Source organism: Limanda limanda, chromosome 14, assembly GCF_963576545.1.
Source record: "Limanda limanda chromosome 14, fLimLim1.1, whole genome shotgun sequence".
Taxonomy (NCBI): domain Eukaryota; kingdom Metazoa; phylum Chordata; class Actinopteri; order Pleuronectiformes; family Pleuronectidae; genus Limanda; species Limanda limanda.
Window position 1 is genome coordinate 7,661,772 of NC_083649.1, and position 141,946 is coordinate 7,803,717.

General features: G+C 43.5%; 10 protein-coding genes across 10 annotated transcripts; 5 read left to right on the plus strand and 5 right to left on the minus strand.

Moving 5' to 3' along the window:
- Positions 1 to 21,467: 21,467 nt before the first annotated feature.
- On the minus strand, positions 21,468 to 28,152 carry LOC133019835 (apoptosis-inducing factor 3-like). Its single transcript, XM_061086406.1, has 18 exons — positions 28,085 to 28,152; positions 27,714 to 27,823; positions 27,113 to 27,222; positions 26,987 to 27,031; positions 26,532 to 26,613; positions 26,111 to 26,223; positions 25,924 to 26,010; positions 25,729 to 25,820; positions 24,598 to 24,728; positions 23,899 to 24,014; positions 23,724 to 23,795; positions 23,576 to 23,639; positions 23,316 to 23,392; positions 22,692 to 22,809; positions 22,288 to 22,386; positions 22,079 to 22,154; positions 21,876 to 21,980; positions 21,468 to 21,501 (listed from the first exon to the last, which is right to left on the minus strand). The coding sequence occupies exons 2-18, from the start codon at positions 27,820 to 27,822 to the stop codon at positions 21,468 to 21,470; spliced, it is 1,530 nt and encodes a 509-aa protein (XP_060942389.1). The 5' UTR covers position 27,823; positions 28,085 to 28,152.
- A 2,010-nt stretch (positions 28,153 to 30,162) lies between these two features.
- Positions 30,163 to 34,719, minus strand: LOC133019779 (F-box only protein 40-like). Its single transcript, XM_061086336.1, has 6 exons — positions 34,711 to 34,719; positions 32,867 to 33,982; positions 32,463 to 32,749; positions 32,152 to 32,283; positions 31,024 to 31,354; positions 30,163 to 30,381 (listed from the first exon to the last, which is right to left on the minus strand). Exons 1-6 carry the CDS (start codon positions 34,717 to 34,719, stop codon positions 30,163 to 30,165), a joined length of 2,094 nt encoding a protein of 697 aa, XP_060942319.1.
- A 171-nt stretch (positions 34,720 to 34,890) lies between these two features.
- LOC133019782 (F-box only protein 40-like) lies at positions 34,891 to 40,167 on the plus strand. Its single transcript, XM_061086339.1, has 8 exons — positions 34,891 to 34,920; positions 36,368 to 36,932; positions 37,139 to 37,608; positions 37,779 to 37,958; positions 38,612 to 38,853; positions 39,246 to 39,377; positions 39,478 to 39,736; positions 39,958 to 40,167. Exons 1-8 carry the CDS (start codon positions 34,891 to 34,893, stop codon positions 40,165 to 40,167), a joined length of 2,088 nt encoding a protein of 695 aa, XP_060942322.1.
- A 1,621-nt stretch (positions 40,168 to 41,788) lies between these two features.
- On the plus strand, positions 41,789 to 43,748 carry LOC133018939 (coiled-coil domain-containing 92B-like). Its single transcript, XM_061085279.1, has 3 exons — positions 41,789 to 41,918; positions 42,025 to 42,072; positions 43,030 to 43,748. The coding sequence occupies exons 1-3, from the start codon at positions 41,789 to 41,791 to the stop codon at positions 43,746 to 43,748; spliced, it is 897 nt and encodes a 298-aa protein (XP_060941262.1).
- Positions 43,749 to 46,350: 2,602 nt separating this feature from the next.
- On the plus strand, positions 46,351 to 56,845 carry LOC133019783 (clustered mitochondria protein homolog). The gene is made up of 28 exons (XM_061086340.1): positions 46,351 to 47,635; positions 48,190 to 48,350; positions 48,430 to 48,601; positions 49,296 to 49,436; positions 49,515 to 49,645; positions 49,747 to 49,901; positions 50,011 to 50,136; positions 50,250 to 50,397; positions 50,544 to 50,636; positions 50,895 to 51,113; positions 51,358 to 51,533; positions 51,643 to 51,975; positions 52,081 to 52,217; positions 52,372 to 52,473; positions 52,559 to 52,659; positions 52,743 to 52,895; positions 53,214 to 53,276; positions 53,371 to 53,618; positions 53,698 to 53,782; positions 54,386 to 54,539; positions 54,884 to 55,023; positions 55,107 to 55,187; positions 55,301 to 55,426; positions 55,896 to 56,017; positions 56,144 to 56,237; positions 56,338 to 56,472; positions 56,547 to 56,620; positions 56,731 to 56,845. The coding sequence occupies exons 1-28, from the start codon at positions 46,351 to 46,353 to the stop codon at positions 56,843 to 56,845; spliced, it is 5,070 nt and encodes a 1,689-aa protein (XP_060942323.1).
- A 2,224-nt stretch (positions 56,846 to 59,069) lies between these two features.
- LOC133019467 (lissencephaly-1 homolog B) lies at positions 59,070 to 72,699 on the plus strand. Its single transcript, XM_061085959.1, has 11 exons — positions 59,070 to 59,191; positions 65,583 to 65,873; positions 67,166 to 67,250; positions 67,370 to 67,444; positions 67,755 to 67,961; positions 69,304 to 69,472; positions 69,838 to 69,940; positions 70,167 to 70,395; positions 70,883 to 70,984; positions 71,077 to 71,233; positions 71,337 to 72,699. Exons 2-11 carry the CDS (start codon positions 65,842 to 65,844, stop codon positions 71,408 to 71,410), a joined length of 1,233 nt encoding a protein of 410 aa, XP_060941942.1. The 5' UTR covers positions 59,070 to 59,191; positions 65,583 to 65,841; the 3' UTR covers positions 71,411 to 72,699.
- An 8,299-nt stretch (positions 72,700 to 80,998) lies between these two features.
- mntb (MAX network transcriptional repressor b) lies at positions 80,999 to 93,961 on the plus strand. The gene is made up of 6 exons (XM_061086078.1): positions 80,999 to 81,311; positions 84,919 to 85,588; positions 85,678 to 85,719; positions 86,007 to 86,118; positions 91,715 to 91,907; positions 92,434 to 93,961. The coding sequence occupies exons 1-6, from the start codon at positions 81,239 to 81,241 to the stop codon at positions 93,231 to 93,233; spliced, it is 1,890 nt and encodes a 629-aa protein (XP_060942061.1). The 5' UTR covers positions 80,999 to 81,238; the 3' UTR covers positions 93,234 to 93,961.
- A 4,309-nt stretch (positions 93,962 to 98,270) lies between these two features.
- Positions 98,271 to 103,508, minus strand: LOC133019784 (septin-5-like). The gene is made up of 12 exons (XM_061086342.1): positions 103,470 to 103,508; positions 102,466 to 102,858; positions 101,704 to 101,800; positions 101,312 to 101,398; positions 101,098 to 101,221; positions 100,742 to 100,876; positions 100,517 to 100,634; positions 100,326 to 100,427; positions 100,143 to 100,239; positions 99,394 to 99,556; positions 98,432 to 98,534; positions 98,271 to 98,342 (listed from the first exon to the last, which is right to left on the minus strand). Exons 1-12 carry the CDS (start codon positions 103,506 to 103,508, stop codon positions 98,271 to 98,273), a joined length of 1,530 nt encoding a protein of 509 aa, XP_060942325.1.
- A 2,332-nt stretch (positions 103,509 to 105,840) lies between these two features.
- Positions 105,841 to 113,705, minus strand: LOC133019364 (LIM domain kinase 1-like). Its single transcript, XM_061085808.1, has 15 exons — positions 113,517 to 113,705; positions 111,320 to 111,458; positions 110,052 to 110,161; positions 109,781 to 109,945; positions 109,548 to 109,653; positions 109,205 to 109,476; positions 108,937 to 109,126; positions 108,727 to 108,813; positions 108,444 to 108,575; positions 108,303 to 108,362; positions 108,126 to 108,191; positions 107,818 to 108,004; positions 107,344 to 107,399; positions 107,000 to 107,157; positions 105,841 to 106,838 (listed from the first exon to the last, which is right to left on the minus strand). The coding sequence occupies exons 1-15, from the start codon at positions 113,558 to 113,560 to the stop codon at positions 106,295 to 106,297; spliced, it is 2,316 nt and encodes a 771-aa protein (XP_060941791.1). The 5' UTR covers positions 113,561 to 113,705; the 3' UTR covers positions 105,841 to 106,294.
- Positions 113,706 to 126,386: 12,681 nt separating this feature from the next.
- LOC133019787 (uncharacterized) lies at positions 126,387 to 130,133 on the minus strand. The gene is made up of 13 exons (XM_061086347.1): positions 130,034 to 130,133; positions 129,902 to 129,946; positions 128,937 to 129,404; positions 128,802 to 128,834; positions 128,546 to 128,695; positions 128,240 to 128,494; positions 128,105 to 128,137; positions 127,354 to 127,998; positions 127,219 to 127,251; positions 126,931 to 127,112; positions 126,714 to 126,893; positions 126,557 to 126,586; positions 126,387 to 126,443 (listed from the first exon to the last, which is right to left on the minus strand). The coding sequence occupies exons 1-13, from the start codon at positions 130,131 to 130,133 to the stop codon at positions 126,387 to 126,389; spliced, it is 2,211 nt and encodes a 736-aa protein (XP_060942330.1).
- Between the last annotated feature and the right edge of the window lie 11,813 nt (positions 130,134 to 141,946).

Here is a 141,946-nt window from a genome sequence, read left to right on the forward strand (position 1 = left end):
AGAGCTGACAGGAAGTAACAAACTTTCGGGGAGCACAAAAAGTGGTACACAGCAACATCGCAGGTAGCGTTAACAAAATAATAATAACATAATAAAATTCACAAATACAAATTATAAATAAAAATAAATACAGTACATTCTTAACTCTGTTACACATACAGGGGGGGAACGACCCCTATCTCATATCTTGCCTCAATCTAGTCAAGGCTTTTTCTTCAGCTGCTTTTTAGGGTTAGGATTAATCACATTCAGAGCTTCTATGTCTTGTAACGACTTGGCTATAACCCTGCTATACTCGATCTGTTCATCGGTCCTGGCGCTGCTGCAGGAGGGTTGCTCTCCATCCTCCCTACCTGCAGCGGCGAGCTCCTGCAGCGGGACTGCGCGCTGACTCCGAAGCGTCATGGCGTGTGCTTGGCCACTGGCGCGGCTGTTTTTTCCGGCATCATGTCTGTGCAGAGACAAACAGGTGAACTGAGGATGAGGATGATCAGATGTCCGGTGCCACGTTAAACAGACAGGAGGCGGAATCGAACCGAACCAGCGTCAGTCCGTTAAATAACTACTTAACTGACATATTGACTTCAAAACCCCAAAGAGTAACATATCAAGTCAATATTTGAGATATTAAGTCATTATTTCAGTTATTAACTTCTTAATAGTTTGTTATGTTGCGGGTGGAAATCAAAGGCAGGAGGCGTCGTTCTCAAGTTAAAATTAAGCAGGTTTATTCAGAGGTCACAGGTCAGGAAACTGCGGTGTCTAGCAAATGGACATGCATGGGCCTCCAGTCCTACGCAGTATGCTGACAGGAAAAAAGGCGCTTAGACAAAGTGCGCACATACTTTATATATCAATATACTGGGCGTGACAGAGGTTCTTGTACGGCGCGGCAGTGCCTCGTTGGCTGGTTCACAAGGCAGTCCTGCCCTCCTGGCTTGTTGGGTCCTCCTCCTGGCGTTGCGTGATGATGACGTTGTATGTGCCTGCATTGCTATGGTTACCAGAGGTCATAAGCATGTTGCCTGAGTGTGTGTGGTCAGTATATGTGTGAAGTGAAGTGAGGTCATAGTGTCCCGACCTCAAAGCATTCTAAGACTGATAATTTCACAGGAGAGAGGACATCTCAGAATTTAATATAATGAAGTGATTCATGGAAAACTGTGAGAGAAAGCCTCCCCTAAATCTAACCTGCTGTGTGTCCCTGCTTGATACGGAGCATGAGAACTAGCTGGAGATGTGTGTGTGTATCTGAAGTTGAGGTGCAGAAGAAGAATGTATGTGCGTTTACGCTCAAAGGACATTACGTGTATCTGACTACACGTTAAAGTATGTGTATGTGTGTGAATAGTGGTGTATTATCAATAGTTATGACCACTGGACACCGGAATGATGATAATGAGATGGCTTCTATTAATCCCTGTTTATTGCATGCTCCAGCTCAAGATACAAGCAGCCTAACGTGCGTTCCCCGACGCATCACACTGAACACCCAGTGTAACCCTCCGCCACTGTTGCGAACCCCCAAACAGTATTAGTGCACGGCATTTAACTTTTTTTTTTTTTATTGACGCACTTTTCGAGCACACTCCGGGGGCCAGTCCAAAGCAGCTCGGGGGTCGGTTTCGGCCCGCCAGCTGCCTATTGAAGAGCCCTGGTGTATACGAATGTAACACTCACTATGGGCACATTAAATACTATTTTACTTTTGCTTCCTTTTCTGTGAATATTTCTGTTTCTATCTGTTGCATTAAAAAATAGAAATAAAGGAGTTTAACAGAAAAATTTCATTTGCAAATGTGGTTTTCTACCTTTATTATGGCCCGAGCACTGACAGGCACTCATTTTTTATTTCTCGTCTCCGTTTTTTATGTCAACAGAGATAAACATACATCTGGAATCACATCCATCCAGATGAGTCATTGACAGGAAATAAACATTAAAAACACAATATGAAGGAATTTAAAACGTAGAAAATAAACAAACGGTATTAAATAGAAAATGAATGCAGGTGAGAGAGTGCACGTGCTCAGTTCGTCTTCGGTCCAACGATCCTCACTCTGTGCCTCAATCTGTTCTACACTGTTCACAAATAAAGCCTGATATGATTAACTCTTGTCTGCCTCTCTAATTAAGTGTCTGCTCAGCCGCTATAAGGCCGTCTCCTGCTGGACAGATTCAGTCAAGGACTTTTTCTCCCGCGCTATTTAGGAGAAGTCGGTCTCAGAGCATCCTGGCTTTCTTTCAACCTCTTCTCCATTTGTGCGAAATGACGCTGCCGCCGTTGGGCCCTGCACAACTCCTTCGTCTTTGCCTCAACCTTGGGGTCGCCCAGTACTCCCTCCCACCACTTCACCTTCTTTTCTGCCGTCATGGGAGCTGATGAGTTCGTCGGGTGTGTTTTGCTCCTGGTGCCGCTGCCGGCGGGCTGCTCTCCACCCTCCCTCCCTGCAGCAGTGAGCTCGGGCAGCGGGCCTCGGGGTTGAGCGGCACTCTGAGGGCTCAGCCCAGACACTGGCAGGTTGTCAGGATGCACAGGCATAGTGTGAGGTTTCTCTGACGGGAGGCAACATAAACACGTAAGCACATGCAGAGCAGAAGACAGACCTGAGGGTTTGGATTACTACTGACTGCCTCTGGAGGCTGAGGACGAATGCTTGGTTTACAGTAATGAGCTGTGACACTGGGGGCCGATTCTCTAATGACCTATTCCACCCAGGGAATCCTGTAATTTTAAGTGGAAGGTATGAAAGAGGTTTTAGGGGTTAAGGCTTTTCATCAATATTCATGTGACAGTTTTAAGACAAAACCTTTCATGTTACTTTGTTGACTGATGGTGATTTGGCACAACAATTATGATTCCTTTTACTGTGTGAAATCCTAAAGTCCCTTATATATTGTGTTTAAATCGTCTATGAGGGGAATGCATTGTCATTTTAGTTTGACATCATAGGCAACTGAAGACCTTAGATGTGTAAAGTAATTTCAAAGCAACATTTGAGCTTCTCAGCCATTTTGGTTTTGTTGGAGACAGACGAAACCAGACAATGTGTTCCTTTATAAATAAATAATCCTGATAATGCCTTACTTACTAAAATTATGACCTCATGTCTTTAAATAATGACTTAATAACTCAAATAATGACTTGCTAATTCAAGAAATTACTTTATATCTCAAAATAATGACTTCAAACCCCCAAAGAGTGACTTATCAAGTCAATATTTTAGAAATATTAAGTCATTATTTCAGTTATTAACTAAATTACGACCTAGTAACTCTTGTTCTTACTAGAAAGTCTGCAGTTATTTACCTTGATGTGTGTTTTCCGGGGGACCGATGGAAGCGGTGTTTCCCTTCCTCTTCTTCTTCTTCTTCTTCTTGGTGTCACACTGACTTTTTGCCTAGAGCGGGTCACAGTCGTGTTGTTCCAGCATCATGTCTGTGCAGTGACAAACTTCCTTTACTGTGTGAAATCCTTAAGTCCCCTTATATATTGTGTTTAAATCGTCTATGAGGGGAATGCATTGTCATTTTAGTTTGACATCATAGGCAATTGCCTCAGTGTAAAGGCAGTGTAAAGTCATTTCAAAGCAACATTTGAGCTTCTAAGCCACTTGTTTTGGTTTTGTTGGAGACAGAAGAAACCGGACAATGTGTTCCTTTATAAATGAATAAATAATCCTGATAATGACTTACTTACTAAAATTATGACTTAATAACTCAAATAACTAATTGATAATTCAAGAAATTACTTTATATCTCAAAATAATGACATAATATACGAAAATATTGACTTCAAAACCCCCAAAAGTGACATATCCAGTCAATATTTGAGATATTAAGTCATTATTTCAGTTATTAACTTTAAATTATGACTGGGCCTGGTGGCAGCGGCGTTTCCCTTCCTCCTCTTCTTCTTCTTCTTCTTCTTGATGTCATGGAACGGGTCACGGTCGTGTTGTTCCGGCATAATGTCTCCGCAGAGACAAACAGGTTCACTGAGGCTGAGGAGGATCAGATGTCCGGTGCCACATTAAACAGACACGTTAACTGACAGGAGGCGGAACCGAACCGAACCAGCGTCAGTCCGTTAACTAACTAGTTAACTGACATAATGACATAACATACTGGATGCTACAATACTGAGCTTGTGTTTAGTTCCGGAAAAAAAAGCTTTTCAACGTCCAAGCTTAACCGCCGCGTTGCCCGTTGACGCGTGTCCATGGCAGCAGGACACTCCTCTGACAAGCGAGGCGGAAGTGAAGATAGGAGCGCAAAGCGGAAGTAGAGTAAAGTAAAGAACGCAGCGCACAAAAGACCCGGTGGAGTTTAATGGTAACACAAGAGGTAAAAAGACACCAGAGACACATCAGATAACTTTATAAACACAAAAAAATAGCACAAGGACGTAAAAAAATCACAAAGGGGTAAAAAGTACCACAGAGATTCAGAAAACGACATCAAGGAGACACAAAAGCATCCAAAACTACTCCAGAGACACAACAGTTCCACACTAAACAAACATAATCATAAAGAGACACAAACTTTTCACAAAATAGACACAAACGTAGCATAGGGAGGTAACAAAGAATCACAATAAAACATGATGGTACCATAAAGACACACACAAGTATGCAAAACAACTTTAGGGACTAGGAAATTCCACAAAAAGAATTACAAATACTTTAAAGAGGCACACGAATTCCACAAAAGACTAAATTTTAGAGCCAATAGTATCCCAGAGAGATAAAATGAACACATAGACACAAAACTATGTCAACGTGACACAGCAGTAAAGAAAGAATGTAAATTACATTGACTCAAAAAACCCACATGGACACAAACTACTATGGAGACACAACAACTACCACAAAAGAACACTAAACAAAAACAAAGACCCCAAACTACCACAAACAGATACAGGATGGGGGCAAAACTACAAAGGACTGAAAAAAGAGACACAAAACCACCACAGAGACTCAAGTGTCAAACATGATATGCTGAGGGATGTGGTTTTTTTTAGATAATTTTAATATTATCCCATTAAATATTATAACTCAACAAAATTTTAATTGTTTGTCTTTTGTAACTTGTAAATACAAATCCCCCCCTAACATTATTTCTTGTTGCTCTGGCCTGCAGAGTCGCAAGGATTTTTATCTTAGTCCCGTTACCGTGCTGCACTTTATAAAAACCTGACTCAACTGTTAAATAATAAGTGATGTTTAGTTCACCCACTGGAATGAATCGACAGGCTCCCTGGCTGACAGAAAACCGATTGGATCAATCCAAACAGAAAATTTCCTCTGCGTGCTTCCTGTCGTCACAGTGAAAAAAAATATCTGTACAAGCCAGAACACGTGTGATCTTTAGATGAAACCAGAGCAGGGAGAGACCTTTTAGGCCCAAACTATTTAAAGCCCTGGAAATTAAACTTGAAATTTGGGCAATGTTCCTTCAGTCACTGATGATACTGCTGATGTAGAGGAAGCTGGACGGACGTAGCTTTGAGCTGTAGCCACAACAATAAGGACCAGGGAAGAGATGATTGTCAGTGCACACATTAAGCTTCATAATATCCACTACATATATTTATTTAATACTTCATTTCATTATTCTCACGGCTTCTGAGTAAATCATTTGGGGTTCAGCAGAGGTTTCCAGTTAGAAAATGTGCCTTACAAAACTTAAAAAAAGAGGAACAATACAGTCCTCCTTCATGAACAAAAATATAAATAAAAATATAAAGCATCACACCTCGTTTTTATTTTGTACCATTGATGAACTGTTTCCAAAGAATTTGTGGGAGTGTGTTTTTACGAATGAGCAAGGAACTAAAAATGATTAGTGAAACTGTCCTTTCAACTAAGTGCCTCAGGATTTATATGTGGCCACTGACAGCATTCACAGCACGCAGCCTGGTATTTCCCAGGGAGTTTCCGTCCTATTCCTGCACCACAGAGTCCAGTCCCCCACTGCTTCCTCTCTACAGTAAAAATACCACATGCATGTGCACACAAACACACACATACAACCTGATTGTTCAACGTATGGACATTTGAAGCAGAGTTTGTGACTTTTAATCAGTGGAAACTAAACTGGACTCTTGTGTTGTGTCTGTTGTTAAACCGGTACTAAGAAAAAGCCTTGTTCTGCATAGTTGAGTCCTTTCATACGGTGGCAGAGACGTCTCACACAATCGCTTAAACGGACAACACAAACGCAAAAGTTACAGCACAAATACAAAAGCAACACAATGCAAACACAATCACAACAGAAGTACTTGGAACACCCAAAAAGGAAGAACTGTGCTTGTTTCTTTGTCAACATCCGTTATCGCTCACATCCATTGTAGTTGTGTTTCCGTTTTGTGGCTTTTGTGCTTGTGTTTAGTCTTTTGTAGTTATATTGTGGCTTTTGCGGTTGTGTTGTGGCTTTTTTGGTTGTTTTGTGGTTTTTGTAGTTTTGTTGTGGCTTTTTTCGGTTGTGTTGTGGTTTTTATTGTTGTGTTGTCTCTTTTGTGGTTGTGTTATGACTTTTGTGGCTGTGTTGTGTCTTTTGTGGCTGTGTTTTCCCTTTTGTGTTTGTGTAGTGTTCTTTTTTAGCTTGTGTTGTTGCTCTTTTGTCGTGTGGTGGCTCTTTGGTAGTTGTGTGGTCACTTTTGAGTTTGTGTTGCATTCGTACCTTCAGTAATACAGGAAGACAGAGGATAATGCTGAGTCATAGAGGACACGTCACATTTATTCCTGCAGAAGTGACAAAGGTCACAGTGACATGTCGACGTGACACAGGTGTTTTCCGATCCCTGATCTTTGTCATAACAAACTCCACAAAAAGCCAAATCTGATGTTCACACATTTTTACAGGAAAAATATGAACATTCACATCCAACACAAGAAACATTCAGCTCCAACTACTACACTTATGTCTATGTTCCTGTGACCTTTGGCCTACAATAGTCTATTTATTCCACAGGTCATGTGATGGGTGGCGTTTGAACCATGCCCCAGCTCACGTCTTGTTCTGATGATCTTGCGAGTCATGAATGTCTGTGCGGTGGGGGGGGGGGGGACAAGTGACTTGCACACTTCTCCATCTGGTGCAGTCATCAGTACACAAACAGATCTTCGGTTTCAGCGTAAGTGAACTGGCATCTGTTTTTCATACAACAGCTCGACAGCTTTTGCAAAACATGCAAAATATGATTTCATTTGAAAGAGACGTACATGAACAGGAATTCCAACCCAGACACTGTGAATCTTTTACAGAAATGGGTTCTATTTTACCAGTGTATTTCCTGGCACTGCAGATATGTGAGCGCAGACATCACCTGACACCAAGTAGGTTCTTCCGTGTGACATCTATTGAGTAACAGCTTGTCTTCTGAGCTGAAGTTTTCTAAATGTCATATAGTCATTTTCATTATCCAGACCTTTAACTGGGGAGAAGTTCCTGTAAAATGTCCCAAGCAACTAATTCAGACATTTGCTCTCTCACATTCAGCTCGCCCGGGGAATTTCATGAAAATGTCCAATGTTCTGTGCATGTCTACAAAAGGCTGCGGGTTATATTACATCACTGGTTCATGTCCACCCTCATAAGTAGAGGACATACTGTGGGATTGCTAAGCACTGAAGGTCACAGGTTACCATCTTTCTACAGACACAACATCATATCTCTGTGTGAGGAGGCCTTTAAAGCCTTGTGGGAAACACAATAACACACAAATAATTCAGGGATTTATCAAGGTCAGAACCAGACGAGTGGTTTTACTTTTTCCCGCTTCACATTCAAAATCTAAAAGGTCATAGTGAATCCACCCTGGGTTAAATATTGTGTAGTATAAATATATTCTTTTAAAAAATATTTTAAAGAAGGCAAGGCAAGGACAAAACGTGGGAATGAGACAGCGGATTTGTTCTGGTGTGGATTTGCTGTGTCAGGTGACCGGGTGAGGACGCAGCTTCTCAAACTGCAGCGAGCTTAAAGCTGCAGAGTGACAGGCCAGAGAGAGAGAGAGAGAGAGAGAGAGAGAGAGAGAGAGAGAGAGAGACAGAAAAACTGTAGATCGGCCGTACAGTCCTCTCTGTGTGTGTGTGTGTGTGTGTGTGTGTGTGTGTGTGTGTGTGTGTGTGCGTCAGTGTTTAAAGGGTAACAAGTTCACTTCGACCTGCTGATGTCCCTGGAGGCCATTTGCAGACTCTTGTGCCGTCTTGACACAGTGCGACTTTTGTGCAATTAGAATCAGGCTCAAACTGACACCTGAAGAGCAGCTTTGTCAGATGAATCCATTCAAAACATTTGACTGTGAATGTCCACACATCATGATTCTCTTTCTCTCTGGGACTTGAGGCTGGTTGGGATTAAGGCCTGCTGCTGATGCTGGTGAATTTGATTCCTAATTTGAAAACATCAACATTATTTTTGACCCATACGACAGATAAACAAATGATGCTGAGACACGATGAAGCCAAATTTAATGTACGTAACGTAAAACTGTTTCTCACGTTGTGTCTCATGGGTATTTGAACGATTGAAAATGTTGCATGTTTTCTTTTATTCTTTTTTTGGTGAACTCTGCGTATAACCTCTAGGTTTTCTTTCCATGTTTTCCTCTCAGCAGCACAAACCTACAGTATGTTTATAATGTGTTGTGAGTGTGCAAACGCAGGAGAACTAATTGCTGAACCAACTGAAATAAACTATTTTAATTGGTAACACCCAAATTAATTATGTTTATTCTTTCCGTATCTCATGGTTAAAAACGTATTTGCACTGTCTTTGTCTGTTCATCCTTATGTATAATTGTCTGAATAAACTACATGAGATAAAGGAGTTTAACCAGAAAACAGTCATTTGCAAATGTGGTTTTCTAACTTTAAATTTATTTATAGCCCATTTTTCGTCTCCATTTTTTATATCGACAGAGATAAACACATACATCTGGAATCACATTCATCCAGATGAGTCATTGACAGGAAACAAACATTAAAAACACAATATGAAGGAATTTAAAAGGTAGAAAATAAAGAAACGTGATTAAATAGAAAAATGAATGCAGGTGAGAGATGCAGTAAAAAAAAAGAACCAAACATTTATTAATAATTATAGTTTTTTTACTGCTTTTAGTGTTTTGAGGGGAGTCGCCCTGCGTGTGCACGTCAGGTCCCTGCCCAGTCTGACGTCCTCTCCTCGTAGGCGCTGACGTCATGACGCTGCCAGCTGATCGGAGTGGGAAACCGGGTGTGTGTCTGTGTGTGTGTGAGAGAGAGAGGGAGAGGGAGAGGGAGAGGGAGAGAGAGAGAGAGAGAGAGAGAGAGAGAGAGAGAGAGAGAGAGAGAGAGAGAGAGAGAGAGAGAGAGAGAGAGAGAGAGAGAGAGAGAGAGAGAGAGAGAGAGAGAGAGAGGAGTGGAGCAGGAGTTGGGTAAAAGGGGCTGAAGTCCTGCGTCTTCTTCTCCTCAGCTCCACAGATCGAACCCGGGCCGAGCCGAGCCGTGCCGTGTTGTCCACCGTGACCCGTTGTGTCGGGGAATCGAACCCACTGACAGCGACACACCCTGCTGGAGCTCCGGGACTCCGCCGAGAGAGAGAGAGAGCCGGGGCCGAGGAGGAAGCCCCGAACTCCGCTGGGTCCGCTCGGGATGGGCCGGTCAAGGTGGGGCTCCGTACTTCACTCTATGTGTGTGTGTGTCTGTGTGTGTGTGTTTGTGTGTCTACCGGCGAAATGCGTGCTCCTGTCCGCATGATTTAGCCCGTGGCGGCTCGATGACCCAGTTTGCGTGGAAACAGCCACTGGGAATCATCCCTGACACGACTTCACTGAGTCCCACATCACCTCTGCAGGTCAGATGTTAGTTCTACAGCCTCAGATTGTCGAGGTTATGGATGTGGTGTGATAGGAGTTGAGGCTGAAGGCCTGTGTGTGTCTGTGTGTGTGTGTGAGTGTACGTGTGTGTCACATCATCCAGGCCCTGACACTACAGGATTTACAGGCAACCTAGAAATGTGACATTTTGCCACCATAACCTCTGAGCTCCTGCAAAAATGTAATCCCAATTCAGATCATTGACAGTGTGAAGCTGTGGGCAGAGACTTTATGAAAGTGCTGCATGGAGTATTCCACCGATGGCACTGAAGAGATGAATGAAACCTGCTTATTACTCAAGATAATATCCACGTTAAAACAGAAACAGCCTGACTTGTTTTCATGTTCTAGTCCCAATCTATTATATGTTTTAACTACCACAGAAGATTCAGAAAAACCACAAATCTGCTGCTCAATCTTCTAGAAATGTCGTATATTTAGACGTTGCAAGTTGAGGTCTGCACCGGTGGAATCCAATCTTGTCAAAATGTGTCCGTGTTCAAAGCCTCTTAAAATCTGCTGAGCTCATAACAGGCCCGAGGAATAAGCCCGAGCTCGAGTAGGGGATAGGTGAAAATGTAGGAGGAATATCTGAGGCCGAGTCTTCTCTGAGAAATGTGGTGACACCAGCAGTCGTCGTCTGGCAGAGCCGGAGGATCCTCCCAAGGAAATCATTACACCAGTACGTTTATAGAAGATGTTTGTTAGAACCAGTAAAACATTCCTGGAGCAGATGACGTAACAAAGTATTTAGGCCTCCCTGTTCACCTCTGGGTCTCCTCAACTCGTACGCAATCATTTTACAGTTCTAGCGATACAAACTAAAGCTCCATGAAAGCATTTAAAAGCAGAGTTAAATCAAGTTAGTCTCTCTTCGGGATGCATGCTTGTGGGGGAGGGAGGGAGCTGTCATATATATATTACATGGAGGAAGCCTGCCTTATATAATTGTACAGCCAGAGTTCAGTGCAACGGTAGGAATGCTCAATAGGCTGTGTCACGAGCTGCATTTCTGCCACTGCAACCCTGGAGTGTGACATAAGCCACTCCGTCAGCGGGGATCACATGGCCGTGGCCGGGTGTCAGTGAGAAAGCAACTCATCCAGTCGTCTACATGCGTTTGTCCTGTGTCCAGGCAGAAACTCAGCAGACCTCGCCCGTGCCGTGCCGTCCCCCTGCCTGCGTTTGCAGAAGTGAAGCCATTTTGCTCAACTTGGGTTACACCCTTCATTCCTATTGCGTGCCTTGTCACGGGAGGATGGGGCAAGAAGGGATGTGTTATGTAGGTTCAGTCTTTTTTTACCGAAAATGGCAGAGACTGCCTGAGGACGGGCTTACAGGCCTCGTGCGTTAAACCACCTCCCAGGATGTCATGAATTCCGAATGGTTTCCAGTAAGCAAATAGAACCCGGTCGTGGTGATCTCAGGGTTAACGCGAGACGGCCTTTTAAAGTCCAGCGAGCAGCAGAGCGCCGCACTAAGGTCAGAGTGTTGCCAAAGCCACCGCCCTTTCCCTGTCTTTGTCCCCATTCCCAGTCTGAAATGATCAGTGTATATTGCAGACTACAATCTGGGGCAGTAAACACTCTCCATGTGGACCACACCCACAGCCGGGGAATGCACCTGAACTGATGTATGTCATTGACGCACAACGTTTAATTATCATGTGTGAGTATATGCAAATCTGTATCTGTGATAAATCTGCAATTCCTCACATATTTACACCAGACTGAGGGTGTACGTATCTTATCTCATCGCCTCCTGCGTTATTCTCAAACACCGGCGTCACTCGGTGAATGAAGAGACCAAACAAGTGGTCAGGAAGCACAGGAAGACGTCCGTCTGTCTCTCTCTGACGGGGATCTGTCCAAGCCACCCTCCATCTTAGACCCTTGGTTTTCTGCTCAGCTTCTATAGGAGTGCGCTGCCTCTACCTATATATGTTCCGTGTTACACAACTTCAAGCTCCCTTGATAAACAACTTCAATTATTTTCTTTGTGAGTGGATCATTCACACCCTGTTTACACACCATCACTCCTATTTCTCTTGGACACGCACATCCTGGCAATTCCACTCCAGCGTGTCTTTCCTCTTTCTTCCCCTCCCTGTCGAGGCGGGGCTGCACGTCCACGGCCGCAGATAAGCTCAGTTATTTTGTATATTAGACTGTGTGTTATCTCTTTTTACACTGTTGCCCCCTTGTATAAATGCCTGTCTCAAGGCCTTCCACGCCGGCTGTCATGTGACTCTATCTGCCTCCCTCGCTCAGTCGGGACAGAATGAAAGAGTAAGAGAGAGGGGGAGGTGTGAGGTGCAAAAAAAAAAAAAAGAGGAAGGCGAAAGGGAGGTGAGGGTGAACCTAACGGTGAAGCCACGTCCGCCTTGTCTGGTGCGGACCAGATGTAGACGAGCACACAGAGTGGGGTTGGGTGAAGGATAGAGGGATGGAAAAGGAGGGGTGGAGGAGAGCGTGCGAGCCCACAGCAGCCGGATGGAATTTCTAACATACGCAGCTGGAATGTGAGGAATGCAGGACAGTCTGATCTGACCAAGAGAGAGAGGTTGGAGAGGACGGACGAGTCAGGAAAGACTGAAAGAGAAGAAGAGGAGGAGGAGGAGGAGGAGATATGGGAAACGGTGGCACAGCTAAAGGGTCTCGGGGTTCAACACTGGCCGTCATTGTGAACCTAAAGATACAGAGTCCCCGTTTGTGGAGGCAGTGACACGCTATGGAACAAATCGCTAATTCAGTTCCAGTTTGAGGTTGTGGTAGCCTCGGTCAACAGTTCGGAGTGTCACTGGTCCTGTGTGTGGCCAGAGGACTTGTACGTCTTCCTGCCTGAATACATTCATACACTGGCGTGAGCGCGTGTGCAGCCCTACAGGGGGGGGCGGTTCACTGTATGATTCTGCTAGGAGGTAGTGTTTCTTTTAAGATCTGCTGCCTGCATTTTTTTTGCAACTGACTGTGAAAAAACGGACAAAGAATCAATTTATGAGTCATCTTCAAGATTTCAAAACATCCAAAGGTCGTGAAATCTGGTCCGGACACACCCAGGGAGCCCAGATGAATCCTGATTATCTGGTCGATCCCCTGATATTTCCTCAGTATTGCCCTAATGCACCTCTACTGGTCCAGACTCGTGTCAACCACTGACTTTCAGCCAGGTCCACGTTTTCTCTGATTCGGCGAAATATCCCAACATGTCTTTGATGGCTTATTTGCTACATTAACTGTTTTGATTGTGCCAGCAGATATTTTTGACTGGTGTAATTTTGGTCAAGATAAAAGAAAGTTAAGTTTTGGCTTTACCCGTCTCTGCTGTCACTTCTTGACGTACGACAAAACAAAAACTCACTGCTAGCCAGTTAGCCGGTCTTCCACCCTTAGTTCGTAATGGATCATGATTATTCGTCGCCATTTACTGCGTAATGTGAATAAAACTGTATTACACGGCAATTGTGGTGAAGTGAAACACTCCCATGATCCCATGCTGCTTCAAAACGTCATCAAATGTAGTACGGGTTTTTTATTTTGAATAAGGGGCCCCCCAGTGGCTTAGTTACATATTGCATGTTTGCAAAAAAGGGTACGTGTGGAAGTCAACTGCTTCAGTCGGGTAAAGCAGAAAAAAAACATGTAGAAATGGAGGCTACAAGACAGAAAGAGACTGAGAGAGAATCAGAGCCACAACATAATAAACCTCAAGTTTGACAGGAGTGTATGGACGCCATTTTGGAGTCCAGTATTCAGTTTCATAACTCACTCAGTTTTAAAGATTTATTAGACTTTGATCTGATTATGAAACGAGTATAAATATGTCACTGGTAGATTTCCTAATGTCTTTATTTTTAAAGAATGTAGATTCAGTTTAGGGCATTTTTGTGTCACAAGTCAGAACAGGCAGTAAAACCTTCTGCATGACTCACCTATTAAAAAAAGACTGATGTGTGTCATGTAGATTCATTCGTCAGGAGGCGGAAGGTAAATCACATCAGTGTTTTTCCATGTACGTTTCACATGAATGATATCTGTTATACGACTGAACGGAAATGACTCTCCGACACTCTCAAGATGACGCTGAAGTAAAATCCAAACTAAGTGTGAGACAGAGTGATTTTTTCACCCAGCGGCAATGTCTGTAAAACCTTCATGAGTCTGGCAGATTGTGACCCACCCTCCCCTGCTGTGCGCCTTCTGCAGGCCACAGGCCGCTCGAATACCTGAGATTATTCTGCTTCTCCTTAGCGCAGGAATGTGCAGCATGTGTTACTCATCGTCAAGCGGAGAAGTGGAGCATGTCCTCAATGTCTCCGGATCACCGCAAGATTACATTCTTTGAAGGCAAGAAACGCACAGACATGCTTTAGCTTCACACGCGTTCGTCGTTTCGGTGCTTAACATCTCTGTGAATGTGCGTTTGTCTTTATTTTTATCCCGTCCACGCTCTATCCACTCTGTAAGACACTGGATTGGTTAGCACTGGAATGTAATTAATTTAACAGTTTTAGTAAGCTATATCAGCAATTCAATAATTTATAAATTATATAACAATTTCAATGGATCATGCGTACAAACAAAACTCCCTCCCTGTTTTATCCGTAGACTGTATCAAAAAGATCTATTCCTAAAATGACAGAAAGCATCTTTGAGGAAAATAATTTAACGTGTGTTTCGACTTTTTAGTTTGGTCCATGTGCCATCTACTAACATGGAGGAGGCAGGGTTTATGACCTACACTGCAGCCAGCCACCAGGGGGCGTTCACGATGATGTGGCCACCTATCATGTCATCCATCTTTATGTAATGTGTGCAGATTGTAAAGGCTTGCGTTTCTTTTTTATTCTGGAAGAAACCAATAGATTGATTGATTATAGATCATAAGTTGTTTTATTCAAAATAAAAGTCATGCTAGCTGTTGGGATGCTGTACTTCAGCTAGCACGTGGAACATGACTGTGCTAAAAAAAAAAATGCTGATGAGCAAATCAAACGAGGACTTCAGCCGGGATTCCAGGATCTTTCTTGTGAGCGGCTGTCGACTCCACTTGCTCCGGGCCTCGTAACCACGGTAACTGACATTAAAGAGAAAAAAAAAGGCAGAAGAGAAGGAGCGTTCGCTTTGGAGGCCGGCGTCTGATCCGCAAAATCCTAACCGGGAGGATATCTAAGAATTTCTTGCTGGTGCTGTGTAACATGCAGAGGCAGAGCTTCCCCCTCTGGTGATCTGACACATGATCCTGTGTGTATCTCTGCTGTCGTTCTTATAAATCACCTCGTCTCACCCACTTACTCACAGCTGATCGCACACACCACTGCACCCACTTTCTCTGTGTGTGTGTTTTGTGTGTGTGTGTGTGTGTGTGTGTCTGGCTGCAGGCCACCTCGTACCCACGCTACCAGCAGAGAGTTTAGAGGGGAAGTTAAACTGACTCTTCTTCTTCTCTTTCTGCAGGAATCTGTGAGCAGAGGAAGGGAAGAGGAGTCGTGCCTCGTCCTCCGTCACCCCGGGCTGTCTGCTCCGAGCTCTCACGCTCACTGGCGGCCTCCCAGCACCTCCCAGCCCCTCCCCTCGCACCCTCGGCCCCCCGAATGGCTGACGCACAGCAGTTCTTCACTGGCGAGCTTTATGTTCCCGTTCACATGCTAAAGCTGCCAGCTGAAGAACTGTTCTGGTCAGCCCTGCCCCGGACGACTGGAGGAGAGGAAGCCGACAGCTGAAAGTGGTGGTGGTTGGGGGCGGGGGGGGGACTGAGGAAGGAGGCAGTTTCACAACACTCAATAGTTAAACTGGAATTATACAACCATTGTTTATATTCTTGTGCTTATCAGACGTAAGGTATATTTCACTTTAGTTAATGTGTCAAACTGCTAAACTGATATTTAAACCCTGGATATTATGTACTTATGTCTTAAATATTTTGCTGTAATGTAAGTTTTTTGTGTTTTTTCCAAATAGTCATTTCAAACCTTTACCATTCCTCCATAGTTTTCATGTTTAGTTTTGTTCGTGTTTAGTTTTTTTTGTTGCTTTCAATAAAAACCAAACAATGTTCAGTTAAAAACATTGGCAGCTGTGACTCTCTTGACCAGAAATGAATAAAACAGAGGCACAAAAAGCCAAATGAAAATGTGTCAATCCATTTTTACTTTAAAGAGACAGATCTGCAATAACTTCATGGTTATTTTTTATCTTTTATCTCAATATAAAAAGTAAATAAGCTGATATTTAGTCAGGGCGACATCCAGTTCCACTATTTTTACACACAGGCCAGAAAGGGGAATCTGCTCCTCAGGGCCTATAGGAATTATCAGATGCTGCAGCGGCTGGTAGTTTGTGGTCTTTGTGTTTGTTTAGTCTTCTTTTGTGGTAGTTGTTGTGTCTCCATAGTAATTTGTGTCCCTGTGGGGTTTTTGAGTCAATGCAATTTACATTTTTTCTTTACTGCTGTGTCACGTTGACATAGTTTTGTGTCTATGTGTTCATTTTCTCTCTCTGGGATACTATTTGCTCTAAAATTCGTGTGCCTCTTTAAAGTATTTGTAATTCTTTTTGTGGTATTTTCTAGTCCCTAAAGTTGTTTTGCATACTTGTGTGTCTTTATGGTACCTTCATGTTTTATTGTGATTCTTTGTTACCTCCCTATGCTACGTTTGTGTCTAGTTTGTGAAAAGTTTGTGTCTCTTTATGATTATGTTTGTTTAGTGTGGAACTGTTGTGTCTCTGGAGTAGTTTTGGATGCTTTTGTGTCTCCTTGATGTAGTTTTCTGAATCTCTGTGGGTACTTTTTACCCCTTTGTGATACTTTTTTACGTCCTTGTGCTATTTTTTTGTGTTTATAAAGTTATCTGATGTCTCTCTGGTGTCTTTTTACCTCTTGGGTTACCATTAAATCCACCGGGTCTTTTGTGCGCTGCGTTCTTTACTTTACTCTACTTCCCTTTTGCACTCCTATCTTTACTTCCGCCTCACTTGTCAGAGGTGTGTCCTGTTGCCATGGACACGCGTCAACAACCGCCTCCTGTGAGAAAACGTGTCTATTTATTTAATGTGGCACCGGACATATGATCCTCCTCAGCCTCCGTGAACCTGTTTGTCTCTGCGGAGACATGATGCCGGAACAAAAGGACTGTGACCCGCTCCAGGCCAAAAGTCAGTGTGACAGCAAGACGAAGAAGAAGAAGAAGAGGAGGAAGAACACTGCTTCCATCAGTCCTCAGGAATACACACGTCAAGGTAAACATAGTGAGAACAAGTGGCCCAGAGTGTGGAAGCAAATTTCTAAATGCTAGTAAGTCATTATTTTGAGGCACTAGGTCAGTATAACTCAAACAATGACTTAATATCTCAAAAAATATTGATTTGATAAGTCACTATTGTCAATATTTTCGTTGTTAAGTCATTATTTTTGGTATATTATGTCAATATTTTGACAATTAAATACATTTTTTGAGATATTAAGTCGTTATTTAAAGATATGAAGTCATAATTTGGGTAAGTAAATCATTATCAGGATTATTTATTCATTTATTTATAAAGGAACAAATTGTCTGGTTTCTTCTGTCTCCAACAAAACCAAAACAAGAGGCTGAGAAGCTCAAATGTTGCTTTGAAATTACTTTACACATCTTAGGTCTTCAGTTGCCTTTAATGTAAAACTAAAATGACCATGCACACAGTAAAGGAAGTTTGTCTCTGCACAGACATTATGCCGGAACATCACGACCGTGACCCGCTCCATGACACCAAGAAAAAGAAGAAGAAGAAGAAGAGGAAGGGAAACACCGCTGCCATCAGGCCCCAGGAAAACGCACGTCAAGGTAAACGCGGACGTTCTAGTAAGAACAAAAGTTACTAAGTCATAATTTAAAGTTAATAACTGAAATAATGACTTAATATCTCAAATATTTATTTGATATGTCACTATTTGGGGTTTTGAAGTCAATATTTTCGTATATTATGTCATTATTTTGAGATATGAAGTCATTTCTTGAATTATCAAGTCATTATTTGAGTTATTTAGTCATTATTTAAAGACATGAGGTCATAATTTTAGTAAGTTAGTCATTATCAGGATTATTTATTCATTTATAAAGGAACACATTGTCCGGTTTCTTCTGTCTCCAACAAAACCAAAACAAGTGGCTGAGAAGCTCAAATGTCGCTTTGAATTGACTTTACACATCTGAGGTCTTCAATTGCCAATGATGTCAAACTAAAATGACCATACATTCCCCTAATAGACGATTTAAGCACAATATATAAGTGACTCAAGGATTTCACACAGTAAAGGAATCATAATTGTTGTGCCAAATCAGTCAACAAAGTAACATGAAAGGTTTGTTAGGTAAGGCGGCGCAATTAAGACCACAAGCATGTTGCTGTAATCCAATGTATATAGCAAAATGGAAAGATTTGGAAACCTCACAGCTAGATATACCATTACAATCCATATTAGGTAGCAAAATCGTGTACAAGCAGCATGTTAAAAGTTTAAATCAATGGACTAAAGTTCCTCTTAGAATCTGGTTTAAGGAATGTAGATCACCACTATTTGAAAGACGGTCTTGACTGTTGAGATGGGTCACTTTTGACCCGGACTTTAAGCCGGCAGGGATTGATGGGAGGTTTAGGTATTGGAATCTCATCAAAGGGAGAACTGGATAGTTTTCAGAAAATTTCAGAGATGTATGGTTTGGAAAAACTGGATTTTTTTAGGTATTTACAAACCAGGACCTACTTTAATAATGTGATTAAATCCAAGGTGAAATGTGATGCCAATTTAATTGACATATTCATTGACAAATATAAAAATATGGACAACAGGAAACTTGTTTCAAAATTATACTCAAGTATTCAATCCAGTAGAAAACACTCAACAGATAAGGTTAGATTAAAATGGGAGAAAGAATCTGGACTTGTCATTTCAGAAGAGGACTGGTCAAATATGTGCTCTGTACAGTCCACTTCCACCAGCTCGGGTCTTTGGATGGAATTCGGTTGGCGGAATCTGATGAGATATTTCATAACCCCTAAATTAAAATGTGTACAATAGGTGAGTCAGGAATGGGTCTATGTTCTAATGTGGAGAACAGCTGGCAGATCATTTCCATATATTTTGGAGCTGCCCAGCCATTCAGCCGTACTGGCAGGTGGTAACACAAGTAATACAGACTGTTTTTGGAGATGGATTTGACTGTTCCTTTTCTACAGTTTATTTGGGCAATATCGCAGCTCACCTACTGGTGCAAGACAAATATTTGTTAAAAATACTATTAGCAGCCAGCAAGAAAGCTGTAACACGAAAATGGCTACAGGCCGAACCCCCAACAAAGACTGACTGGATAGATATTGTAACTGATATTCAAAATATGGAGAGAATGTTTTTTTTGCTGAATCTACGGTTTGACAAATATTTGCAGTATTGGGAAAAATGGATTGTGTTTGTGACCTCACAGGATCATCACTGATTTGTTACTGTGTGAATTGACATTTAAATCCATCAGTGTACCATCAGTATAAATGTATAGGTGACCAATTTTTTTAACTTTTTTTTTGTTCGTTGTATGTATGTATGTTTAATTTAATATCTCTGTTTCTCTAAAAATGAAGTATATATATAAAAAAAAAAAAAGGTATTGTCTTACAAACTGTCACATGAATATTGATGAAAAGCCTTAACCCTTAAAACCTCTTTCATACCTTCCACTTAAAATTACAGGATTCCCTTGGTGGAATAGGTCATTAGAGAATCGGCCCCCAGTGTCACAGCTCAATACTGTAAACCAAGCATTCGTCCTCAGCCTCCAGAGGCAGTCAGTAGTAATCCAAACCCTCAGTTCTGTCTGCTGCTCTGCATTTGCTTACGTGTTTGTGTTGCCTCCCGACAGAGAAACCTCACACTATGCCTGTGCATCCTGAGAACCTGCCAGTGTCTGGGCTGAGCCTTCAGAGTGCCACTCAACCCCGAGGCCCGCTGCCCAAGCTCACCGGTGCAGGTAGGAAGGATGGAGAGCAGCCCTCCTGCAGTGGCACCAGGAGCCAAACACACCCGAAGACCTACCCAGCCCCCCTGACGGCAGAAAACAAGGCAAGCCTGCGTTGGGAGGGAGCACTGGTCGACCCCGTGGCTGAGGCGGAGAGGATGGAGGTGTACAGGGCCAACCGGCGAAAGCGTTACTACGCACAAATGGAGAAGGAGTTGAAAGAAAGCCAGGATGCTCTGAGACGACTTCTCCTAAATAGCGGGGGAGAAAAAGGCCTTGACTGAATCTGTCCAGCAGGAGACGGCCTTACAGCGGCTGAGCAGACACTTAATTAGAGAGGCAGACAAGAGTTAATCATATCAGGCTTTATTTGTGAACATTGTAGAACAGATTGAGGCACAGAGTGAGGATTGTTGGACCGAAGAAAACAGTTGTTAGAAACGTTTCTCTGGCAGCTACAGACCAACACATCCAGCGGAGTGTTAATAATAATATTGGCAGTGTCGGTGATGAACATAAGAAGTAACAGAGAGACACTTTATTTCTGGTTGGTTGTTCCTGCCTGTGCTGAATCGCTGCTGGACGACAGGTGGCAGAGAAGTCACACGTTTCCTGAGTGAATGAAAAGCTCCAACACTGATGAGTCGATGAATAAAAAAAGGAGACAGAGCTGTGTGTGACTGCGATGTTTTGTCATTCGTGAACAAAGTGAAACGCAGGACAAAAGAGTTTAAAAGACAAATATCATCCTTGTTATTTTCGATCTGGGAATCAGCTTCAACAAAGGTGGTGACAGTAGGACTCATGCTCAGGATTGTTCTTAATCATACGAGAGCTAAAGTGCATCTTTCACTAAAACATCCTCAGGAGAACAAACTTGAACATTTGTGCTCAATTACTCACTGTAATAATGAATATTTTGGGTGAAGGGGCTGAGCTGTTGCATCCTCAGAAAAAAGTGAGATTACAGGATTATCTGGTGCAGTTGTCTTCTGCCAGTAAAATGAACAAAAGAATGAAGATTATCCGGTGCTGTGCAATGAAACCTTATCATTGTAACAATTTCTGCATCAATGTGTTGAAGAACCTTGATTCCAGGTACTTAATATGATCTTTTAGCCAATAAATAAACATCAAAATACAATTTCTCAATTGATTATAAAGAAAATGAATAAATGTGATTATGATTTTAAATTATATTAAACTTGCCCTGTGCAAAGAAAAAGCTTCAAATCATTGACATAACAAAATAAAATATGAGACAATCTTCAGTCCAAAAAAATGGCAATCCATGAATTAAAAATAAAGTTTAAACTAACTTAAATTATACAAAATATTACTAAAAAAAATGACAAGTCCCAAAAAAATCTGCAACTATCTGAGGTATCTGTTGTGTGCACGGTGAAGTCCGCCTCACATGAACACTGACGGTGTGACGCACGGGTGAAATCCACACAACCTGCAGCAACACACAGAGCAGGAAACTAAATCGACATCAAACGCTTTCATAACGTCCTCCCTGTCCGTCCTCGGAGCGAGCAGTGACGATGAAGAGACAGATGAAGGACGAAGGCGTCACGCTGACATTGTTGAGAAGATGAGGAGAGAGATGAATCAGGACAGCTGCAGCCAGCTCAGGTCATCTGACCTGTCAGGGAGGAGACACCCCATGTTTTTAGATAAACATCTGATAAATACATCAACAAGTGTTTGAAACATCCAGACGCTCGATTCAACCGTATTTTGAATCGAGCTGTTTCAATCGACTGTTTTATAAAGATGGATGACATGACAGCTACCAAAAAGTCAAGCCAAAACATCTGGAGTGCCCCCTATTGGTTGGCTGCAGTAAGAGTCATGAACCCAGCCTCCCCCATGTTAGTGGATAGGACATAGACCAAACTAAAAAATGTTAAGCTTATATTAATTGAAAACATCTGCTGCTTCATCCAAAAACGATGCAATGAACCGAGCCTCATTATTCAAAAGAAAGAAAGAAAGAAAGAGAGAGATTTGACATACTGAGCCTCTTTCTTCGTGATGACTTTTCCGGATATGAACCTCTCAGCCACCGCAGACGCTGCTGGGTCATAGTTGAGACTCGCTACGGCGATAACTTCATCGTTCCTGAGGGGAGAGTAACACAAAATATAAATACACATATTCTGTCTGTTAAAGGAGTAATACTTTTTTCAAACAGTGGTTTGTTTGTTTGCTCAACCTACTTGATGTACAATGCCAGGAACTTCATGTCCTCAAACTTCCCTTTCACCACAAGCTCAGTGTATCCCTCCCCATAACCTGCAGCAGATTAAAGACATCACATTTGAACTGCTACTGTTGCTCTCAACAGTCAAACGATCAGTTAGTTATTAACTTAAATGTTGTTATACAAACAATATTGGTTGAGTTTAATTAACACGGAGCCTCTCACCTGCATATCGGATTGTTTTACCCAGTAGGACGGTCCAGTAGAAAGGAACTGTGTTGAGTTCAGTCGGTTTATTCATCATGTTCAGAGCTGCTATTCTTCCTAAACAACAATTTAGAAAAATACTCATATATTATAACAGATAAAATAACAGACATTGAGAGTTTATTTACTTGTAGCTTGGAGGAAACTTCTCAATATCCACAGCTGCTCTTTTTTGAGAAAGATGTTGCCACAAATGCACTGGATGATCCTGAATTAAACATAGTTGTAATAACTATTGTACAATTAGTTTGTTTTATAGTATTTTATCTTTCTATACAATACAGGCTATACATCATATCATAAAAGAACAGAACTATATCACTTTTACAGGCTGCATTCTGCGCTCTGTGACTCCACGTTACCGTGTGCTTGTGCCATCTGCCAGTGTCCGATGTTGACCATTTTGTTTTTGGCCATCGCCAGGGGGAAGGTGGCGATGTCGCCCCCACAGAACACGTCAGGGACGTTGGTGCGTGTGTACTGCAGGAGGGAGATACAGGCAGGACACTGATATGCGTGCAGGAGGTTTTATTATACTTCCTTCTGTTTGGGGCACCGGGAACCCTGTGCCCTGTTTAACTGCTCAAAAACATAAAGGAGTAATGACAATTTTAATGTCTTTTGAATTGAATCTTTATCACATCCCTATGACTATATAGTGAACATTTTCAATATAAGTTCTATCAGGGAGTTTGTACGTCTCTGTGTTCTGATTCACCCAAAACAAACAGTAGATTTAAAAAATAAATATATAATCAAAAATTCACTATATAATATTATGTAATTTTCACATAAAGTAATCATCAATTCATATGTTGCTCTGTTTATAGCAAAGTGAAGTGTTTCCACTTATATATATTTCTACATATTGGTCTTTAACTGTATTAGCAGTGGGGGTAAATCTCCAGAAACCCCCCGAGAGGATTCAGGTGCATGTGTTGACAGAATGAGATGTAGATAATCAGGTTGTAACGAGACCAACTGACTTTGTCAACTGGTACAAAATGTTTTTCATCCATCTGGACGTGACTGCCTCTCAGGAGCTCCGAGTTTGGGACAACGCCTGGAGGAAGAACAGAAGAGGACACGCGTTGCTGAGCAGGTTCTGTGGGAACGGGGCTGGTTGTTTGAGTCATATATACAAGTACAGAAAGAATCTTTTACATCAATGAAATATCTTTGGAAGATACTAAGCAGTGATGAAGAGAACGAGCAGGAAAACGAGAAACTATTAAACTGCTCTCACCGATGCCAACGATCAGAACATCGGCCGCAATAACTTTTCCACTTTTAAGCACGACCTCCTTCACCTGCAGGAGGACAAGAGGACCGTGAGACAAAGTGTCCCTCTGTGTTTTCTGAGGTTCATGTCAAAGTGTGTGTTTCAGTTTGACCTTGCCGTCGACACCTCGGACCTCAGTCACACTATCGTTCATGTAGAATTTCACATTCTGCTCCGACAGCATCTGCAGGAACAACAGAGTTTGACCGAAACTGTAGATAAACATGTGGAGAAGTAATTCAGGACGTTCTCTCTCTCCCTCGGGCCATTTTCTTTCTTTCTTTTACCATCATGGTGACTTTGCCGATTTCCGGACCCAGTGTGTTCTGGTACGGCAGCTCGCTGCTGCCGATCACTGTGACACTGGAGGCTTTGTCAATTAGATAAGATGCAACCTCCATACCTGAAAAACATGATAATACAACAATTAAAGACATGTCAGCAACTATTACAAACCGCATTTACAAATGATTGTTTTACTTAAATTTTTTAAAATGTAGAATATAAGAAATAGACTTTATACTTTTCATCCAATCATTGCTTTGGACACACAATATCATGATCATCTCATTAGATTCTAATTACATAGCAAAGGGCTAATATTGCACAGGGGAAATGATAGTTATAACATAATGGAAATAATAACTGAATGTGTGCTGAGAGATTAAAGAAGGTAGAAGAAGGGGGTTAGAAAATAAAATGAGCTAAGTAGAGGAGTAAATTACATTTAAATTAAATTATTAAAACAATACAATAATTAAATTGGCTAATAAAAATTGATTGAAATTGAAAATGATTGACGTTTAAATAGAGAAAGAAAAGTATTACAGTCCTTACTTTATTAATCATTTAACTGATAGTAATATTTCTTTTTACGAATTTCTTTTATATTTATCAATAGATGTAAAACTGATGACATATATTGAAAAACTGACATTTTAGAATCAAATAAACCATCGAACATTAAGAGCCGTGAGATCATGTACCGACAAACGAGGTTCCCACGAGGACCACGTTGCAGCCCAGACAGACTGTGTGGATTTGTCGGGCGTCCTCTGGCGTCTCCAGCATCTTGACATTCTCCAGCTTGATGCCGGGCACATTCAGACCCTTTGCTCTGAAGGACAGGTCAAAACTCTACTCATAAGAAATGTGCTGCAGTGTAGGGATGCTGCAACGATGACAACTACACAAAGTAAAGGTATCTGCTGTGGTCCTGGTTCACTAACCCTAACCTAGTCTGGACAAAAGTGCTGCAAGAAATGCTCTCGGGTTTGTATTTCACCATTGATGTTCCGATTTCACCCCTGTCTGTTTATTTGATTTGCAAGACTTCACAAAACCAACAATATGGATTCCTCATGAACACTTGATGACGATGAAAACATAACTATCAATATTTCATTTCTAACTGAAATGTGATTGGCTGCAATCTGCCATCTCTACAGGACCTGTTTACCTCTAGGACCCTGAGGCGTGCAGATAAGATTGTAGCCGATCCCTCTCACCCGGGTCACAAACTCTTTGAGGTTCTTCCCTTGGGCAGGACGCTGTGGGCCATCAGGACCAAAACCTCCCGCCACAAGACCAGCTTCTTCCCGACTGCAGTTGGCCTTATCAACAAGGCCCGGGACCCCCACCTGACTCGGATTTTTATTCCACCCCCACACCTCTAGGATGTGTTAAACTAACACATTATATCATATCATATTATATTATACTGCATTACATTGCATATTGCAATATGACACTGTTAACTGTTTTGCATTTAGCATTTCACTTTTTACTTCACTTTTTATATTTTTTATATATTTTTATTCAGAAATGTTTGTCTCAAAATAAATGTTACTTTGTATAAATATTGGTAAAAAGTGAGTAAATAAGAAGTAAACAGTGAGTAAATATATACTGGTTTCCCATTTTTTATTGCTCTCCTAGGCATGTTGTATTTATTGCGTTTTTATGTTTCTATGTTCATTGTTGCACCAATACCCAGAGCAAATTCCTTGTATGTGTGAACATACTTGGCAATAAAATACTTCTGATTCTGATTCTGATTCTGATTCTAACGAAACCTAATACATCTGCACTTTTCACACACTGGAGGGTGTATTTACCTGCAGCCTGTTGAGATGAAGAGCTGGTCGTAGCTCTGGACTGAACCATCGTCAAATGTGACCTTCTTCTTGTCTGTGTCCACTGACAGCGCCTGGAAACACAGCCGTTGTTAAATGATTAATCAGTTGACTCTCTGATTGTGCGTTGGACAAAATGAAGTAGTGTAGATGTGATTGGACAGGAGAACAACTCACTTCTTTCCTGAGCCACACCTCAATGTCGTACTGATGGAAAAACTCCATCCTCCTCAGCAGAATACTGTCACTCTCCACATTCATCACCTGTAACGTGCAGGGAGTGTTTGCGTAAGTAACAACAGACACACACACTCACATACACACATATATTCATCAGTAAAATGTTGTGACATGTTTTTTGCACCTTGCTGAGTCTGGTTTTGTCGTAAGGTAAAAGGTCGTCTTTGGTGACCATGATTATTCTGCCGCCAAAGTATTCCTGCCGTAGAGTCTCAGCGCAGATCAGAGACGCAGCGCCTGCACAGAGACAACACACACACACACACACACACACACACACACACACACACACACACACACACCGTCACACACACTGGGCAAACAGATGAGGACAAACTCCTGACCATAGACCGTATATGGCTGGCTGTAGTAGAGGATATACATCCCACCTCCTCCATGTTAGTGGATGGGAGATGGGCCGCCATGACTTTTATATTTTGCCTTATGTATAAATGTAGCTGTTTGTACATACATTTATATACTTTATAAACCCGAACATAACTGTGTGTATATTCCCGATACAGATCCAAGGCGTCCACACTCACCTCCTCCCAGCAGCAGAACAGTGTGAGTAACTCCTGGTACTGCAGCTCCCATACTCTTTAATCGTTTTTCCTGTCGGAGAGTCTGAATCACGCACACACACACACACACACACACACACACACACACACACACACACACACACACACACACACACACACACACACACACACACACACACACACACACACACACACACACACACACAGTAATGCAATGACATCTATCCTGTATTATTCATCACAGAATTATTGTTTTTACATGTAATTTGGCTGCTACTTCAACTGTCTCCAGTTCTTTAGTTTGTACGATTAGCTTTTCAAATCTTTACTTTTCCGATACACACAGAATTAGACAGTAGATTGAAAGTGTAATTATGTGATGAGACAGGAAGCAGCATCACTCTGAGGAGAAGCAACATCAACTGAAAAAGAAGTGAAGAGGTTCGACTGTTTACCTTCTTGTTTACTGACACATACACTTTGTTGTTTTGAATTTTGACCTTGTGAAGAGAAAAAAGAAAGTTAAAACCAATGCAAATCTCCTCGTGAGCTAAACATCCGTCTGTCCGTCCCGGTCCTACCTTGTGGCAGGGTAAACAGTCCATGCCAGGACACTCCTCCAAATCTCCTGTATGGACGTTAAAACAGGAGCCATGCCACGGGCAGCGTACTCTGTGGCCTGAGATAACCCCTGAACACACACACACACACACACACACACACACACTTCAGTTATGTACTCGGTACCATGAACACATTACTGAATAGGCCTACTGGACACAGGCCCCCTGCGCCCTGGGCCAGAGCTGCTTAGGAGGGACAGTAACATATCTTGTTGAAAAGTCAATTAATTGACAACAAGATGTCACAAAAACAACCACAAAGAGACACAATATACATATTCATATATTCATATTCAACAGTTGCAAAACAACAACATTGGTTGAATACATAAAAAATGCTCTTCTTCCGTAAAACTCATCATCCTCTCAAAACATATTATAGTGCTTCTACTATTGTATTTTATGTCATCATTGTGTCATACAACACATATCATATAGTAGGCCTCCAATATATAGTGCACTATAGGTCACTCTGCTGGTCCAGATGTTGTGTAATTTTTATTCTTCACAGAAAGTGTGTTTTCATCCTGTTTTGTTGATCATACGCCTGTGTGTTTACCTTTGCTGAGCGGAGCGCCGTAGTGTGTACACTGGTTACCGATGGCGCTGTACCTGCCCTCGCAGCGCGTCAACAACACGCTGTGATGTCCCACTTCCACCTCCATCATCCTGAGGTAACACACGTACACACACACAGATACACACAAGATACTGCAATGACCTTAACGTCCAAATTAGGTCTTGAATGTCTGTGGGATAACATTTCTGTAACAGTATTGTACAATCCCTCCACTGGTGCTTACAGTACTTTTTATATAAAATTTTGTTTCCTTGCACAACTACACCCCATCAAATGCCTTGTATGTGTAAACCTGCTTGGCAATAAAACCAGATTCTGATTCTTGTTCTGATTGTGATAAGGTTCCTCACTGTCCATCCTGCAGGTCTGACTCTAGACACACCACAGCTGTCAGCTCCTCTGATGTGTCCTCTGGATCCGAGTCTGGAAGCTCTTGTCGGGCTGGACACACACACACGCACACACACACACACACACACACACACAGACTCGTTTTAAATAAATATAAACATGCTACACCAGTGAAATCAAACTCCTCTGACCATCATTACTCTTTTTCAGATGATATTTAATATCTGCCCCCTCATGTTCATCAAACTTCTCCGTTGCTCAAACAATGAAACTGTTTACTCACGTGGTTCGGTCCCGGACATCTCTCTGACTTACTAGTGACCCCACAAAAATCCACGGGACGCCTCCACAAACATGAAAACTCAGTCAGATGCTCCAGTGAAACAAGTTTTGTCTTAAACAGCAGTTTGTGCTCCCTGTTCATTTTCTGCTCGTCAGCTGAATTACGGGGTAGGAGTCCGTTTCCACGACAACCAGTCCATCCCCAGACCTCATCCCTTGTTTTTGGCAGGACGTGAACAAAACTGGACTATTTGGGTTCGATAAGATGAGCAAAAGAAGAGAAAATCAACCAAAAGGTGACTTTTGGAACTCCGGGGGCAGAAAGGTTTCAGTGATGTTGCTGGTCACATTCAGCCGTGTTATTGTTCCAGAGAAAAGAGACCAGCGTCTTTTGTGTTTCACAACTGCAGCACAGAGAAAAGGCTGACGAGGCAGCAGCCGCCGACACTGAATGGACGGGCGACAAAGCTCAGATGACAAAACCGGAGGCGCTGTTATACATTTATCGTTTCAGGTTTCAAGACTCATCACTGAAGAGCTCCAGGATTTTTTACATATATGGATACAAAATATGGATAGTGTTTCCATTCTTGTTCCATTCAGAAGGAAAATCACACTTTTACTCTACTACGTTTATCGGACATTTGGAATTATAAGTCGTTTTTTAAATAAGTAGTGATAATGTTATAAATAACAATATAAACCCGAGAGTCTACAGATGTCACAGGCTTCAGGTGTCTCTGAATTTATAGTAGTTCCACTCCAAACTTCTCACAAGGTTAACTTTCAGTCTGAAGCCTCAAGGTGTCAAGAAAATTGTAATATTTCACCAAAATATAAAAGATTAGAGAAAACCTGAAAGCACATTTTCTGTCTCGGATGTTTATTTATATTTCTTTCCTCAACCCCTCAGGTTTATCTGGTGATCAGGGTTCTAACACACTGTAGCATGGTCGATTGGACCAGTAATAATATAACTTGACAAACAAGGCTACAAAGTGCCAGTTAGTGACCAGTCAGATCGTGACCTCCTCTGATTGTTGCCTTTTCCAAGCAGCTCTACCTCGTAAAGAAAACATCGCTTCGAACAGGACAAACCAAAGATAACATTTTACACAACAAAACAGAATACACAATGTTTAGGACTCTTACACAAGTGCTCACACTGAAAGTACTTTGTGTCAAACTGAGCTCAAACTCAGACTTTTCACTCAGAACACAACCAATCGTATACATCATAATGCACTGAGACAAACAGGTAAGGAAAGAGTACTTTCACTTTTTGATATTTTAAGTACATTTTCTCATTATATTAATCATCATGTTACTACAATGGAGTATTTTTCTATTAAATTGAAGATTGATGAGGATTTGGAGGACTTCTACCACTATTGAGTCAATTTCAGTTATCATTAAATGAAAGAATTAAAAGTAAAAGTATCTCACTACACAGTGATGATGGGAAGAACCGGCCAGACTCTCATATCCTTCACGAACACGGTTCTGTTTTACAGAGCGGACATCCTCACTAACACAGACAGCGCTAAGAGTCGCCATTAGAGGGCGTCAGTCTTGTGTAGCTGCTTTCAGAGCTGTGCTAAATAACATCAGTGTCAATCAAGCTTTTCTTTTCATTGTTTTATTGCCATTTCTCCTTTATTTCTAATTGACAGTGGACACAGGGAGATAAAACAAGAAGGGGTAACTCTGATATGACCCAAACCAGGCAGGTCATGATGTCTTGGTGTTGCCGGCGACCTGTCTTTTATTAGAACAGATTAAGTCGAATGTGGCTCTACATCATGATCCTCTTCTGCTGGACCAAGTCCACCAGAGTGGGACCTTTGCAGCTCGTGTTGGTTTGGACGTCTTCTCTGAAACGCGGTAGTTGGACCTTGTCTGTCCTGGACTCCGTCGTGTAGTAGGGACACAGCTTTAGATGCTCCGAAATGGACGGCACGTCTCGGAAGCTCCAGGCGTCCACGGGAGAGAACAAGGTGCTGAACTGCCACACCTGAAGTCACAAAAAGAGACTGACAATAAATCCTAACAATGTTATGCCAGACGGAAAATCATTCTTGAAATGATGTTGGATTGTAGTAAATATGAAATATAAGATAAGGCAGTGAGTGACAATGCATTTTATACTGGAAATACCTGTACAATATTTATCTCTGATAAAGCGTTGCGTATCGACAGAGGAAAGACGCACAAATTCGTTTTCTTAAAGTGAAATCACCACAAATACAATTAATTAAGTATTTTTAAATCAATAGTCCAGAAGCATTAGTGCCAAAATTAAAACTGCTCACTCTTCAGTAAAACCTGTGACCTCACAAGGACTTTTGAAAAATAATAATTTATATGAGAAACGTACGAGTGCCGAAATAAAAATGTAGCCGACTTTGCCTTTAATTTTCCTAAAATACATATACACACTCATCTATATCAATATTACATTATACTTGTTGCGTGAATAGCCTTTTGTCCGCTCCAAGGACCCTTACCCTAAGATCATGAATATGTCCAGTTAGCTGGTATCATGATACCACAAGTATATAGTAGGTAAATATTTGACTCTACTCTAAACTGTCTGATGCTGCTTTGAAAGTTTAAATACATGCATCTCGTCATCTGTCGTTGGCTCTTGGCTTACCGTCTCTTTCACCCTCCACCTGGCTCCTCCATGTGAGTCGGTGGTCCTCTCCCAGCGGAGGGTGACCATCCCTCGCTCCTGCAGCAGAGAGGAGCACACCTGCCTCATGAGCCGGGACACCAGAGCCAGCTGAGACAGGGACAAACTGTCCAGGAAACTGGCCACGTGGCACAGCACCTCGTAGGGCAGCGAGCTCAGAGAGGCCTCCTCTCCTCCTGCACCACCTCCTCTCCCTCTCTGAGGGGGTGAGGAGTCCACAGAGCTCCTGGACGGCTGGGGAGCGTCACCCAGTGGGATGGTGGCCTGCAGGCTGAAGCAGCCCAGACTCTCACTGGAAGCAAAGTTGAAACTCTGGTCATTAAAAATGCATCACATTATTCTGCCATGCATGACTTATGTATCCAAATGAGTTCATGGGCATTTTAATAAATCTCAGGGGATCAATGCTGTTTCATCTGGTGCTGACAAAACAGCTTCTTCACACATGTTCACCTCCCTCCTTCTTCGCTCTACTAGCTCACTACATTCTGCACTTCCCCTCACTTCTCTGCTTTGTCTGGATGAAATCACTGATGTTGAAGTTCTTATTGGCAGTAGAACAGTTAAAGGTGTAAAAGAAAAGCGTCATGTCATGAAATTGAAAGGAAAATGATAAAAATCGATGCAGCAGAACTATGTCTTTCTTTTTTATTCCAGGCATCCTTCTTTCTTGTAAAGAAGCCTTCATTACCCACAATGCCACTAAACGATCGTGAGTGACAGCCTCCTACATAGATTTCGTAAACTCACTTCTTTAACTCTAAGCCTCCAGATATTTCCATTTCCAACGTATTCAGAAGAACATGCAGAGACATATCTGAGCATTTAGCTGCTTTGAAGACTGATATTTTAAGCAGCAGTTGGAAAAGTTAAATGATAAACGTAGAATCAGTATTGGACTTTAACAGGAGGCCAGAAAAACTCTAAAATATCTTATTAATGTAACTAGCCTAAAGGTCATGTCATATTTACAATAGTAGATTATCTTTGTGTTTTTCATGTATTCATTTACACATCTACTGTATTTATAAGAAGGAAGGTGCGTCAGTTCTTCAGCATATTAAGGGAAAACGTTTTGCATAACCTCACTTGAAGTTGACGCTGGCTTCATGTGTGGACGGCTGGAACCTCCTCTGGCTGTAGGTGCAGCCCAGGTACGCCAGGGGGCACCTCTGCTCGAACCATCCGTTCACACACATCTGGATGTCACTGTGGATATTCCTGTATACACAGAAACATGTTGACATGAAGGTCTCGTCTCCAAGACTACGACCTGATCTGAGTTACAACACAAAAGTTCACTGATATGTGACAATTTCTCAGGTTCTCTATCTCCCTTAGAATCCTAAAACTATGAAGAAACCAATCGTTTAGTCACCGCAGTAGAAAAGAAACCCCACTTGTAATGTTTGCCGTATTCTCTGCGCTGGAAGGTGTGTCCGCAGAGGAAGGTGAAGGCGGAGCTGGCCTTGTGGTGTCGGCTGGTGACGCTCTCCACCTGCAGCTGAAGGTGCAGCTCCAGCGGTTTCCCAGCGGTCAAATGGGCCAGCGTCGTGTTCCTCTGAAAGGGAGCGGACAGGAAGTTGTAGGTCTGCGTGCCCTCATCCTGCAGCAGGCCGTCCGAGCACGCGCTCTCTGCGATGAGGTGCCCCCTCTGCTCCCTCTCCAGGGAGCACAGCAGAGAGGCCTGAGGGGCAAATCAAACGCACCCTGTGGTAAATATTCAAAATGAATTTCTCCCAAATTGCCGTTTTCTAATGAAATCGCAGTAGTATGGATGTAGCCTTGCATTGACTTTCCTTACCTGAATTTCCTCCCACACAGGCATGTCCTTTAAGGTCACCCCCAGGTCGCTGGTGTCCACGGCCCGGCTCTCCCTCTTGTAGAAACCAGGGTTGCGGATGCGGGTCTGCTTGGCAGAGAAGCTGGTCGGGACAGTAAATGTGCGCACGGTGATGATCTTCATGGGCTCCAAATACTCATTCATATAATTCTCCTTTGCCAGTTTGCTGCTGGAGGAAGAGGAGGAGGATGCTGCTGCACCCACACACAGATCTGCTGCATCTTCCTCAATCAGAGCACCCAGGCCTTTGCTGTTCCCTTCAGCCGGTCCCTGGCCTCTGCCTCCCACAGCCTCCTCTCCAGCCGCCCTGCAGCCGCCCCTCTCCATACTGAACATATTTTCCCAGGCATTGTAGTTTTCCAAAAGATCAGCATCAATGCTTGAGGCCGTGGCTATAGCCTCTCTCTCCTCCTGAGTCAACAGCTGATCACTTTCAACCTCAACTTCATCTTCATCTTGGTTTTGGATGTTAAACGTGACTAAAGACTCCCAGGTGTGAGCAGCGGCCTCCTTTTCTGCCGCCTCCTTCACCAAGGAAGCTTTCTTCTGCCTTTCCTTCCTCCTCTCCTCCTCCCTCCTTTCTTCTTTTATCTCCTCCTCCTCTGCACTCTGGACGAGCTCGGGGAACAGTTTCTTCATCTTCATGGAGTGAAACAGGCGGTCCTGGTCTTTCAGGGCCATGGCCAGGTCCAGACATCCTCCATGCTCTCTTTCTCTGAGCAGGTTTTCGTGCAGCTCTGTGCTGGGATAGGAGTGAGCATCGTGGGTCGGCCAGCGGTTCCACTCCATGGAGCAGCACACCACGCTGGCCGGGCACACCTGGAGGTGAGCGGCCTGCGAGGAGCGGGCCAGCTGGACCGGGCAGCCAAACCCGGCGTTGAGGCACGGCACCCTCACCTTAGGGCAGAGCAGCAGGTGATCCTCCTCTTTGCACAGGTGGAACAGAGCTCCACAGTGCAGGCGGCAGGGGATGAGGGCACAGCACACAGAGACCTCCACCCGAGCCCTGCAGCGCCGGCTGTAGCAGGAGTCACAGTGGACATGCTGCCGCTCCCTGGACGCTCGACACCGACCACTCTGATGGGAGGAACAATGGAAAACAAAAGATCAGTTAGTTGTCAGGAGAGTAACACAACAAATGTCCACATCACTTTTGCAAGATCGTGTATATTTACTCTACGTTTTATTACATCATTACCCTTAAATCTGTATTCACCCTGCTGACCTGCACATGGGTGGATAATCATGCAACCAAACTTTTTTAAACCAACAAAACTTTAAATAGTAGATCCTAAAGTTTGCGAAGATAGCGTCACCTAAACAAAATCAACTTTATAGGACACAGTCACAAAGAAATGATATGTTTGACCTGTAAGCTATTTGAATGGAAATAGATTGAGCAAACTATGTGATGTTGCAGTTGAAAAACAAAACCATACCATCCTTCAGATCCTCTTGTTCCACTTTATGTGATCTGTAGACGTCTGACCTGGAAACAGAGACGAAACTATGAATCTCAACGTCTCACATTACAATCAGCCTGGAAATATTCACACAACAGAGACTTAGGGTCAACACGAAGAATGAATTATAGACTTTGGCCTACCACCGCACAAGCTGGAGAGAAGCATGTCCCAGGCACTACGTCTGGTGCTTTAAAGACCAAGTGTCCGTTTGTGCTATGTGTGTGTGTGTGTGTGTGGGTATGTGTGTGTGTGTGTGTGTGTGTGTGTGTGTGTTATTAATAGAGCAATGTGCTGGGGGAGAAATGTTACACAGGTGCTCAGAAACATGGTTTGAGTTACCAGTCCCATGAGGCATCAGGGAATCTCTCTTTTCACTCATTCACATGATCATGCTGCTGATCACTGATTTCAACCTGTGCGGAGCAAAATCAGGCTGAAGTCACATCCCAACAGTGTCCTCTTGTGGAGATTTAGAATATTTAAAAATTAGAAGAGCTGAAGAGCTGTAGAAACTAACGAATGCAGTTTGGTGGCTGTGACTTGAATCCAGTGAGAGGAGCAGAGTGACAATCTGAGGAGGGGGGGGGGATTCCTTCTGCTGAACCTGCTCGGTGCTGCTCGGCTAATTTTAACCCGTCAGTTCAAAGAGCACGGACACTGAAAACAACATTATAAAACTAAAGAGAGGAAACAAGACGTCCGCAGTGGGACCACGACGTTTGATTCTGTTGTGAGTGTGTTGATAATGTCTTTTTTCCATTTCTGTATCTAAAGTGTAAGCAGTGCAGTGAAACTACCCTGACAAGAAGTACAACTGTTAAAGTTATATTATTTTCTTCATGTATTCCTGTAGTTTAACTTTTACCCTGAATATCGGCTCTTGAATCAAAAGTAACAGGTTGAATAAGTACATTTGAATAAATTGTTTATAAGAATGCTGTAGAGCCAATGGACATTTGTTTTATTCTTAATGCATGAGTGTGCAAAGGATTCCTGTGCTGCGGATCTTTGTCACTAACTTAGTCCAGAAGGAAATATCTTAACAACTATTGAATGGATTGAAGTGACATTACCTTCAGACTAGCATTGTTCAATAGCTGCATCATCATCCTCTAGTTTTACATATGCTTTATTGTATCTTTGAGGGGCAAGAGCTGCAAGCATGTTTTGTTTGAATTTCTGGGACCTTTAGCACATCAGGCCTTTGAAACCTATTCACATTAAACATCTGTTCAAAATCATCTGTACCTTTGGTTAATCTAATGATTTGACAGTGAGGAAACTGGTTTTGTTTTCAGGGGTCACAAGTGAAAAATGTATCGCTGATCTGATTTAATATCACGGCCTCATGTTTGGCTGCAGATTAAAGTTTGAGTCTGTTTGTCAGTTTTCTGTGTTTTCTTGCAGAATCACTAAACGTTTGATCCTGCAATAATGGTGAGCACAGACAACCTTACATTTTTTCACTGATCAAACTTTAAAGAAACAGAGTGTGATGATCTGTCATTATAGTTTGTTATTTCAGTCTCTAGGTTTTCTGTTTCCTGTTTTATTTTGCAGTCTCGTGTTCCTTGTGTGTTATCTCTGTCTTCACTTCCTGTCGGTGATTGTCTTGCCCATTCGTCATGTGTTTCACCTGTGCCTAATTGCCCCTGCCTTCCTCCTTTTGTATTTAAGCCTCTGTGTTCCCCTTAGTCCCTGGTCGGGTTGTACTCGTTGTTTCACGTCGTCTAAATTGTTAGTTCTTGTCTGCTGTTTCGTCCAGTTTCCCCTGCTTCTTTCCTTGTGCGCCTTGTCGCCAGTGCTTACCTGCTAGTGTTCCTGTTTTGTTTGTTTCTTGTTAAAAGGACTTTTGTTGTATTAAATTACCTTTATTTTGATACCTCTGCATCCTGGGTCCATCTCTCCCTTATCTAACCGTGACACAGTGTACTATGTTTAAAATGCTCTTTCTCTATTCTTTCATCTTAGTTCATCTCCTTTCTTTTTCACTCAGAGTCGTCGCTGTCGAGCGTCCAGGGAGCGGCAGCATGTCCACTGTGACTCCTGCTACAGCCGGCGCTGCAGGGCTCGGGTGGAGGTCTCTGTGTGCTGCGCCCTTATCCCCTGCCGCCTGCACTGTGGAGCTCTGTTCCACCTGTGCAAAGAAGAGGATCACCTGCTGCTCTGCCCCAAGGTGAGGGTGCCGTGCCTCAACGCCGGGTTCGGCTGCCCAGTCCAGCTGGCCCGCTCCTCGCAGGCCGCTCACCTCCAGGTGTGCCCGGCCAGCGTGGTGTGCTGCTCCATGGAGTGGCTCCGCTGGCCGACCGACGACACAAACCCACACAGCAACACAACCCTGCAGGAGAATGTGCTGAAGGACAACGAGGGACAGAGGGAGGCTCTGGATGTGGCCGTGGCCCTGGCTGATCAGTCAGAGCTCTATGGCCGCCTGAAAATGAGGCCCCTGTATCCAGAGCAGATGGAGGAGGAAGAGGAGGAGGAAATAAGGGAGGAGAAGAAAGAGGAGACGGCGATGGGAGAGTTTTTCAATGGTGTCACAAACAATGATGCAAATAAAGGTGAATGAAAGTACTGTTTCCTTCCAAATTAAATAAGATGACCAACTAAAATCAGGCCTACAAAACAGCAACATTAATGGAGAGGATAAACATTTTTAATAATGAAAATGGAGGAGATGGTATTTTGAAATGAAAACCTTCATATGCACATAATCATGTAAAATACTGCAATTTATTTATGTCATTTTCTATCTCTCTGCTTGAATGGTCTTCCATGGGTCGCCACACATCCGTCTCGGCAGAAAACAGTTCTTGTGAGATCAGTGTTCAGGAAACTGTACAGAACAGTGCCGGGCTCGTCCTCAGCAAAGAGAAGCGAAACCTGTGTGATATGATGTTCAGCATGGAGAGAGGCGGCTGTGCTGTCGCGCAGGAAAACCTGGGTCATCCCGAACAAAGCCCAAGACCTGCTGAGGGCGGTCAGGCCCAGAGTGGGGGAGATTCACAGGAGGCTGAGACGCAGGACAGCGAGGTGCCGGGGTTGGCCCCGTGGACGGAGGGGGTGATGGAGCGTCTGGGGAAGGCGCTCACGGCGCAGGAGTACAGCATGTATATGGTGCATCATGGGCGCATGCTGCTCAACTTCGGACATATCCAGGCCTGCACGCCGAGGGAGAAAGATTTTGTCTATGGGAGCCTGGAGCCTATTCCTGTCCAGACGCTGCGCTCCTTCAAGGTGAAGACTCTCTATTCACTGTGAAATAAACCTTTCATTCCTCAGGTAGCCTTTAAAACAGGAACACAACTGTAGTGACAAATGCAGCCACTGTGGTTGTTTTTTTTCACTGTATTCTATCCATCTTCCCAATGTCAGGTAATATATTCCCTTGTGTTTCTTCCTTCAAGGTCCCTGAAAGCTATCACTACAGGAGTCGGGTTCACATGTACGAGTCGGTACCGAGGGCGCCGTGTGAGCAGCGCGGCGTGGACACATCAGACCTCTGCGTTAACGAAGAGGACTGGTTCAGTGACGAAGCCGCAGACACCCTGCTGGGATACGCTGAGAGGGAGGTCATGGGTCACAAGGTCAGGGTCAGATGACGCTACCAATATAAGAACGTATATTGACAACTCGATGTGTCCAGGTGTGACTTTAGATGCAAATCGGTATGGTCCTAAAGTGTATTCTGGTCGGCCGAGAGGTTGATGTGGTTGTCGAAGTTTGATGATGAAGGAAAGGACCGCGGACCCAGTACTTACAAGTATAATAATGTTTATTACACAGAAGTTTCACAGGTCAGACGGGCACCATGGTATACCCGAGACATCACAAGGCAATAGTGAAAGTCTGTCTTCTCCCTGCAGGGCAAGAAGTTTTATAGATGGGAGGTGGGACCCCAAACCTAGAGATAACATGACCTCACACAACAGGGCCATAAGCCCAAATAAGCAGGTGTTTTGCACATAGAGATGAAAATGCAATGGTCATGGACCTTCCCTTTACCCCCATCCATTTGCTGGTCAGAGGTCATTCCCTAAGTCAAAGGTTTTCCAAAGAGGGACAGACCTACTTGAATAAACATCTGGAGGACTCTCTGGGAATGTCTGAGAGTCACGAAGAAAAGCATCATAAATATCAGCCTGTCATTGTATTTAAACACATGCTAAAATCATTGACTCTAGTGAATACACGACAGTCCTATAACCCGAATGAATCAGGTCTGTTTGTTTCCGTGCAGATCAGCGAGTCCAAGGCAATCGACTGCCTCTACATCGACGTGGGAACGCAGACGCACTCGTTTCGCTCGGCACCGTTCAAACGGAGGACGACCCTGGCGGAGGTGATGGAGGACAGGCCGCTGAGGCTTCGTCTGCAGCTGCAGGCAGAGAGCGTGAACAGCCGACACAGCAGAGCCAGCTGCGTCTTCGCCTTCCTCTGCGGTCACACCTTCCACCGGAGAGAGTTCGCCGCACATGTCAGGTGCCGGACAACTCTACCGATGTGGTTGTGCTTGTGACGTGAATGTGACTCCGCTCTGATCCTTACTCCTGACACGGGTTATTTTCAAGAGTTTGTTTCTCTTATCTCAAAGGACCAACACTGAAGAAACAATGGAAACGATTGGAAATGTTGGCATAGGTTAATAAACAAACGTAATGTGAATGTTCCTATAAAAACAGGAGCAAGTCCCAGTTTTATCTTCATAGATTTTTGCATTTGTTCGCCACCAGCTAATTGGGAAGGTTGTTCGATTAATCTATTAAAGGCCGGGAGACCTATTTCAAGAGCTTTTATCAGTTGTATATATTCAAAGTTGATTGTGATTCCTTTAGAATCGCTGAGTGTATCTTGAATCCTCGTCTCCTCTCCAGGAACGTCCACGGTGACATCCAGACATGTCTGAGTGGATGGTTCGAGCAGAGATGCCCCCTAGCGTACCTCGGCTGCACCTACAGCCAGGGGAGGTTTGAGCCGTCCACACAAAAGGCCACCGTCACCTTCAAGTGAGCAGAAGTCACATTGCAATTCCATTGGTCTAGATTCACATATTTTCTGTGAATAGAATCCTAACCATTTTAAAAATCCAAATTCCTTTCCCTACAGTCAGCAGCTGAGGAGCTTCAACTTGCGACCGACCCTCGTAGATGGAGGAGGAGGGGTGTCCTCTCTGAGCTCGCTGCCCTATGAGGTGCTGTGCCACGTGACCAGTTTCCTGGACAGTCTGTCCCTGTCCCAGCTGTCTCTGGTGTCCCGGCTCATGAGGCAGGTGTGCTCCTCTCTGCTGCAGGACCGAGGGATGGTCACCCTCCGCTGGGAGAGGACCACCGACTCACATGGAGGAGCCAGGTGGAGGGCCAAACCTGTGAGACATACACCCAACACCATTCATTCCATACACATCTAGAAGCTCACTCAGTGGAGCACATACCTCCACCAAGGCCTAACAGTCTCCCTAAATTTCATACAATCGCCTAAATATCCCTTATTATGTCAATATCTATGATTCGCTGGAAAACCCAACCTCTTTGGCGGAGGTGGATAGAGATGATCCATGTTTCCTTCCTGACTCCTGTTCCTCTCCAGGTCTGGGAGTTCAGCCGACTCTTCTCCCCGGTGGACTCGTGGCACATGTCCGACATCCCTCCTATGTCTGCTCATCTAAAGGTCTGTCCGCACTATGAGACCTGTGTGCACAGCGAGCCTGTTCCCCTCCTCAGCATGAGCAACAAACAGAGGAACAGCCAAGAAGAGAGAATGAGTCTCGTCAACCTCTTCACAGGAAACCGATCGTAGCAATGAAAAAAAAACAACATTTAATTCTTCCTGCTGTGTCGACTTTTAATTATTTATTTCTGGACCAGTATAAAGATGATGGGTTGTAACCACTATGTGTCATGAAGCACCACAAATAAAATAAAACCTGCTCGAACTTGTACAGTTTTTCTATTCATGATATATGTAATGCTCAATATTTCAGAAGTAATTATCTACGTGTGCATTTTCATATGAAACATATGAAAATGTTTATTATATTGTCTAACATTTGCTTTTTAATACTTCATGTACGTCATATATGAAATTAAGCTGAGTGTTGTTGAGATACAGACATAAAACATATGTTGTAAATGCTCTGTAAACAGACATTACATACACCTTTTAATGTAGTGGTTTGTATAGAAATATTATAAAGTAAAGAGTAATGTTATAAGGTTTGAAATCACTGTAGAGATGAGCTTGATTTTTTTTCATAAAGAGAAACAAGTTGAGAGAGATTCTTGGATCTGGATCCGCCCCCTGATCTGAATCCACAAACCTATCCATCCAACAGGTTTTGTGGAAACCCTTCTGCTAGTTTTTTGTTTATTCTTGCTCACAGACAAGCATCCAAACCAACAAACAAACAACACAAAGGACAAAAAACAACCCTTTCTATTTACAGCAGCTGGAATCCTCCAATCCACAAAGCTCCTCCTCCTGTTGCCGGTGGCACTGATCACCCGCCATACTGGGCTGCTTTGTTGTGAGTGCAGCAGCAGCACGAACACACAGAAGGTTACAACGAGGTTATTTCCTCTGACTGCAGCAGGAGGAGGAGGAGGAGGAGGAGACGCCATCCAGCTGCAGCGGAGGAGCATCACCTGCGAGCAGACACTCAGGAGACGAGCGGCGGTTTGCGTCCTTCGCGGTTTGCATGAAGCCCTTGTTTTTTTTCTGCATCTCTGCATCTCTGCATCTCTGCAGCATCAAGGACGGAGACTCCAGGGCGATCCGAGGATCCATGAGAGGCGCCTCGAGCTGCACACCGCTTCAGTATCACGGTAGGCCACAGGGAGGCTGGTGGTCTCACTGGTGCAGGCAGACACTGAGCACCAGAGACCACCGCTGCAGGAATGAGATGCAAAAAAAAAGGAATAAGAATCAAGCCTGTGCCATTCAATGAGAGAGAAGGCTTTTTATGCAAATGAGCAGAATTTATACAATGAAATGTTGCAGAAAAGCACCATGTACTGTATGTTTGCATTGCGTTAGTGATGTAAAGAAGTGTGCACACATCCAGCTGCCCTCATGCATGCAGGAGAGGCGGTGGACTAGTGGCAGAAACTTGGACTTTGGGCAGAAAAGGTCTCTGGTTCGTCTCTGGTTCGACTCCACGGAGAAACAACAAAAAGACGAACCTGGATTGATCTGTCCAAAAATCCAAGAGGGTTCTCCCTACCCTGTCTAGTGCCCCTGAGCAAGGCACCTCACTCCTCCAACATCTGCTCCCCGGGCGCCGTACATGGCTGCTCACTGCTCTGTGTGTCCTGCACCAGATGGGTTTAAAGCAGAGGTTAAATTTCCCTCTGTGCATGTGTTTGGGACAAATAAATGTATCTTAATCTTAATGTGCAGGTTGTGTGGGGGTTCAGCAGCCATGGAGGCTGGGAGGCTGGAGCAGCAGGTGGCCAGTGTGGAGAGAGGCATCGCCTTCCTGCAGCAGGAGCACCTGGCCATGCTGACCGGCCTGCAGCTGGAGATCACACACCTGAAGAGGCGCTGCCATGGTCAGTCCACCGGGGACCCTCTCCATCTCCTTCTTTATGTGTCTCTTAAAATCATGCTCATTGTGTCTCACCCTGGCTCATCTGCTTCTACTGCTCCTGTCTGCAGAGCTGAGCTGTGAGCTGGACTCCAGGTTTCCTGACAGAAACACAGCAGGTGAGACACTAGAGCTGCTCGCTGATCTGTGGGAGAGGCAGATACTTTATACCATGATAACTGAGGGGAGGGGGAGGTGCCATGGCTGCAGAGAGGAGGCCGGGAAATTCACTTAGGACGTCACAATAGAAAATATACAGTGATGAGCTGTACAACATTAGTTTTACATCCATATGCCTGATTATAAACATGAGTTCTGATGATGTTAACTCATATTTCAGCAGTGTAAGGTTCCATGTATACAGATAACAGATTTCATAGTTTCCTCCACCAAGGAAAATGTGTTTTCGTCTGTGTTTGCTTGTCAGTTATCAGGATTACATAACCATAACAGAGAGGTGGAGCGTGAACCCAATCAATTTTAGCAGACCTGGATCAGGGGAGGAGATCTTCACATAAGCCGTTTTCAGACATGTCCTGCAGAGGTACTCCGGAGAACTGGAATCCGTACCTTCTCAGCAGTTTGTCTTTCACACATGCAACAACACAGCAGGAGATTCTCACAGTGACGGCTCTTATCGCCACAAACTCTCATGTCAACTTCAACCACTTTTCTAACCTGAGATATTTATATAATTTAGTTTTTGTCACGTGTTAGAGGCATTATCAACCGATCCCTCAGAGGATCCCCTGCTGTTTTCTCACATCGACTCCTCCGGACTTTCTGCAGACTTTACAATCGGGCACTAGGCGGAGAAAATTCTTTCTCTTTTCTGAGGCTTTCTCCAGACAACTGGCAATTTTTTTTGTTTTGTATGTAAACAACAACTCAGTCTTTGTGCATCATCCATGTTTACAAATCGACATCTTTATATATGTGTATTATATATTAATAATGCACATATATTCCCAACAAATGAGGGAACACAGAAAAGCGATTTAAGAAGGATTGATGAAGCAGAAAGTTGTTTTGTGTACAGCACAGTCATTTTCTTTGTGTGTATGTGTGTTTCTCAGAGGAGGAGGCGGAGCTGGCGGCACGTTGTGAGGCTGCGGAGCGTCTCCTGGACGACCAGCAGTGCATGATGGTTGCTGTGCGTGGCGAGCTGCGGGCTGGCCGGGCTCGGACATCAGCGCTCGGTAAGAGCCTCAGGGACGAAGAGCGGCACTTCCTGGAGGAACTGAAACGCCGCAGCCACAAGATCACGCTGCTGAGTCGTGAGCTGCAACGCCAAAACGTCACCACGACGACCCTCTGCCACGAGCTCCACACCGCACGCTTAAAACTGTTCCGTCAACGGCAGAGCGCCGAGTCTGCTGCGGAAGGAGGGGAGGAACCCAGAGGACAGCATGGAGAAGGAGAAGAAGAAGAAGAAGAGGAGGACGAAGACGATGATGATGAAGATGAAGGGGAGGGCTCAGACTGGCTTCTGTCTCCGCCTCCTCCCGCCTCCCCCAGCCAACCAGAGGAGCGACACAGGAGGCGTGTCAAACTGAGGGAGGAGCGGGTCAGGGCGTGCGTCCCGCAGGAGAGAGTGACGTCACCGCAGCGGCCGCGCTCCATGCCCGACCCCGCCCTCTTCTTGGTGCCACTTAGATACCGCCTCCTGCGATTGAACCGACCAATCACAATGCATGGCGCGGAGGGGATGGAGGACGAGTGGGAGGACATCGAGGACAGCAGGGTGCACAGGAGGGTGGACATGGGAGCAGGGGAGGGGGAAACCGCTCTGTGATGACGACGGAGAGGTGGCGTTGTCTTCCAGGAGGTGTCGGCCGATCCTCGGTCCACAAGTGACGTGGTTATTCTAGAAAAGATGAGGGAGATGTAACCTTGTGATAGTCCGTAGAGTTAGAGGTAGTTGCACAGGCGCGAGTGATCGATCTACACGTAGACATAGTAGCGCAAATTGTCACATTGATGGTACAACGAGCTACTTGGAAAATACGAGGAAACGGGTGGGTCAGCAAAGAGTGAACAGTGGTACAGTTTTATAAATGGATGCCTTTTGGTTTTAACAACACAGCGTTTGCCTGTAAGAAGTAGCCTTTGCCTCTGGGTGAGTGAACACCGGTCTGTGCCGTTCAACCAGCGTCCAGGTGCAGAAAGTCCCTCGTGAAGGTGGTGTAGGAACATTTTGTATGATTTGCACTTTATTAAATTCATGCAATGTGCCTAATAATGGCAGAACTATACTCCTCTTGTCATGTGGTCTGTTTTCAGGGATTTTAGAAGGTTTCTTCGCAGCAGTGTAAAAAACAACAACCGTGTTACTGATGACATTAACAAAAGGCTCTGTTCTGTGTCAACGTCTCAGCGAGTCACGTGTGTATGTATACGTCAGCATGAGCAATGCAAGGACACAGAAATGGAAGCAGCAAAATGGAATTCAGCCGTCATTCATTTGATCATTTAGACCTGTGTTTTTCCTCCTGTGACCATAAATCCTTATGTTATTGAGTCTCGGATATCAATCCATCCATTACACCCTTTACCATTGAGGGTCTTGTCCAGCTGACATTTCTGCAGAGGTGTATGCATCAGTATTGATATCAGTACAAAATAAATGAAAGATTTTGTCTTGCAGAAAGTTACAATTTTACAATTTTAGAGTGAATATCCGCAATGAAATCATGCAGATGAACCTGAAACCTCAAGCAACAGACAACATAACATCTGATATGATCTGCGGCGGCAGCACAGGCGCACAAAAGAGAAGTGGAGAGCAAACCTCGACACACAAAGTCTATTGTTGACATCATTACTCGCAGTTTAGATCATAAAGAAATGTATTGCTACCAGCTGTAGCATTCAAACATAACCATGTATAGCAATGAAACATTTTAAGAGATGTGGAGGAGAAAGACAAAAATGAAGATACTGCACACAGGTTTATTTGCAATGCACCCACTAATTCATATTTATGTACATATGATGGTTTATTTTTCCATTTGTATCTATTTATTTATCTTAATTTAAGCAAATTAAACTCTTTGTGTTTGAAAATATGCAAATGAATTGAGAAAGAAAGTTTTAATTACAATCTAGATTTTCAATGCCATTTATCAACTCGGTCATTCCTTTATTAACAATAATTAGGAGTCATTCAATGAACATTTTTTATTTAATCAGTAGCACAAAACTACGCTCAGAGCAAATGTCCCGTTCTAGACGGTTCCCACTGTTGTCTTGGCGACCGTGCTCGGAATGTTAATGTTCCTCTGCAGCGCTGCCATGGCAACCGCGGAGCTCCATCGTTTCCAGCTCACTCCTCAAATTGTGCAACCGAGCGGAGACGGAACACTGGAGGTTTGTTTCCAGGACTCTGTGTTTGGAGATGGCTGTGACGTGTGGTTTTTTACAAATATAACAAAACACTGAGGAGCTGCAACCATCCTGCTGCTTGTGTTTCTACATCTCCTGCATGTGCTCACACTCAAGGTTGCTAGAGAGTGCATAGAGCGTCTGAAAACAGGATGTTACATCACAAACAGCAGAGAGGTTGCCCTCTTCTGGACTTGAATGGGTACTAAGTGTGTGAATGTGCATGTGGGGCCTACAGGCTCCTGCACACACCCTCTCCAGCCATGAACGGCGGACACACACACACACATGCACTGAAGCTCCGTTTGTGTAACGTAGTTTCGCAGCAAGGACAAAAGAGGGGAGTCTCCTGCTCTGGAGGAAAACCTGGGAGACGCCACCTCTCTGATTTCAGGAGTCTGGAGGAGAGGACACAGACTGACTGTCTCTCCCTCTCTCTGCACTGCCTGGTAGGACCCATCATGTCATCTTGATGCTGTACATGTTTGTCCTTGTGAGCTCGAATAAGGTGAGTTACTTTTTCAAAACTAATTTGAGATCTTCTGTGTTTTGATTCATACGATTCTGTGGAGCTCAGAGGCAGCTCTTCGTCATCGAGCCCTTTCATCTGTTCTCCACGATTCCCACATGTCCATCAGCGTTCCAGAGCTCATCTGAACGGATCCAGTCTCCGAGGTGTTCCGGTCCGTTCCACTGAAAGGTGACACCGCTGCAGGGACACTTTGTAATCTCTCTGTCATCAGCTGTTGTCTAAGGCTCTTAGCTGCTTGTATTCACACCTACCACACAGACACACACACACACATGTGACTAAGCCTTTCACAGTGTATACTTAGTAGCTTAATACAAGGCGTAGGTGCATTAAATATGTAAACAGTAACTCAACACCGGGAGGAAAGCAACAAAACTGTGATTCAACTTTCTCTTAATAGCTTCAACGATATTAATACTGTTGTCTTTTCTCCCGCAGGCTTTCTGCAGAGTTGTATCACTGTTTTGTGCAGAAAGGCACCATGGGAAACATAGTTCAGTGCTGTCACACTCTGTCACACTACTTTAAGTGTAAGGACACACCAGGCCAGGGAGAGGCGGAAAGATCCCCCCTGCTGTCCAGCGAAGAGAGTGAATGTTGTGACGACCTGGAGGACGATCTGCTGACCGTCTCCGCCGGCGTTACGAACCCATCCCTCGATCCACAGCACTTCCTGTTCCCTGACATCATCCTGAGCAGCAGCCTGGGAGGGGACATGACCCTGGTGGAGCCCATGGTGTGTCTGCTGGTGTCCGAGGAGGAGGAGGGGCGAGGGGACGGAGTGAGCAGGGTGTTTGACCCAGGACAGGAGAGGAGCATCATGAGGAGAAACAGGGGGTTCTCTGAGGTGGAGACGCAGACGGAAATGGAGACACAGATCGGTATGGGGGTGCAGACTCAGACAGAGACGCAGGCAGAGGTTCAGACACAGACAGAGATGTTTGTGTGTCTGAGGTCTGAGGATGTGGAGGAAAAACATGAAATACTGCAGAAGGTGGAAACATCCCGAGAGAGACACTCAGAAACTCTCTATAATTTGCCATCAGAGAAAGAGAGTGAACAGATACTGGGATCTGAAACCTGGTCTGACGGAGACAGTTTTAGTGAGTTAGAGGAGTCAAGGAAAGTGGAGGAACATTCAGAAAGAAAGAAACTGTCCTTCAGAGATTTACACGAGAGAGCAGAAGAAGAAGAAGAAGAAGTGAAGATCTGTATATTACAAACAGAACAAAAGACTGAGCTACAAGAGGAAGCAGATGTTTTGAAGGTACAGCAGAAGGATATTGCCGGTGAGGAACATGCAGAGTTTACCTGGACAGAGGCGGATGTAAAAGACAAAGGAGTAAGTGTTCAATCAGAGTGCACTTCAGTGATGCTGACTGGACACGATCCAAACAACACGGAGGAGAAGCAATCACAAAGGAAGCCGACCTTTGACCCTGCAGGGTGTCATGTAGACCCCACGCAGGAGAGCGGGCAGGATGAGGAGCAGATCTGTGAGCGCGAGCATCAGAACGTAAACGAAAAGGATCTTAACACGAAAACAGAGATAAATCTGTTTGAGGAAGACACAGATCAGTCGACAGATCGTTTTGAAAGTCAGGAAAACTCACCAGAGAGGGAAGAGGACGAGAGTTCAGGTCTGCAGGAGGCCGTGGAGACAGATCTGACTCAGGAGGAGGAGGAGGAGGAGGAGGGAGCTGAGATGAAGAAGTTGACCTTGTTTTTAGTCGACAGGTTGTTTCTGGCAGCACCACATGTCAAAGGTGGGTGGTTTTATTAAACTGAATTATTCATGCACGCTCCTGCAGCTTCTAGTGGAAGCTTGTAACACTGGATCATCGCACATCAGAGGCAGACTTTTATTCACAGACAAAACAATAACAAACAAACATTATAGTTTAGTTTTTAGGATAATCAGTTAAAAATATGGAATTTAAATGGCAAAGTGAAATTGAGAAGAGGCAAAGGGAAATGTTAAGTAAAACATTAAAGAGATTAAAAACAAAAAGAAGAGTGGAAAATTAAACCTATAAAAAAGCTAACTGTATATGTGAATTTATACTTTTAATTATTTTATCCCACTGTTTTATGATTTCTTCTTCAATCAGGAAATTCAGTTTCAGGTTATTTTCACACATTTAAGACTTTTATTTTTCACTTCAATTGTCTATTTTTATTCCATGCAATTTTATTTAATATTTATTTGTATTTTACAACTTTTCTATTTTTTATTTAAAGTTCTGTGTAAAAAAGTGTTCCTCCATATGACCCAGTCAGTTTTTGTCTGTTTGTGTCTCTTGTGCACTGTTGTCAGCAGCACCTCCTCATCAAAATGCAGAAAGCCCCGAGGAAGCTGGTGTGGAACAATGTGATTCTGACAAGAAGGAACAACTCAGCATCCGTGACATAGTTGATCTCCAAGAGACGAGATGTACTGTCAGAATCCAACCTCCTGGAACAGAGAGTTTGGAGCTCCAGGTTCGGTCCCTATAGTTCCCCTGAAGATTCTTCCCTGTATCTTCACGTCTCTCTGATTCGCTCTCTCCTCCGCTCTCAGGTGTCAGGCCAGATGTTGGTGGCCGAGCTGCACCAGGTGCTGATGGATCACGAGGTCACGTGCCATCGCACACGTTTCTCTCTGCAGCTGGGAGGCACCGCGCTGGACAACATCACAGAGCTGGGCAGCATCCAGGGCCTCCAGGACGGAGCGCTGATCAAGCTGGTGGAGGGTAACGGCCTCCGTCTACTCGGTCCTCATTATAAGTTTGATTTTTCTAGAAGTTCAAATCAGCATCAATTATAAGTTGGACAGGTGCTGAACACATTCTCTCTCTTTGCCTCAAAACTGTAACATTAAAAAGTCTAAGTTGTTCTGACATGAATATAGAAGTGTTCATTAGTTCACAGGTCTGTTGATGGAGAATAATTCTACAGCTACAACTGTGCTACTACAATGCTACAGCTCACATTCAGGCGGCCATAGCACACAACTTCCAGTACAATAGAAACATCTCGGGTGTAGCTCAGGAGTTGGAAAGGTTTGTCCGCTAACCAGAAGAAAATAACAACATTGACACAATATATATGAAATTATAAATTCCTAAATGTACTGGTCACTTGCAGTTGCGTTCTGTGAAATATACAATACTTACATAGTGTGTGAATTGTGTATTTCTCAATTATTATATTGACTTGCGTATTAAATTCACCCATGAAGTGATTGCTTGATAAACAGTTTTTGTAGTTTTTACAGGCTGTTTTAGAAAGTTTAAATATCTGTCACTAACACTTCTCGGTTGTTGTGTTGTCCAGAACACACACTGGTTTGTTTGTTTATCGTCTTTCATGAAATGCACCACAGCAACAATAAACACGCTCCCTTCATCATGCACTTTACGAGCATCTCCTCTGCTCTCGATGCAGATTCTTACACAGTGCGTGACGCTCGTCTTCATCTCCATCATGTCTGTGATCTTCTGAGGAGCCTCGACCCTGCGGACGCTTACAACGGCGTGAACGGCAGCTCGCTGTCTTACCTCACCTTTTACACCAGAGGAGACAAGGGTAGGCTTCTTCTCTTACACCTCCTCACGTCACACTCATTCTGAGCATTTCCGTCACTCAACATATTCATCGTTTCAGACGGTGAAAATGTCGGGAAGAGGCGCGTCTCTGAGAAGGATTCCGTTGACCACAGGCCTCCGGAGTTCATCCTCCCTGGATGTAAGGAGCGACCTCTTCTTCCCCTGCAGCCGCTCAGAGACGACTGGAAGGTGAGAGATAAACCCATAACTGCAAATATGACTTTGTTAAACATATGTTGCAAACTTTAAGGAAACATGTTCTCTTAATTCATAGTGAAGTGTCCTTACAGCCTTTACAGTGCCTGCGGGTTCTGACCATGAGCAGCTGGAACCCTCCTCCAGGGAACAGGAAGATGCACGGAGACCTCATGTACCTCAACGCCCTGACCATGGAGGACAGAGAGCTCAACATTACGTCCTCTACACGTGGTTTCTACCTCAACCAGTGAGCGTTACACTGTCGTTGCTAAGTGCTTGGTAGTTAAGTGCCTATTGTTTTTGTAATCAATGAGTTAGAAACTCCTGCGACAATCTGTGTGCTCTGACTGCTCCAGGTCAACTGCCTTCAACTTCAACCCGAAACCTGCAGCTCCCAAAACCCTCTGCCACTCCCTGGTTGAGCTGCTGAATCACGTCAGTCCTGCGTTCAGGAAAAACTTCAGCGCCCTGCAGAAGAGAAGGTGAGCGACTGTTATCACCTCCAACCATCAAGTGACGAGTGAAATATCAGTCTGGTGAAACATAACCTTCTGAGCTTGCTAACTGGTAAATGTTGTCTCTTGCTTTGAGCCAGAGTCCAGCAGCACCCGTATGAGCGCTTCGCAGCCCCTTTTCAGGTGTTCACCTGGACGGCCCCCCACGGAGAGCACAGCCTGGACTGTGTCCGAGCGGAGGAGACGCACGCCAGCCACATGGGCCAGGACAAGCACACAGCCGGGCAGGTTGCAGACACACATTAGGGGAATCAGGCTAAATTAGGAAATACAGAGAAATATTAAATTGCACCAAACTACAGAACTTAAGGGTAATTGTATTGCACTGATAGTGATGATAATGCTGATATTTAGATGGTGTGTTCTGACCACAGAGCCGGGATTGGAATGAGGAGCTGCAGGGATGCAGGGAACTTCCCAGGAAGTCTTTGCAGGAGCGTCTGCACAGAGAGAGGAGCGTGTTTAAGGTGATTCAAATTCTTCTTTCCAATGTTCTCCCAGATCAGTGGAGAAGCAGATTTGTGACTGTGAGATCATAAGTTTAGAGACTTAAAGTACAAAGGAATGAGATACATAACACCTCCCATATCCTCTTAAACTTATCTGTGCTGTTCAGCTTTTCAATACAAGTTATATAATCCCCCCATGTTTCCGCTCTGGTATTAGATTGTGTTGCTTTTTTGTTGCTCTTTTGTTTATGACCTTTTCTAAATCAATCTTCCCAGACCAACACTGACTTTGTTGCCGCTGCAACACAAGGTGCTGTGGCCGTAATTGACGGTAACGTCATGCCGATAAACCCCAGTGAGGCGCCTCATATGCAGATGTTCATCTGGAACAACATCTTCCTCAGCTTGGGGTTCGACATATCTGAGCACTACCGACCACTGGGGGGCAACACTGCTGCTCACGCTGCTGCCACCTGCGACTTGAGAGGAGCTCAGGTAGATCCAGACGTCAACACCTGCAGGAGAAATGTGGATGTTGTTCTATCAGGGTTTGACGTGTGAACATTAAAGGGAAAAACTACATTTATCAGTCATACATCAAGGTGACAATCCTCCCTGCAGTTGCATGGGCTTCTTTTCAAATGACAACTTTCAGATGTTGTGTCTGTCTGATCTTACCACCCCCCCCCACTCAGATGTTTTTATATTCTTATCATCAAACTGATTTTATGCAACGCAGGCATATGCATCTGTCGACACAGACGGGCTTCACACCCTTGGGACGGCCGTGTTGGATTATCGTGGCGTCCGTGTCATCGCTCAGACGATTGTTCCCGGGATACTGGAGAAGAGTCAGGAGCAGAGTCTCGTCTATGGCTCTAATGACTATGGAGCAACTGTATTTACGCACCCAAGGTAAAATTCACATCAGCAGAAAACAAAGACATCTATTTCAGATATTTACGTCTTGATCAAGTAAAAGTTTAACTTTACTCGATATGATCAGAAGTATGTGTTCCCACAGGTTTCTGGAGCTTCTGGATAAAACCTGTAAACCACTGAGAATCCAGCGTCACCAGGTGCTCAACCATGACAACATCCCAGTGGAGCTTTGCTCTGGCATTGAAACCAAGGGCATCCTGGGTAATGATGGACGACCTTACATCTTGGATCTTCTCCGCACCGTCCCCCCTGACCTCAACTTCCAGTTCTCAGAGACTGCAAGTGAGACGAGGGAGACGGGGGAGACGGGGGAGGAGGTGCCAGAGGAATGTAGGAGCTTGGGTTACCCACGGCGACATCGTCACAGCCTGGCTAGCCTGAGACCGGAGCTGATAGAGGCCTTTGTCCAGCACAGGTGAGGGAGGGCAATGTGAGGGCCCCATAGAGCCCCATGTAGGGCCACATTAAAACCACTGGAAACAAAGCATTTAATTCTATTAACTTGTGTTTTGTTTTGCAGGTATGAACTTTATGTCACGATGGTGGCCCAGGGGCTCAGCCAACTGGAGGACCGGGATGAAGCTACAGGGCAGAGTGAAGAAGATCTGGTCTGTGAGCCGAGAACTGGAGATACAACCACAGCCGCAGATGCCATGGGTGACTAACACCGGCAGAATATTGATTAACCAGGAGCAGCTGGTTTACTGCAGAGAGAATTTGAGTTGAGAAACATAAGACTGAGAAAGTGCAGAAGGTTGTGATCATTGATTGGTTGTGCTATTTTGTAACATTTCACATTTTACTCATTTAGAATCTCAGAGAAGAGATGTGATGACGGAAGCTTGTCGGGCTGTCGGATCCGTGAGTGACACTCGCTTTGACATCCGCTTCAATCCAGATGTTTGCTCTCCAGGTACTGAGTACGCACTCGCACACACACACACACACACACACACAAACACACACACCAGATTAAACAGTGTGTGTCTTTTCCGCAGGTGTTCGTTTCCCATCTGATTCTGTCGAGGACGATCAGAGACACAGGAAGTTGTTATGGGACGCAGCCGCTTTTCTATTGTCCAATCAGATTCCAGCCATGGTGAGCGTTGTGTGAAGCAATAATTAAGTGCATGAAGTTTAACATGCGTGATGATGATGGTGTTTATGTGTGTGTGTGTGTAGCTGAGGGACTGTCTGGACCACACAGCCGTGCCGATGGATGGAGGGACCCTGACGTCGCTGCTCCATCAGCAGGGTGTGAACGTGCGATACCTGGGCACCTTACTGGGGGAACTGCACAGGGTGGAGGAGAGAGGGAGACTCGGACACATAAAGGTACTTTTATCATAAATGTTATTAACTCTATACTAAAAAAAACACTTTGTTGGCCACTCGAGTTGAAAATGATCTTTATCTCACAAAAAGATAAATAAGAGCAGCAGCACAAGAACATGCAACATGTATAACAAAGGTGGTAAACTCTAGTTAAAAGTACACCCAGTACACCAGTAAGGAAGTCAATTAAATACTTAGATTAAAGCATGAAATATAACAACATAAACTAAAATGTCGTGGAGCAACACTCATTTTTCTTGCTGATACATGTTCTTTAAATAAAGCTTTTGAGAGAACTGATCAGATGTTCCCTCACAGAGACTTGCTGTCAGTGAAGTCATCATCAGAAGTGCAAAACACATCTTCAGGACCTTTCTACAGGTGATGTGCTCAAATATTGGAAACTTAAAAGGTTCATGTTTTACAATCTAGCAGTCATTTTCTAGCTAAGTGTCTATTCTTCGTTTTCTCTCAGGATGTGGAACCTGCAGCTTTCTCTGCCGCCGTCAGTCACTTCCTGAACTGCCTCTTGAGCTCCTCGTCCTGCACCCCCGACTCCGGCTCAGATGAGTTGCTCTCTCGCCGCAGGAGCCGACGCCGACGGAGCCACGGGAGTCGAGTCGCCTTGTTGACGGACAGCGTGTGGGCGAGGCTGACCCCCAGTGAGCTGTGGGGCAGGATCAGGACTGAGGCCGGAGACTATTTCAACTACACAATAGACAGGTACATGGTGTGTGTCTGTGATTAATGAATGTGTGTGGCTGAATACAGGATTTTACACTTTGCCTTTCTCTGTATCCAGTGACAGTATAGATGAAGTGATAGAAAAGCACGGCCTTCAGAGGATCTCCCTCCTGAGAGAGATCGCCATCAAGACGGGCATCCAGGTTAGACATCTAACATGTCGCTCTTCATCATACATTGACCTAGGAGTGGCACTCAGCAGAGCATGTACCTGCACCAGCGCCCAACTGTCCCTTCAAATACAATCAAGCTGCACCACATTTCACATACTTTAAAACTTGCATGAGAAATCAGGGAATATGTCAAAAAAAAGTCCATTCTCTTACAACGCTGAAGAAAGTGACATAAGAAATATGTGGATCAGCCTCCTTGTTCTGATCTGCGCCAACATTTTATGAGTTATTTTCTGAAAACGATCTGTTTTGTTGGTTTTGCGTAATGCTGCTGACAACCAAACTGACAGAGGTGAAAACATAACCTCCTCAGCGGTGGTAACAAGCAGCCACTAGGGGTCACCAAAGGGCTAAGTTACCTATTGCTGCTTTAAAACGCAACTTTTATTGTTGTATATCAGTTAACACGAGGATAATGCTACAATGAAAAGTGTTGGACAAGAGGACAGGTCAGCTCAGCAATCAGAGCAAGAGAGAAAGAAATTATAATAAAATAAAGTTCAATATAAACAAATCAGAAAATGAAATGAATAAAACAAAGCTGGCAACTCTTTTCTCTCTCTCTGTTTTTAGGTACAGCTGAGGGAGTACGTGTTCGAGTCTCGACACAAGCCGGTGTTTGGTGAGGAAGATGTCGTCAACATGTTCCCTGTGGTCAAACATCTCAAACCCACAGCGACGGACGCTACACGGCTTGTGCAACGAGCACAGGCGGCAGTGCAGAGGGGTGAGAGACGCACAGACATCAAGTAGAGTATGTGTGTTTGCATTGAGAATCACATGGTGGCCACGCCTGGGTTCTGGATGTGACTGAACCTTGACAGGAATAGTTGCTCAAATGGACCTTTAAAAATGACTCCACTTGATGGTGGTCCATTTGCTCACTTATACACAAACACTGTATTTAGGGTCATGTCTAGCTTCTAAAATGTACATATCGTCCATCCACGCTTCAGTGATTCACACAGACTTTAACTTGCTAATGTGTTAAAATCATTCAGTGTGCTAAGAGCTCACATCTGGATTCTAATGCATACGTTCTTAGTTTGTTGCTCATGTTTTTGCTCTCAGGGCTTCTCAGAGACGGCTATGAGCTGATAAGCCAGGCCCTGACTCTGTTCAGCAGCGTCTGTGGGGTCCTGCATGAGGACGTGTGCGTGTGTCTGCGTCTCTTGGGACGACTCAGCTACATCTTGGGGGAATATGCGGACGTAAATATTCATTCATGTTCCTTTAATGACTTAATGTCTGGTCCCAGACTGTCATAAATCACAGTTTTCCTCATGTCTCACAGGCTCTCAGCCACCAGGAAAAGGTTGTTATGAGTAGTGAGCGACTCCATGGTATTGACCATCCACAGACCATACAAGACTATGTGAGTTCCTTCACCTTCTTATCGATCTACAGACACACTGTGGAACACGTCAATCTTCTTTTCTGTTACAAACATCTCACCTGACTGGAGGTTTTCTCCTGTCTGTGGTTCAGACTCACCTGGGCCTGTACTGCTTTGCTGGAGGCCAACTCTCCATCTCCTTGAAGCTGCTGTATCGAGCAAGGTACCTCACGCTGCTTGTGAGCGGAGAGGATCATCCGCAGGTCGCACTGCTGGATGTAAGTGAGAACACATCGGCAAAGTGTCGCCTTCTTTCTTTCTACTTCACAAAAGAACCATTAAGATGTTATTGATCTATTCTTGACATTTAAAGTCATTTATACACGTTCTTTATTCTGGGCTTTTTGCCAATTTGTGGATTTGGTTTGTTAGGAAAGTCTGAATAATGAAAGCTACTGTTAATAAGTGTTGTCTTTGCATAATCCTGCTGAAACAAACCGAGAAACAACTGACTCGGGCAAAAACATGATATCAGAGGTGTAATAGTACAGCAAATCAGAAAGGAGGGAGCAATAGAAAGAAAAATGCCTTTAAGTAATGTTGGGGGAGACTTAAATGGAAATAAATCTTGAGGAGAGATTTTTGACAAACTAACAAAAAGACTAAAGTATTAGTAAATTCAAATAACCCATGACATACTTTTGTATTTGTTGTTATCAATGTGCTTGTTGTGCTCCACTACATCAGAGTATGCTGGGTCTCGTGCTTCATGGACTGATGGAGCATGAACTTTCCCTGAAGTTCCTACAGAACGCCTTAAATTTGACCTCAAAATACCGCGGCGCCACATCTGTGAGGCTGGCACACAGGTGACTACAAGTTTATTTCCAAGTTCTGCTGGCGTTCTTTTTCCACATTCTTCTATTCAGAAACAAACAAAAACACATTACAATTACAGAAAATGCTAGAAATGCCTCCTCCTGTCTTCTCCGCAGTCATCATCTGCTCGCCACCGTATACGAGACCAAAGGAGAGTTTCGATCAGCTCTGCAACATGAGAGAGAGGCTTATGCGATATATAAGAGCCAGGTGTGTTTTTAAGGTGTTGAATACTGTGTTTGCTGGTGTTGTGTTGATGCTACATTCTCCTAATTTTAACTGAAACCCTTTCGCTGTTGCACATATGAAGGTCGGTGAGAACCACGACAGTACGAAGGAAAGCTCAGAATATCTGAAGAGCCTCACTCAGCAGGCTGTGGTCCTTCAGAAAGCCATCAACCATTTTTACAGTGACACGCCCGGTGCATGTGTTCCACCTCCGAAGGTTTGTGCTGATTGAGTCCACGTCCTCAAGAAGAAAGTCAATTTCTCCTTAATCTCATGAGTGTTTCTGTCCAGTTTTCCAGTCCGAGCCTTCTGGAGATTATTCAGCAGCTGAACCTGACGTGTGGAATCATTTTCATCCCCCTCAGGTGAACGATTAAACACTTCCAGTTAGGCTATCAATTATATTATGGTTTTAATCCTGATCTCTCCTCTCCTTGTTAATAAATTGCTGCATCCGTTGTGTCTTTCTCTCTAGTGCAAATGATGTAGCAGACCTGAGGAAGGGGATGAAGAAACAGGATAAGGTTCAAGTGGAAGAGTTGGAAACTCAGCTGTTGAAGCAGAGGAAAGACACAGGACAACAAAACTGAACCCTGCAGCTACAAAAGGACATTGTGTTTTCTGTCTGACTTCTGAAAACGACAGATGAAAGCCGGACACATTGAAAGTTAACATACTTCGGACATCCAAGGAACAGACAGGTGCAGGCAGGTTGTTCTGCTGTTGTCTGTGAAGGGTGTTGTTGCTCTTATTGAAATAAATGGAATCCATGAACGAAGCTGGGTGGCACTGTGGCAAAGCGGTTTGCACTGCCAATAATAGGTTCTAGGCTAACTTTCTGTCTGGAGTCTGCATGGTCTCCCTGTGTCTGTGTGAGTTTTCTCCAGAAACTCCATCTTCCTCCCAGAGCCCCAAAACAGGAAGTTTAGGTTAATTGGACAAGATATGAGTGTGAATGGTGATAATTTTGTCAGAAAAATGCATATACCCTTGACTTTATATTATTATTCTGCTGCAAGATTTGTACAGTATGTTAAGTGCAACTTCTACTGAGAAACAAAAATTTAGTTTCACTGTACTAAAAGGCCAAAGTTCCTATATTTTTTAAATGATGTGCAGTCGTCCTGCAATCCCCTGTGTGTCCACTGGGTCTCACACTTGTGCCATGAACACCTCTACGAACATGACATATGATTTCTTTATGATTATTAAAATAGCCCTTTTATCGTTTTGGATGTGTACTAACATACCTTTAATATCCATGTTACTGTGGGTAAACAATAAGAAGATAATTTAAAAAAGCAATAAATGGAGTTATTGGAAGGTTTTTTGAATGTCTCTTTAAGCTCTTGATCAAAGCCTTAGATACACTTTGATGTGGTATTGTAATGTCATCATGTGGCATTTTGACAGTTGGTCTATTGACATAAAATGAAGCGATATTGACTGTGAACTTTGTGAAATGCATTTTAGAATTCAACAGAAATGACTGATAATTCAATGTATTGCTCTGAAGTGTTAATATGAAAATGCAGCCATGTGGCGTGTGTAGAATTATAAAAGGTCATGTTAGTTTCCTTGGAATCGTTTCATTATTCACCACCTTTGGAGCAGCTGCATGATTTGTCATCATCACCACATCTGCTAATATGAAGAGAGATGCACTTGTTTTTCACAAAGGTTGTTTAAATTCAAACTTGTGCACATAATAATACTACAAAAAAAACCTATAAAAAATGTTAGTACAACCACAGAGAAGCATCCGGCCCATTCTTTATATAACTTAAAAACACAATAGTTTAAAAACTTGGTCAAGTATGAACTGTGATGACAAAATGTAAATCAACAATAAATCAATTCAAACAGATGTTGGAAACCAATATACTGGTTACATTTGAAATGGATGATTGTGGTATGGAAGTAGCCGAGTAAGAAAATAAATCTGATTTGTTTAAATGCTCTCGCTCAATGTCTTTGTTTGCTGGTTGTGATTTCATTGTCAGATTTCAAAAAATGTTTGGATGAAACATGGAAAAAATGTGGGTTGTTGACATCATTTTATTTATTGGTCATTTGTTTGAAGTGCCTTTTTTCTTACATGCTTATAGAGATATTATTTTAATGTTAAACATGTTAAAATACAAATCTAATCTAACCTACGTCTACTACTACTTCTGTTATTATTACTATTATTATTATTAGTAGTAGTATTAGTTGTAGTAGTAGTAGTAGTATTATTGTCAAATTTCATATTTGTCATATTATTGTCAAATTTCAAATACTTATATTTATACCTCTACTATATATCATATCATATTATATCATACTCTCTGTATATTCTTTGTATATATAAGTCTATATACACATATTTATACATGTGTACATGTTATTATTATTATTATATTTACTATTATTATTATATATACTGTTGCTGCTGCCATTATTACTATATACTGCTATTATATTGGTATAATTACTATCATATATAAATATATATTATGTTATATTATATACTATATATACTGTACTATTTTTATATACTGTGTAACAATAACATTACCATCATATCATCAGTACTATTACCATCATCTTGCCACTGCACCTTATCTACCTATTTATCTTGTGTTTCTGTTTTTATTCTTTCTCTAGCATTATTATTGATGTTGTATCGTTATCATCATTTATTATTGTCAATCCACTTTAATTACCAGAGGGGGAGATGTGCACTTTGCGCGCGCCCTGCTCACCTCTACGTGCGCGCCGCCGATATCCACTGGCGACCGTTAGCTGGAGCGCGCACGCTGGTACCAAAGAGGAGAGAAATCTGAGCGGCGGCACCGGCTGATGTGAAAAGTCTCCAGATCCGATCCGAACCCGGCTTCCCGTGGCCTGCTCGGACCCGTCGGAGGGTAATGAGAACCGCCGTTAGCCAGACGGTGAGTTGGTGATTCCGACCGGCGGCTGTACTGTTGTTGAGGCACTCTGGAAGACTTGTTATGTTGGACGACGAATCGCCTGCAGTGGCTGCTGCTCTCCCGTCCCGATCTCAAAATGGCGGAGAGGCCGAGGGCTAAGCTAGGCTAGGCTAGGCTAAGCTAGGCTAGGTGGCAAAGTTGCCCCTCGCAGGAGCCTCGGGTTAGAGGCTGAACGTCGCGATAGTGTCGCAGGGATATAGGTGGACTACGCTCCGGGAAATTATCCCTCTTTTTAATATCGTTTCTGCTTCTCCACCCACGCTGGGCTCGTATCGAGACACTTGTTGTGAAAGCTAGCCGAACATTTTGGCTAACGTTAGCTTCGGCTATTCATGGGAGTTCTGCGGCGAGCGAGCTAACGTGGTACGTTAGCTAGGCTGAGCTAGCGTCGGTCGCTGCTGTCAGTTTGCTGCCATGTTTTTCTACAGCCGGGCGCAAACATTATGATGTTGAGGGGAAAAAAAACACACAATTTGAATGTTACACGTTCAATCGACCCCCTGATTGTTGTGGAATCACATGATTTGTACGGATAACGTCACTGCGCTGATAGTTTAACTAGTGCTGTTTTCTAACAGAGTGAATAACAGCTAACAGCCCTATAATCGAACTTGGCTCGCTTATCACATCCTCCTGGACGTGTTAGCGAGGTGTCGGTTAACACATCCCCAGGAGTCGGTTGTGTTGATCGGCTTCTTGGTGCCACAGACCAACGCCCTTTTGTGTTTTGAAACGATGACTGGGTGTTAGCATAAATCTACTGGGCTCAAACTGACAGCTCCCCCCCTGTTTAACGCGTACGTTGCCGTGCTAAGCTAGCGTTAGCCTGAAAGGGCGTTGCTGAGCCATTGCTGCAACTTTGCCCTTGTGGCCATCGAAGCTTGGGAGAGACATCACCGGGGCCAGATTTTCTCCTCCATTATTAAAACAGTGTTCAGCCCATTTTGGGTTGTTTTTTTTTGTGCATGATGCGAGCTCTACCCAGGATTTACAACCAGGGTGGAGGCTGAAAAGGAATCAGACCCGGGATAACGACACTGAACCAGGCTAACGTGGACAGATTTCTCTTGATCCATAGAAAGTTCTCATGTGCTGAATTTTTGGAGCCAACTAAAGGCCTACAGATTGTCTAGTAGCTGATATTGCGTAGCATTAAAGGTGAAGGCCTATTCCATTAGAAAAGGTTATGAGAGAAATTATCATTTATTTCTGTTTAATGTTTCCCTTCATCTTTTTCCCCAGTAAATCTTGGGAGATACATTATCAATCAATCCATCACATTTTATTTGTATAGCCCATATTCACAAATCACAATGCGTCTCATAGGGCTTTAACTTTAACGACATTAACGTTGGTATTGTTGACACATTTTCTTATTTTCCCCTCTGTATGGTTATAACTAAACTTAATTGCAATACTTTTTAATGAAAGGATAACCCAATATGTATTGGTGTTATGTTTTTGATATAATGGGATCTAGTCACATTTAAGTCCCGAGCATTGATAACTCATGCAGTATATCATATATACTGTTTGACTAACTTTTGAACTGTTTTTATTCTGCAGCAATACATCATTTACTTAATATTGTAGAGAAATCCAGGAGTTAAGAGACATCATTGTTTTCAAAGAGGTCATGACTTGCTGTGTAGGTTGCCAGTTGAAAAAACAAATGTTTTTCCGGGCTGTTTGAATTTGTAATGACACATTGCTTTGTCATTTTCAACTGTCACGGTGTTGTTTAGCCGTACATATTGTCTAGTAGCTGATATTAAGTAGCATTAAAGGTGAAGGCCTATTCCATTAGAAAAGGTTATGAGAGAAATTATCCTTTATTTCTGTTTAATGTTTCCCATCATCTTTTTCCCAGTAAATCTTGTGAGATACATTAACGTCGGTATTGTTGACACATTTTCTTATTTTCCCCTCTGTATGGTAATAACTAAACTTAATTGCAATACTTTTTAATGAAAGGATAAACCAATATGTATTGGTGTTATGTTTTTGATATAATGTGATCTTCTAGTCACATTTAAGTCCCGAGCATTGATAACTCATGCAGTATATCTTATATACTGTTTGACTAACTTTTGAACTGTTTTTATTCTGCAGCAATACATCTTTTACTTAATATTGTAGAGAAATCCAGGAGTTTAGAGACATCCTGGTTTTCAAAGTAGTCATGACTTGCTGTGTAGGTTGCCAGTTGAAAAAAACAAATGATTTTCCGGGCTGTTTGAATTTGTAATGAAACATTGCTTTGTCATTTTCAACTGTCACGGTGTTGTTTAGCCGTACATATTGTCTAGTAGCTGATATTAAGTAGCATTAAAGGTGAAGGCCTATTCCATTAGAAAAGGTTATGAGAGAAATTATCCTTTATTTCTGTTTAATGTTTCCCATCATCTTTTTCCCAGTAAATCTTGTGAGATACATCAACGTCGGTATTGTTGACACATTTTCTTTTTTTCCCCTCTGTATGGTAATAACTAAACTTAATTGCAATACTTTTTAATGAAAGGATAAACCAATATGTATTGGTGTTATGTTTTTGATATAATGTGATCTTCTAGTCACATTTAAGTCCCGAGCATTGATAACTCATGCAGTATATCTTATATACTGTTTGACTAACTTTTGAACTGTTTTTATTCTGCAGCAAATCATCATTAACTTAATATTGTAGAGAAATCCAGGAGTTTAGAGACATCCTGGTTTTCAAAGTAGTCATGACTTGCTGTGTAGGTTGCCAGTTGAAAAAAAACAAATGATTTTCCGGGCTGTTTGAATTTGTAATCAAACATTGCTTTGTCATTTTCAACTGTCACGGTGTTGTTTGGCCTGAAGGTCACCCCATGAGGAGGGGCATTGCTCAGCAGCTCCACACAAACTGAGCATGATGACTGAAAGCTTGATGAGCTGCTTTCATTGCCCTTTATCTCCTGGTGTTTACGTTTATTGGCTCCTCTCCTGTAGCCAATGGTACTTTTTGTAGATCACTCCTGCTTTAAAAAATACATTAAAATAACACCAATACACTAGACATTTAAAAGAATTTGCATCGGCAATATTTATTAAGGTAGTTCCAATTCAAGACTTTAGGATCCTCTTAAAAACAGCAATTTGGGGCTTATTTATCCTCTGGCTCTACTTCTAATCCTGATGCACAGTTAGGTGCCCCTCCAACTATTACTTTAATTATGTTTGTACAACCTATAAAATGACAAAGAATTTCTTCATTAATTGATTAGTTGCTCCACAGGTAGTCTGCAACAGTTTTAATTAAATTATTGTTTAAATCAATTATTAAACATTTGTGGTTCCCGCTTCTCCAGTCTGAGGATCATTGTACATTAAATATGTTTGGGATCAACTGAACAACAAGACGTCCAAGCTCATCCCCTGGGGGTTTAAGAAACAGGACATTTTTGTATTAATGTTATAAGGATCCCACCGTTGCATTTACAAAGACATTTCTTCACATGTTCAGAGAATGTTACATAAATGTAAAGCTTGAAAAGTGTTGTCTGTGTGGAGAATAGAGGTAGAGTCTGTCACATCACTGCTGTAGGCGATGCTTGTTTAACTGAACATGGCTCTGAGCTGAAGTAGAAAAAATATCCAGGGCCCCAAGCTAAGTCAGACAAACTTTTCACCTTTTATATTTCAGTGTGGTATCAGAACATTATGTAGTTCTTGAGTGAGCAGGAGAGGTATGCAAGTTGTATTTGTGTCCTGAGCGATGCAGTAAGAAGGGATCCTGCTCCATCTTATATTGGTTCTTTGAGAATGTTATCATCTGTTGAAATGTTTCACTCAAACCAATCGGCCTGGTTATTTAAATATTCTGACCGTTTTGAGTTCCAATAGTTTATTCATATCTACGTAAGAGCTGTTTGACAGTCAAAAAGTAAATAGATATCAGTGTTTTCTACAGCTGCATACTCCTCATTGAAACAAACACTGCTACAGGCTAAGAGTGCTGCACACTGCTCCACAATGAAGTAACTATGCAGAGCACAAAGTTAAGCTGAGCGGACACTGTACGATTTAAGCCCGTTTTTGTCCCATCTCTTTTTAGAGTCTTACGATTTTCAGCTGTGTCGTTTGCCGTTTTGCGATTTATTGCTCCCGAGTGATCTTCAGAATCTCCGATAAATTTCTCTGAGATGTCAGAAATTTTGGTCGGCCAACATCATCGTCTTGCACAGTTGAAGCAGAGCCACGAGTGGATTCCTCAAACTCGTGCCCTTTTTCCTGACTTCGCCTATGCTAAGTGAAGTGAAGTGAACTGAAGAAGCCGCTTGAATGAGAGATGAAACGTTTCACCTAATCACATAATGTAGCCTCTAATGGGCTTTCGTTTGATAACATGTATACACTGACACAGTGTGAGCAGTCAGGTCATGGCACTTTCAGCACTAACCTAAGCGTAATTCAAAATCAAACTGTTGGCCATCTAATCTGTGATGTTTTCAAAAGGCACCGTCTTGAATGACACATTTGAAAAGTTGTGACCTCATAATGGAACATAAAGCTTAATTCAATGTCGAAGTTCTGAACCAAACGTCACTAGGTAATGACCACCTGCATAGTTCACACATCAACAGACACGTTTGTTATGAAAACAGTACAAACCCTCTGGCTGTCCTTTTCCTTTGGTAGAATCTTGTTTGTGTGTACAGGTGAATTCAAAGTCATCGTGACCTGTTCGGAGAAACGGACTGGGCCTTTAGACCATCAGACCGGTCATAAAGAAATGGCCTCTGCATTATGTCCTTTTGATAAACCTGACACATAGACAGGACCTTGAACCCTTCATAATTTATGACCCTGACACTAAGCAACGATAACAGCACATTTGCCTCTCAGTGCAATAACTGATGTAATAAATCTTAGTGTCGGAAATACAGACTTGAAAATGCTTTTACAAGATAACATTTTTATCTATTATTACATGTGTATCTCTCAAATACAGTAGGTGGCGGAGCTCAGGAGTCGAAGACAGGTGCAGGAGCCACGGATTGTCTTGGTTATGTAATAGTTTGGAGGTTGGTCTGTTTGGTCAAATGGCTATTTTTGAAACACCGAGGGTGCTGCTCTGCTACAATCACTAGTGTCCTGTCAACTCAGAGCATTCATCACGTTGAGTTCTCTCTAGGACACTTGAGGTGCGGCCCTGGCTCAGTGTTTTCTGGCCCCTGCCGCTGCGATTCTTCCACTGGAAAGAAATGCCCTATCTGAAAAGTAGAAATACATGCAGAAAAAAATAACCAATCTGAAAATCAAGACTTGTCTCCAACACCATTCTTTAATTTCTTGAAGCAGTGTTTTTTGTTTGGAAGCAGCAGCTGTCAATAGACAAAGAAATGAACAAGAACGATGCACCAGACAAAGATACAGACAAGGGCACCTGCTGTTTAGGTTCTCTCCCAATGTCTGGGGTTAATCCTGTTAGCTACCGTCCAGTCCCTTTACATTGAACTGTCAGCTGTGAGGAGGACTTGTGGTCTCTGAAACACACACACACAGACTGTAAATTGTCTGGTCTAGCCGCTAAGCTGCTTAGTGAAATTGTGGCCCCAGGTGCAGGTGCTGTGTGGAAGCTTAGGAAGTGATTCGTTATTAGTTTAGCGATCACTGAGGGGTGAGTTTTGATTTTGCAGCGTGTGATGTGGATCTCTGCTCTAGTATTGGGATGGTGGGATGATCAGATTGTCCCCAGAAGTCAGAATCAAATTATATTGTTTACAAAGGTTGGTAGAAACATAAACTGGACTTTTGCAACATCCACAGATCAAGAAGGTTGAGAATTCCTTATTCTACAAATATATTTTCTCGATGTGTGTGGAAATGTAGTAAAATCGGAGGCTGGAAAAGGGGTTTGAATTAGAGCTGGTTGATATGACTTCAAATCAATATCATGTTTAATTTAGGATTATTTTCTAACTAACACAAAGTCAACTTCAAGTCCTGTACATGTCCGTATAGCTTCTGATTGTGTTTTCTTGTTAACTTGTAGAGTGAGCTCAGGTACAGGCTACCCGGGCCACTGCAAAATGAACATAGCAGAAACCAGACAGTTCATGAATGCACGCATTGGGGGAAGTTTTAACAGAATTAACCGACATGAGCAAGATTAAGTCGTTGACAGGTTATAAATGTCGATTTCAATACATTTTTGGTAAATTAACGAGCCTTAGTCTGAAGATCCACGACAGAGCATCTAAAATAATGTCTTATAATTGTCTTTCAATACTAGAAAGTACACATACTTTCAGCTCTGTCACTTTTCTTGTATTTGTTTTAACTCACTCCTCTCTCTCTCTCCCTCTTCTCTTCTCTTCATCAGGTGATGGGCACGTCTGATCAGTGAGTGAGATTTGGACCATTGTGAATACTCGTGGAGCCTTGACCCGACGGTTGATCGACAGCAGCACCTCCAGTTTAACTCCCCCCCTCGGTGGCCCCTCTTAACCACTGCTGAGTCTCTGAAGGAAGATAATCCCAGAGGGACCAGAAACCTCGTCGTCACACACACTTCCTACCCAGACTCCCCCAGTACCTCACCTCACCCTCACCTCCCCAAGAGGGAGAGAACAGCAGCCACCATGGTGCTGTCACAGAGACAAAGAGATGAACTGTGAGTGCCTGCATGTAAATGTGTGCCGGCTCATTATACATGCAAACAAGAACAGACATGTTGACGAACAAACATTTGTGCTTGTGTAGAAGTGTATTTAAGGCCATGTGCATGTAGGCTTTTAAGCAATAACTCAATGTTTGTCCACAAACACAAACGTACATCCCCGTGTTAAGAAAGCAGTGGATTATGATCAGCTGTTTGAGTCATCGTGAAAAAGTGAATACAGATGTAGTTGGAAAGTGCGTTCATTAACAAGAATGTGTAACCATTGAGGAAATGTGACGAGATGTGAGCTTCAAGGTGCTTCACTTGATAGCTACTTAGTGAATATTTCATAACCCACATGACCGGAGCAAAGAAGTGAGGGGGATGGGGAACGAGGAGGAACTTGAAAATATGATGATTTTTTAATGTGTGCCACTGTGTGCAGTGGTATCTGGCTCGCTGATCGCATGGCATGCACTCTACTTCAGCATAGCCCAGTCTAGACAACACAACATATTGTATCATCTTTGTCGAGCTCTTGTACTGTAAGTCAAGAACAAGTGGACTGTCTATGTTGAGTTTGTAAAATGATTCGATTGGGATCGTCAAGTGGAAATCCTGTTGTGGTTGAATTTTCAAAGTTTATAACACACAGTTGTATCGGGGCTGCAATTATAAGCTGTTCAGAATAGATGCAGCCCTAAATTTAGCCCCGTTACTCATTAAATATTCAGCCATCATCTCAAGGAGCTGCTCAACTCATTTATTTAAATGTTTGTGTGTGTGTCTATACGTCTGTGTATGTGTGTAGACGAGCCTCTGTGTTAAAGGTTGTCTCCATGTGCTTGTGGTTGCCCTGTGTTGTGTTGCCAGTGTTCAGTCTTTGTGGCAAGTGGTTTCCAAGCAGCAGAGCAAAACACAGTTTCCACATAATTCAGCCCTTACATTTTATTTTCTTTGCTGGAGATCTGTAGTTTCTTTTGGCACATATTCAAATTTGTGGACATTTAAGCTGAAACTGTTGAGCTTGAATCCAATGGCTCCCATTTGTTGGGTGTGGCCTCCTCTTTTTCAAGGAGCAGCCAGCATTTCTGTTAAGGTGGAGTTTATATTTAATAGATAAAAAGCTTTATCTGTTTGAAGTGTAATTCATTTGACTATATTAGGAATAATAACTTGAAATTGCCCTGATAATGACTACCTTAGAGTTGGCTCTGGGTGTATGCCAGCATCTTTGACGAGCTGATGACGTGTTAACACCTGAAACCTTTTTAAAACATCTGTTTTATTCGACCTTTTCACAGAAACCGAGCTATAGCCGACTATCTCCGTTCCAATGGATACGAGGAGGCCTATTCCACCTTCAAGAAAGAGGCAGAGATAGATATGGTATGTAGCGACAGAAGCACCAACATGTTCAGACAATTGACCAAACGTTGTTAACTTGAATATTTACTGAGAGGTCAGTGGATCCTTTCTCACTGTCTGTGTCTTTCCTCTACCCACAGAATGAAGAGGTAGATAAAAAGTATGCAGGGCTTTTGGAAAAGAAATGGACCTCAGTCATCAGATTACAGAAAAAGGTAAGGAATGTTAAACTCTGATTGTGTTTTTTGAACTTGCCGAGATATTTGATACATGCTTTAGAATTCAAATGTAATGCAGACTTATCCTGTGGGCTTGCAGTGTAGCGGTGGGTACTTATGTCACCATGCTCCCTCTCCTACCTAGAATAATAATAATAAATACAAAAACAAGTAAACTTCAGCAGCTTTTTCGTAATCGTTAAATTATGCTAAATCATGACAAATTTATTTATATTATATTGGGAGACGCTTTTTCTGATCACTTTCTTCCAACTCCTCTGGTCCTTGTCTCGTCCCCCTGCTTCAGGTGATGGAGTTGGAGTCAAAGTTAAATGAGGCAAAGGAGGAGATGACACATGGAGGAACTGTGGGTCAGAAGAGAGATCCCAAGGAGTGGATCCCCCGTCCCCCAGAGAGATACGCCCTGAGTGGGCACCGCGCCCCGGTCACGCGTGTTATATTCCACCCGGTCTTCTCTGTCATGGTCACAGCCTCTGAGGATGCCACCATCAAGGTCTGTGTGTATGTTTGAAAACAGGGTTTACACAGTGATCTGCCAGTTTATTAAGAACAGCCACCTAAACCTGATTTGATACAGCACAATAATCCTGATCATCAGTTCCAAATGCAACCAGTCATATTCAGTTATTGTTAAAATTTATGATCCACCTTTACCCCTATTCAATCTGATGCAACACAATCCAAACCACTGCAGCCTCCAGAGTGCCCATAGACATAAATCAATACCTGTCTAACAGAGTAAACAAGGAGCTCTGTAGCATGGCTTTTGCATTTTTTTTTGTATTACATTCAAATGTATATGCCTACACTACTAAAGGCAATTTGTAACTGTATAAATATATCTTAGTACAGAGGGTGTGTTTTTGATATATTGTATATGTATGTATATATATATATATATATATATATATATATTTTTAAAAAGGATTTGTTTAAGTCACTTTAGTTTTTTGGGAAATGTTTAACAAAGTTAGTGGTGTAGTGCAGACTTTACCTCCTTTAAAAACTGGCCTAAAACATTGTTTTACAGCTTGAAAATAAATATCCATGTACAGCAATTAACAAGATTATATATTATGCATTAATGTATGTATCGCGAGGTCCCATGTCTGCTCTCTGCAAAGGTCAAAATATCTCTAGAAATGATTCCTTTTGCTCTTCCTATCTTCACACAGTCTAATATATGAAAGTGTGTCTCTAGCAGGCTGTGGTGGCTGAATGCAAAGTGAATGAAAGCAAGATCAGTGAGCGTTGCAGCTCAGAACAACACAGCCTCTGCAGCTCTGACCCTTCAGATCAAAGCTGTACTGCAGATCTGAGGCTGCTCTGCCTTTTTATCCTCCCTGCCTCTCCCTCTCCCTCCCTTTATCCTCCTCCTCCCCCCATCCCCTCCCGGCCCTTCCTCCCTCACTCTTGTTTCTTTTTCTGCTTTGTCACTGCTCATCTGTGTGGAGATGGGCTGATGCACTTGTTGTCAGAGGCAACACTCCCGGAGCACAGCACCATGGGAAACATGCAAATCTGTTCCCTCCTTCAGCCACTACTCTTCTTTTCAGTTTAAAGTAAACTGTTTAATATTTAACAGTTTATCTGTGTGTCTGACTGCAGGTTTCATTATTCACTTTTCAGTTCAATGTTAAAACACACAAAGTAACCTGAAGCTCATCCCACCTGTTGAATCTATCAAAAAATACATTATTCAAACTACACACTTTTTGCTGGAAACTCAATGAATTAGAAATTTCACAGCTAAATGTGATATTTAGAGTAAGGTAAATAGCTCGATGCAGGTGAAATGGAAGTTCCTGCGTCTGACTCACTTTCTGTTATTGCAGGTGTGGGACTACGAGGCCGGGGACTTTGAGCGAACCCTGAAGGGCCACACAGACTCTGTGCAGGACATCTCCTTTGACCAGACAGGGAAGCTATTGGCCTCATGTTCAGCTGACATGAGCATCAAACTCTGGGACTTCCAGGGTTTCGAGTGTATCCGAACGATGCATGGTAAGTGATATCTAAAATGATAATGACTACAGTACAGGAGCAACTGAAAAACTGCTGTCGCTTATACACAAACACACATACAATCATATATAGTCAGATATAGAAACTTTAAAATTTCTTAACTATCTCATTTTTGATTTGATGCAACATTACTTTTCTTATAAATGGACCCAACAAATAGAATAAATGGGTGTTCAATCATTTTCTGTGTATTTTTTAGTAACTGAATACAAAAGTCTTTCCCTAATGAAGCTTGGTCTAATGTAATGAATCTAAATAGTTTGGGACACATCTGACTCTGTGGTTTAAGTATTTAGATGAACTCAGACCAGTCGCACAACTAAACTATTGACTGTGTCGTCCAGGCCACGATCACAATGTGTCATCTGTAGCCATCATGCCAAATGGTGACCACATAGTGTCGGCTTCCAGAGACAAGTCCATCAAGATGTGGGAGGTGTCCACTGGGTAAGTGAGGGCGAGCCTTATTACAACTCTCACTACCACAAGCTCACATAGCAGAGGACATCATAATGCATTTTGATCATTTTTTTCCATCTTCAAAAATTCCATATTTTCCTTCTTCCTTCCCATGGTTAAAACTATCGAGCTGATACAGTTTCTTTAGCATAACATTTGATTGGTGCTGAAAGCTGCTCTCTCACAGTTTGACTTGCAATGGGTCCATGTGCAGATACTGTGTGAAGACCTTCACAGGCCACAGAGAGTGGGTGAGGATGGTACGTCCCAACCAGGACGGCTCATTGCTCGCCAGCTGCTCCAACGACCAGACGGTGCGTGTGTGGGTGGTCACCTCGAAGGAGTGCAAAGCTGAGTTGCGGGAGCATGAACATGTGGTGGAGTGTATCGCCTGGGCCCCCGACACTGCTCACCCCACCATCCTGGAGGCCACAGGCTCCGAGGTAAATACGGCTGCTACAGGATCTGACCTAATCCCACAGAGGATGTTTGTGTGTGTCTGCTTCAGCTGCAGAGTTTCCCACAATTGTTCATACCAGAGTGGAATCACATTATCTGCATTGACTGCTTTATTAGAAATCAATGTTCTTATTTTAAGAAAACGTTAACAAACAACAGAACTGTTTCAGTGAGGCTTTAGTAAAGATAGAAATGGAAAGATTTTGAGTCAAACTAATCAGTCTGTCACAATCAGCTGCTTTTGTATAGAGAACTCACCACACTGATCCTCAGGTAGTAAGATTTCTTTGCTGGTGTCTCTGAGTCTGAACTTAGAAAAAATGATCCACTGGGCCCACCAACATTCCTGCAGCCTTACCACTGTCATGACTGTAAATTGCCGATTCATATCGTAGAAGCATCTTTTTGATGCATTGTTCTCTTTCATATAGACTCACTGTTTCTGACATCTTCCCTGTCTCGATTTTGCAGAGCAAGAAAAGTGGAAAGCCTGGCCCCTTCCTTCTCTCTGGATCCAGAGATAAAACCATTAAGATGTGGGACGTCAGCACTGGGCTCTGCCTTATGACTCTGGTCAGTTGTTCAAGCGATGGTTATTATGAATGTCTCTGTGTTCCTGCTTCCGAGTAAAGGGAGTGGTGGATAATCTTTTTTTTGTCCTCCAGGTGGGACATGACAACTGGGTCCGTGGGATCTTGTTTCATCCTGGAGGAAGATTCATAGTGAGCTGTGCTGACGACAAAACCCTTAGGATCTGGGACTACAAGAACAAACGCTGCATGAAGACCCTGTGTGCCCATGAACACTTTGTTACCTCTCTGGGTAAGACACAGTTACCTATGAAATAAATTTTGCGTCCTCCTCCTCAAACGTCGGAGGTAACCCTGTGAAAATATATAACATTAACTGTTTACCCCTCTTGCAGATTTCCACAAGACTGCTCCATACGTGGTGACGGGAAGTGTCGATCAGACAGTCAAAGTCTGGGAGTGCCGCTGAGACCACGTCCGTCTCGTGCCCTGTCCTGCCTCCGACTCCCCCCCCCCCCACCCAAGCTCCAGAAGCAGTCCTAACACCCCACCCGACCCTCTCCCTTCTGTCCTGACACCCAGCCCAGCCCCTCACCTCTCGCACTACAAACCATAGTTGACCATGGCGCTTTCCCTTCTCCCCGTCCCCTCCCCTCGCTCCCCTCTCCTTCCCCACTCCCCTACATCAGTCCAGCCCTATTAAGAAGACTATTGTCCTTTTATGTAAATTATTCTGGATGTAGGGTACGCTTAATAAATGTCACGCAATCTCTGACACATAAACACACTCAAAAGAATAAGAAGTATTCCTTGCATGGTGAAACAAAAAAAAAATTGTATACTGTTAAATTTGCCGAATTAGCATTCTGTTGTCATGACTTCCTGTCGGGTAAAAGGGTAAATATCCTTGTGTGCTGGCACAGGTGGATTTCAGGTAACTGACAGTGCACGGAAACCAATGGCACCCCACGTTGAAGGGGCTTAGGTTTATTTTGAGTTTTGTTTTACTCCATGCCTCCATTGTTGTGGTCTGCCACTGCACAGATGGTGATAGAGAAGATGTGTGGAAAGTCAGCGTAACAGAAAGAACGAGTGGAAGCTGTCCAGGAGGAGATGAGAATAAGTTGGAAGAAAAAAAAAGCGTTCAGCTTCCTAGTTGAATCACATGAGGTTCTGTGGGTGAGTGTATGTGTACGTGTGCGTGTGTGTGTGTGTATACATGATGTGTGCGTGTGTCTGTGTATGTATGTGTGTGTGTGTTTGTATATTTTGACCGGAGAATCCCTCCACTGTCTCTGCTCTGATGGTCAGAGGAGAGAGAGAGAGAGGAGGCAAAGCTTCTCACCCACTTGTGTTCATTCATACGACTTCATCTCTTTTAACAAACTTGCTTTCTAGACACTCACAGGACCTTAATGATCCCTAAGCTGCTGAGAGCACAGGCACACACCCCCATAGCAAAAGTGTGTTTTACAGAGGAAAAAGTCTGCTCACCTTTTATGAGATTTGTGTGTGTGTATGTCGCCCCGGAGAATCGCCCGGTGCCCTCTTGCTCGCTATCTCTGCCTTGTTAACCCATTGAGGGCTCCCTCACGGGATTTTCATTCTGCTTTCTGTGGTGTCACTGCTCTTCTACACACACACACACACATACACATACACTCACAAAATGCACATACACCCACAGTAAAAGTTGTGTATCAATATATCTGGATGTCATTGTTTGCAACATAAAGAAATAAAATTCTGTAAATATAAGTTTGATCTATTTGTGTGGTTTCTTTGAGGGAAGGAGGTGAAATGAGATGAAGGTGACTTCTGGGAGTGAGACAGGATTCACCACCACAAAGTTTCATAGTGAGGTCAGATACTGCCGCACATTCGAGTCCAAACCACATTAAACTTGAAGTAATGAAAGACAAACTTAACTAGTGAGAGAACATCTTGAATACAACTTAATTGCATCCATGTGGTGAAATTGTATTTTGTTTTTATTCCCAAATGCTTCTCTCTAAAGCAGAAGATCCAGATTACCGTCCGACTATAGCCGTTGACTATTTGAATGCCTTGCAAATGTAAAACTGGAAACGGTGTGTTTAAGTAGAATCCTGTCTGCTCACTCTCCCTGTTCTGAAATGCAAATTTAAAACTGTCCCTTTGTGTGACAGGCGCACATGAACCCATATGAGCAGTTGAGAATGTAAACTAACAAAAGTACAGTTTGGTCCAGACAGAAAAGTCTGTTGCCAACAAAAGTAAGTGTTCAATTTGTTTTTGTTTTTTTAAAAGAAATCTTGCTCTGATATTTGCAAATCATCAGGGTTTAGAAGAAATGGGTCAAAATATTGAAAGCTGCTGCTCCACAAAGCAAATATCATTTATGTATAAGTGTCTGGCTGTGAGGTTATTTCTGTCTCTTAGCATCTGTAGCATCTTCCCTCTGAGCATGAGGTCACACACTCACACTGTGTTCACTGTTTCTTACGCAGATAAAACCGGAACAGATCAGTCGTGGCCTGGAGCTGTTTGTTAATCAAAGATGAGTTGTGAGATGTGAAGGATGCGTTGCTTGTTCAGTGTCTTCTTGAGTCAACGATAAAACAAGTTGTGACATTTATTCCCCTGGTGCAGCTCAGCGACTTCTACTGCGAGCTCCGACTGGGGAGGTGAATGCATCAGGAGGCAGCAGAGACAGTTCAGGCCCCCTTATCAATTATGTACGGCACCCCAGCCTACTTCTGTGCTCACGCTCGCACCTGCTCAAGCACCCACGCGGCAATTACTCTTTTCTCTGAGCTCTGCGGTATCCTGGCAACAGTTGCCTGAACGGCGAGCGTGCATGCACCACACCTTGCTCCGTCCTGCTGGTCTGAGGGTGGAGAAACAGGGCGAGTGGTGGAGTCCAGGGCAAGGACAAACGCACACTCGTGGGTTGTTGTAGCAGAAGGACAGTGGCAACAAAAGGGAGCAGTAAGGTGGAATGAAGCTGGTGAGACAGACGTCTGCACCGAGAAGAGAGTTAATGAAAGGATAATAAACCTGTCTGAGTCTCAGCAGAGGAACTGGAGTAGAAACATTGGCCTACATCCGCCCGACACCACTCATGCCTCCTGCACACTTTTCCTTCTCATGCAAGCCTAAGACGGAAAAGGAGAGGAAGCTCACTATTTCATCTATTTGCCCTCAAGGTCACCAAATTCTCCCTTTCTTTCTTCTCTAGTAAAACTGTCAATATAGATCTTAACGCAAAAGAAATGAAGTGAGAAGTGCTGCTCTGAGGTGTGAGTCTGCATCGATTCAGATAAACCGGCAGGATGAGGAAGTGCTGAGAGGTTTCAAGGTCAACGTATGCAACAGAGCCGTCAGATGCATCAGTATCGATTCTCACAAGGGCCTGAACACTTCCATTCCAGCAGGCCAGCTCCTCCTTATCCACGTGTGCAGAGAAATACAGTTTCCAGTGCAGAACTTAGCTCAGACGGCTGCAGGGCCTGTGTTGATATATAGGTTTGTGTGTCATCCCACTATAGTTTACGTGACCAGCGTTCTAATCCCTGAAAAGCCTGAGGAAGACAATGAGGAGAGAGGTTTAGCTGCACTGGGATCCAGCATGTTGCAGGATGTGGCGCTCTCTGGTGGCAGCACGTGTGGTGGGGGGGTGGGATCCATGTCCCTATAAGGGCAAAAACCAGCCGCTTCCCTGCTCCGTGAGTAAGTGATCAGTGGTCACATGGAAGTCATGGAAAACAAAATGAGCCTGAGGATCTGAACAGAGGAGAGACTTGAATTGTTTTTTGTATTCGTTAGGACATGAAGTCCAAGAAGTCAGCAGTTGATTAGCTGTCAGTTCTGTCATCACTAAAACTCAATAGCATCTTTCTGTCCTCAGTGTGTCTGTGCTGACGTCCCCTTTGCTGTCTTCCGTCTGTCTTCATGTCCCTGTGTGTCTGTTTTCTATGTTTTTATAGACTGTGCATGCTTTATGTCTATGGTTCTACTTTGTATGTTTCAGTTAGTTTCAAACAAATCAGTGTAATGTTGTGTTTAGTCCATATTTCTTTTAACATTTAAGGTACATTATGTAGAAATTACAATGATATTATCAATCATGTATTAAATGTAATTCTTAAGGCCAATTTATGCTTCAGCGTATTTTGTAAAACGGATAGATAAGACCGCCCTATCCGTCGTGAAACGCCTTCTCCGAGTGCTTCGGACAGCTTTTCGTACAGGTCTGATTTTTCTAACTTCTCCGTGTTGTGTCGGAGACCCGACGGACAGCTCTTGGCTGTGATTGGTCCGCGAACGACATCATTTCCGTATGACGTCATTTCCGTACGACGTCATTTCTGTTCGACGTCATTTCCGGACCTCTAACTTCCTGATTCACAATAAACACATACACAGCTATGATTCTACGATTAGAACGTGACGTGTGTGTTAAGCCAGCGGAGTTGTCCGGCTGACGGTGGCTCGTTCGAGCACTGACGACATGTGTGCACGGTCACAGACAGATAGAACGAGCTTTCATAACGGCGCTAGCATGCTAGGCTAGCCACCATGCTAACTGCGGTGGTAACAGTGCATAACCCCGCCGTCACGACTATAATTCCACTTCTATCATGACACTGTTTCTACAATACCGTCAGGTTAGAAGCAAACACTGAGTAGTAGTTAGTGTCGGGAGTCTGTGTGTGGAAGCTGGGGGAAGCTAGCTGGGAGGGGAGCTAGTGTGGCTACACGGAGCTTCAAGCTGTGGAATCAGCAACACAGTTCGGAAACAAGACCTGTGAACCGCTGCGCTAAGAAACGATAACATCAGCATCTTGACCCGCTGGGTGTCACTTTATTTAGTTCTGTTAGTTGCCATGGTTCAGTGTGTGGGAGACAAGCTGACAGAGAAATATAAACACAAGTGGACTTCTTCTTCTGATAATTGGGGTAGGCTTCTCTGAGCTCGTCTTCCGTTGCGCCACCTATGGTTTTGGCAGTGAATTTTATTCGACGTACGTAGTCGGACAAGTAAAAATCAAAAAGACTCTTCGTCTCCCGCTGAGCCCTCTCCGAGAAATGGACACGTAGTAGTATATAAGAGCCTTTAGGCTTTTTCAACATCTTGGTTGATTCCTCAGATGTTAGGTCATTGATCTTTTCTGGTGCATCCCTGGGGAGCCTGTGTGGCCCTGGAGAGGAAGTGCCTTTCTAGTTGTTGATGTATGAGTCTCTGTATTGCATTTTTTAAATGTAAGCAATATATTATAGAGGTGAACAGAATGAACAGGAATATTATATAGTTTGCTATTATTAGTCTGTCAATTTCATGCGTTTTGTTTTTTTAGGATAACTTTGAAACATCTGTCCAGGGGAAACAGATGAAACGCCACTTCTTGGCTGACTTTACAGCCAAGTCTGTCACTGCTTGATATATCAACTCAAACGTTGAATTGTTTATAGCTGTGGTTAAAGTAAGTCTTTTATCTTAGTGAAGGTTGAGAAAAGGAAGTACGTATCCAAGAAATGTAGATTTTCTACTTTTTACGAAAAGAAAATGACAAAGTGAGGATATGCTTCAGTCTCTGAGATGCTTGACATCCTTTGACATTAAGTAGAATTCTTCATTCACTGTTTGTTCTGATGTGAAATTACACTATTCATACTTTTACAATTTCCTCACATACAATACAAGCAAACTGTCCAAAGTTTGAAGGCAAATAATGGTGTTTTTCTTTTGTTCCTGCCTGTCGGGGAATCCACACACGGTTTCTCAAAGTCAGTTTCAGCTTTATACACTTCCTCTGTTTAAAGTCTCCTGTGTTGCATTCCTTCCCCTTTGTCTTTGCTCTGTAGATCACCACCAGTGATGCAGCACTTCTATCTGGGTCAGCCCGTCCCTGCCTCATGTCCCTCCCACCATCTCTGTCTCTCCAAGCCACCCCTCCTCCTCCTCCTCTTTTTCCTCTGTATATGCATACCTCCCAAAGGACGTTTTTTTTATGCAGATCATGTGCTTACCATGTGCTGCAGCTCCGTCTTCCCTGCTCCCTCCCTCCCCCTCTGTTTGTGCCTCATTCATTTTCTCTCATGCATGCTGTCATGGTATCTCAGCCTGTTGCAGAGTGACTCCCACCCTCACACACACACACACACACACACATGCACACACACTCACTCTAGCATTTGTCTCTTACCATCTTGAGCTTCTGGTTTCCTCTGACAAACTCAATTGTAGCATGCCAGTCTAGACAGTAATGGTGTTATTAGCGTGTGTACGTGCACGCAGCCCCCTATGGACCACCGAGCTGCTGCTTTGATTGGCTGAGACTGTCAGATCCTGATGTGTCGGAGGATGTATACGACTCCAAGGCGTCCAATCGAAGACTGTTACCATGCAGCCACACATGCACTACATATGTGCATCTGTATACAGCGTGCAGGCAAACATGCTACTGGAACACAAACCATTAGTCACCTTCCAGATTTATTTATCCCCTGGGGGAAATATTGCATGAACCAGCACTGCTGTTACATCACATAGTACATATCATCGTATAATACTATACATACATATCCATCATTAGTCACTGCATACATCCATCATTAGTCACTGCATACATCCATCATTAGTCACTGCATACATCCATCATTAGTCACTGCATACATCCATCATTAGTCACTGCATACATATCCATCATTAGTCACTGCATACATCCATCATTAGTCACAGCATACCATACACAATAAGAGAGGTAGACAAGGACTTAAGGCTCCATTATGCTTCTACGTATCCGTGTGGCGGAGAGGGACGCACGGATACCAGGGAGTCTTTTAGATTTTTGCTTCTCCGAAGACCCTCCGTCTGAAAACAATTCACCGCCAAACAGTAGGTGGCGCAACGGAAGACAAGCTTGGAGAAGCCTACCTCACGAGTAATCAGAAGAAGTCCACACTGTTTATTTACTTACTGCCCACTTTCCTCACACACAGTGTAGGCTACGATGGCAACTAAATAAAATAAAGTGACACCCAGCAGGTCAAAATGCTGATCTAATCGTTTCTTAGCGCAGCGGTTCCCCGGTCTTGTTTCCGAAACTGTGCTGCTAATCCCACAGCTTTAGGCTGCTTGAGGCTACATGTAGCTTGAAGCTACACGGAGCTAGCTAGCTTCCCCCCCAGCTAGCTTCAACCCCAGCTTCCACACACGCTCAGCAGGGACATATAGGGCGGTCCTATCTGTCCGTATCCAAAAAACGGAGTAGCATAAAGGAGCCTTAACATTCACTATGCGTACAAGGAGTTGTTAAAAAGAAAATCCTTGTGATGCAGTGAATCTATTTTTTTCAGTGTTAGAAAAGACAGCGAGGGAGTGAGGTGCAGTAAACTGGCAAAAAGAATATAAGGGAATAAATTATTAGATGAATAACAATCAAGTATTTAATAATAAACGTACTCCTTTGGCTTGAATATATTTTACCAACAATAAAATCCAGATTAATACATAGAAAATATATTGTTCAGTGAGGAGATTAATTGATTTGTTACATTTCCCATGGATGATGTAATTATTGTTTTCAGAATATCCCTTTTCATCTATTACCATTGTATCTGTCTTGCCTGTAGTCATTAATTTTGTTGTTGTGTTTTTCTCCATTAAGAAAGTTTACCTACTTCTGTTTTTGAATAATACAACGCCTATGCTGTTCATCTTAACATGTTTTTCCCAATTCATAATAAAAACATTACAACTTCTGTTTTTAATTTGCAGAGTTACTATATAAGAGTTCTCCTCTGATGCACAACCCATTATCATGCATTTCTATGGATTAAATAACCTGAATCATTTAGATAGATAGATAGATAGATAGATAGATAGATAGATAGATAGATAGATAGATAGATAGATAGATAGATAGATAGATAGATAGATAGATAGATAGATAGATAGATAACTTTATTCATCCCCGAAGGGAAATTAAGTCGTCACAGCAGCTGGTATATATTTGAATACAATAAAATACAATACAATAGAATAAAATAAAAAATATTGAGGTAGAAAGAATAAAAAACAGAAGCACAAGATAAATAGGTAGATAAGGTGCAGTGGCAAGATGATGGTAATAGTACTGATGATATGATGGTAATGTTATTGTTAGACAGTATATAAAAATAGTACAGTATATGTAGAATATAATATAACATAATATATATTTATATATATGATAGTAATTATACCAATATAATAGCAGTATATAGTAATAATGGCAGCAACAGTATATATAATAATAATAGTAAATAGTATAGGTTACTATACTTACAGGTATTTCATTAATACAACGCCTATGTAGAAGCTGTTCATCTAAACATGTTTTTCCCCTTCATAATAAAAACATTACAACTTCTGTTTTTAATTTGCAGAGTTACTATATAAGAGTTCTCCTCTGATTGCAAAACCCATTATCATGTATTTCTATGGATTAAATAACCTGAATCATTTACATTGTGTTGATGCAGTTGTATCTGTGATGCAGAGTTTTATCCTCATTAGTATTTCTCTGTCAACACTTTAGTATGGAGGACCATACATGACTTAAGTATAAATAAATAAATGTAGCAATAAATACAGAAATAAAAAAGGAAATAAACAAATGTAGCAATAAATACAGAAATAAATAAATAAAAAAGGAAATAAATAAATGTAGCAATAAATACAGAAATAAATAAATAAAAAAGGAAATAAATTCATTAATACAGCAATAAAAAAATAAATACGTTACTAACAACAGAAATGTCTAAATAAATGTCTTCCACATTTATTTATTTCTACATTTATTTATACTTATGTCATGTATGGTCCTCCATACTTTAGTACTCGAGTATTAACGTTTACAAACATGCACCAGCTCAGTCCCAGTAACACCAGTGGTCTCCTCCTCCACCTTCTTAACGTCGATGGTAATACCCCCCACACACACGGCTAGGCCCCGCCCCTCGCAGAGACAGCGGGGGGGCCAGTCGCGCTCTCGCCAAGCAAATGAGCCGCTCGCGCCGGGCGGGTGCCCATGTGGACCCGCACCATGCCTTGTTGTTCTGAGCTGTGATTGGTCGAGTGCTGTTCAGGCGCTGCGGGCAACACGTGCGGGAGCGAAAACGCGGAGCCCGGTGCGTGGGGGGGATTCACCGGCGGGGAGGGGGGACCGCAACCGGGTGCGGGGTTTGCACCGGGAAGCTCGTGAATACACACGCACTCTCTCTCTAACACACATACACACAAACACACACAGTTTCTCTATCTCTATCTCTCACCCACACTCTCTCTGTCTCTCACACACTCTCTCTGTCTGTCTCTCACACACTCTCTCACACCCACACTCTCTCTGTCTCTCACACACACACCCTCTCTCTCTGTCTCACACACACACTCTCTCTGTCTCTCACACACACACTCTCTCTCTCTGTCTCTCACACACACACCCTCTCTCTCTGTCTCTCACACACTCTCTCTCACCCACACTCTCTCTGTCTCTCACACACACACCCTCTCTCTCTGTCTCTCACACACTCTCTCTCACCCACACTCTCTCTGTCTCTCTCTCACACACACACACACACTCTCTCTCTCACACACACACTGTCTGTCTCTCTCTCTCACACTTTCTCTCAAACACACACACACGCTCTCTCTCTCTGTAACACACGTACACACACACACTCTCTCTCTCACGCATTCACACACTCGCTGTCTCTCTCTCACACACACACTCTCTCTGTTTCTCTCTCACACACGCTCTCTCTCTCTCTAACACACGTACACACACACTCTCTCTCTCACGCACAGTCTCTCTCTCTCTCTCTCTCACACACACACACAGTCTCTCTCTCTCACACACCTACACACAGTGGAGCTGGTGACGACGCGCGGGGACGGGACTGCGCGGGCTTGTTGCGTGGCGCCTGGTTTTGCGGGCGGCCGTAGTAACGGGGCGGGGCAGGAACCCGGGAGGGGCGGAGCTTAACGAGAACACGACTCGCCTTGTTGTGTGTATTCCCGTGCTCGCATCGCCATCTTGTTGCAATCCTGTTTTTTTTTTTTTACGTCTGCGAGGATCGACTCCGTCCGGACGGGATCGAACCTTCCTCCTCACCCTCCCGCAGCAGCACCGGGGACGAGCCGCTCGGGCCCGCGGCGGCGAACCGTGCACACGGCTGTTCCAGGCGGGACCTCACCCTCCCCCTGCTCGGGTCTCTTTCCTCCCTCGCTCGCTCCCGGGCCCCCGGGTCGAGAGGGTCCCCCCGGGTTGCGATGAGCATCGACACGCTCCTGGAGGCGGCCCGGTACCTGGAGTGGCAGAGCCAGCAGCAGCACCTGGCCCGTGGTAAGTGGACCGGTGGTCCAGCGGACCGGGGGGGGTCCAGCGGAGCGTCGTGCGGACCGGACGTGACACCGGGTCCCGGTACCACCGACCCCCCGGGGGGCTCGCGTCTGGACCCGGGGAGGAAGTGTGTGTAGGATGTGTTCGTGCTCAGAGAGGGAAACGGGGACCCGAGAGTCTCCGGAAAAACCCGAGTCATCCCGAGCGACCAGTGCACGCGCTGCTGCTGTCAAGGCGGAAACACACGAAGTTGTTTTTCAGAACGTGTGTGTGTGACTGTGTGTGTGTGTGTACGGTACGTGTGTGTTGCACAGTTCATGTGTGTGTGTTGCACTGTTCATGTGTGTGTGTACGGTTCGTGTGTTGCAGAGTTCGTGTGTGTGTGTGTGACTGTGTACGGTTCGTGTGTGTGTGTGTGTGTTGCACAGTTCATGTGTGTGTGTGTTGCACAGTTCATGTGTGTGTACGGTGTGTGTGTGTTGCACAGTTCATGTGTGTGTACGGTGTGTGTGTGTGTGTTGCACAGTTCGCGTGTGTGTGTGTGTGTGTTGCACAGTTCATGTGTGTGGTCTTTGTTGTGCAGCCGCGTGTGTTCGATCCCCGGGAACTCGTCGGTAATGGCGGACCCGGATGTGCTCACCGGGACGCCCCGGGCTGCGTGGCCGGCGGGGCGGGGCGGGGCCTCTTTACATAACACCGTGACTCCGCGCGGCCCCGCATGACACGCACCCGCTTGTGCGCGTGCACGAGAGCGTGTTTATATATCAAAGTATCGATGATTATTGTTCGGTGTCCCCCCCCCTGTCAATAGACATAATACTGGGAGAGGGGGGGGTGGGGGAGCTCTCAGTGTTTCTCCCCCTCTGATGACGTGTCAGACAAACGACCACACCCCCCCTCACCCCCCCTCCTCCGCATACTTACCCTACCGCGTGCTAGGATGCACCCACACCGACCACGTGCACACACTCCTCCTGGATACACAACTACACACACACACACACACACACTCGTACACGCCTCGTCTCCGCCCCTCCCATTCAGTCTCTGACAGTGTGGGGGGGGGGGGGAGTGGGGCAAACCTCTTGTGCTGTCCTCTGCCCCCCCCACCCGAAGCCCAGCCTCTCTCAATGCAGGAGTTATGTAATTTACGTTTGCGTGCCTATGACAATCTGGGGCTGTGTGTGTGTGTGTGTGTGTGTGTGTGTGTGTGTGTGTGTGTGTGTGTGTGTGTGTGTGTGTGTGTGTGTGTGTGTGTGTGTGTGTGTGTGTGTGTGTGTGTGTGTGTGTGTGTGTGTGTGTGTGTGTGTGTGTGTGTGTGTGTGTGTGTGTGTGTGTGTGTGTGTGTGTGTGTGTGTGTGTGTGTGTTACTACAAGAGCTGGAATATATTTCAGGTCAGGAAACATCAGGGTTTATCCTCTTCACCCGTTTCCTTTGAGTCTAACTCTGTGGGGATGATGCTTCAAAAATAATATCTGGTCAATAAGAATCAATAAGTCAGATATTATCTTTACTTCCCGGTTGATTCCCCCCCCACCCACCACCACCCCCCCTTCCTGATACAGAGAGAGAGAGAGAGCGTTTCATGAGCAGACGGAAAGAGTCTGTACAGCGTGTACACTTTGCTGGGAGCTGTTCCCAAATGACCCCGCATTCTGCATTCTTCAAACTCCAGCTCCCCCCCGCCAAGAAACCGTTGTCACGATATCGGTAGAACTGCAACAATTAATCAGGATCGATAAGTTGATTCGTTGATTTAGAGACGAAGCAGCAATTAGTTTAGAAACATTCGATAATATAACTAATCTGCTTTGTGTCTACCAACGGGATTATGAGGATTTAATGCTTTTCGATGATGATTTATTTGTGTGGTTTAATTCTACGTTCACGTGTGGTTTTACCTTTTTTCTGCTCATGTTCCATTGAATTTTTTCATTTTATTTACTTGTTCTTTATTCATTCATTCATATTAAACTGATTAATGAAGGAAAAAGGCAGATTAATCAATAATGTAGTTGGTCTATAATGAATATGGTCATTTCCTGTACTCATATATATTTAAAATGATACTTTCCTGCATCACAATAACACTTAATCAGAATCAGAAACTATTGCTTGACAAATATTATTAACATTTTACATTCTGCTGTTTTATAGAGGAGAACGATGCCTTTAGGGCTGCAACTTATTCTCATCTTTCTGATTAACTGACTAACTTTCTTGCTGTAAAATGACATTTGGACAAACGGTGCAATATGTTCAGTCGGCTTTGATTCTATTATCGTTTCTTGTTGTCACATCCAATAGAATTAAAAAGCTGTTGTTGTGCGTCTCCTCGTGACGACAGTATCTCTCTGAGCAGGCCTTCTCTCTCAGCTGAACCATTGAGGTGCACGGGAAGTTGTGTCATCGTTGTGTGTTTGCAGCGTCACGTAGAGAAGAAGTGTTACTCAACACGCAGCCGAGCACGCCGGCGTGTGCTGCGTCTGTTTTCCTGATCGCTGCGGTGGCGGCTGGGCTTTTTGTCGGCGTGGTACAGGTTTTAAGGAATCCCTGGGAAATCGTCTGTTTCTCAAGTAGCCGTTACCATGGTAACTGAGGGCTTTCCACATCCCTTTGAGTGTGCCTGGCACGGTGTGTGTGTGTTCTGTGGGCGCAGCGTGGGAACATTTCTGCACGTGTGTGATTCTTTTCTTCAAACATACTTTAGTTTTGCTTTGGTTTGAAATGCAACAATGCTTCACTGTGTGGCACGAGGCCGACGGGTCGACCCACCTGAGGGGGGTCTTCAACCCACCTGAGGGGGTCTGAGACATCAGTCCGCTGCTCATGGGTCAGAGCATGCTCAACGCCGGACTGGTCCAATCCGAGGGCAGACAGAGGGGGGGTTCTCTCCAGTCAAGAAAGGGATGCAGACTTTTTGTTCTCCCTTCCCACTGTCTGATTCCACCGATGACATCATGCTCTGTGTGCACATGGTTTGAACATCCGTCCCATTAATCGTCAGGACAACAAAGAAACAGCGAACATAGTTCACATCCTTTGCTGCATTAGGTTGTTTAAAAATAAGATGAAATTAGTATATATTGGATTTATAACATGGGATGGAAAACAAATGAAACCGGGGGTCTCGGGGGGGCACAGTTGAGCCATTTTGCGACGCCCATTGAAAATTCCTTCAGAATACGGAAATTTTCACCACTTTCTAACTTTCTGCAAATTTTGGTAAGAATTTGAGCATGGTAAAGCCCCCAAAAAGCCAATTTATTTGCCTGAATAATAATAATAATAATCCTTACAATTTCAATAGGGCCTCACCTGACTTTTGATCAGTGCTCGGGGTCTAAAAAATAAAAAATACATTGTATTCCCTTTACTGGTGTCATCCATTTAGTCCAATCTATTTATGCTCATTTTGAGTAAATTAGTGAAACAACCTGTCCCTGTAATTTAATATAGTTAATATGTGCAGTCCAACTCCCCCTCTAGTGATCCTCTTTACAGTGTATATATATATTATTGGTATTTTCATATTTCCTTATGTTCTTATTGGCTTGTAAATGATTTATCACTTTTTTACTGATGCTTCCATTTTGTTATTTCTCACAGAGGAGGAGCAACGCAAAGCCAAGGAGCTCATCAACAAGGAGGCGGAGTCGAGGCGAGTGGAGCTTGTGACGTCATCGTCGTCGTCTCCGCCAGTCCGAGCCAACCACATCAGCTGGGGCGATGGCGCTCACCGTCAACAGCTACATCACCCCCCCGCCCCGCCGCCCCTCTCCTTCCAACATCATCAAGTTCCCTTCACCGTCATCCCAATGGTCCCCGTGGTCACCTCGACGCCGTCGGTCCCACCGCTACCACTCCCAACGCCAATTGCTGCGGCGGCGACGTCACTCAACGGCTCGGCGCTGGTGAAGATCTCCTCCTCCCCTCCTCCACCGCAGCATCAGTATCAGCAGCAGCAGCATCATCAGCAGCAGCAGCAGCATCAGCAGCAGCAGCCGGCCTCTCGTCACCTGTTGTGCGCCCCCCAGATAAAAGTAGAGACTGGTCAGCCCCAAATAAAAGTAGAGACTGGTCAGCAGCTGATGGGAGCAAAGCCCAGCCAATCACAGCCTCAGGTTCAGATTCAGTACCCGACCTCCATCAGCATTAATGGTTCTAGCTCTCATCATACACTGGTTCCCCATCAAGCCCCGCCCACATCTCAGCCCCGGCCGAATGGCGTGACGATGGAAGACATGCGGGGGATGGAAGGGAAGAGGAGACCAGGAGGGTCAGTTTGTCTGTGCTGATCAGAGTTGATACTAGTTACTGACTAATGACTGGATGGTTGTGTTTGATCATTTACTCCTGTGTTCTCAGAGCCGGGACCAGAGAGGTTCACAACAAACTGGAGAAGAACAGGTGAGTCATAATAATCAGAACTTTGTTGCACTGACCAAACAGCAGTGTTGGTTTTAGCTTTACCAACACACACACACACACACACATGTTTTTTTGTTTTATCAAGTTTGTTAGGAAAGGTCCTAGCATTTCCTAACACAGAGAGAAGTTGACATGTGCACCCCCTCACCCCTTCAGACAAATGATCGACTTACTGCTACATTGTGAATATTCTCCAAGACGACTAGCAAGTGACAACCAAATCAAAAGTGTGGGTCTTTTCTCGTTTTCGATTCTTGGCCCTCCAGGCGAGCGCACCTCAAAGACTGTTTTGAGACGCTGAAGAAGAACGTTCCAAATGTTGATGAGAAGAAAACGTCCAACCTCAGTGTTCTCCGCAGCGCATTGCGTTACATACAGGTAAGGAGGGATTCAATACATTTCTCACAGCTCTTCCAGTTTACGTTTCCTTTTCCTTTTTCCGGGTACCACTCGCTTCTTGTTTTCTTCCATCTTTGTTTTTCATCTTTCTCGAGCTCTGAGACCAGAATTCAGTGTTTAAAGATACAATGCTGCTTTTTTTTTAGCCGGGCATTTTGAGTTTGTTTGTTTCTTGTGAACCTGAGATGACATCTGCCAAATAATTATGAATCAGCCTATAAGAAAATGGTGAATAGTCTGCAGAATATAATGATATATATCACACCTGAGCTGCTCTCAGAAAACATGCACTCAACTCTTATAAACTTCTGACATTCTCCAGACATGTAGAAGACACAGGTGAAGATGTCAAGAGAGTTTTATGGCGATTAAAGTTAGATGCTGGTGCTGATGTGCTGTAAAGAAAAACAAGAGATCTCTGCAGTGGAATGTATTCATAGCGTCCTCCATAGACATATATGGTGGCCGGAGCCGGACGTCACCACATGGCGGCCATCTTGCTAGGGGGCAGCTCGCTCACCCATAACATTGTGTTGGTAGTGGTAAATAACCATAACTTAATCAATTTTCAACCGATTTTGAAACGGTCTGGTTTGTTATAAACGTCAGAGATGTAGTTATGACACTGCATAAATTATTAATTTTTTTAGAAGATAACATTATTATTCATAAGTATGCAGTGTCATAACTACATCTCTGACGTTTATAACAAACCAGACCGTTTCAAAATCGTTTGAAAATTGAGCAAGTTATGGTTATTTACCACTACCAACACAATGTTATGGGTGAGCGAGCTGCCCCGTAGCAAGATGGCCGCCATGTGGTGACGTCCGGCTCCGTCGAACGAGACATCTAGTCTTTATATATGTCTATGGCGTCCTCCATCGCTCCCCTGAACGCTCCTGAGACTTCTGTGTGGTTGTGAACGGGTCTGACCAGAGATTCTCCGGCTGCATCGTTCATATGTGAAAAGAAAACTCCACAGAAGGTCCAGACCCAATTGTGCAGGAATTTTGTGGAGTTCATGTATGAAAACGGCTTTGTCGACTTGTTGTTGGCCTTTCAGTCAGACGTTGTGTTACTCCCTCCTGTACTCTTGTTCTGTCGGGGAAACAAGTACTAAGTAGCCTGAGGAGATGAAGGAGTAACATGTTTGTGTGGAAAGACTTGCAGCATAAAGTAGTTGTGTAGAAAAATAGTTCATATTGGGAAATTGATCTGAGGCTGATGTGGGGGAGGGGGCTGTACAGCTCCAAGGGGGGAGTCAGTCCACAGAAGTAGATGAGAGAAGATTTTTGAACTCTGGCAGAAATGAATTGAGGCCCGGAGCTGGATGCAGTCGTTCTTTTTTTTTTTTTTTGTGTCATGATTGAGACTTCAATGGGGAGTCAGTGGAAGAAGCTAAATTAGTCTGTAAGATGGAAGAACTTGAAGATGTTGGGATCCGCCCTCAGGGAACACAACGGGAGGATCTGAGGCGCTCCATGACACGAGCTGGTGTTTGATGCTCGGCAGATCACAGCTGCTGGTGAGGAAATCCGTACTGCACCGTTTTTCACGTTGTAAAGGAAATGTTATCATCCAACTCAGCAACAGTACTCAATTATAAAATTAGTCTGTCCACAGGAGGTTAATTGGACAAATTTAAGAGCTGATTACTGATTTATCAAGCAAAAAAAAATATTGAATATTCACAGACAGAGCCTCTCAAATGTGTTAAGCTATCAACACAATCTCCAGATCCAAATTCATTACATTCAAAATGAATCTATCTGTAATGATAGATACATGGATAGATAGATAGATAGATAGATAGATACATGGATAGATAGATAGATAGATAGATAGATAGATAGATAGATAGATAGATAGATAGATAGATAGATAGATAGATAGATAGATAGATAGATAGATAGATAGATAGATACATGGATAGATAGATAGATAGATAGATAGATAGATAGATACATACATACATACATACATACATACATACATACATACATACATACATACATACATACATACATACATACATACATACATACATACATACATGGATAGATAGATAGATAGATGGATAGATAAATAGATGGATAGATAGATAGATAGATACATGGATAGATAGATAGATAGATAGATAGATAGATAGATAGATAGATAGATAGATAGATAGATAGATAGATACATACATACATAGATAGATAGATAGATAGATAGATAGATACATGGATAGATAGATATATAGATACATGGATAGATAGATAGATAGATACATGGATAGATAGATAGATAGATAGATAGATAGATAGATAGATAGATACATGGATAGATACATGGATAGATAGATAGATAGATAGATAGATAGATAGATAGATAGATAGATAGATAGATAGATAGATAGATAGATAGATAGATAGATAGATAGATAGATAGATACATGGATAGATAGATAGATAGATAGATAGATAGATAGATACATGGATAGATAGATGGATAGATGGATGGATTTTTTGCGATTAAATCATATGCTATTGAGCCTCGTCCCTAAACACTGGTGACAACTTCCTGCATCCATGTTGTGAAAAGATAACCCTCAGGTATATGCCCCCATTTTATCCAACTAAACCTCCAGAAATGGTTGTTATCTTTATATTTAGGCCAGTACATTCATCAGTCAGTTTTTATTATAGATGAGTGACTCGCTGCCCCTCAGCCCTCCCCCCTCCCCTCTCTTTTTTCACCCTTCTTCTCTTGCTACCTCTCCTCATATAAGCTCAGTCCCTCTCCCTCAGCCATGTGAGATCTGAGCACATGGCTAGTGCGAGCTCGATGACGTCACCGTAGCTCCACCACTCCGACCTGCTCTGCATCTCTCGACTGCAGAGAGAGAGAGAGAGAGAGAGAGAATGAGAGCGAGCGAGGCAGCGGCAGACAGCGTGAACGGAGCAGGGCAGAACCACTGCCATGGTTATAACAGGGGGAACAGTTCAGATCAGATTTCCTTTGTCTCTCGACCCGTGTCTGTCGCGCCCTTTTTTTTTACTGCTCACCTCGTCCTCCGTCGCCCTGTTGTCTGTACCGAACACTTGGTAACCATAGCAACAGGCAGCAGGTTGTCCAGGACACCGTAGTCAGTCCCTTTCGTCCCTGTTTGTCTGCACAGGAAAGTGCATATGAGGTTGTGTGATGTAAAGATTAAACCAGTCCAGTCAAGGTTATTGGTCATTTTGTCGATGGTTATTGATGCTGTTGGAGCGCTGGGATCATACAGGGCTCTTGGTGCTGTCGTCATTCCTAATGCAGATGTGTGTGTGTGTGTGTGTGTGTTTAATGCAGAGACGCCTGTCAGGACAAATATCATCACTCTCGAGATCTTTGCACCTTTTAATCAGGGAGTAGTTCTGATGAAAGAGGAAGAATAAAGGAGGCATAGATGGGGTGAAGGAGGGGAACAGGGGGGAAGGGTGTCCAAGGGGAGATGGATGGGGGTGTAGAAGGAGAAGGAGTGTGGGATGGAGAGGGGGAAGGGTGTGGAATGATTTGACGCACCCTACAGGCAAACATCCAGTCACGTCACCCTTTTAAATATAATTACCCCCTTGTTCCTCCACTAAATTGGATAGTTCCTGATGATATTTTTATATCTCTATTTTTTTTACAAACCATTTTTCAAGCAGCCAGGTCCTCACGGACGAGGTTGCCAAGGAAACGGTTATGGGTGGAAGTTGTTTCCTTGGTGATATGGTGCAGGACTCACAGTGTCCGGGGTTATCGTATAGGAAGACCTTGAGATGCATGGATACACATGCACACGTACGTCGCCGGTTGTAGTTCCTCTGTGGACGCAGTGTCTATCTGTCACCCAGTGTATTCAACCAAGTGTGCAAATATAAATCATGATATAACAGACAAGAAGCTGGAATTAATGGTACTAACGGCAGAAGGTTGTGATTAACACAAGCGTAATGTTGTCTGGGTCTTTGCATTCTCAGAGCTATTATCCATCATGAGCTAATTGAAAACTAAACTCTCTACCACAGCCACTGTTAATCATGAGTGGACCAAAAAATAATCACCAGTCACATGAGAGGTATTGAGCTGTTATGAAGGAGTTCACCAGGTCTGAAACCGTTTCAAAGAGCGCTGAGGAAACGCGTGTGAGGCCGTCATGTGACTGTGGAGTAAACAGCTTTGCTCAGTGAAGTGAGCGAGCGCCCGGTAGCAGGATCATGTGTCCTCATATCCTCATTTCCTGTATCTCAAGCTTTCTTTTCTCTCTGGGCTGGAGGATTCACTTCTCTACCCTTTTTTTTTATCAGATTTTTAGATTTCAGTTTTGTTAACATCCTCTGTCCTCCTCCATTTCCTCCCCCTGTTCCTCACCCCCTCCCTCCCCCTCGTACCTCCCAAGTAAGCTGTGTTAATGTTCTTAGTCTGTCGTTTGGTTTGGCGTTCAGGCGTCAGCTGACCCACACAGAAACTGGGTCACAGAGATGGCGTGGTGAGGCGGGGCAAGCTGAACGCTCCCTCTTTCTAAATAATAGGTCTCTCGCTGTGTTTTTCCTCCTCGCTGATAAATCTGCAAACACACGTGTCTCTTACAACTCTGCAGACGACAGGGCAGGGCTTGGAGTGAATGCTTTGATTTAGTTGTATGTGACTGTAATCCAGTGACATGGCCGGGTTGATGAGGAATTGGTGTGATTGTTGGCAGCAGAAGACAGCAGGACGTCCACTCCCACTCCGACCCTGTTTTCTCTCTCTCTCTCTCTCTATTAAAAACAACATGCGGTATCCAGGAAATAGGCGGAGCTGTAGATGACGCAGACAAAAGCAGCGTGAACATGCTTGAATTTGCAGGCATGCCTTCCTGCTTGTGTGTGAAACTGGGATGGTGCAGAGATCATCGTGTTTCAGGATTGTGAAAAGGAGCCAGGCAGAAAATTGGCCTTAATTCCTTTTTCCTTCCAGTGCAATGCCAGTTCCTTGAATTGTAGATATTTAAAACTAATCCTCACTTCATAGTGGGCATGAGGTTTATTCTTCAACAGTGGCCTGGATCTTTATTTACAAGACACACAACCAGGCCCTCATTTCTTACTTCCTCATTTTCCTACGTATGATTTATTACCCTCTATCTCCTGTTTTATGATCTTCTCATTATTTGCATTGTCCTGCTGTTAAAACAAACTCTACACTTCCTCCATCTGTGTCATATTAATAGTTTTTTTTTCACAAGTGTTGGGCTTTCTCAACACAGAGGGAAAAACTAAACAAGGCAGCATCTATCAGGATCAATTAAATGAGCGATGATAGTGTTTATGATGAGAGAATCTCAGATCAACACAGGTAGATCTGAGTCTGTTTTGAAACTGACCTTATGTGAACGTTTTGTAATAGATATTCTTTTTTTCACGTATGTTGTCTGGCCTAAGCTGAACAAATACTTGTATCTAAGAATGTATAGCAGCCTGTGTTGTATTTCTCTCATCTGTAGCATGGTTTTGCAGGAGAGGTTAGAAGCGTTTTTAACAGTATTTTGTCTTCTGCTATCTGTGTCTCCCCCCGGAAGACTCTGAAGCGCAAGGAGAAGGAGTACGAGCACGAGATGGAGCGTTTGGCCCGAGAGAAGATCGCCACGCAGCAGCGGCTGGCCGAGCTGAAGAACGAGCTCAGCCAGTGCATGGACGTCACGGAGGTCGACAAGGTCCTGCGACAGACCATCCAGCCGGAGGACGACCAGGCCTCCACGTCCACTGCATCAGGTACAGTGACGATGCAACAGCTAGAGTCGATACTCTTACACAGAACCAACCACAACAAGTACAATGGTAGGTAAAGATTTTTAATAGCAGCGGAGGCGCGGGAGAGATAGATGGTTCGATTTAGTTTTGAATATCAGTTCAACTTTCTCTCGGTTGGGGTTGGGTATCGTTTGGATTGTTTCCGATATCTGCCTGGTGTCGGATTCCTGTAACGAGAAATACAGACACACTTTCCACCGTTAGGCTTCAGGCATTTTGTTGTCGAGGCTAACGTAATGTGTGTTTCCACCAGAGTTAAGTGTAATGATAGCTTGTGCTGTGTGCTGTGATGTTTATGTTGACGACTTGTTCAGTGCAAAGCCTTGGCACCGAAATCTGTGCTGTGATTCGGTCCCTGGATTTCGGTACCCAACCCTACTTTTAGTGGAATTTATATTTTATAAATATTCATGTTCACAGAGAGGACAGGGAGCTGTTTTCCTGCATCCTGACATGATGACTGACAGGTTTCCTCTCTGCTTTACAGAAGGAGAGGACAACTTTGAGCAAGACATGGACGAGGATGTCTCCGCTCCTCCTGCTCCAGCACTCCTGACCAAACCAGCGCCTCCCATCCTACAAGCCCAGCCGCTCCTCGCCCCTCACCTGTCGATCCAGCACGCCGCCCTGCCTTTGTCTGGAGTCTTGACCACGCCCTCCCCCTCAGGTCCGCCTCCTCATCAGGCCATCGCTCCGGCCCCAGGTCCGCCCCCTCTGCCGCACGCTCATCACATTCAGCCCCCGGTTCTGCAGGTCCAGCCCACCGTCATCGCTCATGCCGCCGTCTCCCACCCTTCGGTCATCCAAGCTGTCAATCACACAATGCCATCCAATCACAAGCACCTCACACACATTGCCCCATCACCCGGTCCCACCGCCTGTACCCCGCAGCCATTAACGGCAGCTCCGGCCAACCACCAACATATAACCGCCCAGCCCATCGGACATATCACCGTCCACCCGGTGGCTCACCTGGGAGCTCCACTGCCATCCCACCTCCCGACTCTTTACCCCCAGGGTGTGTCTGTGTCCCAGCCCACCATGGTGGGCCACATCACCCACACCTTCACCCATCACACTCTGCCGCACGTCCAGGCTAATCCTCAAGCTCACACAAACGGAGCCCAGGTAAACAGCGCCACCATGGTGAGCCAGGGGGGCTCGTTAGGGAAACCCACAGCGGTGCTGGCCCCCCACCCCCAACTGGTTGGACAGGCGACCGTCCTAAACCCTGTCACCATGGTTACGGTCCCAACTTTCCCTGTCAGCACTCTCAAACTGGCCTGAAAGAGTTAAAAAACTAAAAAGATGGGTCGGACTGAAGGAGAGAAAGATTCAGAACTTCTGGATAAGTTGTAACACTCCAATCGATAACCAGGAGTCTCTGACAGACATGAATTCACGAAAACATCATCAGCTGTTTTTCGGACAAACTCTTGACAAATATCTCCAGAGATATTCGGTCCCAGCTCTGTTAGTTTGTGAACAATAGGACTAAAGCAGAGTCAGGGGGTCCGGCCATTGTTTATGAGAATGCGACTGACATTTGTCGCCGCTGCAAAGACAGGAACTCTTGTTTTCCCTTCCTTCCTTCCTTCCTCTGCCTTCTTCTCTACTTCCTTCCCTCCTCTCCTCCCTTTACAACAAGAAGCACTAACACGATAAGCTCAGTTCACACTCAGGCATCAAGGATTTACCTTAAACTCTTCATTCACCCGTCGAGGGACAACGCACGAGCGAGAGACGGTAGTTTGTCGTTTTGGCTGTTGTCATGGTGATACAGTCTGTGCCCGTTTTGTATTCATGTGATCTCAATGTCATGTGGGACATCGTTGGGGAATAATGTCACTGCCGGGTTTGAGAGCAGCTCAGTGGTCTCACTGATGAATTGGACACAAGAGTGTGAAGTTGACCACATCACACACAAAGTTAGAGCAACACTAAGCAACGTTATAACTAAAAATAGCAGCTTCATTCAAAGGCGTCATGGTTCGCTGACTTTGAATAGAGAGACAATGTTTCCTCTTTCATTCCCACTCCACTCCCCCCCCCCCCGTTTGAAACTATGTAACTGGTGAGCGTGTACGATCTCTTCTGAGAAGTGTGGAACAGCCACGGATTCAATTGTCAGAATCAGGTGAAGCGAGTTGAAGAGTGAAGCTGAACCGTAGCTCAGTTAAAAAAGATAAAAAAGTTATTAAAAACCAGAGTTTATCTCCAATATTCAGCAGGAAACTTTTAGAATATGAAGAAATCTCAACTGAATTTGGTGGATTTGTTACTGCTGCAACTATTCTGGTTCAGGAAGCTGAGGATCATGGGTAATATCCACCGCTCAGTTGCGTTTCAGGTCACTGAGTAGAGTTACAGTTTAGTCTTCTCTACATGAAAACCTCTTAATCACTCTGGCTGTGGCTGCAGGGGGCGCTTTTGCTCAGTGAAGTTACTTAGTGTTGCTTTAAATGGAGCTAAATCATGAAATCTTAACGACAGTAAAGATCCTCATTTACATTGCTCGAATTTCTTGTCACCCCTTTGCTTTTGCCTTCGATCTTAGTACAGACGTATCGAGTATAGAACTTGCTTCAGGAGGTTGGTCGTCTCCAGCTTCCTCCAAATGAAGGTTCCTCACCATTTCACCTGGAAAATAGTTACAGAAAAAGAGTGAACAGCAGGTGGTGATGCTTTAATGAAATTTGAACCAATCTGCAGTTTAGAAATACACAACCTTCTTTATGTGAGATTTCTGTCCTGCCGTCAGCTTCTGGTGGCATGAGTGGAGGTGTTTATCCTTTCTATCTTTTTGGATGGAGTCCGACACAGTGGAGTGTCCCCCACTGATGAGGCGCAGGTTTAAAGAGAAAGAATTGGGGCTATGATTGCTCGTCTCGCTCATTTGACAGACGTTGAATTTTAACCAAATTACAGAATCATGAGTCATAAAACAAATAAAGGGTTAGGGTTACATTTTGAGTGAGATTTTTCACATATTGTCTTGATTCATGCAACCAGTCAAATGTATAATGATGCTCCACTGCACTACTTGTCCCACAGTGAAAAGATGGTCAGAATTATTTATCAGCTGTTTTCTACAGGATTTTGAAAGAGTCACGAGAATGTTAAAGTCTCTTGGACATATTTTACTGTCCGATTGATTTAATCAGTGCTGATCTAAACCAAACAAAGGCCCGTCACAGATTGAAGCCGACATGGCAAGCTTTTAACTCGTCAGAATTACTGGAAATATGTTTGTTGACTTTAATTTCAAAAGACGGCCAAGGAAAATGAAGACGTTCACACAACCATGTTACTGCTCTCAAAACCTTCAGCGACAGGTTTCCTCATGATGTTCCTCTAACACACCGCAGGGCAATACGGGTTTCCATCCTCTAATCTCTCTAATGCAACAGCTCCCTCTGCTGCCTCCCCCTGGACCTCATTCTGACGTCACACACACACACACACACACACACACAACACAAACTTCCTGCACAACCTGGACTAAACACTTTCAGTGTAACACCTCAGTCTTTGTCCCTGAAAACAGTCGACATTATCCTGACTGGTGCCTTGTGCTGTGTTACATTAAACACAGTCCAGATCATTGGCCACATGATAAACTGCAGAGGACACAGAGGAATCCCAGAAGATAGATTTTTAAAGCTTAACCTCAAAGTTTGGATACAGCACAAAAATATCAAGTTGAAAATCAGTTTGCATTTGTTTCCACTCCAATGTTTTATAAACAGACATCAAGCTGACTCCTCTGCTCCAGTCCAGAAAATCAGTTTCTATATTTCAAAATGGAAAATGTGTTGTGTCGCACACTTTCTTTGTGTGTGTGTCTGTATGTGGGTCTGTATATGTGTGTGTGTGTTCAAGGTCCCACTCAAACAGCTCGTGTCTCCACAGCTTTTTCTCAGCCTACTCGTGTCACATCATCAGATCTCCCATCAGTGTGTGGATCTGCCCTTTGCCTCTTCTGCTGTTTCTCAATGTTGCGTCTGTACATGTGAGTGTATTCAATGTTTTATATTCTGTACTATAGTTAATCCTATTGTACCTGTAGCATGGCTCTGTTTCTTTGGTTATACAGTTTGCCCTGTGCATGAAAGAGTGCGCGTGTGTGTGTGTGTGTGTGTGTGTGTGTGTGTGTGTGTGTGTAGCAAGCAAGTTATTTTTGTACACAGAGGTGATTTATGGTATGAGCCCGTCTGGGTGCTGTGGTGTGTGCCTATACTCAGTTTTCCTGAACACTCTGACAACTCTGGCGAAACACGTACGCACTGAGCGAATGGAAGAGACAAAGATTTACTGTCATACATGTTTTCTTTTCTTTTTTCTGTTGGTTTGTTTTTTTTATAAGTTTTTTCCATTTTGTGAGTTGGACTGAGTCACGCGGGAGTGAAAAAAAGAAAATGACAAAAAAAGTTGTTGCTCTTTGTCTTGACAACAAACTGATGTCTAATATCCAATTTGAGTTTTGTAATATTTGTATGTATGTATGAAAGTTTTGTAAATTTGTGATGGTATGCACGTTTTGGCATATGAGTGTATGTATCTTACAATTTGAAATGCTTGTTTCTTTGTTTGTTTTTTTGCATGTAGATTGCCGTTTAGGTTCTTTTTGTTTAAAGGTTTTGTTTTCATGTTTATTTTCGGGACCATGTACAATACTGTATAACGTGGGCAGGATCTTGGACCTCATGCTACATTGATATTATATATGAATATAAAAAACATGTTTTCCCTATGGAGAAAGTTTTAAGTTATATATCGCCTGTACACTCTGGGCTGCCTTTTAGATCTATCTGTCCACTGTTTAAGATAACAATGATGATAATGGATAAAACATATTAATGAAGAATTATGCTGATGAAATAATAAAGATTCTTAATAAATCTTATTACATTTACAACACATCTTGCTCCTGTGTTTATTGGTCACGTGAAAAAATATATATACAGACAAAACTTCCTTACAACAAATTGAGATAAAAAAAATCACATTCACAAGTTACAAAAACCCTGAAAATGCAGTTTACATGTTACAAACCTAATATCGCCACAATGGCCACTAGATGGCAGCGCTACACAATTATCAAAGATACTAACTGATGAGCTGTGCTATTACATTAGTAAAACCAGAATGGCTGCCAAGGCTGAACAGTTTCCTTATATTCTATGAAGCTGCACCAAATTTTACACACTCCAAACATATGGCTGATTATTGTCATCAAATTTCCATGAATCAAATCCTTGGACATTGGTGAAAATGTTGAAAAATGCCTCTTGCTATGATAAAGAAAGTTCCTGGATTTGCCCCCTGATCCGGGTCTACCCCTTAATTTGATGGGTTCTTCCCTGATCCATATCACAGCCATCCTCAAACCTTGGTGATAATCCTTCCTGTAGTTTGTTTGGTAATCTTGCTTACAAACAAACCAACTAACAAACAAATGGACGAGGGTGAAAACGAAACCTCTTTGGAGACAACAGAATGAAACTGTTGACTCATAGTGAAATTTACAGATTAGATAAATCCACCTGTGAGCTGCTGAAGTGCTCTTGAACACCACACTGAGGCTGTGGCTGCTCCTCAGGCTTCTCCTGACTGAACAAAGAAGAAATCTAACAGAGCTCATGTGTCTGTTTTGTCGTTGTGTCTTTGTTCAGAGTTTGAAGTTCTCACAGTTAAGCTCTCTGATTTGTCCAGATTACGTTTGTTGACATGAGTTTTTTTCAAAGCTTCTTCTATTAATCTGGAGTTGTTGTCAAAGCAACAAACCTTAAGTGCAGCTTATTAATATTTAGCTTCATCCTGGCCAAGAAGTTTCAAGTTGAATCTGATGCACAAAGAAATCTTTAGTTCCAATTGTCTTGTTTTCTTACTATCACAATTTAAAAGCCTCTATTTATACATAATACAATATAAAGCAAAATAAAAGGAAAAGGAAATCAGACAATTAACAGACAAATTAAGCTATTTTACATTCGTTCATGTTAAATTAGGAATCGGTCATTTGAACACAAAAAATTATTAAAGATTTCGCAGAAGTCACTTTAAATTCGAAGCTGTTTTTTTAAGAGATTTTAGTTTCATTTTCAAAAGCAAAATTTCATGACAATCACTTAGAAGTCTCCTGCACGTCATCTGGGGAAAACCTCACTATTCATGCATTGTCCTGGAGAACAATAATCAGACAGGTCTCTGAATGTCATGTGGCTCGTTTCCTGTTCTGACATCACATTCTATAAACGGAGGCTGTCTCTGTCTTCCTGTTCGCTGCTGGTCCGTCTCCTCGCCCAGGGAGTCGTGGGAGGATCAGCAGCCGCCTCTGTGACTGTGCTGCATCTGCTCCTGAATCCTTTCAAACACCTCCTGCATCCTCCTCAGCTACAGACACCAACAAATAAAGGAGTAGATCAGGACCGATCACATTTGTCAGTGAGTGAGTCAGTTATTGTGTAAAAAAACAAATGTACCTCTTCGTCTTTCTCAAAGATGAGTCTTTCCTTCTCAGTGTCAACGGCGGCGAGCGGCAGAGGGAAGTTGTCCTCGCTGCCTTCTTGACACTTCTCACGCAAACTAAAGCACACACAGACAAAGAAGAAGAACAAAATCGTTCTGAAACATCACACTGAGAATGTAAGACAAGGCCTGAAGAGATCTTTAAACGATTTATATATGATATGGAAAAATCAGGCCTAAGAAATTACCCATTCCTTCACAATTGGGATTTTAACAATGTGTTAAATAAGCCATTACATATGAAGTGAAAGAAGATTTCCACCCTTTCTTTCTGCCTAAACATACCAATGGAAAAGAACATTTAAATACAAATCTCTCTCCTCCAGGAAGCTACAGTTTAAAGGGACTCTTACCTTTGTTGCATTTGAGAATTACAGCACATTCAAATCATCCCGCCTTCCTCCAATGCCCCACCCCCTCGTTCCCATCCGCGGTGTTTTTTTGAAGAAACTTTATTTACAAGCAGACTTAACAACCTACTGCCTCCGCGCAGGCACGTGAGTTTTTGTTTACCAAAGCAATGGATTCGGATTCAGAAGCACCGGTAAGTTATATACATTTACATTCACATATGATGACGGGCCCGAATGCGCCACAAGAAGCAGACGGGCTTCCTGTCTGTTTCCATGCAGCAAACAGACAGGTCTGTCGGCCAATAAGGTCCTTCGGTCCGAAGAATTTTATTGGTTGAAGTTTTCACTAAATATTATGAGAGTGAAATAATTGTTTGTTTTTACTCATGGTGGGTCTGTCTTGCATTTTAGAGTGTCATTACCTTATTAATACCAATTTAACCTTATCCAAAAAAAGTGTAAAAATGCAACAAAGGTAAGAGTCCCTTTAAGAGGCAAACAACAAAGCACTGGAAGCTCAGTGACTCAAACAGTGGACGTGTAATTGTCCTGCCTCCACCCACCTGCGTTTCTTCTCCTGCACCACCATGCGCGTCATGTTCTGGATGCAGTGCGCTCGGTAGTTCTCGTAGTGCGTCTCCCGCGTCACGTCCTTCAGGTCCTGCATGTGCGTCCTCACCAGCATGTTCCTCAGCAACAGGAAGTCAGAGTGAGCCGGGTTCTCCACTGAGATGGAACAACAGGACAACATGTAGCTGGATCACACTGGTTTTAGTTGTATTTTCAACAGAACAAACATGAGGAGAACAACGGATGTGAAGGGGCTATATATTCACATTAACAGAAACATGAGGATATTTCGACCTTTGACCTTCGAGCACCAAAATTTAATCAGTTAATCATTGAGTCCCAGTGAAGGTTTCTACCAAATTTTAAGAAATTCCCTCGAAGGGTTCTTGAGATATTGTGCTCACAAAACTAAGATCATGGTTTGTGAGGTCACAGCGACCTTGACCTTAACCTTTGACCACCAAATTCAAATCCGTTCACCCTTTCTACCAAACTTGAGGAAATTCCCTCCAGACCTTCCTGAGTTATTAAGTTCATAAGGTAAAACATTTGATTTGTGAGGTCACAGCAGCCGTGTCCTTCAACCTTAAACCACTAAAATACAATCAGTTCATCCTTGAGTCCAACAAAATATTTCTTTGGGCTGTCCTTTAGATATCGTGGTCATAGATTGGGACGGACAACCCGAGAACACAATGTCTCCATGATGATTGTCACTGGAGTATATGTTTGTGTGTTTTACCTTCCACCACCCCCCAGGGATACAGACGACCTCTGAATCTGCGACCTTTACTCTCCACTTGAACGTTTCCCCCGATCACTGCAAACGGGATGCTGTCCTGAAGAGAGAAGGAGAACCAATGAGCTGTCCGTCCCGAGGTGGATCCAACAACTCATTTATAACATGAGGATTCAAGCGAAGAACCTTGAGGATCTGGTCGTGCATCTTAAAGTCTTCGTCCTCGTCTGAATCACACTCTGGAAACTGGTAAATGTTGATGCCAAACTGCTTCATCTCCTCTTGGATCTTGAGTCCGTGGAGACAAAAACAAAAACAAGATTTAGAGAGATTATCTTTCATGTGACTGAAACTTAAGACAACGTGAGATCTCGTACCTTCATCTTCTTCCTGCAAACCTCTGCCTGTGTTAGACTGTCGGCTTTGGCCAGTATTGGAACTATGTTGACTTTTTCGTGGATGGCCTTCATGCACTCAATGTCCAGAGGTCGAAGTCTGATGGGAGTAAAACACATAAGTACGTACATATAAAAATATCCCCAAAAGAACAATTTCTATTTCAGCCACATGTGCACAAGACAAACACCAGAATGTCTGTGTACCCGTGGCCGAATGGAGAGATGAAGTAGAGGCAGCAGTGAACTCTGTTGTCCTGGATGTTTCTTCTGTTCAAGCCGCTCTCGTCTCTGAAGTACTTTTCAAACTGCTCGTCGATGTAGTCCTCTATTCGCTTCCAGCTGATGCAAACACAAAAACTCTGAGTGAGTGAAACAGCAACAGAGACAAACCACAAACCGGGAAGGCAAAGGAGGTGCTTAAAACCCTCCTGGCCGACCACTGACATGAGCGATTTCAAAATAAAAGCATATTTTCTGTGCTTGTGTTGCCTTGGAACAGTCAAATAAAGCAGCAGCGATTCATGTCTGGGTTGTGACCTGGAGAGAGATGCTGACCTCACCTTTCTGAGTTGTTGACGGCGTCTCCGAACCCGGGCGAGTCTATGATGGTGAGCCTCAGTTTGACTCCTTTCTCCTCGATGCTGACGGTGTGTTTGATGATGTCGAGTGTTTGACTGATTCGCTCTGCAGACAAACACACAAGTGCAAAGTAAGTCGTGGCAGCTGATGACATGAACCAGTCCCATATGCAAGTGATACATGAAGTAACCTCACCTTCAGCATTAGGAACCTTCCTGTCTTTGTAGAGGTCAGTGAGGAACAAACTGTTGATGAGTGTGGATTTCCCGAGGCCAGACTCTCCTACAGAGGGAACAAGAGAGACACTCTTCAACCCAGATTCAAAACATCACATCCACGTGTTTGTCTTTTTTTTCCTACACAAAACTTTGAACTAAAAAGATAAGCAGTTGTTCACGCTTGAAATCAGATGACACAACACAACAGCAACATGACAAAATCAGCAGTGATGTCTCTGATCTGACCTGAAACGTTCTTGATCTTTGTATAAGATGGTGTTTTTTGTCATGTGTGTGTTTTCAGGTGGAGAGATGCTACATTCGGTCTTGATAACATCATCAGTCAGTCTCACACAGTAAGGGACTGACCTGCCACCATGAGTGTGAAGGTGAAACCTTTCTTCACTGTTTTTCTGTGAACCTGGTTGGGCAACGTGGCAAATCCCACATAGTCCTTGTCCTGATCCTGCAGACAGAAATGGATTTAATAGATGAACTAAAATACTTTGCTCGAAACATGATAGTAAATACTGTTTTTGATTTCATTTCAAGTAAATCACAGGTAAAAATGTTACCTGTGATGTGTAATGTTAAAAATGATCAATAACCAAAATGTGTCTTGATTTCCCCTGTGATGCTGCAGCCTTATAAGTAGGTTTACTCATTGACCATCAGTGGCTTCATCAGCGAGGATGAAGTTTGACGGCAGAACAGAGGTGAAGTCTTGTCTAGAACCTGTTAACCACATCAATCAGCAGCTCTGGTTTGAAATTGAAAGCAGGTTTCTGACTCTTTTTTCACAAGTGCATATGAGAGATTTGTCATCAGGATGAGAACTGTATATTTGACAGTGTGGGTGAGTGTGTGGTGATGTACAAGGAAATCAAATGAAAGGTTGTGTGATTTTGTTCTGCTTCTTTTATGTATATTTTGATTAGTTTTTGTATTTGGGACTTAAAAGGTTCATGGGGGATTAGGGTTAAATATTCTGTTTCTTTTCAATCACCAAAGGCCCTAAAAAAAAACTAGATCACAAGGCAAACATCACCACTGTCATCTTGGGCACTAACAGATAATAATACACACACACACACACACACACACACACAGGTAAAAGCACACAGAACACACCTCTGGAGAGTCATAGGGGTCAAAGCGTCCCCACGGACTGTGTGGACGGGAGACCGAGCTGCCTGTGGAGTCCAGAGACGTCTGAGAGACGAGCTGCCTCCTCAGCGGCAGCGGCTGAAACCCTGAGTCCGCTCCTGCACGGTGGGGTCTCTGAGGGGCGGATGGAGATTCGGTGGTGGGGTGGCAGGGGATGGGACGGGCAGGAGGGGGGGTCCCGGGTAGGCTGGGGCGTCTCCCGTTGGTTGTGGCACGGGGTCCCTCTGCCCCGTGGTTCACTGACATCTGGTGACCTGGGTCCTGGTGCTGATCGCCCGCCTGAGAGACGCCAGGCAGGTCCCTCATGGTGAAGGGGAACTGAGTGTCCTCCTGATCATCGATGGACAGACTGGAAAACTAGGATGAGAGACCGCAGAGCTACTTAGACATGTTTGTACAATCAAAACTAAAAAAATAAATAAGAAACGCTATGACACAATATGAAGGAATATTTGGAGCCTAAATTTAAAATAACATGTTTGTGGCAAAACTTGATATTGAGGGAATGGAATTACCATCTTTCCCTTCAACTGTTGTGTATGACACTTATAGATCTACGTTTGATGTATTTCACAATAAAGATATAGGCCCTTGAAAAAAACATGACTTGATAAGTTTTCTGTTGCAATGCAGCTACACGCTTTCTTCGGTGGACTAGTGGCAGAAACTTGGACTATGGGCAGAAAAGGTATCTGGTTCGTCTCTGGTTCGACTCCACGGAGAAACAACAAAAAGACGAACCTGGATTGATCTGTCCAAAAATCCAAGAGGATTCTCCCTACCCTGTCTAGTGCCCCTGAGCAAGGCACCTTACTCCCCCAACATCTGCTCACTGCTCTGTGTGTCCTACACCAGATGGGTTAAAAGCAGAGGTTAAATTTCCCTACAATTGCATGAGTGTGCATGTCTGTGCATGTGTTTGGGACAAATAAATGTATCTTAATCTTAATCTTAATCTTAACTGTGACCTGCGATCCCTTTATACCATTACAGAGGCCCTCATCCATCTGTCCAGCGATGGGGGAGATACACAGTCAGTGTTGATCTGCAGGTTCGCAAACACGAGGGTCAAAGTGGATGTATTGACTAGACTCAAGTCTTTTGTTTAAAGGAGAATTGTTCATTGTCACATAGTAGACAAAGCATGTGGATGAAAATAGTCATGAGGGCAACAAGTCTGTGTTTGTTTCTTTTGCTCTCGTCTTTTTTTCCAAGGCCTCAGTCCACACCTGCCTCGGTAATACACATCACACACTATCCTGAGTCCTCTTTTGGACCCGGTCTGAAGGCAGCACAGCTCTCACTGCTGCTGGTGGCAATGAGCAGGTTGGGTTTGGCATCCCTCTACCTGTCAGCTCTCATTACCCACAAAGCTTTGCAACAGGGCTTAACCCAGCTTAATGCTGTGTCGGTGTGGGGGGAAGTTGGGGATTTAACTCTTAAACACACACACCGACACACACACACTCACACACACACACACACACACACACACACACACACACACACACACACACACACACACACACACACACACACACACACACACACACACACACACACACACACATTTGCACAAGCTATTAACACTATGATTAAAGAATATTCCACAAAGTTGTCCTACCTCTGATAAGGTTGCAGCTTTTTTGCGAGGAGAGCATGAATACAAAAAAATATGTGGAAAAAAAATGATGGTTTGTAATGTAATACAAATACAAAAGGCTTCGATGTATAAGCTGGATATTAGGAACAGAAATGGATGTTAATTCGCCATTGCCCAATAAATCAAAGAATACATTTAACTAATAAAAGTTAAGAATTACATACCAATACAAGTAAATACAACTTATAAATATAATTAAGCACTAAATGTTTAAAACAGTAGAAATAAAGACTAAAGGCTTTTAACATTTTATCCTTTAGTTTGAATAGATCACATAAACCCTGTAGGAATAACACAGGCTGCTCTATTTTCACCGGGCTGAGAAATGGGATTTCCACAAGCTGTTGGTAAATTCAGTAAAACAATGAAGCAGAGGTGTGTGTGTGTTTGAATTCTGGTGTTCAGTGTGGTGGTGGACGTACCTTTCTTATGGTTGCGGAACCTGACTGGAGAGGACATGTGCTGCATGCTGCTGCTCGGTCCCTGGATAAGTTACACAGTGACCACACAACAACAACTACACAAGAAGTGATCAAATGAGAAGAGCCATATGGTGTGCGTGTGTGATCACTGCTGCTCCATGTGCTGGACTGAGCTCAGGGTGCAGCTCACTCACTGGTGATAATGTGGTACAGTGGAGGACAGAGGAACAACAACAACAACAACAATAACAATAGTTAAGTACATTTCCAAACGACAGGTTATATTCAAGCTCGAGGATTATTTTAACATGAGTAGGATAAATACAGTGTCTTGAGCAATTATTCAGATCCCTTCACTTTATGCAATTTACTACGTTGCAGGTTTAAATTCAAAATTGGAATTTGCTAAAGTCAGCTTGATTCAGTTTTATCCAGTCAAAAGTTTAATCTACAACACAAGTGAGTGAAGGAGTCTGAATAGTTTCTGAAGCACATTCGAGATATATCCACCATCAATTTAGCCTATTAATTTCAGGTGTTGCTTAATTTTCTATTATATCTATTTATATTTATGTATTTGTCTCAAACGACCTATGAGTTGCCAGGTTTGAGTGTTATTTAGATGGATCGACATGGGGGGATGTGTGACTCTTACCTGGCAACCTGCACTGGCACAGAGGAGCTAGCAGCATTAGCAGCAGTTGTTTGACACTGAAACGGTGAGTGAGCGGTTTTATTGGCAGGTTTTGGGGAAAGTGTGAATAAATGCATTGACCACAAAGATGGATGCTTCTAACGAGACTGTGATAAAGTTGGGAATCCATTCTCAGATTCACAACCACCTTAAAGCTAATTTCATCCTAATATTATGACAGCTAGATAGCTTAGCAAGTAGGCTAATGATAAATATCCTTAAACATTTTTGTATCTGTTAAAAAACAATGCAAGAACAATGTAAATGACGTTTATTAAAGATGCACATAAAAATATTACGTTTAAAATTGTAGATTTGAAGGTTTGAAGGCTAATGCTAACATTTGAGAGGTACTTACATTACATTGCATTTTACCTTGTGTATGTTTTCTATTTGCTTAATTATGAGTGCCATCTATTAAGGTTAGTTTTTCATTAATTATACCAAAGTTTTCTGTGAATTCATTATATTCAACAAAGTAGTAGAACATTTAAGCTAGTGAGTATTTAATGGTAAAAAGTAATTTCAATCGAGTCCACGTACTTTTTAATCTTCTTTATTGAGTTAACTTCAGTCATAGTTTGTTCACAGCTCAGTGTGAATTGAAATTTTGAACAGAAAATTCATATAAGGCATTCTGATAAATATGTGACCCATGCAATTTAAAGCATAAAGTGCGATGTGTTTCACAGTTTCTGGTCACAAAGGTGATACTTGGGCCCAACTATTAGATTGACTATGAAGTTTAGCGTATCACAGATATACTATTATCATAGGATTGTAGAACATGGCCAACAAGTAAAGAGACATTGTAAATACTGGTTCACATAGCAACATGAGGCCACTGTTATAAGCTGTGTGCACTGTTTCTACTTTTCCCTTCATGTTCTCTGAGCAGAAGTCCTTACTTTCAGTTCTCTCCCCGGCGTTGAGAAGGCACCAGTGTGTTGATACAATGTTTTTACAGCAGGGCTTTGCAGATTGTTCCTGTCTCGCCCTCCAGATTATGAGAATTCAGAGGAAGGAGCTGTCCTCCGTAGATCTGTCCCACAGCGCTCTGCATGTCTTCCTGTACTGGCCGAGCAGTGAGCTGTTGACTTGGACTCGTCCTGATTCACAGGTTTCAGGTCTGTCCTTGTCTGACTCTGTGCTTGCAGACATGCAACGCTGCCTGTTGTCTGTTGAGTGGTTCATACAGTCTCTGCTCAAACAGCTGAGGTCGTGCTCTGTCCTTACGTCATCAGTGTGAGGCTGTCCATCCAAATGACTTTCAGGTTCACTGTCTTGGTCTCGGCTTTGAGGCAGGAGACCAGAATCCATGTGGTCCTTTGCATTGTCTGTACAACTCTTAGGCTCAGGGCTCTGTCCTCGGGGCCGTGAGCAGGGGGTGAATTCACGAGATGTCAGCGTGTCGCCCTGGTTGTGAGAGTCGTTTAGGTGCGTGTGATTCTTCCAGAAGGCTCGACTCAGCTGCTCTAACTCAGAGAGCAAAGGCAGACCGATGTCCAGGTGCATGAGCAGGTTGTCCAGCCACTCCTCCAGCTTTGAGAAGGAAGGACTGAAACAGTGAAACACAAAGATTAGTGATATGAGGGGGCTTCAGGGTCTTGCTTTGCTTGGTACAGAATTTACTGTTTGGCCAGCAAACACCCAAGTGCTCTACTGGGAAGCTTGAAGCTGTGGGCCTCATGCTTCAGTTTGGCTTGTGTACCGTCATACCGTTTATTAGCGTCCATGTCACAGCACAGGGCCGCCAGCGGCAGGAAGGCAGCGGGGCACAGGGCAGGGTGGTACTGCTGCAGGAAGCTGACGACATTCAGCCCAAAGTCGTTTGTACGGGGAAGGTAGTCAGGGTCGGCACTCACTCTGCCTATTATCTGAAGAGAGATAGAGAAAGATACTGCACTCAGATTTCAAACTAGATGTGAAGATTGCTTGAGTCGTGGAAAAAACCCAGACAATATATGGATACGTTTTTGTAACTCAGTCATCACCACATCATTTTAATTCTTAGAAATCACGTGCATGGTATATTGAGGAATGTTATATCGCTACGGTCTTACCTCACATATCATGATACCAAAAGAAAAGACGTCCACCAGTTCATCATAGGTTTTTCCTAAGAGTTAAGGAGGAGAGTTGGAGATGCAGAGATCAGTGTGTTTGCTTTGGATCTGCTATTAGGCCTGAGATCAACTACAGACTCCTCCTTGATGCCTCATTGCACATTTACCTCACTGTGTCACTTCTTATAAGGAAAGGGGAAGTTGGTCAGCATTTATTTGGAATCCTCACCAACAACAATATGTTCATCACTGTTATGAAATCGTCACACTCACATGCTGTGAGGTCTGACTTGTTTCATTGCTATTTATAATTATTTCCTTATATTTTAGTATGTTTCTTCTATCACTACTGGAAGGCCAATGTTACAGCAAAGTAAATTAGGCTTACAATGGATCTTTATCATCATTTTTGATTCATACAAATCATCCCAAAACTGGTAATAGCTGGTAGGATTGACATTGAGCACTCACCATGGATCATCTCCGGGGCCATCCAGTAGGGGTTTCCTACCACAGTGTACCGCTTCCTCCTGTCCGGCCTGCGGAGCTCCGGCGGCTTCCCCTTCGCAGGCCGTTCCATAGAAGATGTTTTCATCTGATTCTTCTCCTCCCTCACCAGCCTGGCCAGTCCAAAATCTGCCACCACCACAGACTGGTTCTAAACCAGCAGACACAGAGAGAAAGACATTGTAAGACCATTTAATGAAGGTGTTATTCTCAGTTTTATTTAAAAGAGGAAATAGTGCGCACACTCAAAATCCAGATCACCACTCGTTTACCTCTCTAACCAGGCAGTTGTGAGAGTTCAGATCTCGGTGGATAACATTCATGGAGTGTAGATAGGCCTTCGAAGGAGAAATGTTGAATACATTAGACAGAGTTTATATCAGACTAAGCCATTATGAGTTTGGACTTGCAACTTTTACTTTTAGAATTTTGACCAGAGAGAGACTCACCATTCCAGCCGCAATATCTTTGGCATAACTAACTCTTGTACTCCAGGGAAAGTCCTTGTCCTGCAACAAAATGATTGTGATCAGCATAGAGTGTCTGTGGACTCGTGAAGAAACATTAAAACCCAAACAATCGAAACTTACCATTTTTATGATGGTTTCTCGAAGAGTTCCTCCCTGGATGTATTCAGAGATGAAGTTTATTCGTTTGTCTTTGTAAAACAGCCCAATGAACTTTAGCACATTGGGATGGTCCAGACATCGCATCACCTTCACCTGTACATAATAAAAACATGAAAGTAGATATATTGACCCTGAGAGGCGCTGGTGCATATGAGTGAGTTTATCATCTAGAATAAGAAATTTAAGTTTCCCTGCTACTTGCATCTTCAAACACGTGTTCATTCCCACTCTGATGAGAACTTACCTCGTTTAAGAAAGTCTTGTGTGTCTCCTCATCAAATCGAATCAACTCTTTCATCACCATCACCTCCCCTGTCTCATGATGTGTCACCTAGACAGAAACAAGATGGCTGTCTTACATAACTTACAAAGAACGGACAAGAGGTGCACAGTTGTTTGAGATGCTTTGAACAAGTCAAGGAACAAATTGATTTGAAATAAGTAACTGTGGTACCTTGACAGCCTGACCAAAGAAGCCCTTGCCAAGCACTTCTCCATGGATGAGGTCCGAGGGTCTGAAGATGCGATGAGTCCGATCTCCAGGGTCGGCACGAAGAGACTCTGAGCGAACCATGTCTCTCCTTTGACATAACAGCGTCAGTGCTCCAGGGGACAGAGGACACTTATCTATACTACAGCTGCGCCTGGGAAACAAATGGAAGATTTAGACAAAGAGAAAGAGGGGAATCGTAAGTCGAAGAAGGCTGAAAAACACTACTTACAGGATATGTCTGGATCGCATTCCCGTAGTTCCTTGCTGCTGAGGTGGTGAGAGGCTCAATCTGTTTTTTTCAGCCGTCTCCTCCCCAGGATTTGGCTCTTCCTCCAGACTCGGGAGTTTGTGGGTTGATGAAAGTTTTTTGTGAGAACAGGGGTCAGAACAGGTGATGCTGTCCTCGGGACTGTTTGAGTGCAGGAGGTCGTCAGGAGGCGGCGGGTTGTGTTCAATGGTGAGCTGCAGTGGTCTGCTAGTGTCCAGGATCACACAGTGTATCTGGAGGAAAGAATATTGGGTTGGCCTTTGGGGACATTGTGGATTTGTCAGTAAGGTGGTTTGAGGCCTACCTCATCGGGGGAGATGTTGCAAACAGGAATGCCGTTGACCTCAAGCACTCGATCTCCGGTGTGGACAGAGGACAGCAGATCTTGGCTGAGGACAGCTGAGTCTAACCTGAGTGAGAATGAGTGGTGGGGTAGGAAAGATGGAGACAGAGAGGGGATCATTTTCATGGTTTAGTGAGGTTAAGGCGTATTAAATTTAAATCACTGTTCATCATCTTCTAAATCCAAACACTCACTCTGTCACAACGACGTGAGGACTTTTGTCTTGACTGTGGTCAATCTCCACAGTCAGACCCCGGTGGTCACCTGCATTGGGGGGGAGAGACACCAGCGCCACCATGTGGGGACTCTTGGTGATTTGAGCATCTGGTGTCACCACATCCTGACAGAAACATTGACCACTGCAGAATAGTAAAAAAAGGAGCACACATCAGAATCAGAAATGTGCTGTGCCAATAATTAACGATTTTCTATTTTTATCATCTTTCTTTATGGTTTCAAACTTACCAGTAGAGTTTGGTGCGTTCGACGAGCGTGTACGTTTCTCCATCGCCAATAAACATATCGCAGCTCATGCAAGTGAAACATTCAGGATGGTACTTCTGCTCTCCAGCTACCTGTGTGTATATATGTAGGTACTCTGGTAAAACACAATGTAAAGGCTGTGGGAATATCTTTTTTTTTTTTTTACAACATGATATTTGCTGGGGTCGAGGTTGAAATACGTAGCTCTGAATTTTTTTCAGTTCTTTCTGTACATTCCTGCATCAATGCTTTTTTTTAGTGTCAGGATGTTTTCAGAGGATTTCCTCTGGTTTGAAAGTTCAAAGGGACAAAAGTGAACACATTTATTTTCATATCAGGAGGGAACCAAGAAGCAGGAAGGCTTTGAATTTTTGAATACTTACATAATGCAATGACATATTTGATTGTAGCCGCACTCTAATCTATAAATATAACATAAGGTGCACATTTGATATTTGAATGAGCTCTTGTTAGTTTGAACAGCCGGTGGTTCTGACTGATCAATAAAGCAGCTATTTTTTAATTAGCTCATCAGCTATCAATCAATTTTCCTACTGGTTGAGTTCAGAATGTTTTGGAAAGAGTTAGCAGGAAAACAGGAAGGAGCATCTGCTAAGGTGGCTTTGTGCCCAGTTATTGGGTCTTTATTTGTTATGTTATGACTTATTATCATGGAAGTTTGTCATCATCACAGAATAAGACAAGAGTCTAGCAGGGAAATGAGGCTTCCTCTTATGTGTAATCCTGTGGTACATGTAGACTAACGTTTTTAGTGTGCACAGATAAAAGGATTCAGTAAGGAACTATTCTACTCTGCTATTTCTTTGAGGTGTCAGAGTAATAGCATAATCAAAATAATACGCATTGAATTTGTGTTTTTGTGCTTTTATCGATTTGATCGTTTCACGTTTATAATGACCTCCTTCAAGGAGGTTAGGTTTGTTTGTTTTTCATCAGAATTACGCAAAAACAACCAAATTGAATTTTATATGAAACTTGGTTGGAGGTTGGGATCAGGGCCTAAAAAGACCCCATAACATTTTTGATCCAGATGAAAGGATAGATACAGGAATGTTTTCACAAAGTTCCCTGGGATGAACCCTCAGATTATTAATTGAGAAATGTGACTTATTTAGGGGACTGATATCTATTTGAAATTTGGTGCAGCTGGATTGAATTTAAGGAGACATTTGAAAAGGAATGTGCTCCACTGGGTGCCATTTTGTTGAAAAAATAAATTGTCATGTCACCATAATTAGTCCTGTTGTGATGGTCTCCTTGCAGCCGTGGCAGTGCTCTCCATAACGGCCCCAGTAGTGCTTCTTACAGAAGAGCTGTCCCTCTCGTTCATAGTACCAGTGAGACAGGATACAGCCACATTCACAACACCTAAAGAAAAGGGGGAAGTGTGATGTTGGTGGTGTGAGTAAGACGGAGACAGAGAAGATGTCAACAGATACTTCTGACGTGTGTCCAAGCAAAGTAACGCGAGCCTCCTCTGTCATGGAACACGTGAGGAAAGTCGACCTGTTGGATCGTCTCATACAGGATCAGGTAGAACACTCTTCTAGGTCAGTTGGGCCCTGTTCTCCAAGTTTGCCTATTTTTTAACCACACCGTGTTGATGCCCAGTTCCTTTCCACTGTTTGCTTGTTTCAGTCTGCTTGTGTGACCGGTGTTGAGGTTGAGACATCTTCACTTAATGGACGGCGTTGAAATGATGCATTACAGATCTCAAATGGCTGATAACACTTTGCACATTCAGCTGGATCCATAATTGTGTGGCTTCTTACTAAAGGAGAACTCATGTAGGCTTCCAAGCAAGTCAAATGTTTTCACAGAAAACAACCACTTAATGTTAGTTTCCCACAGGGACACACCCACTCAAACACTTCTCTGTAAGAAGAGAACGAAACAAAGTGCAGACATTACAACAGTCACCGCTGAAAACCCAATTCCTCTTCAAATGCGGTGCAGCATGTCCAGCCCTCTCAGTAGCTAAACCTGGATGTGGACATAAATTGACATAAACTAAAAGAATTGTTTCTTATCTCCAACACAACAGCCAGAGTGGGAGGGGACTTCCTGGACAGAGAACAGCTCCATGTTTCCTTTCTCCCTCCCTCCGCTGTAAAGGCCATGTTGTTCTTACAATAGAGAATGAAAAGCAATAACAACTGGATGGATTTCCCAAAACTCGGTGTTAGGATGCGGTTTGAAACTATTCAATTTTGGTGCAGATCCTGGATATTTCCCAGGGAATGATTCATGGATATAATGAGAAAAATCTGGTTCATATAAGCATGTGATTTCGATACATCTGGTTATTTGGTGCAGCCTAATTGAATGTAATAGGACTGTTGGGCCTTGGAGGAGGTATGTGCTCTATTGGGTGCCATTCTAGTCATTAGTCCTTCTTTCGGTTTCCCGCAGCTCGTATTCAGTAGAGTCAATGCACTCTTTGGAATCATTAGTCTTAACAGATGCTTGGGAAATATTGCATGCTGGGAATAACTGAGATCTGTTAGGGCCGTCTCCCGCTCGTTACTGAGGAAATAATTAAGCAGTAGAACCATCAGACAGCTGCAGGTTTGTTTTTGACCTCCTCTCTTTGTCGTTGTGCTGCTGGCGACGGATGTGGAACCTTTCAGCTTCACATCTGCGATTCCGCTTCAACATCTGGTTGTGGGAAAACCCTGGAATCAGCACAGGAGAACTTATCCTCCCCCTGTTTCCTACTGCAGCCCTTCTCATTGCACTTCTCATTTTCTCCACCTGAGAGTGTTACCCTCATCTGACTCAAGCTACATCTTCATCCATTAACCTCCTGGCACTTGTCCTTGTGTTATTCAAAGCGGAGCTGCAGACACACTTGCACTTGGGGCACATACACATGGACAGGACATTAACAAGGGTCAAGTGTGAAGAATCTAATGACGTATTCTCCTGCCATAGTTTCCTGCCTGTTGTGTCTGTGTCACCCTGCTGAACTTCCTTTTTAATAAAAAACAGCAGCTTTTAACAGGAGACATTAGATTTGTATCTTATTGTATTGTGTTGGGTGGATGTGCTGTTATGGACAGTATGCGGTATAGGTGTGGGTATTTGGAGTTTATTCTGTATGTACGACATAAGGAGGTGTAGTTGATGGGATCAGAATTAACTAAGAGGAAAAGTGTATTTATGTGTTTTTACTATTCGCTGCTTCGGTCCCTGACAATATTAGAAACGATTCCTCTCACTGTTTTGGTTTTACAAACAACTCATACATATGTTGATGTGAAAGTAAAGTAGAAGTTCCTCATGTGTCTGTTAGTCACAGGAGGCTTGTGTTTGAGGAAGTGTCGAGCTACAGTTTTCTCTTCTACCCAATTTCTCTCATTTTTACTCACTCTTTCTCTCCGTTCAGTCCCTCACATCTCACCAGTTAGAAACAGTGGCTCTTACCTTCCCTTCATTCCTCTCCGAAACCTCTGGTCCCTCCGTGACATCGTGCCCTGTCAGTTCTCAGATAGACAACTCAGAAACAATCCACCCAGTGAAGAATAGGCGTCGTTAGCAGCATGTGTTCACGAGCGGATCATACATGTTCTCTGCTGTGAGCGGTGGCAGGTCTCCGTCCATGCGATCAGAGGCTTCCTGTGTAGCCTCTCTAATGTGCAGAGACAAAAAAAACTCTGACCCACTGACACCAGCAGCCCAGTCTCCCTCTGCCGGCTGCAGAGAAACAGACCTATCCCAGTAAAGAAGCTGTGCTCCACCCTCCCCTTGCTGTTCCTTTCAGTATGTAGCCCTCTGCAAGATACAGTTACAGTCTTCTGCTGAGTCAAAAGATTGTGGGAGGGATACGCTTACAGGCTCTTACACGTGAACCTACATGAGTGCTAATAGGTGTAAATATGAGTCTGTGTTTTTCTCGGAAGTGGTGTGAGAGAGTCTGCAAGCCTGTGTGTATGGAGCTGAGCTCTGTTTCCCATCAGCACAGGCATAATCTCTTTATGAATGCCCCAATTACTGCAAGGTCCTGATCCGACAGCAAAGCGCTCTATTCATCACAACGGACAAAGGGGGAGAATTCTGTGAAAGTGCAAAGGAAAGGGAAGGGGTTTCATTCAGAGGAAATAATACTGTTAAATATGAAGTTAAGACACCATCGCATGATCTGTTAGGGAGGCTCTGCTGCTGTTTGTTGTCTTTTGCTGGAAGTCATTGACAGCTCTTAACATTGGTTAGTTAGAGGGTTTTTTAATGTTTTTCTAATTGCATTTTCTATAAATAGATCCAGATGAATTTACGTAATGGACAGTGCAGGTCCTACAAACTGATTGACAGAAACAGGTGTTTGTGGTGCTGGTGTTTATAAGAGACTGTAAATAAAGTTGGAGGACACGTCTCCACTTCTTCCTGCTATTCAGAAATGAAGCCAAAATATCCCAGATAAGAACGCTGCCATATCGCGCCAAAGACAAAATAGTCTGGACGTAAGTAAGTAATTTGGGGATGTAGTCGAGGTAACGTGAGGATCTGTTGATACACGCGTTCGACCAATTGTCAGTCTCAGCTGTTAATCATGAGGTTTCATGTTGTTTTTATAGCATCCAAAAACCAATCGAAGCCAAACATACAAAAAATGGAACACTTGAACGTACGTCACGGTGATAAAATCACAGAAATCATCTTCAATGAAAATGTATATTTCACTTGACATGACTTTTTAATTTGGTCCATGTCCCATCCGTTAACATGGAGATGGTGGGGTGGTGGGGTGGCAGCCAGGCGTTTTTGCTTCTCTGTTGGGGGAGCTGTCATTTTATCCATCTTCATATCATGTCTATGTATTTATGTCTATGTCTCTTATATCTAACAAAATAATGAAACTGAGCCATTTGTCTGCATTGAAATCATTTGATATAACAGTTGTGTGTCCTTTTTGATTTTGTGTGTCTTCTACGGTTGCATGAGGAAAACCTGACTGGAAACTGTGCTGTGTGTAGTCTTGTGAAGTATGCAGCATCGTGTGTGTACTTGCTCGGTATTTGGAATATGAAGAAACTGTTTGCATTATTTCTATTTTCACCTGCCGAGGCTGTGCTGTTTCCCTTTTGCGTCTAACTGGTTGTGGTTAGAACCACAGAGGATCAGCACATCGTAAAACACCCACATCTGCCTTTAAAACTGCAGCTTCCTTCTGTCGCCTTTTGCAATCGAAACCTCGTGTGACTGTTTCACATTTCTTGTATGTGTGCAAAATGCTTAATGATCGTTGAAATAACAACAACAGTAGTAGTTGGTCATTTCTTTATTTTAGAGAGCGCTGTCAGAAAGTGTACAAAAGTGCACCATTTTTTTTCATAGGCCATGTAAAAAAAACAACACAGGTATTAAAAAAGACATGTTGAGCTACATGATAGAAACACAAATGTTACGCTCAAATGAAAGATGAGATTCAGTGACACTGTTTTATCCCCATGAGATCACAGGCTACAGTGTGATTCAGCACACATTCAAGGTCAATGTAACAAAGCACTTATATTTATCATAGTACTACAAAACTTTAAAAAAATGTTAAAACGCACGCACACACAATAACTAAAATAATTCATACCGTATTAATTCATTTGAATGTGTTGACTTAATAGCTAAAGAATTTGTTCTAATTTCCTCAACATAATTTAAAACGACGAGTAAACGTGAACAATTTCCAACAGTGTTAAAGCAGCTAAATCAAAAGAACAAAGAAAAAGGAAGAGTACACAGAAATCGCAGTAATGCTCCTCTGATGTCATTTAAATGCATCATGGCTTTAAATCATATTATCTCACATTTAGATTCAATTTTTTCCAGAACAGCAAATGTAAAAATCAAATCTAAGCCACGTTAGAATATCATAACAAATACATCCTTCTAACAATGTAAAAATATGCATGTTAACCATAATCTTACATTAAAACCAATTTAGCAATAAAACAGTGCCTTTGGTTCTTGTGAATGGAGTAAAAGACGAGTTTAAAGCTAAAGATCTTCAGGCTCGGAGGCCTGAGCACAGTCCTAATGAACAACGACGGCTTTTCAGAGATCAGATAATTGCCGCACAAAAACACAACACCATGAAAAATTCCACCAAGAGTCCCTTTTGTTCACTGTCCCCTAAAATAGCAGCCATGTGTTTCTGTCTGCTGGACAGACTGTGGAAGAGTTTGCACTTTGATGTAAAGAGTGAAAAAGAGCGAATGAGTGAATCAAACATGATACTAAAGTCCAGTCTCACTGGATAAAAAACGTGACCTCAGAGAGGTTGTACAAACCAGAAAGGAAGGAGCTGCCCTGAAGGACTCACCCACCCAGGATTCATGGTGACACTTGCATCGGAATACAAATGATTTTCAACGCAACAATAAGCAAAAACTGTAGTATAGCACAGCTTGGTCATACAATTTAAAAGAAATCCTTTGTTTCAGTGGTTCCCAGCCTGAAAGTCAGGATCCCCAGTGAATCACAAGGTGATTTATGGATCAATATTTGTACATGTACTTCCTCATTCAGACATAGTTTAATGTGTGCTTTTACAACTGATATCGTGAATATTTTTGATTAATTATTATAAAAAAAACTAAAATAAAACAACATGCCAATGATGCATATTGTTTTAAGGAGTCACGTCCCTAACAGGCTGAGAACCATTGCTCTTTTTGAAAGAGACCCTTGTATAATATCTAAGCAAATTAAATGATAACATGTGTAACGTGTGTTTAAGCTTTAGCTTCAATGGCAGGTTAAACATTTACAATCTGGGATCGTGCAGTAGCACCACTATTGTTTCAATGAGGTCACTTCCTGTTCGTTGGTCGCTCACTTCCTCCTTCGGCCACAGTACTTGCCCTGACAGCCAGCACCTAAAAACCAGGACATAGAAAATGTGTGTTCTCTTGCCATAAAACAGTAAAAAAATGATAATCTCATTGTTCAATTATTAAGTCAATTATTGAGGTAGTTCATCAGGAAAACACAAACCAATTTGACGCGGATTAAGAATTTGTTTGAATTTGTAAGAATAATTACTAAATTTGTAATAAGCCAGTAAACGTTCTGTCAACTTAGACTGGGGTGAATTTTAATGATCATAAAGTGTAACCTGGGAAGTGAGATAACATGCTGTGTGTCTATGTAACTTCATCTGATGACTGGAGTCCAGCCCCGTGTTTGACAGTGAACAGATAGAGATTACTGTAAAGCAAAACAATATGTCTGAGTATTACCTCTGTAGGCTCCGGATCCTAGTAAAGCCTGCATTGCTGCATATTTGGCTGCCATCTGTGCCTTAGCTATATATATAGGAAAATAAAGAAAAACAGAAAGTTATTTTGCAGATATATGAGATTGTACGATTACAGATTATAAAAGGCACACACAATCATTTTTTATTTGTAAAATTTTACATACATTCAGATGTTAGAATGTTTGTATTTCGTGCTAAAAAGATTCAAGCCAACAAAACTTAAAGCAACACTACGTAACTCTTACTGAGCATCAGCGCCCTCTACTGCCAGACGTGGAGATAAATTGTTGGGTTCTGTGTCTGAGCGACTACGTGGTTTTTCAGGGTGTTCCTAATAAGAGTGCTCAGATTCCGTGTATGTGTATGTGACTGATAATCAAAGACACAGGAAACGGTGAGTTTCTTACATTTTTGCCCGGCCCCCGCATATCCTAGAAAACAATAACAGGAAATGAATGACAAACAACTGGTTATCTTTACAATGATGTAATTCACCCTGTGTATTATCTCAGCAATGACAGGAATGGAAAATATGTCCAGACAAATATTCACCATGCAAGGTCTGACACATTTCTGTTTCATACCTGGTTTGTGTGTCACTTATGACTGATAATTTCATACAGTGTGAAAGTGAATAATTCTGTGTGTTTTACCTGTATATCCTCCCCCAGTTGTCCCACCATAGCCAGGGCCAACTCCCCCTGCTGGAACAATGGAGATTGTACAACTCATAAAACTGACATGGCCGGAGGCAAGGTATTTACAATGTGTCAGAATTTTGTGAAGGCATCTGTTGTCAAATCTTAAACTGTAAAATTGACAGTTATTATACTCTGAGATGACTGTCTTTTACTTCATCAGTGCTTCATTTAAACTAACCTGGTAAGCCGCCCACTCCTCCTGCCCCTGGGCCTGTTCCTGCAGCCCCTCCTGCTCCTCCTCCTCCTGCTACACTGCCTGAACACATGAGTGAGTATAAACTTACTTAGAAATAAGCCAAGTGCTTAAAAACCCTAGAAGATAATCATAACAGAGGAAAGGCTCCTCTGATATGATTATCTCCTCCATCAACACCAGACAATTTGTCCAGTATGTTCTTTGCTGCACAAAAAGTGGTGCAGAGATATCAAACTGTACTTTGATGGATCTTTGTGATTGAATTCTTCTCCCCTGATGCATGTATTCGTTTAAAATATATAATATTTTCCTTTATAAACCAAAAACTCACCTGTGCCACCTCCAGTGACGCCTCCTGTACCTCCACCAGGAACCCCCCCTGCTCCACCACCTGATGAACACAGGTGTGGTTAGAGGTATTAGATTCCACAAATGACAGGTAATATAAAACATCTGTTTCTCAGGAACTTAATTACCGCAAACTGTATTACTGCAGTACTTTTACAAGGTCCTAGTTCCAAGGCTGACCAGACCTTGACTCATTTCCTGTTGCTTTGAGGCGTAACATACTCCTATGAATGATGTAATGTCATAGTTCCAGTAAGCAGCATTCAAGCTATCAAGGTCTTTGAGGTAATTCCATTTTACATTAGTTTTTTCGATATCTCCTTGCCATAGATCACAGATAAGTTGAATTAAATATTCAAATTCATCAAAGGAGAAGTTTACCTGGTCTGAAGCCGGTTCCACCCAACGACGAGCCATAACCTGATTTGGAAGGCTTCCTTGTTCCAAGTGCTTGGCCACCAGGCCCATATCCACCAGCCCCACCAGGTCTGAAACCCCCTTGCCCAGTTCCAGCACCTCCTGGACCAAAACCACCTTGTCCAGCACCTCCTTGGCCATAAGCATCAGGTCTGGCACCTCCTGGGCCAAAACCACCAGCTCCAGTTCCACCTGGACCATAACCTCCAGGGCCATAGCCTCCAGGTCCAGCTCCAGCTCCACCGGGTCCAGCTCCTGCTCCTAATCCTCCTGCTGGGAAACAGCACAGTATATTTATATATGAACATGAAAGCCAAGTTTACTTTCTACATTTAGCTAAATACAGTCTAACATGATTGGTGATATTCCAGTGATAAATCCTTCAGTCATGTAGGTTATAATCTTCTGTTTTAAAACTAGTGTTAACGATATTGGAATTTTATTAAAATAAAGGGCTATAATAAAAATATAACAACATTAATGTATAAAAACATACTTTCCATCCCCAAACCAAACCCAAACCTCACCTGATCCATAACCTGAAAAAAAAGAGGAGAAAGGGTTCAATCATCATTATTCTAATAATCACTCTTCTTATTCTTATCTTAATCCTGATCAAATATGTTTCTCCATCAGTACAATTCATATGTTTAATATCTGGCTATATTGCTTCACTTATATAATCATAGTTTACCAGATTTGGAAGGTTTTCTTTTTCTATATCCTTGTCCCCCTGGTATGAAGCCTCCTGTTCCAGTGCCGGCTCCACCTGGTCCGTAGCCTCCTGTTCCTGTTCCGGCACCACCTGGTCCGTAGCCTCCTGTTCCTGTTCCGGCACCACCTGGTCCGTAGCCTCCTGTCCCTGTGCCGGCTCCACCTGGTCCGTAGCCTCCTGCTCCTGTGCCGGCTCCACCTGGTCCGTAGCCTCCTGTTCCTGTTCCGGCGCCACCTGGTCCGTAGCCTCCTGTTCCTGTTCCGGCGCCACCTGGTCCGTAGCCTCCTGTCCCTGTGCCGGCTCCACCTGGTATGAAGCCTCCTGCTCCTGTTCCGGCTCCACCTGGTCCGTAGCCTGTTCCTGTGCCGGCTCCACCTGGTCCGTAGCCTCCTGTTCCTGTTCCGGCACCACCTGGTCCGTAGCCTCCTGCTCCTGTGCCAGCACCTCCTGGTCCATAGCCTCCTGTTCCTGTGCCGGCTCCACCTGGTCCAAAGCCTCCTGTTCCTGTTCCGGCACCACCCGGTCCAAAGCCTCCTGTTCCTGTTCCGGCACCTCCTGGTCCGTAGCCTCCTGTTCCTGTTCCGGCACCACCTGGTCCGTAGCCTCCTGCTCCTGTGCCAGCACCTCCTGGTCCGTAGCCTCCTGTCCCTGTGCCGGCTCCACCTGGTCCAAAGCCTCCTGCTCCTGTGCCGGCTCCACCTGGTCCGTAGCCTGTTCCTGTGCCGGCTCCACCTGGTCCGTAGCCTCCTGTTCCTTGGCCAGTGCCTCCCGGCCCAAAACCACCAGGCCCATATGAGCCAGCTCCAGTTCCAGTTCCTCCAGGTAAAGCCCCTGCACATGGGAAAAAGCAATACATTATTTAATACCTTACCTTGGTTTCAAACTGACAAAAAAAGATGACAGACAAAGTATTTGTATTTGTAATGCATATTTATAGCAGTATATGTATGTATATATCAAGTAGAAAGACAGAGAGAACTACACTAAAGAAGTTTCATACCTTGAGCTCCACCGAGTGAAGATGATCCATAGCCTGTCAGAAAGAGATGGTTGCCTGAATGTATCTTATAAAAAAAAAACTACATTATTAAATATTGTCAATATTACAAGTACAGGGTGATTATACCTGATTTGGGTGGTTTTCTTGATCCTAGTCCTTGACCACCAGCAGTGTAAACACCAGTAATGCCCCCTGATCCGCCAGGTCCATAGCTGCCTGCTCCTGTGCCCACACCACCTGGTCCATAACCACCCGGCCTGGTTCCGACACCACCAAGTCCTGCCCCGGCCCCTCCAGCGCCACCGCGTCCATAACTACCAGCACCGCCAGGCACAAAACCACCTGCTCCAGTCCCATATCCACCAGGCCCAACCTGACCCCCTGCTCCATAACCTGTACAAATACAGTGGCCCAGTTTAATTAACTATTGTCAACTGTATATTGTCACTCTGATTCTCTTTCAGTTCTTATCTTACTTTTAGGTGGTTTTCCGGTGCCGGTACCCAGACCTGGACCTGTGCCATATCTCGAACCTGCAAAACAGATGATATGAAATAAACACAAAACCAATTTTCAATGACATATTATAATGCCAAACAATTACAATAACTTTTAAATTACATGTTCTTTGTTATTTTATCTTGATTATACTGGTTTCACAGAGGTCAACTTACCACCAGGACCCACACCACCACCATATCCCCCAACTGCACCTGGGCCCACTCCACCAGGGCCCAATCCTCCACCTGGACCAATTCCAACTCCTCCAGCACCAAGTGTTCCTGCACCTCCTGGACCACCGCCAATGCCTCTGCCTCCATACCCTCCAGGTCCGGCTCCATATCCACCAGGCCCAGGGCCGTAACCTCCTGGTCCTGCACCATAGCTTCCTGGACCAGCACCATAACCACCAGGACCGACTCCATAGCTGCCAGGTCCAACTCCATATACTGATGGAAAGATTAAGACATTGGATGTGATTTATTTCATGGCTGATGCCAGAAATTGTTCTTATCAACAAGATGACTGTAAAATTGTAAGTTTATAGAACCTTTGCCTGATTTCCCTGCTCCTTGTCTTACTCCAGCTCCAGATGGGTAACGTAAACCTGAGAGAAGAAGATTTACGGTTGTTTCAGTCATGAGTTAAATATAATTTAGGTGTTAAAGATAATGTTAGTCAGCATACCTCCGCCTGGTAAAACTCCACCAGCACCGTAGCCTGTGATGGAAAGTGTGTGAAATGTTAATACTGTATGAATATATCATTGTAGTATAGGTGTAGGTAAGAATGTTTGGGATGAATACGCAAACATTTAAGAGATTACAACATATAGCAGCTCACTCTTTCCAGGTTTAAGGGCTCCTACTCCACCAGGCCCGCCAGCACCAGGGACCAAGCCTGCTCCTCCAGGACCGGCTCCAACTCCCCCAGGACCGGCTCCAACTCCCGCAGGACCGGCTCCAACTCCTCCAGGACCGGCTCCAACTCCTCCAGGACCAGTTCCAACTCCTCCAGGACCGGCTCCAACTCCTCCCGGACCGGCTCCAACTCCTCCAGGACCGGCTCCAACTCCTCCAGGACCGGCTCCCGCTCTACCAGGTCCACCACTTGTGCCTCCTGCCACAGTCCCACCAGTTGCACCATCTGTTCCAGTCCCACTTCCGTTAACAGCACTGTCTCCTCTTCCCACTCCTGTTAGACCACCTGAAACTCCACCTGCTCCTCCTGCACTGGTGGGACCTCCTACTACTCCTCCTGTTCCTCCGCCAGTGCCTGTTGTACCTTCTCTCAACCCATCAGGACCTCCCTCGCCGTCTCCTTCACCTGGTGTGTCACCTCTGGGGACACCTGCAGACGGGACACAGAGGGAAAGCAAAACTTTAACGAGGATTCAAACTGAAAGAACAAAATCAGCAATTATTTACATCCAAACCAAGACGCCAGGTGAGTAGAGCTCCCATGTGGTATAAGACTGAAGTTTTACTGTTCTGAATTTATCATAGATTTGAATAGGTGTCTATTAAGAAGAAGGTTTAAATGTACATTGTTTTTATTTCATCTGGATTCATTTTTGTCACCTGGAGGTTTAAGAGGTTTGACTCCAGGCAAGGTCCCACTTGAGACATCACCAGAACCTAAAGAAAATATACAGAGAGACTTTAGAAGAGTCAGGAAATGAATTCCTAATATTTTGATGTTGCCTTTTCATTTTTAACTTGTGATTATAAAGTCTGGATCATTAAATTTAATGTTTTTTAGAACACTATGTAAACGTTTTTTTTTTTCTTTAAATCTAAGGAAAAATGATGCCGGACCTAATGTAAGGGGGATCTAAACTTACAGTCAAAACACTTTCAACACAAGTATATTGAAAAGATCCAATCAAAATTCATGTTGTATTGTATAACAATGCTAGAAATGTCAAATAGACAAAATATTTATATAGATTATATTGCAACAGGTGATGACATAATGTAAATGGCCACATGGTGGCACTGTTCACACAAATATAACATCCCTTGTTTCTTTGCTTTCCACCAAATTTTTGTGTACTCTGTGAAACAGTGAGAGACTGAAACCTAATCTGTGTTTTAATAGTGACGCCACAGTGTCTGACAGAAGTGGATGAACACACACTGTTCACAGACAATCATATAAAAGTTCAATGAAATAAGCACTGACCTGGAACTTCGGTCCCATTGAGTCCTGTTTTATAAAAATAAATAAAGTCATCCATTTTAAAAGCATAAAAGTATGAAGACAAGTTTATTCCACCACTAATACTATCAAAACATTACGCTAAATAATTTGGCATCTTAATGTTGCATTAAAATGTGTAATGACAAACGTACCTGGTTTTGCTCCGATGATGGGGATTCCTGTTCCACTCAGGCCGTCTCCATCTCCACCTGCTCCCACTGGTCTGCCAGATACACCAGTACCTCCTGTTTCAATATTGATGTAAAAGACTTTTCACATCTGTACAAATGTTTCATATTTTTCAGCTAATGATATTTTAAAGTTTTGCTGTTGAGAATTAAGAGGCCTCAGGAGCAGTGAAGTCTGTCAGTCTCAGCAATGGGCAAATTAAGGGTTAATGTCGGAAATTTCCCAGTAAATATAAACCCACCTTCTCCTGCAGAACTCCCAGACCCTTCTATCACACCGCCAGCACCACCATCACCTGGAACAAGGGCAAAGTGTTTAAAGGGTTGAGATTTGAAAGTGGTGCAGTATGTGTGATTATTGATTCTTGATATGCCAAATCAATGACATAGGATTATTAAATTCTAAATGAATGGGTGTGACAGAAGCATTAGACATCCTGACTAAAGATGTATTCCCATCCCTATTTTACATAAAAACTAATGGAAATCATGCAAACACAATGTAAATGTATTGTTTTATTAATATGTGATGATACAGATACCTTCTGATGCTGGGGCTGTTGTTCCTCTTGTTTCTCCAAGTCCTCCTCCTGATCCCAACAGAGAATCACATAGATAATCTTATTAGTGAGGAATTATTGACCCTAATCATTTTACAAAATATACAAAATCCGTATTCTGAATCCTCAAAACAGATGCGCACCACTGGGTCCAGCTGTTGTCCCTGCATCGCTGCCAGTGCTGGTGCCATTCACTGAACCACCAGTGCCTGTCCCTGTTCCTGCTCCTCCCGTATCAGTTCCAGTAGTAGTACCAGTACCAGTGCCGTTACCAGTTCCAGCACCTGTTCCAGTAGTAGTAGTACCAGTGCCAGTGCCAGTTCCAGTTCCAGTTCCAGTTCCAGCACCAGTTCCAGGAGTGATAGTACCAGTGCCAGTACCAGTGCCAGTTCCAGCACCAGTTCCTGTAGTAGTAGTACCAGTGCCAGCACCAGCTCCTGTCCCCAGTGCAACTCCTCCAGGTTGTCCTAAAGTTTATGAATGAGAAAATCTTGTGAATTCACAAAGAAGAAGGTGAAGAGGTGCATGTGAACATCTCTCAGTTCAACCACATTATTGTGACTTGTAGTATTTCACTAGGCCACAGTATAATGATGGGATATAAGACGTTTACTTTGAAACCACTTCTATCTTTCTACCTTTTTCGCTCACATGCTGAAATCTCAAACTACTGTTAGAAATAACAACAATAATGACATCCAATATCCTTGGTATATTCCTATATCATCTATAGCTATACTTTAATGTTGCATTCCTGTTAGTATTTATATAACCTTGGTATTTGTTTATTTGAGGGCCACATGTAATCATAGCATGTAATGCAAGGGGCCTGCAGTTCTGAATAACCACCACAGAGAAAACAAACGACAACCTCTGTACAACTAGATAAAATAAAAAATGGAGGAATAGAAAATCCATTAATAGGGATTCACAAAGTGTTTCATTGAAAGATTTAACCAGCAAACAGAACAAGAAGAAAACAATCTGCGTCCTTGTTCTCATTTTGAAACTCACCATCTCGTCCTACTCCACCTCCTAGTACTCCACCACCAGTTCCAACTTGTCCTACACCAGTTTAATATTTAAAAGATATGTGAATGGACATTCAATCAAAGCTACATCATCATGTTTTATAATGAGCAAAAGTTTTTTTTATTTTGATACCGTATTTAGCAGCTTTTGATCCAGGTCCATAGCCTGTAAATAACATAAATAATTTCATTATTTACAGGATTCCAGCAAGTTAGTATTTGGAATAATCTAAAAATAAATTAATAAAATTTATATTGCCGTCAAACCTGTTCCATATCCTGCACGGTAGCCTCCTCCTGGTCCATAACCAGCACCAGGCACTGGTCCATATCCACCAGGTCCATATCCTGTCCTGCCTGTCCCTAGTGCTCCTCCGGTCCCAGGGCCGAAGCCCCCTGCTGCTGGGACACCAAATCCCACATTCACACCGGATCCTGGAGCTCCGCCACCACCAGGAAGCCCTGCGGTGGAGCAAATAGGTGAAAGACGTAGATTTAATAAAGACGAAGATTATAATGAGAAGCTGTTAAAATATATACCTACTCTGACAAGTTTGGTTTGTTTTGCATGGAAGTATATTTTCAGTCATGAAGAGCTTGTAACCTACTTGACAATTTAACTCCCTCAGAATTGTCTTATTGTGAAGACCCAAAATCAAATTATTGCTTTAACCCTAATTGATTATATTTATATCACTTTTGAGCCCTTTATTTGTTAATACTAATTGTAAACTGAACGTTTTCTCATTAACATTATTCACATGTTTATCCCAAAGATACTGTGTGATGTATAAGTCGCACCGTATTTGAGGGACTTGGCTCCCCCAGGATATCCTATGAGAGAAACAATATTTAAAGATGTGCTCACAGTTTGGGTTAAGTCTTTTTTTTTTTCATGTGCACAGATCAAGTACTGTTCGTTCTTTCCAGTATCTCTGACAAGGCTCCATTAATATTTCTACATCAACAAACCACACGTATTAAAGATGGGCAGGTATTAAAAAAAAGTTCAGGATCTAATTAAGATGTTCTTCTGTTTTGTACCTCCAGCGCCGCCTGGTCCAAAGCCACCTGGTCCACCTCCCGTTCCAACACCCGAACCAGGTATCCCACCAGTCCCTAGTCCAGCTCCAGGTCCACCACCAGTTGATACTCCAACACCTCTTCCTGGGACCCCTCCTCCTACTCCGAGCCCAGAACCAGGCCCAACTCCAAGTCCTCCACCACCTCCTGGCAGACCTGTAGCAGTTTATTAGAATCTGTCAATTAATCTGAGAGCTTTTGTTTTTAAATCAAGCACAATTGTTTTTTTCTTGATGACAAACAGATAAATAGGTAAATTAAGTTATTACCATATTTCCGAGCTTTGGCACCAGCATAACCTGCAAAGAAGAGACACATTAAAATCTTTTAAGAATTTACTAACCAGTGGACATATTTGAATTTTTGGCATTTGTCTGCATGTCCTTAACTTTCATCCTAAACTTTCATCCTAAACTTTCATCCTACCTCCAGGTCCATAGCCAGCACCACCAGGTCCATATCCGGTACCTGCTCCGCCAGGTCCATATCCCGTACCTGCACCGCCAGGTCCATAACCAGCGCCAGCACCACCTGGGCTGACTCCAACCCCAGGTCCATAACCAGTACCAGCACCACCAGGTCCAATGCCACCTTGTCCGACTCCACCTGGTCCATAACCGGTACCTGCACCGCCAGGTCCTACTCCACCTGGTCCGTAACCAGTACCAGCACCACCAGGTCCGATTCCACCTTGTCCGACTCCACCTGGTCCATAACCGGTACCTGCACCGCCAGGTCCTACTCCACCTGGTCCGTAACCAGTACCAGCACCACCAGGCCTGACTCCACCAGCTCCTGTTCCTCCCAGTGCTCCACTTAACATTCCTCGAAGGAGAAGAATTGTGGTAATTTATTTATATTCTTTTTTAAATACAGTTTTACAACAACAAAACAGTATGATACAACTTTTTAATTATATAACCGTTCTTACCATATTTACGAGCTTTGGCATCGGCGTCATACCCTGAAATAGAAGTATAGTAACAATATGTTTGCATTTGCTATTATTATACAGTTTCCTCTTGTAATATTGTGCTCAATTCCTGTGATTAGAATCAGCTGTTACCTCCAGGTCCAGGTCCGGTTCCGGCTCCTCCTAATCCAGCTCCAGCACCACCTGGTCCAAACCCAGTTCTACCGGGCCCATAACCAGTTCCTCCAGGGCCAGTACCAGCACCACCTGGTCCGATTCCACCTTGTCCGACTCCACCTGGTCCATAACCGGTACCTGCACCGCCAGGTCCTACTCCACCTGGTCCGTAACCAGTACCTGCACCGCCAGGTCCTACTCCACCTGGTCCGTAACCAGTACCAGCACCACCAGGTCCGATACCACCTTGTCCGACTCCACCTGGTCCATAACCGGTACCTGCACCGCCAGGTCCTACTCCACCTGGTCCGTAACCAGTACCAGCACCACCAGGTCCGATTCCACCTTGTCCGACTCCACCTGGTCCATAACCGGTACCTGCACTGCCAGGTCCTACTCCACCTGGTCCGTAACCAGTACCAGCACCACCAGGTCCGATTCCTCCTTGTCCGACTCCACCTGGTCCATAACCGGTACCTGCACCACCAGGTCCTACTCCACCTGGTCCATAACCGGTACCTGCACCGCCAGGTCCTACTCCACCTGGTCCATAACCAGTACCAGCACCACCAGGCCTGACTCCACCAGCTCCTGTTCCTCCCAGTGCTCCACTTAACATTCCTTCAAGGAGAAGAATTGTGGTAATTTATTTATATTCTTTTTTAAATACAGTTTTACAACAACAAAACAGTATGATACAACTTTTCAATTAAATAATCGTTCTTACCATATTTACGAGCTTTGGCATCGGCGTCATATCCTGAAATAGAAGTATAGTAACAATATGTTTGCATTTGCTATTATTATACAGTTTCCTCTTGTAATATTGTGCTCAATTCCTGTGATTAGAATCAGCTGTTACCTCCAGGTCCGGTTCCAGCTCCTCCTAATCCAGCTCCAGCACCACCTGGTCCAAACCCAGTTCTACCGGGCCCATAACCAGCTCCTCCAGGGCCAGTACCAGCACCACCAGGTCCGATTCCACCTTGTCCGACTCCACCTGGTCCATAACCGGTACCTGCACCGCCAGGTCCTACTCCACCTGGTCCGTAACCAGTACCAGCACCACCAGGTCCGATTCCACCTTGTCCGACTCCTCCTGGTCCATAACCTGTACCTGCACCGCCAGGTCCGACTCCACCTGGTCCGTAACCAGTACCAGCACCACCAGGTCCAATTCCACCTTGTCCGACTCCTCCTGGTCCATAACCGGTACCTGCACCGCCAGGTCCGACTCCACCTGGTCCGTAACCAGTACCAGCACCACCAGGCCTGACTCCACCAGCTCCTGTTCCTCCCAGTGCTCCACTTAACATTCCTTCAAGGAGAAGAATTGTGTTAATTTATTTATATTCTTTTTTAAATACAGCTTTTCAACAACAAAACAGTTTGACACAAATGTTATATTATATAACCGTTCTTACCATATTTACGAGCTTTGGCATCGGCGTCATATCCTGAAATAGAAGTATAGTAACAATAGGTTTGCATTTGCTATTGTTATACAGTTTCCTCTTGTAATATTGTGCTCAATTTCTGTGACTAGAATCAGCTGTTACCTCCAGGTCCAGTTCCGGCTCCTCCTAATCCAGCTCCAGCACCACCTGGTCCAAACCCAGTTCTACCGGGCCCATAACCAGCTCCTCCAGGGCCAGTACCAGCACCACCAGGTCCGATTCCACCTTGTCCACCTCCACCTGGTCCATAACCGGTACCTGCACCGCCAGGTCCTACTCCACCTGGTCCGTAACCAGTACCAGCACCACCAGGTCCGATTCCACCTTGTCCGACTCCACCTGGTCCATAACTGACCCCAGAGCCAGGTCCTGCTCCTGTGCTGGGGCCAACTCCTCCTCCTGGTCCTCTGCCTCCAAGGCCTCCAGCTGCACCAGTGCCTGCGCCGCCAGGACCGAATCCATAGCCCCCACCTGCTCCACCTGTCCCGATGCCTGAGCCAGGTCCCAGTCCTGTGCCGAGGCCAACTGTAACTCCTCCACCTGGTCCTCCTCCTCCAAGGCCAGACTGACCTGGAGAGATTGGGTCATGATTCTCAGCAATACCTCAAAAAGTATATTCATCATGCCATTTTGCTTGTTTGTGCGAGTATGTCTCACCATATTTGCGTGCTTTGGCTGAGCCAGGGCCGTAACCTGTGGCACAAAACAATGCTTTAATATATATCATATATATATAACGTATGTATATTTATTGGGTGCATCAGATTTACCCAAACCAGGTCCGCCTCCTGTTCCACCTCCTGTCCCGACTCCTCCTCCTGATCCAGGTGTGACCCCTGCTCCTCCTCCAGGAAGTCTTCCAGCACCAACCCCTAAAGCGCCTCCTTGACCAAGTGCACCTCCTCCAGCTCCAGCTCCTCCTGGTTCAGAAAATAAACAGGTGAACTAAAGCATTTTCAATAAATTTACAAATTAACACCAATGCATCATGCCGGTTATTTAACACATTAAATGATCACAAGCAGCAGTTGACCTTAAGGGTGACGCCCACACTGATGTGTCTTTACCGTATTTAGCTGCCGCTTTGGCTGGATTCTTTGATTTGCCTGCCCCTGTAGTTGAGAGAAGAAACAATTCAATAGACAATGAGCATATTTGATCCTTTACATTTATCATTGACTTCATGTAACTCTACTGACAGCTGCCAAGGTTACTACACTGCTGGTTCCTGTGTACCTGATTTCGGTGATATGAGAGGGTAACCACGAAAAACCCCTGGCAGTTGTTGTCCCCGACCATCTAAGGTAAGAAACACACAGATACTCATACTGTAAAATAACAAAGTAAAAGCCTTGGATAACATTAATTATTTTCTATTATTTTTAGATTCAAAATCTAAAATCTTAATTAAATATTTGTAAAATAACACAGTTTGTTTAGGGATTTAGAAACTGACTGCCTGCTCCTCCTGGTCCGGCACCACCCTGGCCGAGTACTCCTGCCCCTGCAAGGAATAAAGCAGGGATTCTTATTTTTAGGCCAGTTGCCTCTTCAAGAAGTTCCACTACAAGATTACTGACGTAAAAAAGTATTAACACACCAGTCTGAGGCCCAAGTCCAGATCCTGTGGCCACTCCAGGGAGAACACCACGGCCTCCAAAACCTAGTGATGGGCAATGAAAAGACAGAATTCATCACAATGTGTTATTTATTATTCTATGTTTATGTATTTTTTATGTTTCCTGTGTTACAACATACCTTGGCCTTGAACAAATCCTCCTTGATAGAGCCCAGGCACTCCTATTCCTGTGAGCAAAATTTCGAGTATTGTTCCATAAATCCAGTGTTTTGGTTTGATGATACATTATGAACTGAAGTTAACAGACGAGTGTCGTATTCTGGAATTTACCTGGAACTTGTTTTGATGCTTTACCACCGCTCTTCCCTCCAGGACCTCCCCCAGCGGTACCAGTCTGCGGAAGCAATGGAACTGAAACAGGAATGAAAGAAACAATCACTTTACTAAAGAATGTGATAAATAGTCGAAACAAGTTGTTCTACATAAAAACAACATAGCCTTTTTTTGTATTATAGTATTTGTTTTGATCATAAACAGTAGAATGTAATGTATAATGTCAAAACAAGTTTTATGTGAATAATTTTATCTACCTCCACCTTGCCCAACTCCAGCACCACCAGGCCCATATCCTGCACCCCCAGGCCCAACTCCAGCACCGCCAGGCCCATATCCTGCACCCCCAGGCCCAATTCCAGCACCGCCAGGCCCATATCCTGCACCCCCAGGCCCAACTCCAGCACCGCCAGGCCCATATCCTGCTCCCCCAACTCCAGCACCACCAGGCCCAACTCCAGCACCGCCAGGCCCATATCCCGCACCCCCAGGCCCAACTCCAGCACCGCCAGGCCCATATCCTGCTCCCCCAACTCCAGCATCCCCAGGCCCAATTCCAGCACCGCCAGGCCCATATCCCGCACCCCCAGGCCCAATTCCAGCACCACCAGGCCCATATCCTGCTCCCCCAACTCCAGCACCACCAGGCCCAACTCCAGCACCGCCAGGCCCATATCCCGCACCCCCAGGCCCAACTCCAGCACCGCCAGGTCCATATCCTGCTCCCCCAGGCCCAACTCCAGCACCGCTAGGCCCATATCCTGCTCCCCCAGGCCCAACTCCAGCACCGCCAGGCCCATATCCCGCTCCCCCAAGCCCAACCCCTGCACCTCCAGGCCCATATCCTGCACCCCCAGGCCCAACCCCTGCACCTCCAGGCCCATATCCTGCACCCCCAGGCCCAACCCCTGCACCTCCAGGCCCATATCCTGCTCCCCCAGGCCCAACTCCAGCACCTCCAGGTCCATATCCTGCACCCCCAGGCCCAACTCCAGCACCGCCAGGCCCATATCCTGCTCCCCCAGGCCCAACTCCAGCACCGCCAGGCCCATATCCTGCTCCCCCAGGCCCAGCTCCGGCACCACCAGGGCCATAACCTGTTCCACCGAGAGATGTTCCAGCTCCACCTAATGTCAGCAGATAAAAAATGTCATATTCTCAGCATTGAAATTATGTAATGTAAAAAGATAAACAGAAGATTGTAGTTACTTGTTTTAGGAGGTTTGGGACCAGTTCCACCAGGTCCTGGATATTGACCAACACCTCCTGGTCCATAACCACCTCCATAGCCTCCTACGCCACCTGGGACATGACAGAGCTTTCTTTATTACACATACGATACGTCCTTCGAGGTAAGAACCGATAAGCTCCGATGACGCTGTAATTGGTTCATGTGACAATAAACTTTTTGATTTGATTTGATTTGAACTGTATAAAATATAAGTGAGCTTAAGAAAAAATACTTTGGGGTGAAACGTTGTGATCGACTACTGACACTGACACTTGGTGTCTTGGTTGAGCATGTTTAATAGTGGTTACCCTGTCACTAGGATATTTTGGCTTCATTTATGTACAACGTGAGTGGAGCAAAGTGCTCTGACTAAACTGATGAATACATTGAATATACAATTTTTCTTAATTATAACATAAAACACATGGACTTGAACTGCTATTATTAATGCATTAATTGTTCATGCACTTTTTGCATGTAAGAAGATAAACCTATCTTATATAGTGATATAATATATAGTAATTGTTGATTTTCAATCATGAATGCTGACGTCTGTAAATACACACTTAAATATATTTCCCATATTATAAAACTCATTCTTGCCAGAAGTGCCTTTTGAGTACTTAATGCTTTATGTACTAATTTCTAGATTTGAGACAAGGGTCTCATGTTAGGACGAAGAAGTTGTAATCAAATGAAAACCACTGACCTCCAGGTCCGTAGCCTGTTCCAGCCCCGAGGCTTCCTGCTCCTAATGAGCAGATAAAAGAGAAACAACACTTAGTGCTTGCTATACTTTCTTTAGTTAGGTTACAATACACTACATCATGCATTAATGAATTCAGCGTGTCTTTGTGCGACTCCACCCTTTTGTTATGTGATACATGCATGAAACCTCACAAGGATTTACTTTGAAAAGGTTTGAAATACGGTTTGAAGTGTTCACGTTTGACTTTAAAACTTAACAATACACCAACTTAGTTTCTCTTTTCTCCAGGTCCCTGCGTTCATGGAATAGTTAATGCACACGTTGTCTTGAATTTGTGTGTTTGAACAGCAGTTTATAATTGCATGTCTCACATTGCTTGTTCAGGTGAACCAGGATGTTTGTGTGTTATTCTTCACGGGTGGAGCACGACAACACAAACACACTTGCATGCACTTGTGGGCATCATTGTGTAGCGTAGATGTGTGTGCTGAGTCGGCCAGACGTTTGGTAAACTGGAAAGTGTGACATATAGTACGAGTCTTGTTTTCTGTGCTGACCTTGACCCCTTTCATACAGCGACATAATAGGAGGAATTCAAAAGGTTCCACAAAGCCGAACGTTAACCTCTTAATAATCGTTTGGATATTATCACCAACATTCCTCATCCTGCGTATGCAACTCACATGTTTGGGGGGGGAATGAAAAACATAGAGGCCTGAAATTCCAAAGCAAATCAGTCTTTCTGACTGACGTGATGACTTCCGTCCTTTATCTGGGACCTGCCATGCCTGAGACATGAGTCGTTATCACTTCATGTGAGAGTGTGTGTGCATGAGGGTGGGTGGCTCCGGGGCGATGAGGAAAGGAAATAGCGGTGCATGTATGCAATCCTTATCCTGCTGCACTGAATTTACCAAAGGAAAAATATTTACAGTACAGGGGCTGATGACCACTGATCCATGTGTGCATGAAGTAGTTTATGAGCGGATTCAGCTTAAATATGAATAATTCATGTCCAAACAAAGTTCTGGCAGAACTTAAACAATCTGTTCTTCTCAATGACACTGATACGATTATTATTGCAGATGATAAAGTTGTATAAGACACATACTTTAATCAAATATTTGAAGAATTAATCATCCAAAAAACATTTTAAATTATTTCACGCTATGCCTTTTTAAGCAACGTGCTTTCAGTCAACTCAGTTTAATGACTTAATTATTGTTCCTCCTCTCAGCTCGGTAATGGGACATTTTATCGTCTACATACCTGTACCAGTGCGGCCTGGTTGGAATCCACCTGCACCAACTCCTCCAGCTCCAGGTCCGTAGCCCCCAGCGCCCTGTCCTGCTCCAAGCCCTCCGGTTGTTCCTCCACGACCACCGTAGCCACCTTCGACACACAGGTATGATTCCAAAATAAGTAAATCTGATATACATTAGCAGTGTTTTAAGAGTTTATAACCGTCTTGATGAATCTCTTCTGTACTTCATCGAAACAGCAGAACATTTTCCATGTTCAAGTTCAATATATTTGAACTTTCTGGCTGTGAAGCCTTTTTGTCCTAATTAAAGACTCCACTCTAATTAAAATAGTTTTTCTTTGATGGTTCTACGAAACAAAATCTCAAATCAGTGCGCCAATAACACTGTCTTACCTGTTTTTGGAGGCTTTCCACCTGTAAGAAGAAAGTAATCATGACATTTTTACTTGGAGAGAATAAGGGAAAATGTTGCTCTACAAGAGCTGGAATTAACAATCAATACGTTAACCAGCCGTATTTTTCTTACCGGCACCAACACCTCCAAGGCCGACTCCTACACCACCATTGCCTGGACCAAAGGAGCCGGGTCTGAAACCTCCTTGTCCGACTCCCCCAGGTCCAACTCCACCAGGTCCAACTCCACCAGGTCCAACTCCTCCAGGTCTGAATCCACCGGGTCCTTGACCACCATAGCCCCCTAAAGAATATGCACAGTACACCTTTGTACAGAAAGTATAAGCAGCAGCACAACATACACACACTTTTAGTCAGGTTTGTTTCCTTTTGATTGCAATTTGTATGATTAATATACAATTCATTAATCACTAGCAATTGCACCAGCAACTGATTTCATTAATGCAAAACTTCTTAATAATCTTAAATGTTTTTAAAGTATTCATTTGATCACCACAATGCATCTGAAAGCTGATTCCTGTGTGTTACTTCTAGCAAACAGTTGAACATGTTACTCCTTCTCGCATCCACCTCCACCAACCCCTGATACCTGCACCAGCTCCTCCGGGTCCGGCTCCTCCACCAGGCTGAAATCCAGTCCCAGCTCCTCCACCAGGCTGAAATCCAGTCCCGGCTCCTCCACCAGGCTGAAATCCAGTCCCGGCTCCTCCACCAGGCTGAAATCCAGTCCCGGCTCCTCCACCAGGCTGATATCCAGTCCCGGCTCCTCCACCAGGCTGAAATCCAGTCCCGGCTCCTCCGTATCCTGTTCCAGTTCCACCTGGTCCAAATCCAGCTCCAGGTCCTGCACCGGCTCCTACAGCAGCTCCAGCTCCTCCACCAGCACCAGCAGGTATGTATACACCTGATGCACAAGATGTTGAAAACCAAATGATGTATTAATTGCTTCAACTTATAATTGTTTGTTTTAACTGCAGCGCTCCTCTAGTAAATTGTTATTTTTATTATTGCACTGTTCACTTGAAAAGAGCAGAAAAAGAGCTTGCAGCCAGCTGTTAACACATGAACTGTGTTTTCATTGCTGGGACGTCTAACACATGACAGGAATTTATGAGTCATCAGTAAAGACTAATGAGGCATCATTTTCTCCTCATTGCCAGCACTTATAAAACCGCATTTAATTAGTTCAAATAAACAAGGATTACATTTAACAAGTGGGATCAGCTGCCACACAAGCTGAGTCAAGAAGTGTGTGTGTAGGGATTGTCAGTCCCTGTGCTTTCTGAGTTTCTCTGCTGATGATAGCAAACAGCGCCTCATCCAAAAGGCATTCTTCTTTGGTCATGATTCTCACACTTTTCTGCACCTATATTGTGTTTCACAAATCACAATCGCCAAGAATAGAAACAGAGCGAGCAAATAGCTATAAAAGGAAAGGTTCTTTAAGATCCCAAAGTCCAGATGTGAGAAGAAGAGGTCTGTAGGGATTCCTGAAGAATGTGAGTTACTGATCTCACAGTAATGCCATGTACAGCACATTAACAGCGCACAGTAAATAACTGAACTGCTCAGTCATTCCACTGTTCCCGCTGCATTCTGCAGGAGAGGACGACCTCCTCCTCCCTGAAGCTTTAGTTTTTTTGGGATCTTTATTGAAATTAAGCGTTGCACAGGTAAAAGAGCAGTCTTTCAGACTGAATAAGTAATAATAAACTCATTTCATTACTCTTTTTTCTTTTTAGCCACTTGGCAGTTTATCTATGAAGGGATGGCAATGTCTAGTTGGAGCCAATCCCAGCTGACTGTAGGCGGGGTTCCACCTGGAGGCATCATCACTGTATCGCAGGGATGAACACAGATAATCAGGGTTGTCTTAATTCTCTAAAGAACAGTGACCGGGGTAATTTGGTGCTGAAATTCATGGTTTTGGAGAATTTTTTGTAGAACCCCAGATCTTCATCTAAATATATATATATATATATTACAATGAATAATCCGGCTACTATCCTGGCTGGGGACTCTGATACAATCACTTAAGCTGCAGAGCCAAGAACAAACTTTTGTCAGTGGCAAACAAAATAGTAAGCAAACCCCAAAAGCCCTCGACCAAACTCTGTACTTAGAGGAGATAGCTCTCTCTCATCCTCCTTTCAGCCAGTTTGAGACTTTGAGCTCTGGGGGGCACTATAGAGCCCCTCAAAGTGACAGCCAATCCTCCGATGACAGGAACTATAACCTTCAACCACTTAGGACAATATTGAACTTAGGTGGTCAATAAGTTCTATTGAATTCTACTTTTAATCTGGTTCAAGGTTCCCTGGTGCAGTCTTTAGTTGATTTCAAAATGGATTTTAAATGATGATGTGCATATGTTGTGGAGATTAGAAAGACAGTATACATCCTTGTGGCCAACTTTGTAATCACATCATACTTTGTTTTAAATTACGAGACCTTCGCTCATATCATCCGCTCTCTCCCCTCTTCTCCTCTACTGTCAGCTCCACTGTCTCCTCCCTAGCTCTGTCCCTGTCTTCATCTTCATCCAACATCTGCCCATTGCTGTTATCACAACTATTCTTTCCGGGTAACTTCTCAGTTTACTTATGACAGTTAAAAAATACAGGAACCTGAGCACCAATACTGACTTTGTCCGTTTCAGTAAAACCAAATCTCATAAACGTAACAACCAATGACAAGTCTCCTCACTCTGCACTGAGACAATCAGCCTGAAACACCCCTTAAAACGAGGAGTAGACTGAGGGCGTTCTCCTCACATCAACCAAATATCAACTTAAATAGAAGAGACAACGAGACAGTATGAGGGTGGAGGAGGTCTGGAGAACATGGCCATATGTAAAGCTTTTTAAAAAGTGCAGATTTTATCATATTTCTGTTGTACAGACCTAGAGGTCATTAAAAACATCCCTGTGCTTTGTGAAGACACAGAGAACTTTGCACTGTGACACTTCATTCAAGCAAAGCTCCAGAAACTGATTGCTGAGTAGCTCTGTGTAAAATCACATGTTAAAGTTACAACACCAACAAACTAGAAATCATTCAACAGAAATGTCAACAGAGACATGTTCTGTTTATTACAGAGAGAAGAAATCTGAGTGGAGTTGGCAGAGTTCCTGAGGAGTTAAAGCCCATCCAGCACGAGCTGTGTTTGTTTTGCTCCACAGTTACATTATTAATGTAAAAAGGAGAGAGACTGGAAATGAGTTTGACCTTTGATTCACAGTTAATAAATCCATGCATTCATTCATAACATCTTCACAGACCTGAAGACAAACCTGCAGAAATTGGAAAGATGATAACTAATAATATTGATTAATATGCTGTCAAATATCATTGCAAATACTTCTTGCAGTTTGCATTTTAGGAAAAATCTGCAGTTGGATTTTCTTTTCATCATCATCATCATCATCATCATCATCAATAATATGCAGCAGCAGTTAGACAAACCTCATCATCATGATCACTATCATCACTTTCACATTTCAGGCAGCTCCCAAAATCACACATTCATATAAAAAGCACTACTAGTAAAGAAAATAGGATCTGTGTCCATGCATCCCTCTTCTAATAAAACTGCTGCATAAGTTCGATGTGACACCTGATGCACAGGTGCTGCTGCACACAGGCAGTGAAGAGGACCCACCTCCTTGCAGTGAGGGTTTCCACAGAGCCAGGAGAAGGACTCCTTGAAGGTACGTGGCCACCGTCCCTCTCGCCATCTTGCTCCCAAATGTCCCTCTCTGCTCCAAAGCTCCAGGTTTTATCCCCAGCAAGCCTATCAGGGCTCAACGAGGCCTTCAGAAAGAAGGAGGGAAAATGAGTGAGGGCAGAAAAAAAAGGAGCAGGGGGGGGGGGACAGGATGCAAGACAGGACACTGCGTAATTGGCTAAGAGACACGCAGTAGAAAGATAGACACGGTAAGAGGCAGAGAAAGCACAATGGATCACCTCATTATACCAAATAGGTTGTTCCAACCCCCCCAGTGACTCTTGCATTTATTTGGTTCTCCACTGCCAAAAGGAGGGAGTAGGCAGGGTGGGCAAAGAGCGAGAGACAGGGGGAGACAGGGGGGAGTGGGGCATGTATGAGATACAGGGGAGTCTGTGAATTGTAAAAACTGGGGTTCCCTCCCTTTCTGTTTCTCCAGACACCTCAGAAAGAAAAAGGGAACGGTGCCAGAAGTTCCTGGTGGATTTCCAAACGCCGTCATGTTTGAGTTGAAGGAAAACACAAGGGTGACTCAAGAGCTACTTCATGAATCCATGGTATGTATTTATGAAATGCAGCTTTAAAATATGAATATATGACTAAAAATGAAATCATAACATAAATATTGTGAGGCTCACGTGTAACCCATAGAAACAGATGATGGATGGAGACATAAACAGTACTTGTAGAGGTAGTGTAGCACAAGAGAGATTGTGTCTAAGACTAAATTAAGTCATGTCAAAAGCCTGAGTCTGGTCAAATAAAAGAAAACCTCAATCAGGCGAATTCATGTTCAGATCATAGCATCTTCTGCAGAAGAGAGAAAAGAACAGAAACCCGAAAAAGGGAAAGCAAAGATGGAAAAGGGTTTTCTCCTAATAAGATTAAGTCGCATCATGATCCGAGAGGTCATTTTACAGTGAGTCACCTCTGGGTGAGTCCAGTCGGTTGTGGGGACACACACCGGTCAGCATACCTGGAAACAATCACTGTTTCTTTTGTTGTTGTTTGGACCAGTGGTATCGCTGGGATTTTCTCTCCATGTTTGGGCTGGCTGGTCCTGTCCCAGCTCCTGAGGGCTGAGGTCGGAGTCTGGCACGTTCTGAAGCATTTTCTTTGTTTTGTGGAAATGAGCCTGGAAACAGATGAAGTAAACGAGCTAATGGCACCAAAACACAGAGTTGGTGAGGATGGGAGAGTTAAAGCAGGAGAAACCATGTTATAGAGAGAGCAGGACCCAAAGCTTCATGGCTGATGAGAGGACATTCAGGAGGACAAACGTATCCATCCATACTACACAGTGTATACTTGGAGGATGGCAGGAACCGGTCTCAGCTAGGATGAGAGGAAAGGTTCACTCTGCACAGGTCATGAGTCTATCACAGGGTCGAACTAGGCCTCGTTCAGACCAGTTATTACCAACTGTCCTGAGAGTGTGATTGGATCGTACTTCCCAGCTCTATATACAAATAAACACGTACGTCATTTGTGTCCACGAAGACCCAGTCTGAGTTTACAGATGTGTCCGACAATGACAATGTTTTGTGTGTGTCTTTGTGTGAGCGAGAGAAAGAGGAGTCATGAGGCACTGAATGAAATAATACGTACAGCGATAAAGTCATTAAATCATTAAGTGGTGGTCAGTGTTGATATTGTGGCTACAAACAGATCAATGAATGAACACTGACAAGTATAAAACTATATTTGAATGGGTTTGAGCGATCGGATCAGTCAGGATCTTAGCTCTCATCATTCAAACTCACACCTTTGGACGATCTTAGAGTTAATTTATCTTAAGCATGTCTTTGTACTGTCGGAAGTAAAACAGCAAGAACATTCAAACTCCACACGGAAAGACCCCGGACCATCATCAGGTTAGAACCCAGTACCGTCCCACTTTGAAGAACAAGGTCTCTTTATATAAAATCTTGTCCCCTGTAGTCCCAAAGCTCGATGCCCCTTTACCAAACCAGGCAGAAGTTTTCAGTCCCGTACGAGGACTCCTACCTCAGCCGCGAGATGTTAGCAGGAAACAAAAGAAGCAGCAGCAGAAGCCAGTGAGAGTTACACGAGAGTCTGAATTGTGGCAGATGTTTCTGAGATGTGATCATGTAGACAACTCTTGAGTTCTTGTCAGAAACGGCTCGACCAGTAAACAAGTGCATCATCCGTATATTTGTGTTTCTGCCGGAGTGTTTGCTTTGCACTGCCGAGTTGTATATTTACATTTGTATGTTGGAGCGATGAAGGAGAGAGGCAGTGCTACCTGAAAACCCATAATTGGTCCTAAAGTGTAGTTTTATTGCTGTGTTTTCAGATTTGGTCTTTGTGCTCACGTTTGATGCAGCTACATAGTTATGCAGTGAAATAATACAGAGGAAAATGAAGGGTAATGAAATACATGTACCTTATAAGAGACTTTCAAGCTTGTGGTCATTAGTGCTTGAAAGACCAGACTTAGAATAAACAAGACAAAAGAGTAATTTGTCAAATACTCAAGAGACATAATTGCCAATTATTTAAAATTTGGAATGACCCCAGTTTAGAGCTAGAAGGTTTTAATTGGCCATAATCACTGAATTTGAGTGTGGTTGTTTTTTTCTATGTATCAGTCTGGTGTTAAACTTTTCAAACATTTCAAACAAGACACTTTTGAGACCTGTTTATTCATTCTGAGCATAAGTTTCCACCTCATGGTGACACAAGTACACTGACGCCTGCACATGCAAACACAAAATCAAGCATTAACTCAGCTTAGTCAATAAGAGCAGGTTTTTTTGTTTTTTCCTGTTTGGCGTTTTCATGCTGATCTAATGTTTATGTGGCTTCCTGCTCAAAATCTAACACCACGCAGGTCTAGAGAGATGGAGACTGTAAGACTCTAAGATGTGATGGACAGGACCTCATCTGCATCATGTGTACGTCTGACGGAGGAGAATGAGAGAGAGTTTGAAAACAGACACTTGTTCATTTCCTCGAAGTCAAACATGTCGCAAAAAACAGATTAATGACTAATAACAGTTTTTAATCAACAGTAAAATGTTGGAAACTGTGACGAAGCAAAACATATTTCTGCTTTCAATTGTTTTGACAAAACACTGATGACACAGCAAGAAGGTTTTCAGTTAAGACAAGTGAGAAAATGCACAAACACGTAAAATAAAAGTATCGATCTGTGGTTCTTCCTTCGAAGATTTCTATTTCCTCTGGTTTGACTTAAAATTATTATCATGGATTCTTATATTTGCGATCCAATAACATTGTACTGTTACTGTACTGTAACTGTTATCATGGAAACATGCAGGCATGACATCATGTTGTCTGCATTTGGCCGGCGTTCGGCAAAAAAAAAAAAAAACAACACTCAGAAATGGGCAGAGAGACGCAGGATCTGCTGCCAACATTTTTTATGCAAAGTTGAGGTGTTATTCTTAAAATGACTGCAGCCGTCCGTGTGGTAATGGGTGTAAATGTTGTGATTAATATTCGCTTTGACAGTCACTACTACACACACACACACACACACACACACACACACACACACACACACACACACACACACACACACACAGAGCCGCTCTCTCATCCACCTGCCGTCCACTTCCCACATCCATCCACACAACCTGCGGAGCCGTGTGCCAGCGCAGAGAAGCGTATCAGTGTTACACACGAAGAAGCCAAGTGAGTAGTGCCTGCTTGGGCGTTTACCTAACGTCTACCTAGCGTTTACCTAACGTCTGCTGCCTATATATGGGCGTGTGTGAGCTGGAAGACTGCTCGCCCCCTCCAGACTGGTAATTTACCCCTCTGGGTGATGGAGAGAGGGGAAAGCGAGCGATAGAGAGGAAAAAAGCA

Bases quoted from the DNA above. Each gene is read 5' to 3' on its own strand.
- LOC133019835 (XM_061086406.1), bottom strand. From the start codon at position 27,822: ATGATGGAGGTGGAAGTGGGACATCACAGCGTGTTGTTGACGCGCTGC. The intron at 22,387-22,691 runs GTAACGTGGAGT...ATTGTTGTTTAG, and splicing joins GCAGATGGCACAAGCACACG to GAAGAATAGCAGCTCTGAAC. The intron at 22,155-22,287 runs GTGAGAGGCTCC...AATCTGCTGCAG, and splicing joins TAAAACAATCCGATATGCAG to GTTATGGGGAGGGATACACT.
- LOC133019779 (XM_061086336.1), bottom strand. The intron at 32,750-32,866 runs GTAAGGAAAGTC...TTTGCCCCTCAG, and splicing joins CTGTGTGGGAGGAAATTCAG to GCCTCTCTGCTGTGCTCCCT. The intron at 31,355-32,151 runs GTGAGGTTATGC...CTTTGCTTCCAG, and splicing joins GAAGCCAGCGTCAACTTCAA to TGAGAGTCTGGGCTGCTTCA.
- LOC133019782 (XM_061086339.1), top strand. From the start codon at position 34,891: ATGCAGTTTGGTGGCTGTGACTTGAATCCA. The intron at 36,933-37,138 runs GTGAATGAAAGT...CTCTGCTTGAAT, and splicing joins AAACAATGATGCAAATAAAG to GGTCTTCCATGGGTCGCCAC. The intron at 37,959-38,611 runs GTCAGGGTCAGA...GTTTCCGTGCAG, and splicing joins GGGAGGTCATGGGTCACAAG to ATCAGCGAGTCCAAGGCAAT.
- LOC133018939 (XM_061085279.1), top strand. From the start codon at position 41,789: ATGGAGGCTGGGAGGCTGGAGCAGCAGGTGGCCAGTGTGGAGAGAGGC. The intron at 41,919-42,024 runs GTCAGTCCACCG...TCCTGTCTGCAG, and splicing joins CCTGAAGAGGCGCTGCCATG to AGCTGAGCTGTGAGCTGGAC. The intron at 42,073-43,029 runs GTGAGACACTAG...TGTGTTTCTCAG, and splicing joins TCCTGACAGAAACACAGCAG to AGGAGGAGGCGGAGCTGGCG.
- LOC133019783 (XM_061086340.1), top strand. From the start codon at position 46,351: ATGGGAAACATAGTTCAGTGCTGTCACACTCTGTCACACTACTTTAAG. The intron at 50,398-50,543 runs GTTGCAGACACA...TTCTGACCACAG, and splicing joins ACAAGCACACAGCCGGGCAG to AGCCGGGATTGGAATGAGGA. The intron at 54,540-54,883 runs GTGAGAGACGCA...TTTTGCTCTCAG, and splicing joins ACAGGCGGCAGTGCAGAGGG to GGCTTCTCAGAGACGGCTAT.
- LOC133019467 (XM_061085959.1), top strand. From the start codon at position 65,842: ATGGTGCTGTCACAGAGACAAAGAGATGAACT. The intron at 65,874-67,165 runs GTGAGTGCCTGC...ACCTTTTCACAG, and splicing joins CAGAGACAAAGAGATGAACT to AAACCGAGCTATAGCCGACT. The intron at 70,985-71,076 runs GTCAGTTGTTCA...TTTGTCCTCCAG, and splicing joins GGCTCTGCCTTATGACTCTG to GTGGGACATGACAACTGGGT.
- mntb (XM_061086078.1), top strand. From the start codon at position 81,239: ATGAGCATCGACACGCTCCTGGAGGCGGCCCGGTACCTGGAGTGGCAG. The intron at 85,589-85,677 runs GTCAGTTTGTCT...CTGTGTTCTCAG, and splicing joins GGGAAGAGGAGACCAGGAGG to AGCCGGGACCAGAGAGGTTC. The intron at 86,119-91,714 runs GTAAGGAGGGAT...TCCCCCCGGAAG, and splicing joins GCGCATTGCGTTACATACAG to ACTCTGAAGCGCAAGGAGAA.
- LOC133019784 (XM_061086342.1), bottom strand. From the start codon at position 103,508: ATGGATGAGGGCCTCTGTAATGGTATAAAGGGATCGCAG. The intron at 101,222-101,311 runs GTGAGGTTACTT...GTTTGTCTGCAG, and splicing joins GAAGGTTCCTAATGCTGAAG to AGCGAATCAGTCAAACACTC. The intron at 100,240-100,325 runs GTTCTTCGCTTG...TTCTCTCTTCAG, and splicing joins TGCACGACCAGATCCTCAAG to GACAGCATCCCGTTTGCAGT.
- LOC133019364 (XM_061085808.1), bottom strand. From the start codon at position 113,560: ATGTCACGGAGGGACCAGAGGTTTCGGAGAGGAATGAAGGGAAG. The intron at 108,005-108,125 runs GTAAACGAGTGG...CTGCTGGTTTAG, and splicing joins ACAACTGCCTGGTTAGAGAG to AACCAGTCTGTGGTGGTGGC. The intron at 106,839-106,999 runs GTATGACGGTAC...TCACTGTTTCAG, and splicing joins GACATGGACGCTAATAAACG to TCCTTCCTTCTCAAAGCTGG.
- LOC133019787 (XM_061086347.1), bottom strand. From the start codon at position 130,133: ATGGTCGGGGACAACAACTGCCAGGGGTTTTTCGTGGTTACCCTCTCA. The intron at 128,696-128,801 runs GTAAGAACGGTT...TTCTCCTTGAAG, and splicing joins TGCCAAAGCTCGTAAATATG to GAATGTTAAGTGGAGCACTG. The intron at 128,495-128,545 runs GTGGTGCTGGTA...CTGGCGGTGCAG, and splicing joins ACAAGGTGGAATTGGACCTG to GTACAGGTTATGGACCAGGA.